This window comes from Phaseolus vulgaris, chromosome 1, assembly GCF_000499845.2.
Source record: "Phaseolus vulgaris cultivar G19833 chromosome 1, P. vulgaris v2.0, whole genome shotgun sequence".
Lineage (NCBI taxonomy): Eukaryota > Viridiplantae > Streptophyta > Magnoliopsida > Fabales > Fabaceae > Phaseolus > Phaseolus vulgaris.
This window is the reverse complement of record NC_023759.2, coordinates 7,015,040-7,156,955: the sequence shown is the minus strand read 5'-3', so window position 1 is coordinate 7,156,955 and position 141,916 is coordinate 7,015,040. Positions and strand designations below refer to the sequence as shown.

The 141,916-nt window shown below is 31.9% G+C and overlaps 4 protein-coding genes across 17 annotated transcripts; 2 read left to right on the top strand and 2 right to left on the bottom strand.

The window, feature by feature from the left end:
* Positions 1-12,544: 12,544 nt before the first annotated feature.
* Positions 12,545-18,153, bottom strand: LOC137813419 (U-box domain-containing protein 35-like). Of its 2 annotated transcripts, none has more exons than XM_068615662.1 (10): positions 17,536-18,153; positions 17,079-17,179; positions 16,795-16,916; positions 15,914-16,101; positions 15,756-15,819; positions 15,308-15,617; positions 14,352-14,453; positions 13,842-14,270; positions 12,902-13,657; positions 12,545-12,815 (listed from the first exon to the last, which is right to left on the bottom strand). In XM_068615662.1, exons 1-10 carry the CDS (start codon positions 17,735-17,737, stop codon positions 12,750-12,752), a joined length of 2,340 nt encoding a protein of 779 aa, XP_068471763.1. In that variant the 5' UTR covers positions 17,738-18,153; the 3' UTR covers positions 12,545-12,749. The 2 variants fall into 2 exon arrangements, with proteins under 2 accessions (XP_068471763.1, XP_068471762.1); XM_068615661.1 differs by having other exon boundaries at positions 15,914-16,104; positions 17,536-18,115.
* A 20,496-nt stretch (positions 18,154-38,649) lies between these two features.
* LOC137813418 (serine/arginine-rich splicing factor RSZ22-like) lies at positions 38,650-41,783 on the top strand. Of its 4 annotated transcripts, none has more exons than XM_068615660.1 (6): positions 38,650-38,767; positions 38,983-39,086; positions 39,329-39,417; positions 40,483-40,693; positions 41,071-41,175; positions 41,530-41,783. In XM_068615660.1, exons 2-6 carry the CDS (start codon positions 38,998-39,000, stop codon positions 41,564-41,566), a joined length of 531 nt encoding a protein of 176 aa, XP_068471761.1. In that variant the 5' UTR covers positions 38,650-38,767; positions 38,983-38,997; the 3' UTR covers positions 41,567-41,783. The 4 variants fall into 4 exon arrangements, with proteins under 4 accessions (XP_068471761.1, XP_068471759.1, XP_068471760.1 ...); XM_068615658.1 differs by having other exon boundaries at positions 41,062-41,175; XM_068615659.1 differs by having other exon boundaries at positions 38,662-38,833.
* Positions 41,784-63,391: 21,608 nt separating this feature from the next.
* Positions 63,392-65,979, top strand: LOC137815427 (trifunctional UDP-glucose 4,6-dehydratase/UDP-4-keto-6-deoxy-D-glucose 3,5-epimerase/UDP-4-keto-L-rhamnose-reductase RHM1-like). The gene is made up of 2 exons (XM_068618561.1): positions 63,392-65,265; positions 65,338-65,979. The coding sequence occupies exons 1-2, from the start codon at positions 63,742-63,744 to the stop codon at positions 65,779-65,781; spliced, it is 1,968 nt and encodes a 655-aa protein (XP_068474662.1). The 5' UTR covers positions 63,392-63,741; the 3' UTR covers positions 65,782-65,979.
* A 5,337-nt stretch (positions 65,980-71,316) lies between these two features.
* On the bottom strand, positions 71,317-83,921 carry LOC137813416 (uncharacterized). 10 transcript variants are annotated; one of them, XM_068615646.1, is made up of 9 exons: positions 83,684-83,921; positions 83,241-83,380; positions 81,988-82,630; positions 75,140-81,846; positions 73,565-74,402; positions 72,775-73,460; positions 72,189-72,327; positions 72,010-72,091; positions 71,317-71,933 (listed from the first exon to the last, which is right to left on the bottom strand). In XM_068615646.1, exons 2-9 carry the CDS (start codon positions 83,289-83,291, stop codon positions 71,831-71,833), a joined length of 9,249 nt encoding a protein of 3,082 aa, XP_068471747.1. In that variant the 5' UTR covers positions 83,292-83,380; positions 83,684-83,921; the 3' UTR covers positions 71,317-71,830. The 10 variants fall into 10 exon arrangements, with proteins under 10 accessions (XP_068471747.1, XP_068471749.1, XP_068471748.1 ...); XM_068615648.1 differs by having other exon boundaries at positions 72,787-73,460; XM_068615647.1 differs by having other exon boundaries at positions 73,565-74,399.
* Between the last annotated feature and the right edge of the window lie 57,995 nt (positions 83,922-141,916).

Below are 141,916 nucleotides of genomic sequence, written 5' to 3'. Positions count from 1 at the left end.
ACTAATTATACAAGTATTATTATAGCCATTTTTTATTAAATGAGAACAAAAAGTCACTTCGTGTTTTTCTTTATCACTCTTGAGATAAAGAACACATGTATTTTATAACACCAAGCTACTTGCAGCCTTCACGAGTATTATAGAGTGTCATTCATAACTAACAATGATAAGTTGCTTGAAATACAAGAAATAAGTCTCTACGCGAGGATATAAAATCTAAGTTGTCACTTTTGTGATGAGATAGTGACATAACAATGAAGGATTTACAAATATAGCACACACTTAGTTATTGTCTTATCATATAGTCTAATATTTAGAGAGAATAGATTCATTCTTTTGATCACATAGCAACAATGCATGTAAATATTTATGTCATTTGTTAGTTTTTTATGCATAGAAAGGTTATTGTACTTCTAGGCAGCTCAATAATACAAGTTGTTTAATATGAAAGAAAAAGTATGTTTAAAAAATTCCAACCATATTGAATGAGCTTCATTCTCTAGATAAACAATATGATTTATATGACCATATTAATAAAAAATTTCTTAGTTTGTCCGAGTAATGAACACCACAAGCAACAACTTTGAGAGTGTTAAAAGGGTTATATGGGATGTCCTTGAAAGAGTTTGTTGGAATTCTTAAAGCTCGTGAGTTATAACTATAACAAGATATAATGATCAAGAAGGAAAAAGAACTCACTCTAAAGGCTCATAATAAGATATACAAACCTACCAAAGCTTTAATGACAAATGAATCAATAAATGAACCTTTAGAATAAGAGAACTCTAAAGTAGAGGATGAAATATCCTTCTTTTCAAGGAAAATCCATAAAATGTGGACAAAAAATAGAGGTTTTAGAGGAAGAAAGTCTCAACCTCATCAAGGAAGAGAGGCAAGGAAAATGTTAGAGAAAAATCCATCATTACCCTATTTATTTTGATTAAGTGATATTAAACAACAAAATATAAAATCTGAATATAGTTCGTCAATAAGACACAAGCTTTATATAAAAGATAGATCACGTAATATGTAGTGTGTTTCTTCTCACAGATGATACAACACATGTTATTTTTGTTTTGTTTGATCAGCGAAGTCCTCATCAAACAATATGCATGCACGCAGTGTTTTAAGCTAATGTTGTACCTAACTAAAATCTTTATGAGTTATTATTTGTTGTAGAGAATGTTCTCATCTTCACGTCTATTAAGAAGATATAACAAAGCACAAGTCAATATCAAAGATATCTTGAAGGAAGCGATAAAAGTTGTTTTATGCCAACACACATTCTGACATTCCAATGTCAAACAACTGTAGAAAGATTATTTGTCTTGTATAGTCTTGTGCTTTACTCCAATTTGGATGAAAGCTCTTTGATTGAGGCTTAATAAGTCATGCCAACTATCATATTTTTTCTTAAAAAAGAGATAAGTGTTTAATCATTATGGAAAATCTAGACACACAAGTATCTGAAAAGGAAAATTTTTAAAGTTAATAGGAAAGGACCCAAGAAAAGTTCGTTACAAAAGGAGCTCATAATTTATGTTGCAAATGTGTTTTATTAGAAGAGTTTAGGGACTAAGTTGGTTCCTAAACAATTGATATTTGTACCATATGACAAACACAAAGTCTACATTCCTCAACATAAAAAAAATGATGGGGGCAAGGCACCTTTGAAGGAATAGGCAAAGGCAAGCATGTATATGTATTATAGGTACGTCTTCCTTATGTAAATTAAAAATGTTTTATATGTTGAATGACTCAAGTATAATCTACAAAGCATAAGCCCCTTAGGTGATATTGGTTGTATGATTTCTTTGAACAGAAATCAATGTATCATCTCATTGTCTAATGGATAGACTATCTTTACTGTCAGACGATAAAACAATTTATATGAGATTGATCTAATAGATCTTAGTAAGCAGAATGTCACCTGCTTACTTTCTAAAGAAGATGAGAGATGAGTATGACATGAAAAACTAGGGCATTTTAACTTGAAATATATTTCAAAGCTCTCTCAGATAAACCTTATCAGAGGATTGCCCAATCTCTATCGAAAAACTCATCTTCTTTGTAAATCATGTTAGAGGGGATAACAGTTAACAAATTATTTCAAACCTAAAATTGTGTGTTAAATGTTAGACCTCTATAGATTTTTTCATATGAGTCTATTCAGACTAACTAGAACATTGAGTCTCGAAGGAAAAAAGTGTGGATTGGTCATCATTGATGACTATTCACAATACACATGGGTATTCTTCCTAGCCCACAAGAGTGAGTATTTCAAGGTGTTTTAGGTATTCTACAAAACAGTAAAGGCAAAGCAAGGTTTCTATATCTCTAGCATCAAAAGTGATCATGGTACTGAGTTTGAAATGGAGAATTTCAGTCATTTTGTGAATCAAAATGGTATACAACACAATTTCTTTTCATCGAGAACACCTCAACAAAATGGGATTGTGGAAAGAAAGAAATATAAATCTTTAGAAGATGGCTAAAACCATGCTCTATGAGAATTCTTTACCAAAATACTTTTGGGTAGATGTGGTAAACATTGCATGCTATATACTAATAAGAATATAATGGAAAAACTCCTTATGAATTGTGGAAGAAGAAAAGACCCAACATATGATACTTTCATTCTTTTGGTTATTCTTGTTTTATTCTTAACACTAAGGATCAAATTGGAAAACTGGACTCAAAGGTTCATAAAGGTATATTTCTTGGTTACTCAAACACATCAAATGCTTACAAAGTTTACAACTCTCATACTTTGGTTGTTGAAGAAACTATAAATATTAAAATTGACAATTTTGCCCAGACTAATATGAGACTAATAAGGGTCAAACTGTTGTAAATATCATAGCAAATTAGGCATGCAAAATGACTATAAAGCATGGAAAATCCATCTGAAAGGCATGCAATTCCCCACAAAGTAGATTTTGACTCAAAAGAAGAAGAGAAGAAGAAGAATCTGAAGAATATTGCAAAAAAAGGGGAAAACAACAAATGAACAATATGGATTAAAAATGACCAATTCGCTCAGTGCATTAAAAAGGATAAGTGGATTGTCTACATATAACAAGCATAAAAAATTTCCAAAACATTGAGCGCCAAAGGCATGCCCTGAGTGGATTGATTCCAGATGGATCAAGATTTACAAAGTTTAGAAGGTTGAGAGAATTCTAATGGGTTGAGAAAAAAGAACCATTCACAATGAAGAAAGATCAGATTCGCTTAGAAAAAGGCTTGGAGCTAATCTAAACTAAAGAAGAGAGGTTTAAGATTCGCTTAGGCTTGACTTGAAGTCAATCCTAAGCGTAAGATGACTTCATGGTAAAGAAAGGATTTCGATGGCCATGGCTTCAAGAAAATCCTTGCAAAACCTATAACCTCTGAAACTGATGAAGCCCAAAAAGGAGCTTAAAACCAAAAGGTTCTTCATAATGAAGAAAACCAATCCGCTTAGAGAATTGGCTTTACGTTGAGCGGAAGTTGAATATGCTTAAGCTCCTCATTAAACACTATTATAGAGGTCCTGAAACTTCATAAAAGGGCTTAGAGCAACGAAACTGAAATAAAGGCAAAACAAAAATACATCAAGTTATAAAGACCAAAGCCTAGAGGTTGAAATAGAGACAAATCTTAAGGTGGAAGATTTGAGCCTAAGTTAGCTAACAACATTCACGGATCCATGTTTGTTGTTCTTAGAGTCTCATTCTTGTGCTTCACTATAAGATTTATCATGAGTTGCTAAACTTATCCTCTTGGGATTGGAAATCAATGTGATATTTCTTGAGTTATTATAATGCAAGGAATTGATCATGGCAACTTATGGTTCTAGATAACCCCAATGCAAGGAATTAACTTGATTTAGTCATAAGGAACAATGAACTTGGATAATCATAGCATTTATAAGTAACATTAACAAAAGATATTCACAAAGCTATTTCAATCCCAACATCTATGATGTATTGTTATCCTTCCACTTTATTATTTTGTCAAAGTTTTAACCTAGTTAAATATTATATTAGGATTATTATACTTCTTTACAAAAATATATGTAACACACTTTTATTGATTTCTCACTTCACTTTGAAAGATATTTCGAAGTTGGTAAACTTTAATTCCATGTGGATATGACAACCTTCAATTGTACTAACTGACTTCGCTCGCTTGCCAAGAAAAGGGTTTTAAATCCGACCTCATCAAGTCTTTCTAGTGCCATTGTTTGGCAGCTAATTGATTCACCAGTAGGTATATTTTTCTATTTGAAGAAGTTCATATTGTAATATTTGTGAATAACTAATTTACTAACTAAAGATCTAACTTTAATTATTTAGATTAGTCTAACTTTCGTTGACTCTTTAACCATTTTCATTTTTATTTCTATTTTCTTTTGTTTGATTTTTATCTCCTTGTGAAAGATAATACTTTTATGCTAACAAGAGGCAAGACCTCTTCAGAGGATTAGTTATTTGAGCATGATATTGAAAAGCTTCTAAGAAAGAAGAAAGCTCAAACAAAACCAATAAGATCAAGAAAAAAGACCATATATAACCACAACCAACTCTCAATCTCACACACTCCAACCAAAGAACATGGCTGAAAACAAAAATAATGAAGAGGGAGGATTGTAATTCCTCAAAGAAGAACCTTAGGAGACTATGATGTGCAACAAGGACCACGATACTTTTCAAGCATATTTATGCCTACTGGAACCAAATTGTTGGAAATGAAACTAGCATTATTGAGCTTAATAAGTATTCATCAATTCATAGGAATTGATCATGAGGACCCTTACACTCATTCATCCACTTTTTATGAATTAGTTGGAACCATGGGATTTGAAGAAACAAACTTAGAATCATTCTACCTAAGATTATTTCCTTTCTCACTAGTTGGCAAGGCAAAAGAGTGGCTTAAATTCTATCCTAACCATAACTTAAACAACTGTAATGATATTAAATAAAAATTCTTAAGCATGTTTTTTCACTCTCTCGCTTTATAAAAGTTAAATCTGACATTTCCACATTCAAGCAAGGACCAAATGAACCCTTATGTGAAGCCTGGGAGCGCTTCAAAATGCTACTAAGAAGATGCCATAACCACTTATTTGAAGACATAACCCAGCTAAGTATCTTTCATAATAATTTAAGGCCTAAGACTAAAATGATATTAGATGCACTCCCTTTTAATTTGTGAAGAAAATAACAATAGACAATGGATTCAATCAACATGTTTTCTCTTGGATTCGACCTAGGTTGATCATATATAACATTAGGGGGAATCTTAGTTTTTGTTTAAAAACTGGCAATCATCAGAGATCTTTTTCTAATGTATGTCATTCATTATAGAATTAGGGTTAACTAGATCTATGTGATTGAAGATCACATGTTAAACTCTATATGTTTGCCAAACTACCAATTTCTTTATGGTGTCCTTTTTTCCAAGATTTTGCATCACTTTGGAGTTAGTGTAGATGGGAAACTTTCATAAGTGATCAAAAGTACAAATGAAATCACTAGTACTACACTTCATTAAATGGGGTTTATAAAGGTTGATAATGAATGGACTACAAAGGATGATGATGAAGATGTTGTTCCTACTCACAACACTACAACTGAAGTTGGACCAAGCAACACCGACGATGATTTTTTATTGTTAAGTATATTATTCCATATGTTCTTCTAGTGGATCATGGTCCTCCTATTTCCCAGTTTGATTAGTTGTTGTTGGCTCGCATGGATATAATGGTTGTTGATCAAAGTTCCCATCATTTTTTTTTTGATCGGCAAAGTTCCCATCATGAATGTTGTGTAGTAAGGTTTCAACATTTGGACAGGCAAATTGAAAGGAATCTTGACCAACTTTCTAAGCATCATTTTGATAGGGGAAATTAGGCATATATGATTGCATCAATTAGTCTCTGCTTGCACTTCTTAATCTTCTTGCTTGTTTGTTTTTCTTGCTTTTCTTGTCCTTTTATCTTGTTATTTTTGCATTGGAACACTTTTTATGTGATTGTTATGGTTCACTTGTTCATTTCATTTATCTACCCAATGTGATGAAGTCAAAGGGGGAGAAAAATAATGTGTTGGTAATGTAGTGGTGCTTGAATATTGTTATACTAATTTTCGTGTGGGATGATTTGTTTCGTGCAAGGATCTATCTCAAATCAACACACTTGTGCGTGATCAGATGTTGCTTTCATCAAATAGGGTGAGTTTGTTAAAGCTATAATTCATGTATTTGATTAATCCAATGCCTCTTTTGAAGAATTTGAAGATTGACAATGATCATGAAGATCTTAAAGTGTTTTAGGTTGTCTTGTGTTGAATATGAATTGTAAGTTTTCTCTTTCATGATTTTATCCTAAATTTGTAGTTAGAAAGTTTTTCTAAATAAATTAGAGCTTGTCTTAGTGATATGTTATTTTTTTAATTGATTACGATATTTTTTTAATATGTTAAAATGTTCTTAATTGTAAGAAACATTTTAATCAATTAGATAATAATTTTATTATTTAAAATCATTTAAAATAATAAAAAATTTTGATTTCTCGATTTTAATCTATTAAAATTAGTTTTTAATATATTAAAATCAGCTTTTAATATATTAAAATCACTTGATTTATATGAAGATTTTGGACTATTCTATTTTAATCTATTAAAACGATGAGTTAATCGATTAATTTCACTAGAAAGTGAAATTAAAAGTAAATAGATAGATTAAAATTTACACAACTCTCTCATTTCTAAATTATCTTACACGAGATCAAAACTAAAGTTTTTCTCAAATCTTTTATACTATTGAGAAAAAGTCCAAATTGAGTTGAAAATTATTCTTGAAGTTTTCTTTGTGCAAATTCTATGATGAATACCATGTTTGATTAGAAACATAGAACTTCACTTGATCTTATTTTATATGATATTATTTTCATTTTCTCAATTCATTTTGTAACTTTAAACTATCTCTGCATAGAGTTTTCAGGTATAATATGATCACAGGGTGTTACTAGGTGTGTAACAAATCTTTTAAGGTTCAAAATTTGGTTTCTTAAGTCTTTTAATTTAACTATTTGTGTTATATGCTTGTAAAAACTCTATATTTTTGTGAGTTTTACTGATGCAGCTGAGCAACTGGATGTAACTCTTGAATAAGAGTGAACCAATATAAAAACCTATTATGCACATCTTCCTCTCTCTCTCTCTCTATTATTCAATTCTTGACATTATTTGATCTTGTTTTTGTGCATAAAATTGAAAGCAACAAAATCTTGTAATTGACTAACTTTATAAATATATCACTTTAAGTTTTGCGAAAAATTGAGATTATTTGAATCAGGCTCTCTCAAGCTCAACCCCTTAAAACTAACAATATCAACCCCACAAACAATAACCTATAAATCAAATTCACTTAGCGGATTCAACTTATGTTCAACGAATTCCTCAAATATGATACACTTTTCAACACATACAACATTTTCGTTCAACAGAGGTAGATTCACTATGATAATTACTCTATAATGATAAAATTTACAATTTTTTCTTCTTCCTCCTCCTCAAACTTTTTGGCTAATATGAATTCTTCAACTTCTTCCCTTGTACCAAATGGTCTGACACTTACATTCATGAATTAGTAACAATTTGTATAGACAATTCATCAAACTTTTGAGATTGTTTTCAATACACACAACTAGCTTATTGACCAATTTAATTCTCCAATGTTTTAAACTAGCTTGTATACTCTAATGAAATCGAAAAATATTCATGGCTATTTCTCTCATTAGCTCCTCTAAAGATGGTTGTTTAGAATTACAAGTTGTAAAAGGTTGTACAAATTGTTGATATTATGACATTGAATATTGTTGAGAAGTGATTAAAATTTATGAAATTCATATTGGTATAGTTGTTGAACTTGTGGTTGGTACAAGTTTTGTTGATCCTAATAAAAATATGGCTTATATTACGTTTCATTATTGAATTGTTGAGTATGTTAAATTAAAGTATAACTTTCATGTAACTTTGTTGTTGAAAAATATTATTGAGGATACTTCAAGTGATTAATCACAAAACCTAAATCCATACTCAGAGAAAGAAAAAAAAACTGCAAAATTTGCTTTTGCAAAATAACTTTCACCCAATGAATTAAAAAAGGAATAATAATAAACAACATAAGCTACTGAAATTTTTTAGCTTATCAAATAAATTCGTGGGACATTTTGTCATTTTTTACTGATAGAAATAGCATAATTATAAACCACTAGAAGACACAATCTGCTAGGAAAAAATAGATTTATTAAATGAAAATGTTGTGTTCTAAAAAACTAGAAACAAAACTAGAAATATTCAACTAAAAATGAAACTATGACTCAAACTACGTACAATTCAAAATAGTATGAAAATATTTTACGAAGTAATTGAAACAATAAACTCAAAGACACAAAATTACATAATAAAAATGTATTTGTTGAAACACAATTCTTGGCAAATACAATAAAATTACAAAAACACTTTATACATTTTCCAATACCAAACAACTATTTTTTCATGTGAATTAAAAATTTGATTAACACCAATTGCTCCCTATTAACAACATTGTTTTGATGATTGCTTTATCACTTTAACACATTATTTATATTTTTAAAATGAAAAACATATAGTTACCAACGTTTAACCTATGTCATGTTTAGGGAGCATTGATCATTGTTAAAAGTTTAACTCTTCATTTTCAAAATTAGGTTTCAGGGTTTTATCAAGGATTTTTAGTTCTAATCTTTTTTTAAAAAAAAATACTACAACTCAATTTATATGAAAAACAATGGTGAATTGTCTAATTTTATTTTTGATTCACATGCATAATTGAGTTTTAGATCTTTTTATAATAACATAGAACCTACGAAAGTTTTTAAACATTTTAATTCCAACTAACTAGTTATAATAGATGCATTAGATTCAATTCAAACTAGATTCAGGAATTAAAATTTAAGGAAGCAATCAAGTTGACCTAAATTCAATTTATGTTGTAACTCAAAGAGTTTAACCAAACAAAATCATTTACGTATTAAGAACATTGAAATGTGAACATTTAAAACATAGAAAATCAAATCTCAACCAATGAACCAAAAATCTAACTAGAAATTAACCTAAAAAGTTTATAAAGTATAATAACAAAAGCAACAATGTGTAGAAATTAAGTTGCACAATTTGAAATTAAAGAAAGAATAGAAGAATGAATGGATTGAAAAAATAAGTATATGAACTAAATTAAAGTTGTTGAAGGTTTTGCAATTTTTCGACATTATTTTTAAAAGTATATTTACTCTAAACAATGTTTTGTAAAAAGCAAGAAAATCGAGAGGGAATGGAAATTTAAAAGTAAACTAAATGCTAAAATATGACAAATGACTTAAAAGCTTTTGAAGTAACTTTGTGGAGTCCTATTATATAAAGTTATTAAAGTCATACAAGGCTTATCCAAGAGTCATAGATGAGCTTCTTCATGATCAACTAATCTTTCTATGTTTGAATTATTTTACTCAGTGGATTTAAATTTGTTGAGTGAAATAATAAAAAAATTTATTACATGCCTTTACAATAGGATGACAATGTGAGTTGTTCGATCCGCATTTACCCGCAAAATGCAAGTCGAGTTGAGTCACACCACATAAAAAATGTAGGTTGATTTCATTGATCTGCCCCTCATAAGAGTTGGCATGCAGGCCTACGAATTAGTCTGCATAAGATTTTTTTTTAAATTAATAAAATATAAATTTTGAAAAACATATTTTTGTTTATTAAGTTAATTATTTTTCTTACTTAGATGAATTGGGTAAACACTCTCACAATATTATTACCAATGAGACATGAGTAATAAGATATGGGTAAAAAAAAATTATTATGATGTTTTGATTTCAATGAAATTTGAGTTTTAATTGTACTAATAAATTGACTAATAAAATATTTCATTAAATATTTTTTTAAGATAATACATGTTGACACGTGACTAGTATTCTAATTACAAAAATAATATCTATAATACATAATATATATATATATATAATATTATATTTCAATTTTATTATAAAAATGACTTAGTTTCAACTACTACATTGGTTGAGTATTGAAACCTAAACAATCTATGCATTTCAAAAAGACATAAAAATACTATTAAATATAAAAAAAACCATCAAGCCTTACCAAAATTTCTGAAGTTGTTATGAATTAAAAAATGAGAGAGTTTCTTCCTGCACCTCCATGTCTTTCTTTCTGCACCTCATACTTCAAAAAATACTTAAATTACCCTTTGACAGTTTTCATTGAACTTTTTTCTCTAATTTTGAAATGTTGAATCTTGAGACTTCTCAAGTTATAGAATCTTTAAGTTAAAATTTATGTTTATAGTTATACAATCCAAAAGATATTATATTTTGGATTATAGAGAATGGAATGGATAATTTTGATGTTTTTTAGAGTACGAGGGTGCATGAAGAAATTATGAGGGTGTAAGAAGAAGTTTATAGAATTTTAAGATATGCAGGTCCGCCTGCCTCGCCCCATACTTAGCATTCGCTAGGGATGACAATGTAAGGTGGGTCATGCGAGTTGTCTCGCAACCCATTATGAAAAACCGCGGGGCGGGCTGCATATTTTTACTCGCTGACCCACTTAGCCCACCCCACATAACCTATATCCCGCGCGAGCCAAGTTCGTTGTGGGGCGGGTTTGCCTGAATCTTAAAAATCTATAAATTTCTTTTTACACAAACTATAATTTCTTCTAAAACCTCATATTCTCAACAATTCAAAAATTATTCATTCCAAATTCTACAATCTAGAATACAAATTTTTATTCTGGATTGTACAATTTGGAAATTATACAATCCAAAACACAAATTTTAACTTCTAGATAATATAACTCGAGAAGTCTCTAAATTCCACATTTTGGAATTAAAGAAAAAAAAATCAATGAAAAATGTCATAGGATAATTAAAGTATTTTTTGAAGTATAAGGTGCAAAAAGAAAGGCATGGAGGTGCAGAAGGAAACTCTTTTCAATCCTTAATTCATATACCTTTACATTTTGAATATTTAATAGTGTTTTTTTGTCTTTCTGAAATGCATAGATTGTTTAGGTTTCAATACTCATCTAATAGATCCGACCTTAGTCTTTTTTATAATAAAATTTAAATATTATATATATATATATATTATTTTATACTATTTTTCAAATTAAAATTGTAATCATGTGTCTACATGTCCTTAAAAAAGTTTATATATTTAATGAAATATTTTATTATTTAATTTATTTGTATGATTAAAATTCAGATTTCATTGAAATCAAAACATCATAATAATTTTTGTACTCATCTTATAACGCGTGTGTCGTGAGAATAATAGTATGAGAGCATTTATCTAATTCATCTAAATAAGAAAAATAATTAATTTAATAAACAAAAAATAAATTTATTGAAATTTTATATTTGAAATTTTATTTTTTATTAATTTAAAAAAATATATCTTAGGCAGGCAAACCTGTAGACACGTAGTGAGCTCTTACTCGAGACAAACCAATAAAATTTATTTTGTCCTTAAAAAAATATATTAAGAATTCTACCGTCCGAAAATGTTAATTTTCTAGTTACACCTCTTGGATTGTAAAAAGCTTAAAGATATTTATAAATCTAGAAATACCTTTCAGATTTTACAATCTGAAATATTTTATTTCTTTTAAAAAATCCATTATAAATTACATAATCCAAAAGATATTCCTAGATCCGGTAATAGCTTATGGATTGTAAAATCCGTAAGAGTCATTACTATAATATGTATTTTGGATTGTACAATACGATGGGTATTAATATATCAAAAAATACCTTTGGGATTGTACAAACCATAATATAGTTTTAAAATGTATTCCACATTGTACAATCTAAAAAGTATTTGCAAATCCGGAATTACCTTCTGGATTGTATAATCTAGAATACATATTATAGTAAGGGAGTGTTACAAATTTTACAATCTAGTATACATGATAAAAATGAAAAAAAAAAAACAAATGAAAAACCCTAACATATACTCAAAATGAGTAGGGTTGAAATTTTTTAAAAAAAAATATAGAGGTGCTCATAAGAGTAGGGTAGAAATTAAAAAATATATATAGAGAGGTGCCAAGAGTAGGGTTGAAATTAAAAACCAAAATATAGAAGTGCCCATAAGGTTGAAATTATATATATATATATATATATATATATATATATATATATATATATATATATATATATAGGTGCACCGAGAATTTGTCCAAAATAAGTCTTGATCCCGCAAATATCCATAAAGGAAAACAAAAGATTAAATTACCCATCAAATGAATTTCAGACAATTATAGTTAAAAAATATATTTTTTTTTAAAATGATTGATAGTTAATATCATGAACAAAAATAAAATCTATATATTAACTAAATTATTTTTTACATGACGTAATTAAATAAGGTAAATGAATAAATAATAATAATAATAATAATAAAATGAATAAAAGTAAGAAATAAATAAATAGAATAACTTTGACTATGAATCTTGTATTTTTACAGCCTAAATTTTGAAATGAGAAGGAATCTTATGCACAAATTGAAAGATTCAAGGAATTATTACATCAATTTACCTACGTAATTTACACTTTATCCTTGGGATAATTTTCACAGAACTTACTATCTATGTTGCTGAAAAGGAAGATCTTGTTTTGAGTGAATGTCAAACAGGACTTGATGCATTTCTTGAACTCTCCCCAGAATAGGGAAGTGGAGAACTGACTTCATCCTGCAAAAGGGTGATGCAAAGTAAGCAAGATCAAGTTTATATATTCAACATTTATTCAATAATGACATCAATTAGAAGAGGTTTACCAATTGAAGAGAAACTTGGCTTTGATTAGATGGGCTAACATAGCCACCAAACATTGGACAGTGATCATGGCTCTCAGCAAGTTCTCTTAGCCTATTTAGTTCAGGCAACACTTCCTTGCCAAGATCAGGTCTGTCTCTCCTCCTCAGTTCAGCACACCTCACAGCAATCTTTGCAAAGATCAAAGCATCCTCTGTTGGCCAATCAGGCACTTTTGGATCCAACATATCAACAAATGTTCCATTTTCAATGGCTCTCTCAACATGATGAGTCAATCCCATTGGAGGTCTTGCTGTCAAAATTTGCAAGAAAATGATCCCAAGAGAGTATATGTCAGATTTCACTCCCAGCATTCCTGTCTGTTGGTACTCAGGGTCTATGTAACAGAATGTTCCAGCAGCTGATGTCATCCTATATTGTGTCACAGTGTCTGCCACTGAGGGTGGAACCAGTCTGGCCAAACCTACATCACTGATCTTGGCGACATAGTTTCTGTCCAGCAAGATGTTGGCTGGTTTAAGATCTCTATGCACAAGAGGCTCAGGTTTGGTCTGGTGGAGGAACAACAAGCCTGTGCCAATTTCAGCTGCAATTTTGAACCTAAGCTGCCATGAAATTGGGGGTGCGTTTCCTCGACAGAAGAGGCAGTCATCTAAGCTTCCATTGGCCATGTACTCATACACAAGGCAGCCATATTCAGGGCAGGCTCCTAGGAGGAGAACCATGTTTGGATGTCGAATGCAACTCAGTACCTCAACCTGTAATGTTCATGCCAAAGTATCAACTTAAATTGTGGACGTGATCATGGTAGGATTTGTTTGAGTATTACAACTGCAGAAAATCTAGGCCAATGTGGATAATTATTTATTTTAGAGATTTCTCAAACCACAATTTTAAGTGTTGCATATAGGGGTAATGAATTTTTGTTTTTTGCTAAATTACCTCTCTTTGAAATTGTGACCTTCCTTGTGCTGCGTCAGGACGTAGAACCTTCACTGCCACAGGTGTATGGTCTAGAAAGCACTTATAAACTGGACCATAACCCCCTTCCCCAATCTTTTGTGACTCAGTAAAAAAATTTGTGGCAGCTTCAATCGACTCAATTGTGTACCTTCTATACCTCAAACAATTGTTTGATAAAGCATCCACTGCTCTTCTTTTCTCTTCTGTTTCTCTATATGCTTTCATTTCTGCATTGATTCTCTTTTGTGATTCCAGTTCTGCAATCCTCTTTTGTGCCTCAGCTGTCTCCCAGGCTACTTTTGATTTTTCCTTCTCCTTTTCTGCGCTTGCCAATGCAGCTTCTTCGGCAAGCCTTACCTTCTCCATTCTCCTCTCTTCCTCTAGTTTCCATCGTTGGAGTTCTACAGTCTGTGATGCATTGAAACATGTCAGAGTCAAACCATCTTGTGCTTTTAAGATGATGCAGAAGTAGATACCATAACATCGTACCTTTTGCTTTGCGGTGAGTGCTTCTTTGCAGGCATTACTATACATTTCCATTGTCTGCTCCAGCTCCAATTTTAGTCTTCTCATTTCAGCCTCCACATCATCCTACACTTCCAAAACATGTTTATCCACAATGTAGTAGCAATCAAGAATCAAACACAATTTCAATTTATAATTATTTATAAAGATTATTAATGTTATTAGCAAACTATTGTTAAAGGGAATGAAACTCAAATTTCTTGAGTGACCAGAAAAACATTATAGGAATCAAAATACTTTACCCATATAAGAAAACATGTAACTAACTGAAATATTTGACTATTTGATCTTTTGTTTTTATGACAAACTACATTCTACCCCTTTAATTTAGTACTAGTGCTACTTATCCCCTTCAATAATAACCATCAATTAAAATGAAAATTACTAAATCCATTAACTTTCCTTAATCTAATAGCAGCTTGGGCAAGGCTTAACCGAGGTTATGGCATTTTTCTCTTATTATTGTTATATTTATTAGTTTTATGAAACATTTTGGATTATGGTAAACAATTATATAATGTTAACTTAATAAAGACATTATATACTTCTAGATTTATCAACCATCATATTGACCCAAAAAGAAATTAATATTTGAAAGAAATGTTACATAGAACACATATATTGATAATTGGGAAGAATATGTATATCTTTTTTTATGATAATCTGAGTTATTAATTACTTAATTGAAGGTTATAAGTAAATGCACTTTATTCTCCAAAGTGAACCTCGACCATTTCACACTTTCTTATTAAGATTTTGTTCTATGAGGGAATCGAATACAGGTTCCATGGGTACACATAGAACTTTTAACCACTACACCAACTTTGTTGGTGTGCATCGAACTAAATTTATCTTAAACCATAAAATGATTTGGCCTTTTATATTATGAAATAAAAATGCACATTGGCTACATGTCTTACCATGCCTTGTGATGTAGTGGATGACAAGCCCTCGCTCTCTTGTGAGAAGGATGAGAAATCAGAGCTGATGTCCATAGACCTTCTTCCAAAATGTATTGACTCAAAGCTATAATTAGTTCCATCAATGTCAGAGCTATACGATAGTCGGGGGTTGGATATTCCTGTCTCTGAGTGGTTGTTGTTGCTATGCATTGAAGGGAATAAGCGATCTGTACTTGACCTTCTAGAGCTTACAAAACTTATGTCAGTTTCTGGCATTGAAATTTCCCCATACCTGTCATTATTCACTCCTCTCCTAGTGAATGGAGACCTGATTCCATTAGCATTTTGCTTTTAGATCATGGAGAATTTGTTACTTGTTAATCATGCATGGATTATTAAAGCATGCATGAAAATATAAATAAAAAATAAAAAAATTGCCATGCATTATGCAATAAATGTCCATTACCTGAAGGAGTCTGATCCATCATGTGATACACGGGGTGGTGCTTCAAAAGACCTTCTTTCAAGCCCTAAAAGAAACCAAATATTTCATTCAGAAACATCATGGCAATTTAAACAGACATATTTTTATAGGTGTACCTTTTTTATAAGAGATAAAGTTACCTTTGACATTGTTAGCCAGAGGCAGACGTGGTTCTGGTTGAGTAAGTAGGTTTTGAAGAGGGGAAAAGGCAGGAGCAGCACGAGAAGCAGATCGCATGGATTGAATCTTCCCTTTAGCAACAACATATACTGTGCAGAAATCTGGTGCCCCTTTTGAGACTGTTCCTGGAACATCTGCTATCTTGAATCTTCTGATGCAAAAGGCATCCCTTGGTAAATGACTCATATAAACTTACCCAACACAGAAATTCAACCAACTTGCTTAGTTATGTACACTTATACTTCGAGGAACATAACCATTTATTCTGTAAGTGCTTCTAGGATAAAATGAAATTGATTTTTTCATAAGCTTATTTTATTTTTTATTCTCATTTTTCTCTCTTAAAAGTTCTTATAGAATACAATTTTTTTGTTCAAATAACAAGATATTTATGGTTCTTATAGAACCTAAGATATTTATGTTTTTGTATATGACATGTGATAGAATGGAGAGATGACCAAATAACAAGACTCAAATAGAAGTTTGGATTGTTTGTCAAGACTCAACAAGCAAGAAAGGTGGCAATAGAAAGATTCAAACCCACACAATGAAGCACATGTGAGTTTGTTATGAATCCTTAATGACTTGTGCCTCCAACATTAGTAGGTCCTAGATTGTTGTGCATATCATGTATGACACAAGCTTGATTGCACATGCCTATTTGGGTTTGTTGTACTGGATTCAATGTTAATGAGTTCATTTATAAGATGCACTTTACAATTTTTATCCTTGTAAAGAACTTATACATATCTTATTATTGATATATTAAAATGTGATCTAGAAAGCAAACTTTGTAGCACAACACGACCATTTAGCATGGATAGACAACAGAAAGACATACCTAAGAAAACCACCTTTGTGTGAAGAGCCTATGACTAAATGCTCAATTGCATATTGAGAAGCATATTCAATTAAAGCTTTGGCTACGTCTACATCTTCTATTACGGTGTCCTTGCAGTGTATCTATAGACATAAAAACCACAAAAATGATGAGATGCTCACATTAATGTCACTATAAATCTTGTAGAGGATCAATGGAGCAAGAGAAGAGACTATAGCTAATTGAAACTTGAATTCTTTTCACCTCTTTTGGCTTTTTTTCCAAGAAAAAGAGAATAAACTTACATCTTTCCTTGCACAGAATACACGGTATGGATGGAAAACTTCTTTGGTTTGCTCATCAGGGTCCTTACAAACAAGTGCATGCTCACCAATACCATTTGCCCCTGCAACCTAGAAAGTCACTAAACAATCTACGACCTAGTATGGCTACAAATGTTACTTTTTCCCCTCCTTTTTGAACTTCTTTTGCAATTAGAAATCAACCATTCATATAGCAGATAACATACTTACACAGATGGTCCAAGGAGGAATTCATGCATATGCTATTATATGTTAATTCAGATAATGTTTTCAAAAACCATTTTCAGGAGAAGAAAATAAAGAGATAGATAGGCTTACCTCAACTTTTAAGAAACCATCTCATCTTATTTCTCTAAAACTAGACATGAATACACTGATTTGACTTAAAGAAAAAACGTACTAAGAAGAACATGGATGAGACATAATAATGAATCCTTACTAGGGTTCACAAGAGAAACTGATGGATAAAGAGAAGATGGTTTATGCTTGACATGAATGAGAACTACATTTGACCCTTTGGTGAGGAGATGATCAATGGTCCATTTTAGTGCACTCTGGCTCCCCTTGTCTGAATCTATTGCCACTGCCACTATTCCATTCACCCCATCCTTCTTGTCGCAGTGATGCTTTTGTAGCCACATCCCTCTTCCTTACTTTTCTTTTTCAAACACTCTTCAACTTTTTGTGCTCTTCCTATTACGATAAACCACACAAATATATACCCAGAAACCAAAATGTCTTTCCAAGGGGACCTCTAAACTTTCTTCCTTTTACTTTCTACCTCTTTTATTATATCTTTTCCTTTCTTATGTTTTTTATTTTCAAAAGGGTTCTATGATGAAGCAATGGAAACTCTTCTCAAGTCAATGCAGGCTTGTTATTGCTTTTGTTTTCTTTGAATCTCCTTTGTCCCTCCCTCAATGACGATCAAGAGACAAAAGGAATTTGATGTCTTGTGTTTTCTTTACTTTCTTTCTTTTGTTTTTGTGTGTGTTTTAAACAATAAAGTATTGAACAGCAACGGCTAAGGAAACACAAGTTCCTCTAACTATAATTTGCAGCCATATTTGGCTTCCTTTTTAGCTTAATTGAGTTTTTCACGGACATAACAACCACACAGATTCTGCTCTTTCTTCTCTCTTCCCATGAGAGAATAACCAAATTTTACGGGTTTCCGTTGACTTTTTGAAATGGAATGTTGCATCTCTTTATTTCTTGCAAAACGAAATGGTGCTCTCGTTTATTTATGCATGCGTTATTTGTTTCTGAACTCAATAAAATAAAAACAAATTTTCAATAGGTTAATGCGTTATTTATAATCATTTTTTCTAAAATTTGAGAAGTTTTTATTTCATTAAAAAATAATTAAAAAAGGCATCATGATTATGATAAAATTTATGAGAGTTTATAATTTTGGATATAGAGTAATGTAATTTATATCAATTATTAATCACATAAATTTTAATAAAATATATTTTTATGAAATATAGTTATTAGATTATAATTACATTGATTATTTATTATGAGTGTTTGCGGGTTGAATTGGGCTGGATTTGGAGAAATTCATTATTCAATTTACTAAAAATTTTCGAGTTAGACATTTGTATTTTCATTATGTTAAACTCAATTGAACACAACTACTCTTTTGTGAATTAGATTGAATTAACTTAATTGGGTCTAAGAATTTAAATTATTGTTGCAAATCTATTAGAATGTTTCACATTTAGTAAAACTCTTTTTACAAATTAATGAAATTTCTCCATATTTTTCAATGAATTTTGTAAAGTTTTGTGAAATATTTGTAAAAAAAAAATCTTCTAATAATACTATAATACAATTTAATATTTTTAGTTTACTATTTTTAATTATAATATATTTTATATTAAAATTTAATATTATAAATTTTAAATATATGATAATAAACATTGACTTTATGAAATATATAAACTCAAATAATAACAATATAAATGTTGACACTACATGTTGCTTTAATTATTATTATTACTATTTTTTTTATACCATGATACATTATTTTTTGAAGTAACTAAGAGGTTTTAGAAAGATTAAATAGAATAGAGACCAAGAATCCAAATATTTTTAGCATCACTTCTAACTACATGTAAATAAGGTAACCTAAGGAATTATTCTCATTAAAAATAAGGTAACCTAAGGAATTATTCTCATTTAGAGGATATTTATCTAAAATCTTTCTTACAAAGAAATAATTGTTAATTCATAAACATTTTATTCATAGGTAGATGCAAGTCTACATCTAAAGAATCTGTCTAGAAAGTCTTCTATGATTTTGATGATAACAAATAATATAAAGTTTTTGTTATCTAACAAGTTTGTCTATGTATTAAAAAATAGTATTATCAAACTTGTATGATAATACTAACATAATAGACTATTGTAATAAAAACAATATGATAAGTTGCTAGATGCACAAGAAATTCAAAACACCAAAAAATACATATGCTTAAAGTTTAGACAATAACTTACGAAGTTTAGACAAACCTCTCTAAAAAGCGCTAGATGCTCATATAAAGACTAGATGACTATATATAATAAGTAGACACTTTTTAAAGCTCTAACCTTGGGCACATAGAAGATCATTTATCCCAAAAAATGGATTCTTGCAATTTTTAAAGTAGATCATAATATTTGATCTTGAGTATTGTATGTTTGTTTCAGTGAAATTGGTACAACATAAATAATTGTTCAGATAAAGTTTTTCCTTCACCTAAACAAAAAGGTATCATATAGCAGAAGTATTAACATGAAGTGATGGAGGAGGGCCAAGCACATCTCACCATGGAAGCCAAGACCCAAGGCTAGACCGTGATGAGCGTCTAGCATCAAGGAAGGAGCGTCTAGGACGTGATGAGGGAAGGCTACACATGGAGCGTCTAGGAGGAGACCTAGACCGTCTAGGACCCATTACAAGGTCAATGGCTAAGCACATTCACGCCCAATTGGATGAAGCCACGGATGGAAGAGAGAAAGCCTTGTACATGTTACATGGAGGCCCATTAGGGGTGCTTAGTAATTAGAGTAGTGCTAGAAAGCATAAAAGAGTGAACATTCTAGAATCTCTCCTTACTTGGCCGGTCATGAGCATGTGCCATGTGCCTTGTCATTTTTGCATTTCAATTGGCTCTCATTTCATTTACACTTAGCTTAGTATTTACGGCCCTATAGCCTATAAATAGGGAGGCCATCTCTTGTATTTTCCAAGTTTATTGTGAGTAAAGTTATGCTGCCATTTTGTGCCAAGCTTTGCTTCTCCCTAGAACTCTAGGCTCTAAACTTCACATCCTTCACCTTTCCTTGGGCTGGCCGAACCTCCCAATGTTCATACACATCATGCACCTTCAAGATCAACATCACTCTTAGGAGGATCTTGCACACACACATCCATGGCTTCCACACCATCTCTTACATGATTCAAGAAGAACTTCATGAATTTTGCCATCATTTGGTATCATGAGCTTAGGTTCTTCAAGATGAGTTGATCTTGGTCTTTTCATTTTTAGTTCTTCTTTATTTCATGTTGTTCATCTTATTTCCATAATTGTCTTGCTGTTTTTTACATTTTAATTTGTTTTGGTGTGCTATTTGGAAGATCCAACCGGTGCACTTTGTTCAATTGATCTTGAACAATTCTTGTGCAAATTGTGATAGGATTCCATACACCTTTGAGTTGTTGTTTTCTTTTAGGTTTTTGAGTCTTTATTGCACTTTTAATTTGGTTCATATTATGCTTTTGAGTCTTTAATTTCTGAATCCATATATGTTTTGTCAAGTCATGTTCATCCACAATGTCAACAATTCTTAGTAGTCCTTTATTTGGCTTGATTGTTTCTTGATTTTAGGTATCTTTAATTGCTTTGAATCTGCTGTTCTTTGATCTTTTGGTGCCTTTTTAATTTTAGTTTGAGTTCATATTTGTGTTAGATCCTACACAAATTTTATTTCACAAATTTCATTGTGTTTAAATTTTGGTATCTTGCTGTTTTTTGTTTCCAGTTTTCCAGAATCCCCTGTTTCACATTCTCTGTGCTGGCTGTTTTGTTCCAGAAAAATATTTTCAGTCATAGGAAAATTTTGATTCTCTGGAATATGCAAGTTTGAAGTGTTATAGAAAGGACAAAAAAAGAATTAGTTCAAAAGAATCAACAGAAAAAAAAATGATAAATCTTTTAAAATCAGTGTGCAAATCTGAGGCGCTACAGCTGGCGTAACTGAACACCAAAATTGCAAAATTTATTAAAAAAAAATGGTGCATGCGTTTTGAGTGATTCAAAAGCCAGATTTTAGCTAAGATCTTGAATATCTTGCATATCAAATTTCAGAATCATATCTTAAAAACACAGCTCAGCATAAATTGGGGAAAAACACGTTTCTGGCCCACAACAATTTTCCAGTGGTGCTGTTTTTTATTTTGTAATCTAATTCTAGTGCCATTCTTAGGAATTCTTTTGTGTGCCTACCTTTAATTGAGTACCTTTTATTTGCTTGCTTAATATTTCTTGGACCTATTTCTAGTTTTCATAATCTAACTCCTTTTGATGGTACTGTTTTATTCAATTAAATATTTTCTTGCTTTTGTTCTTTGACCTCTAATTTGGTGCTGGAATTTATTCTCCTTCGGTGCTTAATTGAATGGAAACTTGACTTGGGTAAGGTCTAGTCTTTTGATAGGTGCTGGAATTGGAGAATTAAGACCTTCATTCTAAGGGGAAACAAAGCCAAGGCAGAATCAAGCTTTCTTGAAAACACTACAAACACTTGGAGGGCCAACAAGCAAAGACAACAAGGAAGTGCATTTAGCAAAAAGAGGATCAACAAAGGGAGTTTTCTTAATTTCCTTGCAACTTAATTTGTGTTAATTACCTCTTAATTACGTTATTAGACGGTGAGTGTGTCTTCAAGGGTTCCAAGTGTCCAAGAAGCCTCATCTAGGGCCGACTAGTATAGAACTCTTTAATTAGCAATTGTTAATTGTTTTTAGTTGTTTCTATATTGCTTAATTAGTAACGCTTTGTATGTGTGGTTGTTTTAAGCTTTGTTAAAACCGTCTAGCTTTGTTAACTAGTTAGCATACATTGTTTTTCTTGCATTGAAAAAAAAAAGTTTTGAATTCTCAACTTAATTGTGTTCTAAGTAGTTTACTAAGAGGAAGTTTTGTGTGAAGACATTGAGGGATAGTTTTTGGCTAAGGCAAAGGCTTGGTACTTAAGTAGTCCTTTGTGACTCACCTCCCTTACCTGGAAAACTACCTTCTTTGACTTTCCTAAATTTCCCCAAGGTAAAACACTTATATACACAAAAACTTTAGCCATGTCTTCTCCTCCTCACTGTCCAAAGTCTATTGAAAGTGAAGAAAAATCTATAAAATCTCTTTTAAAAGAAGTTTCACAAGTTGTGCAACTAATTTCTTTTAGACAATTGGAGAATGAGAATAAAATTAATGAATTGGCTAAAGCCCAAGAAGAGAAATCCCAAAAATCACAAAAATCAAAGAAAACCCATACTCATGCATCTAGGAGTAATGAGTCTCTAGAGGAGGGAAGCCTTAGAATTAATGACTATTACCAACCACCCCCTAGAAGGAATAGGCAAAGGGAGCAAGAGGGGCCAAGGGAAACTAGAGTAGACCTACCTCACTTCCATGGTAAGGAGAATGTAGAAACCTATCTAGATTGGGAGATGAAGGTAGAACAACTCTTTGCTTGCCATAGGGTGAGTGAAGAACGTAAGGTACCCCTAGCCACCCTTAGCTTCCAAGGGAACGCCATGTATTGGTGGACCTCTCTCGAAAGACAAAGGCGTCTTTATAGGGAACCTCTCATTACATATTGGAATGACCTTAGGGGAGCCCTAAGACGCTGACACATACCTTCCTACTACCATAGGGAGTTGATGGACAAGCTCCAAAGACTCCAACAAAAAAACATGAGTGTGGAAGAGTATAGACAAAAAATGGAGTTCTACATGATGAGAGCATCCATTAGAGAAGAGGAGGATACCACGATAGCTAGGTTCCTTAGTGGCCTATCACTTGAGATAGGAGATAGAGTGGAGCTCTTACCTTACCAAGACTTGAATGACTTGGTTCAACTTTGCATTAAAGTTGAGCAACAAATCTTATGCAAAACGTCAAGTCAAAAGGTGAGCCCTTACTCTAACTTTTATCCCAAGAAAGAGTTTAGAAGGGAGGGTAGTACATCAAAAGAAAAACCAAAAGAACCTACCAAACCTTTCACCAAAGAAACCTCCACCCCACCCATCCGAGCTAGAGATGTTAAGTGTTTCAAGTGCTATGGTAGAGGGCATGTGCAAGCACAATGTCCAAACCAAAGGACCTTGTTTCTTAAGGGTGTAGATGAATACACTAGTGGCGAGGATGAGCCTAGTGAGAGAGAGGAAGGGGGAGAGGATGAGAGGGTAGCTCCACTAGAGGGAGAGTTGCTTATGATCAGGAGAACCCTCAACAATCACCCTAGCACATCCATTGAAACACAAAGAGAGAACATATTTCATACAAGATGCAATGTTTTAGAAAACATATGTTCCCTCATTGTGGATAGTGGATCTAGTTGTAATTGTTGTAGTGCTAGGATGGTGGAAAAGCTTAAGCTACAAGTAGTTCCTCACCCAAAACCTTATAAACTTCAATGGCTTAATGAAAATGGGGAACTAGTAGACAAGCAAGTGGAAATCAAGTTTTCCATAGGGAACTACAAAGACAAAGTTTTATGTGATGTAGTACCTATGGAAGCTTGTCATATCTTATTAGGGAGACCATGGCAATTTGATAAGAAAACCTTGCATGATGGTCTCACTAACGAGATTTCCTTCACCCCCACAAGTATAAAAAGTTTGTACTTAGTCCTTTACCACATTCTCAAGTGGTGAAAGACCAAATACAAATGAAGCATAAGAGGGATGTGGAAAACAAAAAAAAGAGCGCTAGAAAAAGAGAAAATCCTTAGGGATAGGAAGGCGTGGGAGAAGAGTGTTCCTTCCCACAAGGTTGATCAACAAGAAAAGCCTCTCGAAAACGTTTTTGAAAATTTGCTTCTTGTTGAACAACCAAGCCTTATCTTTTGTAAAGGAGCACTTACATGCACTGCCACAAGTAGTGAACTTATGAATTTACCTCCTCAAATAGAAAATCTTTTAAGTGAATTTGAAGATCTATTCTCTAATGAGGGTCCCATTGGGCTTCCTCCCCTTAGAGGTATAGAACATCAAATTGACTTCATTCCGGGGGCAAGCCTACTGAATAGGCCTGCTTATAGAACAAACCCCGAGGAAACAAAGGAGATAGAATCACAAGTTCAAGACTTGTTGGAGAAGGGTTGGGTTCAAAAGAGCCTAAGTCCTTGTGTTGTACCTGTCTTGTTGGTGCCCAAAAAGGATGGAAAATGGCGCATGTGTTGTGATTGTCGAGCAATCAACAACATCACCATCAAGTATAGGCATCCAATCCCAAGGCTTGACGATATGCTTGATGAATTACATGGGTCAACTCTATTCTCCAAAATTGACCTTAAAAGTGGATATCACCAAATTCAAATCAAGGAGGGTGATGAGTGGAAAACCGCTTTTAAGACCAAATTTGGATTATATGAGTGGTTGGTGATGCCCTTTGGGCTTACTAATGCCCCAAGTACATTCATGAGGCTTATGAATCACACCTTGAGAGATTGTATAGGTAAATATGTAGTAGTTTATTTTGATGATATCTTAGTGTATAGTAAAACCCTAGAAGACCATCTAAGTCACCTTAGGGAAGTTCTTCTAGTACTTAGGAAAAATAGTCTTTTTGCAAATAGGGATAAGTGTACCTTTTGTGTAGATAGTGTAGTTTTCTTAGGCTTCATAGTAAACAAAAAGGGGGTGCATGTAGATCCCGGGAAAATCAAAGCCATCCGCGAGTGGCCCACTCCACAAAATGTAAGTGATGTAAGAAGTTTTCATGGGTTAGCTAGCTTCTATAGAAGGTTTGTGCCTAATTTTTCTAGTCTAGCTTCTCCTTTGAATGAGCTTGTTAAAAAAGATGTTGCATTTTGTTGGAATGAAAAGCATGAGCAAGCCTTCCAAAGGCTAAAAGCTCAACTCACCAATGCACCAATTCTATCTCTCCCAAATTTTTCCAAAACTTTTGAGATAGAGTGTGATACATCGGGGGTAGGCATAGGTGCGGTATTGTTGCAAGGTGGAAACCCCATTACTTATGTTAGTGAAAAACTCCATGGTGCCACCCTCAACTCTCCCACCTATGACAAAGAGCTTTATGCTCTTGTGCGAGCCCTAAAGAATTGGGAACACTACCTTGTGTCCAAAGAATTTGTCATCCATAGTGATCATGAGTCTTTAAAATATTTGAAGGGCCAACACAAGCTCAACAAGAGACATGCTAAATGGATGGAATTTCTTGAACAATTTCCTTATGTAATCAAATACAAGAAAGGAAGCACCAATATAGTGGCCGATGCTCTTTCAAGGCGGCATACACTCTTTTCAAAATTGGGTGCCCAAATTCTAGGATTTGACCACATAAGAGAGCTTTACCAAGAAGATCAAGAACTCTCATCCATCTATGCCCAATGTCTACATAGAGCGCAAGGAGGTTACTATGTGTCCGAGGGATATCTTTTTAAAGAGGGAAAACTTTGCATTCCCCAAGCAACACATAGGAAACTCCTTGTCAAAGAATCACATGAGGGGGGACTCATGGGCCATTTTGGAGTTGATAAGACTCTAGACCTTTTAAAAGAAAAATTTTGTTGGCCACACATGAGGAAAGATGTCCAAAGACATTGTTCTAGATGCATCTCATGTTTAAAAGCAAAGTCTAAAACAATGCCTCATGGACTCTACACCCCTTTGCTGATTGCAAATGCTCCCTGGGAAGACATTAGCATGGATTTCATTTTAGGACTTCCTAGGGCTGCAAGAGGCCATGATTCTATCTTTGTGGTAGTGGACCGTTTTAGCAAAATGTCCCATTTTATTCCATGCCACAAGGTAGATGATGCTCAAAATATTTCTAGACTCTTCTTTAGAGAAGTGGTGAGACTTCATGGTCTCCCTAGAAGTATAGTATCCGATAGAGATCCCAAGTTTATAAGCTATTTTTGGAAAACTCTTTGGGGGCAAACTTGGAACAAGACTACAATTTTCAACTTCTTGTCATCCTCAAACGGATGGCCAAACTGAAGTAGTCAATAGATCTCTTGGGACTATGCTTAGGGCTATCATGAAGGGCAACCATAAATCTTGGGATGAGTATCTTCCCCACATTGAATTTGCTTACAATCGAGTAGTTCACAAGACTACTAATGCTTCTCCTTTTGAAGTAGTATATGGTTTTAATCCTCTCACACCCATGGATTTGATACCTCTTCCTAATCCACAAGAATTTGTGCATAAGGAAGGAGTAATCAAAGCCGACTTTGTAAAGAAAATGCATGAGAAGATTAAACTCCAAATACAACAACAAAATGAGAAGTACACAAAATACAACAATAAAGGGAAGAAAGAAATAATTTTTGAGGAAGGAGACTTAGTTTGGCTTCACCTTCGCAAAGATAGATTTCCAACTCAAAGGAAGTCCAAACTAAGTCCCCGAGGTGATGGACCCTTTCAAGTCCTCAAGCGAGTCAATAAAAATGCATATAAATTGGACCTACCTCTTGAATATGGAGTTCATGACACTTTTAATGTAATTGATCTTTCTCCATTTGTACCAATGACGATGACGAGCTGGATTTGAGGACAAATCCTTTCCAAGGGGGAGGGGATGATGGAGGAGGGCCAAGCACATCTCACCATGGAAGCCAAGACCCAAGGCTAGACCGTGATGAGCGTCTAACATCAAGGAAGGAGCGTCTAGGACGTGATGAGGGAAGGCTACACATGGAGCGTCTAGGAGGAGACCTAAACCGTCTAGGACCCATTACAAGGTCAATGGCTAAGCACATTCACGCCCAATTGGATGAAGCCACGGATGGAAGAGAGAAAGCCTTGTACATGTTACATGGAGACCCATTAGGGGTGCTTAGTAATTAGAGTAGTGCTAGAAAGCATAAAAGAGTGAACATTCTAGAATCTCTCCTTACTTGGCCGGTCATGAGCATGTGCCTTGTGCCTTGTCATTTTTGCATTTCATTTACACTTAGCTTAGTACTTACGGCCCTATAGCCTATAAATAGGGAGGCCATCTCTTGTATTTTCCAAGTTTATTGTGAGTAAAGTTATGCTGCCATTTTGTGCCAAGCTTTGCTTCTCCCTAGAACTCTAGGCTCTAAACTTCACATCCTTCACCTTTCCTTGGGCTGGCCGAACCTCCCAATGTTCATACACATCATGCACCTTCAAGATCAACATCACTCTTAGGAGGATCTTGCACACACACATCCATGGCTTCCGCACCATCTCTTACATGATTCAAGAAGAACTTCATGAATTTTGCCATCATGAAGTCAAACAATTTATGATAAAGCATTGTCATAAAGTAAAAAGCAAAAGTAATAAGCTACAACGGATCTTTTTGTGACTCCTATAAATAGAAGTTGTGTCATGCATATAGGTTTTTTTGAATAAATGAATGTACATAAACTCATACAAACATTTTTTCTTTAGCTTTTAAATACTTATTATAAATCATCTGCTAAACGATATAAAAATAGAGTGTTTTATTTATACACTTTTCGCTATTGTTAAGTTGTCTCTTAATGCAAGGAGTGTTCAAATTTCATATCCACTTATCTCCATGGGAACCTTATATAAAAAAATTCATTGTTATATAACTTGGAGAGATTTTATGTACTTTTCTCGAAGAGACCTTATGTACTCATGCTTAATCTTGAGGGAGATTAGTACGTAAATAAGAGTGACTTTATGTATTCATTGTAAGAGAGAAATAATAGTATGAAGACTTGTAATCACGTTTTGATTAGTAGAATCATTTGTCATTGACATTGGAGAATTGGACACAACCCAGGTTAATGGTGAACTAGTATAGAAACCAACGTGTTCACTATCTCTTTCTTTTACATGTGTTCCAATGCTCATAGTCGTCATAATCTTTTTTATAAAAATAATTGTGAACTTTTTTTATAAAACAAATAAACAACCCCCTTTAAACGTCTTATAGGCTTAATTATGAAAGTTTTTCATAAGCATATTTAATCTATCTAAAACCCTTTTTTAGAGTTAACGTTTCTTTTCAGTTGGATGAGTTGACCTCTTAGGATAGGTTCTTTGCAGGACTACAAACAATTATTTTATTTGCAATGGAAAACAAAGGACAAATTGTTAATAAACTGTCGGGGGAAACTTGACTATGGGAAGAAACACATGATAATGTCTTTTGAGCCTATCATATGTGATGGACGTTGTAAAATAGGGGAGCAACATAATGATCATTGCTAAACTCCAAGGCAAGGAGCTTTGTTGTGTGCTCTTTTAGAGTAGGAGTACTTGAAGGTGTACTACACCTTCAAATGCGTTAAGAAAGTGTGAGATACTCTCATGGATATATAAGAGTTTTATGGAGATAATATAAACAAACTCAATTTTCTCACTTGTCAATATGAACTCTTTAATATGGATCAAAATGAAAACATACAAAGTATGTTTAATAAATTACAAACCATATTAAATGAGTTCATGTCTTTAGGTAACTGTACTGGACCAGAGCGCTCAGAACTCAACGCTCGGTGGTCGGATCTCGATGCATGGCACAAGTAGGTCAGCTCGGCTATTTGGCTAGTATAGCAGACCATGTATTTGAGCCCCGGTAATATGAGTAAGTTCGTTTTTGTATGATTAGGGTAATCCTTCGCACGTGAGGCCTAGGCGGCTAGCAATGGGTAATTATGGACCTAGGGGTGCGCTTAGTGTGCACAAGGTCTAGTTCAAGTAAAATACTTTCTTTTAAACCTAAGCACATGTGTGTTAGGGCATGTAAGGGTCATGTTGTATGTATGATGAGAAAGAGCGTAGCGCACGTTGAGGGTGCCTATGTAAACAGATTGGACCCCTGATGCTCGTACATGAGTTGGTACCCTAGTGGTTATTTTGTTATTATTTTATGCACTCCCTGGAGGAAAAATTTCGTTTTGTTGTAACACCGTGAGAGTGTGCCCCTGAACAAAATATTTTCCTGTTGAGTATGCTTTCAGTTGAGATTAGATTCTCATGATGGAAAGCTGTTACAAGAGGTAAGCTATAAAAGGGGCTTGAGACCCCAAGTAAAGACATATTGTTTCTAAGACTGAAACTTACTACTTCTTAATTCTTATAAGCCTTGTACTGACTTGATCGTTGAAGTGCATTCAACAGGTAGGGCCCCCTCTGTTTCAACGGAGTCGTATTCCAATGCAACAAAGGGAAAAGCAGATTCCAGCAGAGACAGACGAAGCTAGAACTTGTTATCAGAGTCAACTAGCGAGCAGGTCAACCGGCAAGAACATTTGGCACCCACCATGGGGTCCGATAAAATCGGATCCCACTCGCAATCGTGCTCGAGTTCCTAGACGTAATGAGGAATACAAGGCAAGGCCCGTTAGGATTTGAAGGGAATGACAACCCCACCATACAAAACCTTATGGAAACTGTGAGTGCTCTCCAGGAGGCAATGGCGACATCCAAGGTTGAGCATGAGAGACTCATGGCGGAAGTCCGAATTGAACAGCTGCTCAGGAAAGACCAGCTGATGGCAGAGATAGACGCATCTTGAGCAAGCAATGACGAGTTACGCATGACCAATGAGGAATTGTGTAAGAGTCTACAACAAATTGACGAACGTTTCGCGGGAGAGCGAGGCCCAACTACTCAATTAAGGGCTCACCCCAGACCGTTTTCGCAGGCGATCATGGACACTATCATACCAGCCAATTTCATAACGCCCAAGATTGTGTTTATAGGTGAAGAAGACCCCGAGACTCATCTTACAACATTTAATGCCTAGATGATGATCTCGGGAGGAACAAATGTTATGCATTGCAAAATGATCATGGGGACATTCACAGGCATGACATTACAGTGGTTTGTTGGCCTCCTTGATGGCTACATAACCTCTTTCGATCAGTTTTCTGGATTGTTCAGGCAACAATTCATTTTCAACCACGCCCAACTGTCAATCTCTTTCAATTTTTTTGGCATAATTCAAAGACAAGGAGAGCCAATGAAGGATTTTCTGAACATATTTGGGGCGTTTGTAATGAAGCTCCAAACCCAGGATGAGGCCTTGATGGTCCTCGCCTTTGGGCAGGGGGTCATGTCAGGGTCGTTCAGCGACTCATTGATCAGAAATCAAGCAAGAACGTTTGGGGAGATACGACGATGAGTTGTCGCCCACATCGCTGCAAAAGAGGCCGTATCAGAAAAGCACAACAACATGCACCCAGCGCTAGCCAAGCCCAAAGAAGAGCTCAGCCTCTGAGGGTCCATGAAGTCGTGACCGAGAAAAAGTCTGATGCCTGGTGAGCACCCTACACGCCCAGGAAGAACCAACCCAGGATGAAGGCGAAAGATGAGTTGCCCTTCCGGCCAAAGTTTTGAATGACTTATAACGAGTTGTTGGGTATGCCCGGAATTGCGGATAAGTTGAGATTCCCCCCGAAATCGGATAGGAACCTGGGGTCGCGCAAGGAGATATTGTGCGAGTTTCATAAATGTTTCAGGCATGATGTGGAACATTGTATAGCCCTAGGCTACCAGTTAGCGGACTTGGTAAAAGATGGATTTTTGAAGGAGTACTTGGAAGGGACCCATGATGGGTCAAAGAAAGAAGTCCCTTCAGCGGACCAGGGGCATGAGGTGTCTGTCCACGGCGAGCTGAACACCATCTCGAGAGGATTTTCAGGAGGAGGGTGTTCCGCCTCCAAGCGCAAGAAGCTATGAAGCTCCGACACGGCCGGTGACGGTCGCTTTCGTGCGTCAAACGCGTATTGCACACGGATACCTTACCGACACGAGGTCGACACCGTGTCGAATGCAGTGAGCTGGACCGGACACAACCCAGATTGTGGGCACGCGGTGGATACTTTTAAATGCGCGGAGGATGCGGAGGAGAACGAAGAAGATGAAGGAGTGACAAAGAAGACTGTGAAGTTCTGATGAAAGAAAGAAGAAGATGAAGAGAAGAAGATGAAGCGTTAGAATTTTTTTTTTTAAAAAGGGAAACTGACATGACATGACATGTGTTGTGCCTGCTGCTTTTCCTTTATTTATTTCAAGAGTGACAATCACACGGTGCCTGGTTTGGGGCTTGCCATTAAATTACATTTTATAATTTAAATTAATTTTTAAACAGTAATATTTTATTAAATATTAATATTATAAGATTAAATTTTAACTTCAAAAAGAAATCAAATATTTTAAATCACAATATTTTATATTTAATTATAATACTTTAAATAACTTGAAATAAATATAACTAGTTATTAATTACTACTTATTGATAAATATTTATATGATAATATAAATGTAATCAAATAATTATTTTTATGATTATACTTAATGATAAATATTTTTATGATTATATAAATATAAACACTTAAAAATAAGTATTTGTATGATTATGTAAATATAATCAATTAATGATAAATATTTTGATAGTTATTATGATAAATATTTTTATGATTATGTAAATATAATTACTTAATTAATGATAAATATTTATGTTTATTTAAATATAATGACTTAATTATGATTATGTAAATATAACCACTTAATGATAAGTATTTATGGTTGTGTAGATATAACCACTTAATGATAAATATTTATGCTTATTTAAACATAATCACATAATTATGATTATGTAAATATAACCACTTAATGATAAATATTTATGATTATTTAAATATAACCACTTCATGATAAATATTTATGGTTATGTAAATATAACCACTTAATGATAAATATTTATGGTTATGTAGATATAATCACTTCATGATAAATATTTATGGTTATGTAAATATAACCACTTAATGATAAATACAAGTCTACAAATACAATAATGAAGGAGTATTTCTGACTTACTTAATATTCAATACATTTAGTTATTAATCATATATCTTACACTTTTTCTCTTGATTATCGGAGAGGTGGACTTCCACTCGATTTTCGTCGCTAAAGCTCAACAAGACAATTAGTCTCAAGACATAGATTAGTCTACCTGATCACCTCAGATTCACCACCTTGAACGACTCAATCTCTAAACCAGTTAGAATGTTTATTTTAAAAAAGCTAGTATATTATACTACTATTAATTTTTAATTTACTACATGTTTTGTTTTTTTATTCATAAATTCTATCTATTAAATGAATTTATTTGATTTTTATATTTAAGTAAATTTATTATATTTAATTTATTTTTGTTAGGAAATTAAGATGAATATACCTAATCAAGCTATCGAACAAGAAGATGAAACAAAACTTTTGTGGAGATATGTTTCAAAGCTAAGAAAAACAACTAGTGGCGAAAATAATATGATCCAATGTAGTTTGTGTAATTTTATATTCAATGGATCTTACACTCGAGTAAGAGCTCATTTATTAAAACTTACGGGAGCAGGAGTTAGAAGTTGTCTGTATGTGACCGCGTCAAAACTTGTTGAGTTAAAAAAATTAGACAATGAAGCAAAATTGAAAATAAAGGGTTTGAAACAAAAAAAAAGTCTTTCTACCGTCGGTATCTGATGAAGGAAATCAGACTAGGAGTGATGTTAATCCAAAATTCAAAGGTTCTTTACAAGCTGCTTTCAATATTCAAGCGAGAGATACTCTTGATTGTGAAATTGCAAGAATGTTTTATTCTTCAGGACTACCGTTTCATTTAGCAAGAAGTCCTTATTATAGAAGTGCATTTTCTAATGCAGCCAATACTTCTAATCTTAGTGGATATGCACCGCCAACATATAATAAATAGAGAGGTCCTTTACTTTCAAAGGAAAGAAGTCATGTAGAAAATCTTTTGCAACCTATACGAAACTTGTGGAATCAGAAAGGTGTAACAATTGTTAGTGATGGGTGGAGTGATCCTCAAAGAAGACCACTCATAAATTTCATGACTATCACTGAGAGTGGACCAATGTTTTTAAAGTCAATAGATGGATCTGGTGAGATAAAGGACAAAGAATTTATTGCTAAACACATGAGAGATGTAATTATGGAGGTTGGACACAACAATGTGGTACAAATAATAACTGATAATGCAGTTGTATGTAAGGCAACAGGTATGCTCATAGAATCTGAATTTCCTTCAATCTATTGGACTCCTTGTGTAGTGCACACCTTGAATCTTGCATTGAAAAGTATTTGTGCAGCAAAAAATACTAATGAAAATAGTGATATTTATCATCAATGTTCTTGGATCTCACAAATTGCCGATGATGCTAACTTTGTTAAAACTTTATTATGGGACACTCTATGAGATTATCAATGTTCAATAATTTCAACTCATTGAAGTTGCTCTTTGCTGCTCCAACAAGAGTTGCTTCAACCATAGTCATGTTAAAAAGGTTTAGAAGTTTGAGAAAAGGACTCCAAGAGATGGTTATTAGTGATGAATGGTCTTTTCACAAAAAGGATAATGTGGATAGTGCACAATTTGTGAAAGAAACTTTGTTGACTGAAGGTTGATTATATACTTGCTTTTATTGCCCCTATTTATGATGTTCTTAGAAAAACAAATACGGATATGGCATCTCTTCACTTGGTATATGGAATGTGGGATTCAATGATTGAAAATGTGAAAAGAGTCATATACCAACATGAAAGGAAGACAAAAGTTGAATATTCATCATTTTTCAAGGTAGTGGAGTTAATGTTAATTGATCGTTGGACTAAGAGTAGCACACCTCTTCATTGTCTGACTCATTCTTTAAATCCAAGGTAATACATTATATAGTTAAATTATTTCATAATTATATTTTGTTGTGTACATATTATTTATAATATCATAAATTTATAATATTATATTGATTTATGTTTATATATTTTTAATTTTGTAGATATTATAGTCGTGAATGGTTAGATGAAGATTAAAAAAGACTTGCCCCACATCAAGATCACGAAATTACTCAGGAAAGAAAAAAATGTTTTATGAGATACTTTGATGATGCAGACATAAGGACACAGGTAAATATAGAGTTTGCAAACTTTTCAGGTGGAAGAAAAGATTTTGATGATGCTGACTCTTTAAGGGATAGAAGTAAAATGGATGCAAAATCATGGTGGATTGTTCATGGAACTCATGCACCAATACTTCAGAAGATAGCTCTTAAGCTACTTGAACAACCATGTTCTTTTTCTTGTTGTGAAAGAACTTGGAGTACCTACTCTTCCATACATTCTCTGAAAAGAAATAAGATGACACCTAAAAGGGCAGAGGATATAGTATTTATCCATAGTAATCTCCGTCTTCTATCAAGAAATTCCTCAAAATACAAAGAAGAGGAAACTAAATTGTGAGATATTGCAGGAGATGATTTTTCATTGGATGAAAATGGAATTCTTGAGATTGCTAATTTATCTCTTGATGAACCAGAATTAGAAGTTGCATTTTTCAATGAGGATGAACAAATGTAAAATTCAAACATTATAATTTAAATATGTTTATCTTTTGTTAGATTTTTTTTATAAATATATATATATATATATATATTTAATTTTTTCAAATTAGGAAGTATATTAATATATTTTAACAATATATATATATATGTCGTGTCCCGTATCCTATATTTTTCAATTTAGCCGTATCTCCGTATCCGTATTCGTGTCGTGTCCGTGTCCATGTCTATGCTTCATAGGCAAGAAGTACACGAGGGAGGTAATGATAGTAGAGACGCAAGAGTCTGACCAGCCAGCTGAGCCCGACCTCTGCTTTACAAGAGATGATTTGGGAGACGTGGTCTCGCACGAGGATGACCCAATAGTATTCTCCATTGTCATCGTGGGAAGAAGAGTACACCGAGTTCTCATCGACCAGGGGAGCTCAACTGATGTGATGTTTTGGGTAACGTTTAATAACCTGCAGTTGTCACCTGACCAGCTGAGATCGTATGACGGTTGTTTATTTGGCTTCGCTGGAGACCAGGTGGAGGTGTGGGGCCATGTGGAGCTAAGGACGACCTTCTTAGACAGCGTCTCATCCCGCACAATCAGTATCAGGTATTTAGTGGTCAATGTTGTTTCGGCCTATTATTTTCTTTTGGGCAGAACCTCCTTAAACAGGTTAGGCGCGGTGGCCTCGACGAGGCACATGAAGATGAAGTTGCCCTCCCTCGAGGGAGGGGTGATCATCATCAAATCTGACAAGAAGGCGACGAGAAAATGCTATGATAATAGTATGAAAAGCAGAAGGGGAGTGTGTATGGTTGCCACCCAAGCGGAAGCCACCAGCAAGAGGCGACCCGGGCCTGCTGGTGAGGTTCAAGAAAAGGAGATTGAAGGGAAGAAGTTCAAGCTCGGCTCTTCCCTAGGTCAAGAGATGCAAGATCAGATCGCCAAGGTGATAGCGAGGCACATGAATGCTTTCGCATGGTCTTCTACAGACATGTCCGACATAGATCCTGACTTCTTGTGTCATAAACTCACTATGGATGAGAAGGTCAGAGCAGTGATGTAAAGAAGGAAGAAGTTTGATGAGGAGAGACGACTAGTCATCAAAAAGGAAACCCAAAAGCTCTTGAAAGTTGACCACATAAGGTAGAGTCAGTACCCTGAGTGGTTGGCAAACGTGGTATTGGTGAAGAAGGCAAACAGAAGGTGAAAAATGTGTGTCGACTTTACAGACCTAAATAAGGCATGTTCCAAGGATTTTTATCCGCTGCCCAACATTGATTCCTTGGTGGACAACACTTCAGGTTATTTATCTTGCAATAATTTTTTCTTTATGTTTGTTTGTTTTCACGTCCTTCTCTTGAAGTTACTAGAATGAAGAAATATTTCTTTTCTTGATGATGGAAGTTGAACTTGGTAGTGTAGCCATCATGTTAAATCTTATCATATTGTCACAATCTTCATAGGAACATGCAAATTGCTTTCATGAGACAACATAATGCTTTATTAGGTACCTTGTATACTTTTACTATGTACAACTCCATTAAGGAATTTCAAATGATATTAACCGTCATTATGATAAAATGCCTATAATTGTTAATGTTCTTTGAAGAAAAAAAAGTCCTAGATATACTAAATATAATATTAATGATGCAACTAAAGGTTGTTTAAGATTCTTTACTAATTTGAGTATTTTTAGATGTTATGTTTTCACTATTTTTATTTGGTATTACTAATGTTATTTTTTTGTTGGTTTTACTACAATTGTGTGTTATTGAATTAACACATTCAATAAGGTAGTGATTCGGCTGATTGATTAAACGTAAGAATGCTGCCTCGTCACAATCTTTACTCACCAGCTACAACGCCACGTGCACCTCAAATCCTTGCTCAGAATTCCTCTGCTAGAACCTGAAATGACATAATGGCGCCACTACGGCCGGTGGCACTCCGACGCTCAAGTCAACAACAAGAACACCAAAAACTCAGAGAAACTAGACTCTGTGGAACCGCGCTCAAGTGCTCTCTGTGAGAAAATGAATCGTTATGAAATGCGTACCTTGTAATTCTGTTAAGTTCAGCTTTTATACCTGGGATTTTCTCTCTCCAGACAGTTACACTTTGGACACGTGGCTCGCATCCAGCTCTATACGTGTCATCATCTGGGCGGAGGTAACTTAAGCGTCATTTCTATGTATCTCGTTACACGACTAAGTTGCCCATACAAGGAAATAACCTAGCGCGTAACACACCCTGGAGTGCGCACGGACAGGGCAAGTACTGGGGTGCAACAAAGTACACCATCTCTGTAGTATTGCCTGTCGCAAGTGCCACCTTCTTTACTGACACGCCGTGCATGTTCTAGCTAAGGAAACCTCGCCATCAATGAATGTCCATTCTGGGCAACCCCATCACCGATGAGCGAGCTGCTTCCTCCAACTCACCTCTCACCAGGACACGAGCATCTTGTACCTCAACTTTCTATGTTTTGTGTTGATGCTAATAAACATATCCACCGAACTTATACACCCGAACTTCCCCACAGCTTTAACTAAGCTTTACCGAAACACCCGGCGATGTGCTTTTTACGGCGATCTCTGACCACCTGATCTTCCATTACCTAACATGGCGATGATATGAAAATTTGGTGACAACTGACTATGTACGCTGAAGAACGCCGCTTCCACAAACGGCAACTATGTTAACTTCTTAGCCACTCATCTTTCTCTTGACCACGTATCCCGCTAAACACGCCCCACATAGTCACTTGCTGTCCACATCATCACATCCGATGACCTGATCGGTACAGGTAGGATTAATAGGATTCATTGCGGTTGGAATGGGACTCACAAATTGTGATGCAAGCTTATAATTGTAATTGAAAGATTAAAAATAAGTGGAATGAAGACAATTTGTTAAGTGATTCTATAAATTTTAAAATTTCATATATTTTTTTATGTAAAGAAACAAATGTGTTAATATTTTAGCTAACCTAAGAATTAATATGAGGTTTGACCTTATTTGGTGGGATTATTTAACTATTGTATTTGGGAAACATTTTTTTTTGGTATAAATTTGATTTTTCAAAATATAACTTTTGTAATTTGTTGCATAAGTTTGATCTAATTTTCCATGTTTGTCTCATATTTTCTTTTTGTATAGTTAACATGAGGGAGGGGTGCTAATATTCATTTTGATAAAAGAAAAAGTTTGGATGATACAATAAGCTTTATAAACCCTTATTTTCATGACAAACGAAATGAAAAACTATAAAATAATTATCTTTACGAGATAATTATTATGATTAATATTGTTCAAAATTGTATTACCATGAGTTTGGTAAGGTCCACGCCACGTAGATAGCTGAGATTGACTCTCAGGATGACCGTAGCAGGAATCTAAGACAATCCTAAATATCATCGCATGATAATTAAACTATTAATGCTTGAACGATAAGCATTATTAACTCCAAATACTAAGTATTTACTTGAGCATTGGAGAATCAATTGTAGGTATACCAGTACACTGAAACTGAAGATCATTGTTGCAAACGAAAAATCGATCGAGAAGTATTTGAGGTAAGAAGACCGTTGTGTCTCACAACCTGTATAAGAACGAAAATAAATAAGAAGATAATTTTGTTAAACTTTTATCTTATATATAATTAATTAATGGTATTTATTAATAAAATATATTAATAAAATCAATAAAGATATAAATTACATAATCATTTTAGTAATATATTTTCATATATATATATTTACATATCACAATATTGAAATTAAGCTATCAAACATAATATAAGGACCAAATCTACTTATATTTATTGAAAGGTTGGTATGAAAATCACATTAAAATTTTTTGAAGGTAGGAATTTTATTGCTAACTAATTTTGATGATAAGAAAAACTATTTTGGTTATTTTAAAATAAATTGATCTTTTTTAGTAAAATATAGTTAAAAAGAAAAGTTTGTGTAGAGGACGCTGGAACGAGAAGCGTTGTTTGTAAGAGCATTAAATTCGAGAGTGAGAGATATCGGTTTCTCACATTTGCAAAGAAAAGAAAAGAAAAGCGATTATAAAAGGTAAACGCTCTCCTTCTCAACGAGGCCGCTAGGGTTTTCGTTTTCCTCTTTTCTGCATCGCTTCAGGTTCAGATCTCTCTTCCAATTCACCCTTTTCCTTTTCAATTCCAACCCTTTCTTTCTCTTCTCCAAACCCTAGAGCCTCCTCGTTTTGAATTTCCCCTCTTTTTACAAAATTTTCTCCCAACCCTAAAGAACTATCACCGTGTTTTCAGGTTCTTTCTGTAAAGATGTCTCGCGTTTATGTTGGTAACTTGGATTCACGAGTGACCGAGAGGGATCTTGAAGACGAATTCCGTGTTTTCGGAGTTATTCGGAGGTAACCCAAGGCGTTTCTCAATTTTGTGTTGGATGCTTCAATATCTCAATTTTCGTTACGCTTTTATAATTAGCCCCTTTTATTTTAGGTCAAACTTGCTATGATTTTAAACGATTTAGGAATATTTTCTTGGATTTCAAAATAAAGGGACGAAAAGTACTTGGGAAAAGAATTCCCTTTCTATTTAGGTTTATTTTAATTTTTTTTTTGTGTCTAATAAAAATCATTTGTTTTGTGTGCAGTGTTTGGGTTGCAAGAAGGCCACCTGGTTATGCTTTTATTGACTTCGATGATAGGAGAGATGCTCAGGATGCTATTCGTGAATTGGATGGTATGATGGGTTACGATTGTTTGATGTAATAGAATTAAAATTGAAATGTGCATATATACATTTATTTACCACACTCTTCTTATCTGCTAATGTGTTATTGTTTTTCCCCCGTTTTTTTTTCCGGTCGATATGTTGAAGGGTTTTCCTCAACTAGCTAGTTAACTCTTCTTTTTGGCCTATGGGGCAAGCAGATGCTGCTCTCTCTTTCTTCTACTTCTGCCTTGGCCTGCAGTAATGGTTTTTTCTTCGTTGTTTCTTCGTCAAAGTCTGCTGATTTGTACAGTTTGACTACTTCTACTACTGCATGTAAAGAGAATTAAGAATGTGAACACGGTGGATTTGCACTGCTATCGCGAGCTACACTTCTGTTGCATAATGGGTTTGTTTTATGAGATGTGTCCTTCTACACTTAACCTATGGGGACCATGTGCGTGCTGCCTCTGTGCTGTATATGTTCCCTGTGGGCAATTTGTGTGCTTCAATAAGTTGTTATCGACCAATGAACCTCTGAAAATATTATGGTAACACAATCATTGTCTTTACTGAATGAACAAATATTCCCTCGTTCTGCCTTTATATGATAATACTGTATTCCCATCGATAATACCATGTTTTAATGTTCATGCATTAATTTTTTTCCTTCCACTTGAAACTGAAACCATCAAAGAGATGTAGTCTACTTGGATTTGGTGAAAATTTGATCTGTGATGTCTTTTGATATGGTTAACAAACACTCATGGTGTAATAAAGGTTTGATTATTGTTATTGTTGTAGTCCATTTCAAGTGCGTATCATCAGTATTTTTTGTGCCACAAGTGAATGTTGCAGGGCTTGGTGGCAATGCTGTCTATTATATATTCTTGTTTAATACCTATCCTTGTTTAAGCTATTGACAATGTGATTGATTATTTGGTGGAAGCTGATTCTCCCTAAAGGGTTTAAACATTAAAGGATCAAATACTGATGCTGTTTCCATTCTATCTAGTAAATTTAGCTACTTGGATTACAATTATTTTCTTAAACTTTTTATTTATTGGGCCTCTACGTTTCTATATAATGGAGCAGGCAAGAACGGTTGGAGGGTTGAACTTTCTCACAATTCTAGGGGTGGAGGTGGTGGCCGTGGTGGTCGCTCTGGTGGTGGTTCTGATTTGAAATGTTATGAGTGTGGTGAACCTGGTCATTTTGCTCGTGAATGTCGCTTACGTGGTGGATCAGGAAGACGTCGGAGTCGCAGCCCACCCCGATTTCGTAGGAGCCCTAGCTATGGACGAAGGTTAAATTCTTTCCTATATCTTCTTTGGACCCTGTTTGCAGGTGTATTCCTGGAGATCTATGCACTTGTATTTTCCTGGAGACTATTTTTGTATTTTATCTGCCTTTAATTGGCAGTAACTAAAAGTTGTTTTGTTGATCCACCTACTTTCATTACAATGATATGGCTATGATTTGTGGTTTTGAAATTTAAGTTTTCTTTATTTGAAATTATATGTACTGAACATTTCGAGATGATATTTGTTACAATTTTATGACAAAAGTTATACATGTATCATCCTCTTTCAGTTAAAGGGCTGTATGCTGTGGTAATATTTTTTCCTTATATCTTTTTATGTTTTCCTTTCTCACCATTCTTTGATTGACTAGGAGTTACAGTCCTCGTGGACGATCTCCTAGGCGCCGCAGTTTATCGCCCCGTGGACGAAGCTACAGCAGGTCACCTCCATATCGTGGACGTGAGGAGGTTCCATATGCTAATGGGTAGGCTTTTCTGTATGGAAATTGGTTCATTTAGTTTTTGGTTCAAATGTGTTTTTCTATCAGTTATTTTATCAAACTGTGGTAGACCTAATTTTTTAATACGCATTTTGTTATATTTCAAGATCAGTTAATTTATTGTTTGAAAATATTACTTCTCTCGAGTTTGAGTCTGAAGGAAAGAAGAACGATTTTAACTTTTATGTTTATAATGCTTTAGATTTCATCCCATCTTGCTAAGTTTCTGATTAACATACTCTCCTGTTCGTGGTTTATACTGTACTTTGTGGTATATTTTAATGTCTGCAATCTTTATTCATTGTTTTGTTTTTACTGATATGTGATGCATCTATGCAGAAACGGCCTTAGGGAACGTCGCAGAAGCAGAAGTTGATTTTGAAAGTTGGTGTCTGTGATTGTTAAGAGAATAGTAAGATTTTGTTAAGCTAGTGTTTAGACTTAAGTATGAGTCTATTTTGTTGGGCAACGTCCTGAGTTTTTACTCTTGGATTGGATTAGTTACTTTCTGTCTCAGATTGTGTTGAATTTGTATTTGCAGAATACTTGTAGTGTTATTGCAGGTAATGATCTTTTTAAAGTTGTTCCTACTAGTTAAGGAGAGTTCCAGATCTTTCTATACCGCAGTATATGTTTTTATTCTCTGTTGAGATTCTTCTGGTACTGCTTCGTTTTTTGTGCTCCTCATCATTTGCTGAGCCGTAGTTCCTAGCTGCCCTTCTCTGAATTTCAAAATGCTGAGGACTGGAGATGGCTACATGCTCTTCACTTTCATAAGCTTTCTCTGCTTTTGATGTGGGTGGCCCAAATTTATCGATATTTATTTTTTATTAACTTCTAAGGGGATGATCACCTGCATCAAATGCTTCTTGCAGATACTTTTATCTTTTATACAGGTATTGGAATTCTGAGCTTTTACATGACATGTTAATTTAAATATAGGCAATCTAAGGTCTTGAAGAAATTAAAAAAAATTTTAAGTTTCAAAATAAACTAGTGTAAGTTGATCTGTGACTTAAATTCTAATTTCTATGCATTTATGAACATTGAACATTGGTGTCTCCACTTGCTATGGCAATATTAATAATTAATGAAAATAAAAGAAATACTCTCCTTTGTATGGATTTTAAATTGTGGTTTCACGCCTATTGTAGTCTGGTAAAAATATTGCAATCTTAATTTATTCTTCACCTCATACTTTGTACATAAGTCTATTTCTGTTATAAATGGTCCTTGCAGTTATTTATTTGCAAGGTCAAACCCTTTGTGTTTTGGAAGAACATTTTTCCCCTCCTATCTCCTGTTGAATGAAACACCAATTCAGGCGCCAATTGTGATTATTTATGGATTATATTCTGGTTTTGTATCCATTGAGATAACAACTCGGTTTTTATTCAAAAAGATGCATTGTAATCCATTCCTTTATACTGTGTAAGCCGTTTTTGAGGTGTGTAATTGCGGTTGATTAAACCAACTAATTGGTTGAAATGTACCTCAAACCAACAATCCAAATAATTTCCTTCCGTTGGATACTTATTTGAATGATTGCCATATGTTGTAAGTTTTCTTTGTCTGATGTCGGACACCTGTTTAACAATTAAGCGTTTTCTGTTCATAATGTGCTTGACTAATGCTATATCGGTGGAATGAAGTTAATAGAGGGAAAATAAGAGAGCCTGGTGGGATGAAAGAAGTAAAATGTGCAGAAGTAGGCATAGTAGATATGAAAGAAAAATTGTCGGTAGAATCAGCTATGCATATAAATAAAAAGTACTTTTAATGGATATTTGCAGATAATGTTTTAATTATTTTCTTGATAATAGAATGATACCGGTGTTATGATAATTAACCTTTAGATGTTTATTATGATTAAGAGAAATATTAATATTAAAAATATTACAATTGTTTAAAATTTGTTTTTTATGGTTTATATTTTTTTTTACATAAATGAAATCAAGATTTAAAGAGTTTTTTAAGTGTATACTTTGTTGTAATTTATTATTTAATAAGATTAAATTAGTTTTACTAGTATACTGTTATGTAATTTAATGATAAATTTTTTTATTTGTTTATATTGTAAAGAATCTTTTAAATAGTTTTATTTATTTATTTATGGAAAAGTATTTGTGGGTATTGTGGATGTAGTACGTAGATAATATCGACATGTAAATTTTAAAGATCAAACATGAACGTAAGTAACATTGGTTAGTTAAAGAAAAAAGAGAGAATCATGAACGTAAGTAGCATTGGTTTTTTAAAGAAAAAAGAGAGAATTAGAGAGATATATTATGAAAATATGGGTTGAAGAGGAAAAAAAAGAAAATAGTAGGTAAAATATATAAATAAAGAAATATTATTCGAAGATAAAAGTTAATAAATAAAAATAAGTAAATTATTTTTGTAGATCATATTTTTTACAGAGTATTAAAAAAGTTAGTATATTATCAACAATCTTATCATTAATTTTTAAATATATAATTAATATAATTTGGTTATTTTTACATATCAATAAATCAATTTATTTTTTCTGTTATATCTAATATAATATGAATTAGGGTGGTCATGAATTGTATTTTTCAATATCCAATCAATTTTAAGTAGATCAAATTTAAGTAGATATTTTTCAAGTAGATCAAATTTAAGTAGATATTTTTCAAATCCATTTAAAGTGAAATAAATCTAGATTAAATCCATTTTGTTAATTATATTAAATTCATTTTGTTAATTACATTAAATCCATTTTGATGGACACAGACTGACTTGGCTTGAATTGGTCCGAATTCGGACGAATCGACATCAACCCAAGCTTGGACAACTCGACGATGGCCCGGGCCTGCTCGACTTGACATCAGCCCGGGTCCAGACGACTTGACATCGGTCCATGCCCGGACGACTTGACATCGGTCCATGCCTGGACGACTCGACAATGGCCTGGGCCCGGACGACTCGACATCGACTCGGGTCCGCTCGGCTTGACAACGTTCCGAGCCCGCTCGGATCGATATTGGTTAGGGCCAATTCGACTTGACATAGACGCAGGCTCACTCCACTCGACATCGCCCCGGGCCCGGGAGACTCGACATTGGCTCGGGCCGGCTCGACTCAACATTGGCCCGGGCTCAATTGACTTAACATTGGTCCGGGAGACTTAACATCGATTCGGGCCCGTTCGGCTCGACATTGGCGAGGGCCCAATCGACTTGACATCGACTTAGGCTCGCTCCACTCGACATCGACCCGGGCCCGTTCAGCTTGACATCGACTCGACATCGACCCGGACCCGGTATTGCTCGGTTAAACATCGACCAGGACCCGCTCGACTCGACATCGGCTGGATTGTCTTGGCTTAACTTTGATCGGGCCAAGTCAAAATCCATTTCAAAATGCAATTTGGATAATCCAAAATGTATCCAATGGATATCTAATCCATATCCAATTAAATGGATTAGATTTAAAATCCAAAAATATGGATTTGGATTTGAAATAAATCCATTTAAATGGATTAAAACTAATATAGATATGAATAATTATGGATTAGATTTTGTAATTTGGATTTTTTGCCCACCCTATAAATAATTACAAATATCTAAATATCTTCTATTATATTAGTAATCAATTATATTTATATAATAACATCTCCATTTAAAAAAATAATATTTTCAAATTATACTTGTTAGAGCAGTGTTTTAAAATATAATATAAAATATAATTTTTAAACATCATATAATTTTTATTTTGATTAAGTACTTTACAATAAAATATAAAATATAATTTTTCAAGATCATAAATGAAAGAGTAATGTTAGAGTACTGTTTAATAGATTTTATTTTTATTTTGATTAAGTGCTTTATAATAAAATATAACATATAATTTTTAAATATTATATATAAAAGATCAAAGTATTTTGTCTGATAATATATATATATATATATATATATATATATATATATATATATATATATATATATATTTGGTAAGCTGGTACTAGAACGAGACATAATTTTGATTATTTTATATTATATTTTAATATTATAAATTCTTATTTTATGTATGTAGAAAAATGTTTGTTTTCTCCATCTTAAAAGATAAGCTTGAGAAGAATTCTCAAACATCAAAGATTTCTTCAATAAAATATAAAAGTGATCATTCCAATAATTCTTATGAAAATATTGTATGTTAATTTGCCAAAAATCATTATTTTTGGTATGATATTGTTCTTTACTCTAATTTGAATAAAACTTATATGTCAAGGATAAATAATTAATTAGTGTTGTATGAAAAACATTTTATGTATTTTTATTTTTGTTTATGGATAAATGTTGTTTGAAGAAGATAATTTTCTCCAATAAAAAATTAGGAAATGATTACTTTTTAACCTCTATATATAGAAGATTTATTAAAAAAAAAAAATATTGACATCAACAATATTGATGTTGTTCTTGCCGGTTGACTTGCTCGCGGGTTGACTTTGATGACAAGCTCTAACTCCGTCTATCTCTTCGCAAATCTGTCTTATCTCTTGTTGCTTTGGAACGTAGCTCTGTTGAAATAGAGGGCTTATAAGAAACAATAAGTAACTAGTTTCAGTCTTAGAAACAGCGTACCTTAACTTGGGATCTCAAGTCCCTTTTATAATTTACCTCTTGTAATAACTTTCCTTCATGAGAATATGATCTCAACTGAAAGCATACTCAACAAGAAAATATTCGGTTCAAGGGCACACTCTCTAAGTGCTGTAACTGAACAAAATCTTTCCTCCATGGAGTGCATAAAATAATAACAGAATAACCACCAGGACACCAACTTATGTACCAACATCAGGGGTCCATTCTGCTTACGTGGGCACCCTACTCAAGGTCCTACGCTATCTTTCATTATACATGCAACCTAACCACTATGTGCCCTAAAACACATTAGGTTTAAAAGAAAACAATTACTTGATCTAGACACTACATGTACTAAACGTACTCCTAGGTTCACAAATACCCTTTACTAGTAGCTTTATGCTTACCTATAAAAGGTTATTTCAATTATGCAAAGACGGGTTTACTGACCAAACTGGGCCCAACCACATGATCCATTTTATTGGCCCAACAACCAAGTTGACATGCCTATGCCATGCACCAAGATCTGACCACTGAGCCCTGAGCGCTCTGTCCAATACAGTTGTTATTAAATATCAATTTCTGAAAAAATTGTGTTTGTATTCATTATCAACCTAAATGAGTATCTTGATTTTATATTTGTTTTAGGATGTTTCCCTCTTTTAGTTAGCAAACATGTGAGTATTTAGATTATACTCTTTGTAAAAATAAAGTTGTTTAATCAAGAGTGACTGAATTCCAAACAATATTTGTTTGTTTAACCAAGACTAACTGTGTTCTAAATAATGCCCAATTTTAATCATGAATAGTTGAAGTCCATAAAATACCTGTCCTAGTACTTTGCAAAATAGTTTACTAGTGAAACTTAATCGTGTTGATTAAGAATTGGATGTAATATGAGTTTATAGGTGAACCAACCTAAAAACATTAAGTGTAATTCTTTCTTTTCTCTAATATATTTAAATTGCATGTTATTGAATTGTCTTCAACCAAATGAGAGTTTTTCTAAAAGCAAATTTATGAAAATATTTTGACAATGCTTTTCTCAACTTATAAAATTGCATCTGACTATCTTAATCATATGTCCCTCTTGACACTGCTCTCAAGTTAAAATTTCATTTGAATGCTTTCATTAGACATTGGTTTTGCAAAAATTGCAAAAAGTTTATATACTCATTTATTCATAGAGAATCCTTTCATTGGTATAATAAGCTTCCATCTAGTCTGTTCTTAGAAATTTTTATTAATAGATATAGTCTACCTATGTATCGTTTTTGTTAACATATGAATTTTGGTTTAGTTCCCCCATATTTTTGTATTTTTTTAATAATACTTTTTTCATGCGATGACAAATGATTGTTGTTACTTGAGGTGTCATCAGCGTAACTGAGATGTCAAGTAGCATAGTAATGCCTAACATGAAAGCTTTTTATATATATAAAAAAAAGGTTATATACATAACCCAACCCTTCTTGTATATTTTGCTTGTTTCGACACTTTCTTTATTTATCCATATCATTTATTGTTTCTCTGACTAATTTGAGTGTTGAATAACTTTCTATAGACAGATCCTCATTCGATGTTTGGATATCTCAAGATTATCTACCCAATGTCAACAACTAATAATAAGGTTCTACCATTGTAACAACTTGTCTAAAAAGCAAGAATACAAATAAATATAAATATTTATTGTTATAATTATTATTAAATTTTTACTTTAAGCATTTATTATTCTTTTTTATTTTAAATTAAAAGTTTTATATTTTATATTTTATCTTAATTATTCTCACAATAAAAGAGTGGGGATATTATTATGGAAAATGAGACTTCTTTTCATAAGAAAAAGTGAATGGATCATAATGTTGTATAGCCCTCAACCAACATGTAGATTTTCACGTAGTTTTATGATATATATATATATATATATATATATATATATATATATATATATAATTTTGTTAGATAACTATAACTATCATTTTAACCTTTTGTTCTTTTATAGACAGGTCATTTAAAAAATAATAAAACGATTATCAATTGTAATATAAAAACTTTCTTTGAATGTTTGTTCTATGTTTTACATTAAATAAACAATTAGAATTTCTTTCTTGCTATAGTTAGTTATTGATTTTCTTCAAATTACCATTACAATTCCTAGAATTCCTATCATTCTAATAACAACCATAGCAATTGGTACTATAATCTTTCTTTTTTCTTAGAGTGATAACAATAACGACAAAATTTAAGGAACATAAGCTACAACCAACCAGAGAGATGGAAAAAAATATTGGAGCAAATAATGAATGAAAAATCATAAAAAAAACTCCATTCTTGAAGAATTAATGCTTTCTTATCAAAATTTTATTTATGACCTGATTTTATTTTTTAATATTCATGTAATCTAATATTTTTATAGTTCGTTTATTGGAATAACTTTTTTATATTGATTAAGCACATAACTAGAAGTGAAGATTTTTCCAACATGTTTTTTTAATTGACACACATAGAACACATTATGCACTTTAGAATTTCATGATAGAAGTAGTTTGTAAGTTACTTTTCTCACTTTGCTAACAAGTGAAAAAGATCTAAATATTTTTTAGTATCACTTTTGGTTACCCTTCGACTCCCCTTTTTAAGACTAGAAACTCAAGTATTCCTTGTTGTCATTTCTAGTTATTAAAAATCTATATAATGTGTTTAAGGAGAGTTATTCTCGTAGAGAGGATAAACAATTAAGGCTTCCTCATAGGTGAATTACTTCACAAACTGAATGATACAAAGTTATCACACTCCCACAAGAAATGAAGTTTTAATTTAATCCAAATATTATAAATAGTATTATAAAACTTGATAAGCTAGATGTATCTTTTGGTGATATTGTTTTCATGGGGGGGGGGGTGAATTGTTTAAAGAAGATTTTTGCAAACTTTTAAGACAAGAATGAATTTATCTCAGGAAACAATTGATAAGAAATTCAATTTACCAAAAACAACAAACAAAATAGCAGAACCAGAAAAACAATCGGTTGTTTATACTAGCAAACAGCAAACAAAACTGAAATTAAAGAGTTAAGAATAGAGAGATTGCACACAAATGTTTATACTGGTTCACTCCAAATCCAGAGCTACATCCAGTCTTCTCAAAAACCCTGAGGAAATCCACTAAGCAATCACAACTTGATCACTTACACAACAACCAAGAGAATGACCTTGAACACCTCAAGACACACACTCTTCTTGGCAAACACACCAACACCAAGATTGCTGATCTTGATCCCCTCAAGAACACACAACCAATCTCAGCAAACACAGAAACGAAACTTGTTTCACAGAGTACAATGATTAAACTTGTTACAGAAGATAATCTGAAATCAATACAAGCAGAATCCTATTCCACAACTTTGATCAATCACAAACTTTTTAGCAATCTCAGCTCTTTTAAAAACTCAAAAACTTAGCAAAAACTTGTCAAAGATTGATTCTCAAATCTGTTTTTCTGAATTTATTCAAAGATGTAGTTTGTTATCAAATCTTAACAAACTCTTAAATTGCATTAAAAGATTGGTCAAAGCATTTAATGACTGGAGCGTAATCAGTTAAATCTATTAAAGCTCAGTCAAATATAAAACAATTTTTCTGTTATGGTCCCAAAACAAACAATCGGTTGTTTCTTCGAATCAATCGATTGTTTTGGTTCTTAACAGTACAACCATTTTAAAAACAGTTTTCAATCTTTTTCTCAAAACATCTAAGTATAAACAATCGGTTATTTCGACAAAACAATCAGTTGTTTTAACTTAGTTGGAAAACATTTTACTTTCACAAAGATTCGATCAAGGGGTGGATTACAATACTCAAACTACCCCAGAACTATACTAAACCAGCACAGCAACACCAAGCACAACCAAGGCTTCAACATCCTTCAAAGGGTCTGGATTCTTCAAAACTTGAACACCACTTGGTTCAACAATCTCCCCCTATTTGATGAAGACAAATCCCTGATGCTTGTGTTGTACCTGATTGAATCTGAAGCAGTTCCTGTAAGATACAGTTTTGAACAAAGCATAGAACTTTTGATATTTGGTTAGCACAGATAAACAGTAATAAACTTCAGAGCTAAATATCAGAAAATATTACTCATCCAAATTGTTTTAACACCTAAAAATAGAAACTTAAACACAACATATATCTCCCCCTATTTGTCTTCACAAATAGACAAAGAGAAGAAATAAAACAAGATATTGTTTTGATTACATCAGAATTAAAGCAATAACAGCAGAAAGAAAGAAAAAAAAATTAAAAACCAGATATAAGCACCAAAAACAATCAATTGTGTCGATACACCAATCGGTTGTTTTTCCTTCATTCTTCATCATCAGCAAACTGAAGATCAAAGATTTGGTTCTGGACATCTTCAATCTGTTCATCTAGAGTCATGAATTGTGCATCCATGTTGTCAAACCTGGTGTCAATCCTCTGGAAATTACTAACACAAAGATCATGAAGGCTCCTTTGATTTTCAGCGAAGCTATCAAGCCTATTCATCATTAGACTTTCAAAAGAAGACATGGTTTGCATCCTTTCTTCTTGATTTCCAGCACCAACACTTGGTCCAACATCTTGATAATATTTAGGTGGATCTTCATGTTGAACATCCATATCAGCAGGTTCATCTTGTTCAAGATCAGCAACACCACTAGATGAGGCACCAAGGTCACCATCCTTACTAATCCATTTTCCACTTACTTTGGTAAAACCCATCTTGCTGAGTGATCCATTGTTCAACTCTTGAGTTGACTTGACCAACTCAGAAGTTTCATCTTCAAGGTTCACTTCAAAATAGAGTAGAAATTTAGATACTAAAACAACATATGGATAGTGATAGTCACTTAACCTCATAGCCTTTTGCATGTGCTCTTTGATGATGTGAATCCAATTGATTTTGATCTTCTTCATGATGCAGAAAATATATACCAGATCTTCCTCAGTAAGAACAGAATGATTACTTCCCCTTGGAGTTAGAATCCAAGTCACAATGAGAGCAAGCAATCTTTCATCAAGCTTTAGACCTCCAACTGAGCATGTTCTCACTTGAGCATGTTGATTCTTCAAGCAACTCTTGTAGTATTGGATTTTGTTAAAATCCTCCACTACTCCAAGATTTCCTTTGTTGATTCTAAGGCCAGAGAACTTGAGACCAACAACAGCAGTCCATACTTCATGAGTTATCTCCATTTCTACACCTTTCACATGAGAAACTAGATTGTTTCCCTCAAACTTTAGGTTTGTGTAGAACACCCTTACCAAATCTGGATATATGTTTCCCTTCATCTCCAGAAACTTTCTGAGAGATTGATCCTTGAGCAACCTTCTCACATTAACAAGCTTTTGACTTTTCAGCCAATCAAAGCATACAACCTTGGGGTTGTTTATCTTTTTGATACTTGTTTCATACCTATACTTCTCAATAAGATTATTGTCTCCAGAAAACCAGCCTTCTAGCCTTCCTCCAGACCTTACAGCCCTGGTTTTGACTCTCTTTGAGGTGGGAGGAGTTGATTCCATGATGGCAGAGAATAAAACAGAGAAGAGCTCTCTTCATAGATTTTTGCAAGAGATGTTGCAATTGGTTGTTCTTGTGGAAAAGATCAGCTGCACCAGATTTTATAGTAGAAAAAGAATCAATTAGCATTCAATTTTATTTAGTGGGTACCTGATTTTTAGAGAGAGAGGACTTGACTCTGCTCTACACATAAAACGTCAGAAAAAGCTGAGAATCACATGGTCTTCACATGTGATCTTTGACTAGTCATTAAGGCTCTTGAATTTCAAGGATTTTGGAATATTTTCCTTTATGACTGTTGTAACTTCTCTCTGAACATGATCAACTTTCAACACAGATTCTTTGACCAAGATTCTCTCTTTGAATTGATTTGCAACAGATAGAAATTCAAAATAGCAATTAAAAAGATTTCTTCACATTGCTGTTAGACTCAAAACAATCGGTTGTTTCGAAGAAACAATCGGTTGTTTTTCTACAGCAGTTAAAACTGTTTTTGAATTTTAACCATGAGCAGAAATAGTTCAAAACAGATGATACTAAGCGTATTAAAAAGATTTTTAACCAAGAGAGAGGACTTTTACAACACAAATTAAGAACAAAAAAAGGAAAGTCTTATCCTTATGTTAAATCTTCCATGAGCCATGTGCTTTATGATCAAGAAGCCTCTTTTCACTGTTGAGGTCTTTTGCATAGCATTGATTCAGCTTCAATGACTGTCTTTTTCTTCAAGAACTTGATAAGATGACTCAGTCCCTCCTTTTTCTTTAGTTTTCCTGCATAAAACGATTTCAAGCAACAAGATTTGGTCCCCTTACAAATTTGGGTCCTTTTGGCTTTTCTTTGCAGTTAGAAACTTCACATCCCTTAGGAATCCACTTCATAAAACCTCTTGGAATTGAATATTTCCTTATTTTTCCGAACCTAACAGAGTGGCCTTTCTTCATGCAGTAAAAACATGTAACAACCGGTTGTTTCGTCTTAACAATCGGTTGTTTTTCTGAATTTCTTGAAAAACTTTTTGAAAACTTATCTTGTTTGTTTTGTGGATTAAAGCCTAAACCAGCCCTTCCAAAAACACAGTTTTGAGATGCCAAGACATTCTCAAAGTTAGATTTTCCTTTCGAAAGCTTATCCACAGTACTTACAAGATAGTGCACTTTCTTTTCAAGGTTTTCACAATTTTCACAAATAAGAGAGTATCACACTTGCAAGAAGAGTTTTTGAAATGTATTTCTAATTTTTCAAAATCACTTTTTGCTTTTTCCATATCTTCTTCAAGTGATTTAACTCTCTTTTCAAGCCAACTGTTAAGATCTTTCAATCAGTTGTTTGAAAGAACCAATCTATTAGCTTTATCATGTGTTTCTTGAAAAGCTTCACGTAATTCACTGTAATTTTGTTCATTTAAGGAAGCACATGAACTTACCTCACTTGAGCTACAAGATTCATCATCATTTTCAGCAACCAAGCAGATGTTTGCTTTCTCATCTTCACTTGATGAAGAACTTGATGATGATATCTCATTTTCATCCCAAGCTATGTAGGCCCTTTTTGTCTTGCCTTTCTTTTCCTTATAACTGGGTTTTTTCTCCTTGCTTTTGTTTGGACAATCTGCCTTTATATGAACTTGCTCACCATAACCAAAACAAGTATAGTTATTGGAATTAAAATCATTGGATTTCTTGTTTCCATACCTATCTTTGTTGTTGTCTTTGTTGCGGTTTCTCTTTAGGAATTTGCTGAACTTTCTTGACAGCAAGCTAAGGTTTTCCTCATCACTTTCATCAGTGGAATCTTGTTTCCCTTTGTGCTTGGATGCTTTTAAGGCTATGTTCCTTGTGTGCTTATCTTCACTCTCTTGAACATTGAGTCTATTCATCTCTAACTCATGTTCCCTAAGCTTTCCAAACAAAGAAGCAACACTTAATGATGTTAGATCTTTAGATTCGGATATAGCAGTTACCTTTGGTTGCCATGCTCTATCAAGACATTTCAAGATCTTAATGTTCAGCTCTTCTTCATCAAAGGTCTTGTCAAGGCTCATAAGGTGATTGATGATGTGCGTGAATCTTTTCTGCACCTCAGCAATTGTTTCTTCTTTAAGAATTCTAAACATCTCATACTCTTGGATTAGAGCATGCTTTCTAGCTCTCTTCACCTCATTTGTTCCTTCATGAGTGACTTCCAAGGTGTCCCACATTTCTTTTGATGAGTTGCATTGCGAGACCTTGAAAAACTCATCAGAATTTAAAGCAGAGGTTATAATATTTTTGGCAATGCAATCGAATTTGGCATTTTTGCTTTTTGCATCAGTCCATGGCTTCTCAATGACAGATCCATCTTTTTCAAACTTTGGGACAAAAGGACCATTTTCAATTGCATCCCAAATTCCTTTGTCAAGTGATTCCATAAATATTTTCATTCTTACTTTCCAAAATTGGTAGTTCAAACCACAAAATAGAGGTGGTCTGTTAATTGAAGCACCTTCCCCAAAAGGTAGTCTATCAGCCATTAAAAAAGGTTTTTAGGATCAACTTGAATAACTTTCAAGAACCAAGCTCTTGATGTCAATTGTTAGAATGGATGGCTTTAAACTAGAGGGGGGGTGAATTGTTTAAAGAATATTTTCGCAAACTTTTAAGACAAGAATGAATTTATCTCAGGAAACAATTGATAAGAAATTCAGTTTACCAAAAACAGCAAACAAAACAACAGAACTAGAAAAACAATCGGTTGTTTATACCAGCAAACAACAAACAAAACTGAAATTAAAGAGTTAAGGATAGAGAGATTGCACACAGATGTTTATACTGGTTCACTCCAAATCCAGAGCTACATCCAGTCTTCTCAGAAACCCTGAGAAAATCCACTAAGCAATCACAACTTGATCACTTACACAACAACCAAGAGAATGACCTTGAACACCTCAAGACACACACTCTTCTTGGCCAACACACCAACACCAAGATTGCTGATCTTGATCCCCTTAAGAACACACAACCAATCTCAGCAAACACAGAAACGAAATTTGTTTCACAGAGTACAATGATTAAACTTGTTACAGAAGATAATCTGAAATCAATACAAGCAGAATCCTATTCCACAACTTTGATCAATCACAAACTTTTTAGCAATCTCAGCTCTTTTAAAAACTCAAAAACTTTTAGCAAAAACTTGTCAAAGATTGATTCTCAAATCTGTTTTTCTGAATTTATTCAAAGATGTAGTTTGTTATCAAATCTTAACAAACTCTTAAATTGCATTAAAAGATTGGTCAAAACATTTAATGACTGGAGCGTAATCAGTTAAATCTATTAAAGCTCAGTCAAATATAAAACAATTTTTCTGTTATGGTCCCAAAACAAACAATCGGTTGTTTCTTCGAATCAATCGGTTGTTTTGGTTCTTAACAGTTCAGCCATTTTAAAAACAGTTTTCAATCTTTTTCTCAAAACATCTAAGTATAAACAATCAGTTGTTTCGACAAAACAATCGGTTGTTTTAACTTAGTTTGAAAACATTTTACTTTCACAAAGATTGAGATGCTTATGTTTTAGATTCGATCAAGGGGTGGATTACAATACTCAAACTACCCCAGAACTATACTAAACCAGCACAACAACACCAAGCACAACCAAGGCTTCAACATCCTTCAAAGGGTTTGGATTCTTCAAAGCTTGAACACCACTTGGTTCAACAATATAATCCTTGAAAGCTTGATGACGTAATTCTTGAAATTTGTTGTACAAAATTACTTCAATTTGTTTTGCTCGTTATGCTTGCATCTTCTTAAAAATGTTACATTTTCAATTTGAGGAAACCTTGCAACATATACACGTACATGCACACATATATAACAAATATTATCATTTGTTTCCTTTTATATTATTCATTGTTAGTGTTTGAAATTGAAACTATAAAATTATTTTTCTATATGAAAGTTATAGATGTTATTCAAAGTTTAATCGCGTTGGATGCTACTTAAATGTTTAGTTTAATTTTGGTTGTGCATCTTACCATATATGTTTTATTATATATAGAGAAATTTTGAAAAAACATGTTAGATACATAAGAATGGAGGGTTGAATTGTGTATAATTTTTTATTTTTTTTTGAAATTTTTGTAAAGTTACATCTAATGGAGTGTTGAAAAACGCAACCTTTTGAGATGACAAATGATTTGTCAAAAAATGTTTCTAAAAAATTAGTTTTAAAAGTTTTCATTATTTTGTTAGAGCATATTTAATAACATACAATTTAAATGAGATTAAATAAAAATATTATTTTATAACTCAGTTCTTGATCAACTGACTAACAAAGTATTATTTGTAACTCAGTCTTTATTGACTAGATAACTCAAGTATTGTTTGATCACTTAGTCACTATTGGTTAAGAACTCGAAGTATATTTTCTATAACGTAGCCACTTATAGCTAAAGACCTAGTGTATTGCTTGGAAGCAACCACTCCTGAATAAGACAATTACTTTTTTGAAATTCACACACTAATGGCTAAAAGGTTTTACAAAGAAATGGTGATCTAAATGATTACATGTTTTTCCTTATTAGACGTAAATAATGTCTTTTGACGTATTCAAGGTTTATCCCCTCTTTTAGTTTGCTACATGAACACAAACAATGTTCTTATGAAGTTTAGGCCACAAAAAGCTATGTGCAAGAATATTAACAAATTTTAATAACTCTAAATCACTTTTCCTTTTTCTTCAATTTGGAAGAATGCTTTAGTAGAGTGTAGAGGAAAAATCCCCTCTAAATCATGTTTTCCCATTGAGAAACTTCTCTTTAGCTCTTCATCTTCAAGCTTGCGTATGTATACATAGAGATGTAAAGATACATTAATGGGCTCCATGCATCATTAAATACTTATCTCTTATTTAAGCAACTTCCTGATAGATGACATGACTTATTAGACCTAGGTTAGAGAACTTTCACCCAAATTAGAGTAAAATAGTATATCATACGTATAACCTTTTCAGGTTTGATAAAAAGCATGTTAGGTTTCAAGAAGCCTCAAGAGTTGGCATGACCTCTCTTGAACCTTAACCTCTCTTCCTTTTCACCAATTGTTTCACTTCTTCACATCTCCTTCCATCTTCAAGGAGCCAATACTCATAGTTTCAACCGTTGAAGCTAAGTAGGATTGTGTCAAAGTTTATCTTGTTATTGTTTTGCTAAGTGGCGGATTACCTGGTTCCTCTATGTTTCTAGTTTCATGATTGAAGTTCCAGTGTTCCTTTGATTTATGAAGGATGCTTTCATGAATTTTTTTACCATATCCTCTAACTTTGATATTTTTTCATTGAAAGAAGGATATTGTTGTTGTTGTTGTTGTTGGTAGGGTTGTTTTCTATTAGAGGAAACATTGTCTTGTTTCCATCCAAAATTTTGGCTTGGATTGCTCCTCCAACCTTGCCTTCTTTCATTGTTCATGTACTGGACTTCTTCTATTATTGTGGGGTCATAGGAACATTGACTAGGAGAATGAATTTCTCCACAAACTTCACATGTCCTTGGTTGATTTTGAGTTTGGGGAGAATTGATGACATGTATTTGATGAGGAAATTTAGACATTTTCTTTGTTAGGACTTTAATCTGTTGGGTCCGAATTTTGTTATGAGCAAAAAGTGCATCAATGATGCTTAGTTCCAACGCTCATTTCTTCTTACTAGCATGTCTATTATGATAAACTTGGTAGTTCATTGATGTCAAATCATTTATAATTCTAGTTGCTTGCTATGCATCTATTGTCATCATAGCTCCTCCAACTGTTCATCTAATATCATTTAGTGTCAGGCTTTAAAATATTATGAAAGATACTTACTTGGGTTATGTCTTCAAATCCGTGATTAAGGCATCTTCACAGTAGTTTCTTGAAGCGCTCCCAGACTTCACATAAGGGCTCATCTAGTATTTAAGGTGTGGTTGGGGTAGGATTTAGCCATTCCTTTGCTAAGCTAGCTAGTGAGAAAGGGAATAATCTTACATAGACTGATTCTAAGTCCATTTCCTCGAATCCCATGGTTCCAACTAATTCATAAAAAATGGATAATTGAGTGTAAGGATCCTCATCATCCAATATAAACTCAAGAAATCAAATATATAGAATTTTCATTATGCTCTATTTTACGTTTTTACTTACACAAACTTTCCATACTAATTCAATAAATTTCCTTCTTTTAAAAGTTTGTTTCATATGAATTAAGATCATCAATTAAGGTTCAAAAGCATGAATGCAATGTTAGAAAACATTTTAAGTATGTAAAAGTCAAGTATAGACACTCCATGATATGTTAGATCATCTAACGTGTAGAAGACGAAGTGATCTTCTATTATGTACAAGCTTTAGTGGTCGTCTAATATGTCCATGAGCACTAAGACCAGATTGTTTGATACTTTCAATATGACAATTTCTTTTGAATCATCTTATCTTTTATGATCGACTGTCATGTTGTATCTTAGGCATCGTCTGACTTGTTGAGAGCTTTCATCGTCTGCTATTTTCTTTGTTGACAAAGTCGATCACATTCACTTTGGATTATCATCTGGAATGTTCATTGATGATATCGTCTGATACGTTCTTTGTAGACAACATCTAACATAATATATTGACATCATCTGATATGTAAAAACGTCCAGTACATATATCATCAAGACATCATCTAGCGTATCTTGTTATGTCTTATGAGATTGTCTAGTGCTTCTGTGTACTGTGAGTCCATTTGGTAAGTCTTTTCAGAGTTAGACCTTTTAATAGATTTATTCATCTTAGAACATTAACAAGTCTGAACATTTTGTAATATTGTTAGAGATCATAATATGTCTTATAGTTTCTATATCATCAAAACTTATAGACTTTCATAATTGTCTAATGGGTTAGTAAATCGTCTAACGCTGACTAGATCGTCTAGTGTCTTAACAACCCATATTTTGATAATAATACATAATAACACATTTTGATGTGTATGACAAATTACGTAAGTGTGAAATAGGTATTAGATGAAGTTTGACACAACACAAAATGCTCAATTATAAAAGCTTAAACATAGTCTTCAAAGATTGGATAAAAATGCTCTATTATTGCCTATAATAAACAATTATTTGTGAAACATGTGAAAAGAAATTTTGATAAGATTACTCAATTATTATTTAAAATAATCCATTATTTAATCAATTATATTTTTAACATAATTGATTATTTGTGAGCCTGAAGATAACCAATCTTGTCTCAGTAGAAGATAATCAATTATGCAATCAATATAATCGATTATATATTCCTAAAATATAGAAAAATAGGCATCAACATCAGTTTTGCTCAAGAACTTGAAAAATCATGCTTTACATTTCAATCATACTAAACCATTGAGCAAGGAAGAGAAGAAAATTATCAATAAGGTGCAAACATCTTTAGAATATCAACACATATGTTTTGCCAACAATTTCCCCTTTTTTTTATATATGGCCAACCAAAATCAATCATTTGTGTTAACTCGTAACTTTTTTTTCCCTAAATAGTTACAAAGTATATTTCTTCCCGTTTGAACATAATAAAAAAGTTAACAATTGTAAAAGAAATATAACAATATAAAAAAGAAAAGTGCTCCCCCTAAGAACAATAAGGTTTTGATGGAATAGATGAAGATTTTTAATTTTTTTTTTGAAAAGATAGATCAATTTGAGGCAGTGAATGATGAAACCATGCAATTTAAGAGCCTTATTTCATGCAAAAGTACGAATCTATCTGTTATAGCAACAAAGAATAAAACACGGTAAGAATAACCAATTATACTTACTTCATAATAGATTATGTGATGCAAAAATTTGAAAATTTAGAAATTCTAAAATAAATAATCAATTAGATACAACACAATCGTTTATTTGTAAAGGATTAAATTCTAAAATGGAAATATAATTGATTATTGCTAGTGCTAATCGATTACTTGTGAGAAATGAATATATTGAAAACACATAAAAATAATCAATTGTAATTATATATAATCGATTAACCAACTTAGAAATGCAAATTAACACATGTAAACACAATCAATAGGTGCAGTGATGCAATCCTAGCTTTCATCTTCATTTATAGATATTCTTCTTCATTTTTTTTATTTGAATATCTTCTACGGATGATGATGACTATTGCGAAAGCATAAAGAATTGTAGAAATTTGAAAGAGATGAAAATTATGATGATGAATCTAAGTGAGGTTAGGTCAACACTAATAGGAGGAGTCTAAACATTTGTCTAGCAAGAAGACAACTCTAGAGAGAACTTTGAACAAGTAAAAGTGTCTCAATTGAACAACATTTCATTACTCAAATCAAAGTTAAAAATCATGTACAAGAGACTCATATTTATAGGATAAAGTTTCTCAAAACCTCTCAAATATGAAAAGTGTCCACACCTTATTGGTGCAAATCCTCTCCATTGAGGAGAAGACATGTGAAGTCTCATGCCTTCCTTGTCTACATCTATATTTGCACCCCTCTTTTACTATTTTACACACTACTTTCTTTTCTATTTACATCCTTCTCTACTTGGCTCAAAATACAAGGCCCAAAACTTCCTAACTACCCTATAGAATTTCTACAAGGCTAAGAAGAAGAAGAAAACTTTACAATCTCTTCAATAAGTGTTGATCTTCATCTATCTTCTTAGCCGAAAGTTTCGAGACCGAATGATTTTCATCATGCAAGAAATATCCAAAATCTTTAATTCACTTTAGATTATATAAAATCTATGTAAGAAAGGGTTTGATGAAAATATTTGCTAATTATTTTGTAGTGTCAATATATTTGATTATGCATTCACTCTTAGTTTTGTGATCCCTAATAAAATTATGCATTATCTCAATGTGTTTAATTTTAAAATGCATTATTGGATTTATTATAAGATTTATGACATTGGTATTGTCACATTTAAGTGGAATTTGATAAAGAAAGAAGTTAAAATCTTTCAACTAGTGTTTCATCCATATTGATTGAACACAACAACTTCTAGCGACAATATATTCTACTTTAGTTGTTGATAGAGACACACATGCTTGCATTTTAGAATGTCATACTAGTGAATATCCTAATATGTGACATATAGCACTAGTAATTTTGCTATCTATTTTACATCCACCAAAGTTAAAACCACTATGGCCTAACAAATTAATTTAAGCACCCCTAGGATACCAAATGCCAATGTTTTTAGTACCTTTGAGATATTTACATATTCTTTTTATTAAAGTTAAATGAGATTCTTTAAGTGTAACTTGAAATCTAGCACAAACACACACATACACGCACACACCAACTAACTATGCACTCCGAACTATTAACAGTCAAAGAGATTTGATCATACCTCTATATTTGGTTTGGTTTACTAGTTACCTTGTTCACTAACATCCAAGTAACATGCAATGACTATAGATGCTATTGATTCTTTGTAACTATCCATGCTAAATTTCTTTAAAAGTTCAATGCAGTATTTGGATTGGTGTATAAATATGTCATTCTTGACTTACTTGACTTGCAGACCAAGAAAAAAGGTCTTCTCACCGATCATTGATATTTTAAATCCCTATTGCATGAATTTTGAAAACTCCTTGCTAAAAACTGTATTAGTAGATTCAAAAAAATATGTCATCAACATATATTTGTACAAATAATATAAATTTTCTATTTTTTTTGGACAAATAGAGTTGAATCTATATTACCTCTTTTGAAACCATTTTGAATAAGAAAAACACTAAGCCTTTCATACCATACTATGATCTAAGTGCTTGCTTCAATCCATACAAAGCCTTCTTCAACTTCTAGACATGATTTGGATATTCAAAATCAACGAGGTTAGGAGGTTTGAATATTCAATTTAGGTAAAAAGAAATTCTAATTTTTGTAAAAAATTCATTTTTTTAGTTTTCTAGTTAATTATTTAAGTCTTAATTACAATCGTATATTTATTAAATAACTTATATACATATATATACATTTAAATAGTTTTAAATATATATTGAAATAATTTAAATTCATTAAAATGTTTCTAAATAGTGTTTAAATCTCTATTTGGATGATATGACATATGAGAAATTATGCTAGATTTCAGGTTAAGATTGATCTTTTCAGGGCCATTTCCACCATTAAGGATTGCATTTGCCTAGTGGGTAATTTGTCTAAAAGCTTTATGAGAAATGATATGTTCGACTTCAAGGTGCTTAAGTTATTTGATATTAATACTCTGAGTGACAATTTTTCATCCTTTTTATGTTGGATGAGAGTTTCCTTCATCAGGTTGGGTTAAAATTAATATTAATGGTGCTACTAGGGGTTCTCCTGGTCTTGCGGATTGTGGTGGTATTTTTCGTGGAAGTATGAGGGAGTTTATTGGTGGTTTCTTTGCTTTACTAGAGATATCCATATTGCTTTGGTTGTTGAGTTTTATGGAGTTATACATGTTATTGAAGAAACTAAAAAGATGCGTCTTACTAGTTTATGACTTGAATGTGATTTTGCCTTGGTTTATGTTGCATTTATTGCTATGACTAATGTTCCTTGGATTCTTCATAATAGTGGAACACTTGCCTTGATTACCGTGGGAAAATCAGGTTTAGGATTTATCACATTTTTCGTGAAGGGAATGCATAGAGAACAATTTCTTCATTGGTTTAAAAGACTTCCATCTAGTCTTTTTCTTAGAATTCTTTATTAATAGGTATAAATTACCTAAGTGTCACTTTTTTTAGGTTTCTTTATATATGAGTTTTGGTCTAGTCCTCTCATATTTGCTTGTATTTCATTTCTTTCTTTTTTTCATGTTTTAATAATACTTTTGTGTGTGGTGACAAATGATTGTTGATATTTGAGGTGTCAGTTTAGCTAAGATGTCAAGTTTCATAGTGATGCCTAACATGAAAGTTTTATATAAAAAAAATAATTTTGTATTAGTTGAAATAAATTTTACACTTTTAAGAATTGAAAAAAAAAACTTAAATATATTCATTACATGAAATAAAAAGGAAAGTAAGAAAATATATAAATAATATTGTAAAACACATTTTTTGAAATATTAAAATATTTATAATTTAATTCTTTAAATTTTTAAATATATAAATTTCTGTTGTATAGGTTTCAAATCCTTAATTAAATTAATCTATTTCTTAAATAACTTTTGAATTTCTTATTAAATTCATTTTGACACATATTAATATGCTTTAATTTTGTTTAATTTATTTATCCTATAAAAATCCTAAAAACAATAATATTGGATTTTTGATATATTTTATCTACTAAAATTAATGCTAAAATTTATTTAATTAATATTTGCACAGAAAGTATTTGTAGATTATCTATAAAAGTAATTTTTTTACATTTCTATAATGAAAACCTATATTATAACATGTTCATCTTTAAAATAAATTAGTGTCAATTAAATTAATTGTACATAAAATTTATCAAACAGCTGCTGCTTTATTTTTAAAACTCTTATTGTAAGTGTTAACTTAAATAACAATTTTTTAGTTTTGGACAGCTTGTGTAGGAATAGAAATCTGGATCATTGATAATCTTATGTCATATCATCCAAAACAAGTAATAGTTGGTAAACAAACTTACTTAATGGTAGAAATTAAAGTAATTTGCTCAATTTTGATGTTAAAATTTTATTGTCATTAAAATGGTTAAGCTTTAACTTACTGAAATGATTGCCTTGCCTTTATTGTCAAGTTCTAAATCATATGTTAGAATTTTTCTATGATGATCACTGAATGAGAGACTTTTCTTTTTATAACACTAAATCATTTGTGAAATACACTCTAAAATCCTAAAATTAAGGTTGTGGTGATGGAGATAAGACCAAAATTAAGGTTGAAACAATAGCCTCTAGTGGAACATGAAAAGAGACAATTATTCTCCAACACACAGTACTATTTTCTCTCACCTCTTTTGTGATCATTGCACACCAATTGCTTCCATTTCTCCCAACCATCCCATCACCAACCCATAAAACTTATTGTAAGTAAAAGCCTACCTGCTCCTTCCTCAAGACATCACAATCATTAACACACACAAAAATTCCTTGTCTTAATTATGTCAAATGTGTCTCTAGGATAATTCTCAAAGTGTGTGATATGCATTATTTCTTATGTAAAGTAATGGATACATGATTTTGTTTTTTCTCAATATGGATTGCCAACACCATATTCATGTCTACAAATTTTAGCCTTACCTTGTATATGTTCAACACATTCATTTCTAGGAGGTTATGCTTTTTTTTCCCTTTTCTTGAGATTGATCCTTGTTCTTTTTTTTCAGTAACAGAACATTGTAGATAGCAAACCATATATATACGTAAAGAAGAAAAAAATCATCAAAGTCGAACCATGTATGAACCAAAAAACATCCTCATAACTGGAGCTGCTGGTTTCATAGCCTCACATGTCACTACCAAGCTAATCAACAAGTACCCTAGCTACAAGATTGTAGCTCTTGATAAACTAGATTATTGCTCCACTTTCAGGAATTTGAAGTCATGTATTTCATCACCAAACTTCAAATTTATCAAGGGTGATATAGCTACCGCAGATATTGTGAATCATGTTTTGATAGAAGAGAAAATAGACACCATTATGCATTTTGCTGCTCAAACCCATGTGGACAATTCATTTGGAAACTCCATGGAATTCACCTACAATAATATCTACGGCACTCATGTGCTTCTTGAAGCTTGCAGGGTCACTGATTGTGTCAAAAGGTTCATTCATGTTAGCACTGATGAAGTCTATGGTGAAACAGACTTAGAGGATGATATTGGAAACCATGAGGCGTCTCGGCTTCTACCCACCAATCCTTATTCTGCAACAAAAGCAGGCGCAGAAATGTTGGTCATGGCTTATCACAGGTCTTATGGTCTTCCAGTTATAACTTCCAGAGGCAATAATGTGTATGGTCCCAACCAATACCCAGAAAAGCTTGTTCCTAAGTTCATCCTTCTTGCCATGAAGGGTGAGAAATTGCCAATCCATGGAGATGGATCGAATGTGAGGAGCTACCTCCACTGTGATGATGTGTCAGAAGCTTTTGATGTCATAGTCCACAAAGGAGAGATTGGCCAAATTTACAACATTGGCACAAAGAAAGAAAGGAGTGTGTTAGATGTTGCAGAGGAAATATGCAAACTCTTTAAATTGAATCCTAAAGATGTTATTGAGTTTGTTCAAGATAGGCCTTTCAATGATAAGAGATATTTTCTTGATGATCAAAAGCTGAAACTACTTGGTTGGGAGGAGAGAATTCCCTGGGAGGAAGGACTGAAGAGGACAATTGACTGGTACCAAAAGAATCCTGATTGGTGGGGTGATGTTTCTCCTGCTTTAAACCCTCATCCACGTTTCTCAGCCATCAATCTCTCTGATGAAGCTCAATGGTCCTTTCAATATGGATACTCTAGGCTTGCAAGGTCATATACTGAAGTTGGAAGAAGCAATTCAGGATACAAGTTTTTGATATATGGGAGGACAGGTTGGATAGGGGGGTTGTTGGGAAAGCTTTGTGATGAAGACAGAATTGATTGGGAATATGGAAGAGGAAGATTGCAAGATAGGAAATCACTTGAGGAGGATATAAGGAGGGTAAAGCCAACCCATGTGTTGAGTGCAGCTGGTGTTACAGGAAGGCCTAATGTTGATTGGTGTGAATCACACAAGGTTGAAACTATAAGAACCAATGTTGTTGGTACTTTAACACTGGCTGATGTTTGCAAGGAGCAAAACTTATATATGATGAATTTTGCAACTGGTTGCATATTTGAGTATGACAAGGAGCATCCCCTAGGATCAGGCATTGGGTTCAAGGAAGAGGACAAGCCAAATTTCATAGGCTCCTACTATTCAAAGACCAAAGCCATGGTAATATCTATGAATTTCTTTCTCATCTTATTTGTTTTAGTACCATACTCTCATTCACCTAAATACATGCAGGTGGAGGACCTTCTAAGAAATTATGAAAATGTCTGCACATTGAGAGTTAGAATGCCAATATCCTCAGATCTTACCAATCCAAGAAACTTCATCACAAAGATTTCTCGTTACAATAAAGTGGTAAACATACCTAATAGCATGACAGTGTTGGATGAACTCTTACCCATATCTATTGAAATGGCCAAGAGGAACCTAAGAGGGATTTGGAACTTCACCAACCCAGGGGTCATTAGCCACAACCAGATATTAGAATTGTACAGGGATTACATAGATCCACAATTTAAATGGGAGAATTTTGATTTGGAAGAACAAGCAAAGGTAATAGTTGCTCCAAGGAGTAACAATGAAATGGATGCTTCAAAGCTCAAAAATGAGTTCCCAGGATTGTTGTCCATCAAAGATTCCATTATCAAGTTTGTCTTTGTGCCTAACAAGAAAACTTGAAGATGATGTTACAGATTTTGCACTTTTAATATACCATTGTATCTAAATTTTCATGTGGAAGACTGATTGTAAGAATTCAAACATAGGCTTGTGTGTTCTTGTTCTTCTATGTAATTTATGTAGTCACCATATTCTTTTGTGTGACACGTTTTGTACTTTACAAGTTTTGTGTTGAGAAAATTATTGCCATTTTACCAATTTGGGATTGTTCATACTAGAAGTAGTTAAAGATAAACAAATTTGATTGTAACATTGATGTAATTAATATTAATTATTCATGGAATGAAATTAACTAAAATTAAATTTTTAGTTTGATGCTTGCTATGTAATTTTTCTCTATCTAAAATATAATTGATTAATAAAAAAATAATAAAAATTAGGTGAAATTATGAATTCGAACTTTCAAACCGATTATGTGTAAACAAATGCACAGCTGAGATTATATTATTAATGAATGTTGAATCCAAAATGTGGACGAGTGGTTAAATTTTACCAAGATGGTACTCTTGTTGTGAAAAATTACAAAATAAAAAAACACACAATATTTATATTTATAATGATTTTAAAGATAAACATAAAACTAAAATATATGAATGAATATCATCCGGGTTAGGTTTAGAGTTTAAAAAATATATCAGGTCTTTTTTAAATTGTAAAAAGTTGTTTTCTTTTTTATTTTAAATTGTAATATGTGAAATAGCATATTTGCCGGTTGAATAAAGTTTTAGGATTTTTCAATGAATAGTTATTGATGCGACAAATGATCATTTACACACATAAGTGCAAGTGCAAGAAAATGAATAATCAAGTCATTTACATTGATTCACTCGAAATGTAACATCTTAAAGAGATTATGGATATACCATTTATGAATAACAAAATTTATAATAAAGAGACATTTATACAACATAAGTGATATACATTGATGTCTTTTTAAGTTAAATTATACAAGCTAACTAAAATAAACTACTGCAAATAAGTCTTTATATAATTGATCCAAAGAAAATATAAGGATTCAAAATAAGCGATAAACAATGCAACTCCTAAGGTTGTATTCAAAACATCATTCTTTAGATAACTCCAAAATTGTCTCATCTATTTCTGAACCTCTTTGTCTAGAATATAGACCAAGTTAGAGTAACTAAGGGAGTGAAATAATAAATTAACTATATAACTTTTTCCACAATATTTTTCATAACATGGTGTTTCAACAACTATAATGAAATTATGTATTAAGTGTAAGTAAATAACAAAATTTAACTCATGAAATAGTAATATGTGTTTGTCTCTAGATATTTTTTAACTTTTATGTTTTCTTCTTATTGGCCTAATGTTGACTTCAAACATTCTAAGAGGCGTCCTTCTCCTTTGTGCCACGAGTTCCCAATATTTATATCACCCTAGGGAATTCGAACCTAGGCGACTTTCATATCATTTCAAAATTATTTAGTGACGAAGATCTTAATATCTTTTCATTGATATGTTTTCAACAAATATACTTTACAATTTACTTTCTCAAACAACTCGTGAAACATAAATCATACTTTAAAATTTAGCTTACTAGAAACTATGCTTTAAATTAAAGGGAACAATAACTTTCAACAACACTCACAAAACATATCAAAAAATATAATACTATACTTAAAAATCTTTATATACAATAATTATATTTAATAAAAAATAATGATTTTATAAATAGATCGAAAGGAAGGTTCAAAAGGTAACATATATCTTTAGAAAATAATTTCAAAGGTTATGTTTTTGCAATATGTGACTACATAATTATCCTAGGTCACATTTCATACCACAAAGAGAGGGAAACAATGGAAATAGGAGAACCACTCACATTAAAAGAAATGTTGATTTGTAGAACTTTAAGAGAAGGAGGAAAAGCGATGGAAAACCAAGGAAAAAGAAAGGAAGAATCTTATGGTTCATGCACCTTGAGTGATAAGGAACCTTTTTTCTCTCAATTCTTAACTTTCTATGTGTAAATAAGAAAAGAAATGAACTTGGGGCTATTTATACACAATTCGCAAAGGTAAATCCATTAATTGCATCCCAAATTGATGTAGTTTGGAAAAAATCACCTTGTCAACATTTTGTTGAGAATATTGCAAACACTTAGAGCTTATTTGCTCCAATGAACAAGAAATTAAGGCATTTAATAAGCCATATTCATTGAGTGCATTGAAAATGTTGAATAGATTAGCTCTAGAGATAAAAACATGAATTTTTAGGTACTAGGATTAGAAAGGTTTATTGACTTTTGAGGGCCTAAGCGAATTTTATAGAAAATCTGCCGAAGTTGTTTTTTGTATAATTTTGGTAAGCAAAATAAAAATGGTTGCACGATTTTTCTTTGGTAAAGGAATTTTTGAAAATGAGTTTAAAGAGGATAAATAACTTTTCCACCTAATATCCTAAACAATAGTTTTGAATAATACAATAATCTCCCTTTTTAGATTTTTTGTCATCGAAAATTGAGAAAACATATCTATTTTACTTAAACATAATAATAGCAAGATTTCATATTATCTTCTTTCTCCTAAGTAGCTTTTTCCATATAAATCTCCTTTTAAACTTTCACAAGTGGAGTGGTCTTATTTCTAAGTGTCTTGACAATTTGAGAACGAGTTCATAAGTAAGGTTGGATTTTAACTAAATACCTCTTAATTCAATAAGATATGAATGTTGGAAAACAACACCGGTAGGACAAATCTATATAAGCTACATTGGGCAATCACTATCAATATTTTATAAAGGACCAACAAATCTTGGACTCAACTTTTTAGCTTGTAAAGCTCTTCCAATACTAATGAGAGGAAAAACTTTTAGAAATAAATGATTACCTTCCTCAATATCTAAAGCTTTTTGTAAATGAAAAATTCAACATCCTATAATTTTGATTAAGTGCTAAAATGAAATAATAAAACATGAATAAAGTATTCCATCTGTCGGATGATATAACATTGTGTAGTCTTTTCTTAGGTTTGATAAAACTTATATAATTAGATTATACGCTTATAAGAAGAAATTATATACATAACTAACATTGTACTAATTGCACACACACATGTGTGTGTGCACTTATTATTTGGATGCAAGAAGTGTCTATTGCCTTTGTCTTCCAAAGTGATCCGTTAAAGAACAAACCAAAGTCTACAGTAAATGATCTCTTGGAAAAACAGTTAAAGTTATTTTCTTCAACAACCTTCTGACACAAAGAATTTAAAATTTGACCAGTCTATATAAAGCTCCTTATCAAGAAGAATATCAAGAGAGTAGGGTAACACTATGCCAAATGCGGTTGAAATTCCTCATGCCTCTACAAAGCTTCAGAAAGATATCCAATGTTGAGAATAGAGAATCTTCCATATCCTTGGATCTAAAAGAGTCTTTAGAAGAAAATTGAGAGTGTTCATCCAACTACGTAGGAGATAACTAATTCATTGCACACGTTAAAAGACATAATTCCCTTCCTAGAGAGCAAAGAAAATTACATGAATTAGAGGAAATAGCTTAAACCTTGTTCTCGTTAAAATACGATGTCCTCCCCAATAGTAAAACCCAATGATCCATTGATCATTAAAACCTTCAATCTTCCTACCTTAGTCAGGAGTGGTTGTTTGACAAACAATATTTGTTAAGCTAGGAGTGGCTTGGTAAAGAATACTCAATCCAGAAGTGGCTAAGTTACCAAAGAATACTTGGTTAAGCCAGGAGTGGTTTTGGAAAGAATACTCCTTGATAGGATTAGCCAAGAGTGGCTGTGAGCCGAAAAAAATTACAATAACTAGTACCGATTAATAACATATATATGTTGGTACAATCAGACTCAAATAAGCCAAGAGTGACTTATGTCAAGGATACTCACTTAATTCAGGAGTGGCTTGTGTCAAGAATACTCAATGAAACAACCAAAAGTGAAAGAGTACGCCAAAATGTGTTTCGTAGCATTAATCTACCGAGTAGAATTCAATATGTTGATTGAGAACTGGATGTGGTCTCTTACGACATAGAACTAGTATAAATTGTTGTGTATATTTTTCTTTCGCCTAATGTATCTACATTACATGTTATTATTGATTGTATTAACTAAAGAATGAGAGTTATTGTAAAGACACAAATTTGAAAATTATTTTTTATTCAATTATTTCACTTGAGATTTTAACCTGCATTACTAAAGATCTATTAGACGAAAAAATTGCAATGATCATTTATTGAAATGAATAAGAAAACACCTCAAACAAATGATTGAGTGAAGTTAATTAGTTGTGTCTAAAATGATGCATTAAATGAAAGAGTTACAATATGATTCTTTGATAAATTCAATCATCCTGTGAGTACAAACAATCAAACAATATTTGTGAAAAGGTTTTAAATTAATCAAAAACACAATTTAATCTCCATTGTTATGTTTTCCTTATTTTCACACTTTCCTTTTTTATATTTTCATAAAAAAAAATCCTATCTAAAGTTATTTTTATTTTATCCATAATAATTTGGATTTCCTAATTAGTCTCCTAAATAATATTTAACCTATAAAGATATTGAGATCTAGGTAAAAACTATTATACAACCTACAACTATGTACAAGGGTAGGAACTATCACAGTAGATTTTTAAGTAGGCAACCTCTTCTTGAATCAATGAAATATTTGATATTATTAAAATATTATTTTATTATTAAAACATTGTGTAATAAGAATCACTCTTAGCTGTTGAAGATGTATAGAATATTTATTATTTTTTTAAAATGTAAATATTGAAGTGTTTAGTAAGATTGAAGTATCTTTTTATTAGATTGTCCAGGTGTCATGTATAGTTAGCTAGTCTGACCTTTACTTATAAATAGAATCTTGTAATGAGTTGAAAGAGTTGATTCAGTTACAACTTTAACTTTTGAGTCATAATCTCTACTTCATAATAAATTTCGGCGGTGGATGTAGATTGAATTTCGCTTCAACTGAACCTCGGTATCTTTGGTGTGTGATCTTCTATCTCTTTGTAGTGAAGTTCTGAGAAGTATTCATGTAAAGAGAAAAAATAAACAAAAAAAATGAATGAAAATAGAAAGGTATCATAAGATGTTAGGCAATAAAGATGGAAATTAAAGAAATATAGCGTTTCTATTTTCTCCTGTTTAAGCGTGTAGAAAATGAAAAAATATATACAAAAGTAACGAAAAATGAATGAGGGTGATATAACAAACTCAGACAATAGAGAAGGATAAGCATAAAGGGAGAGAATGCGAGAGTAAGGACGTACAAGAGGTTTTATGGGCAAAAGATATTTCCAGAAGTGAATTGAGAGAAATGGTTTTAGGAAATGTTTTTGGAAGATAAGAGTGTGTAGACAGAGATAAGAGTGTGAATAACATGATGGGAAGTGTCACAAATACCATTAAAAACATGCACGTTACAGTAATTTTAATCTGACATGATACAACCTTTTATTTCTTGTATATCAATGTTGTTGACAATGAATGCTTAAAAGAAAACATGGAGAATCATAAGCAAACGACGCAAGCATGTCCCAAGGTCAAAATCTAAATATATTTGGAGTTTACATGTCATATATATGTTTTAATGATTGACAAACTGCCAAAAAATTCGTAACGCTAAGATTGATGTGAGAATACAAAGAATGGCAACTGCGAAATTTGTAATGCCTAAGCAGATTAAAAAAACCTTAATCGAAGTTCTCAAAAGAATTATATTTCCTATATACCTAACTGGTCACTTATCCTGCTTAGTAATAATCTTGTTGAATGCATATTTTGAAAGGAACCAACTAGGATGTTTGTGGAGCTGAATCTTCATCCATTGCTCTCCAAATACTGAGCAATCTGCTTTCTCATCTTTTCTTCAATGCTCTGCCTGTAACTCTTTGTGGCAGCTGCATCTTTAATTTTATTATATTTATAACTGCCTCACACCGCAGCAAGAAGCAAGCAGAAGGAAGACACTGTACTGTACAACTTAACAGGGTCCTTTTTCAGGTATCAGTGGAGTCAATCATGTAAACCCCAAATCAGAGACCGCACCTCAAACAACAAAAAAGGCAAGTAGTGCGTGCATTATGGCCCAATAAAATATAATTCCAAGCCGTAAGACAGGTTGTCTCATTAGAGTCCGATCACAAGAAACCCTGCACAAATACGAATTAAAAGCCATTCAATAAACAGAAATTTAAAACCATGAAAGCATAGGGAAAATATACCCACCATAAGCCATCAATCAAGTCAGTCAATGGTCTAGTAAATCTTGGGACAATCTTGGACGAGGTGAGGGATTTGAAACCATGGACTGCAACAGAAAGTGGGAAACCAGAATTAAATAAAAGGAATCATAAGGCATAGCTGAAAGCACCAGAAATCAGTACAAAGGTTTAGTGCAGAACTACCTTTGTCATCCTCTTCCTCTATCCTACTGGTACTACCAGGGTCTGCATCTACAGCAATGGCAATATGATCACTGTTGCCCTTGCGCAAACTGCGTACTTGAGGTGCTACAAAAGCCCCCGATGGTGACCAATGGTTCATCTATAAAAAACGGGGAAAATGAATTCAATTCCTTCAAATTTAAATCAACCATAACTGTGCCAATGCCGTGACCAAAACGAAAAAATCTTTAATTTCTTTTAATCACTAAGTTTTATTTATTTCTTGTTTTTAAAAGCAAGTGCTAACTATCATATTTAACCAGAGTAAAAAGGTCGTTACAGAAGAGAAAAAGTGCACATATCTTATTATCTAAGATAACTCAAACATAAAACCGAACTTTCAAACTGCTTCTGTTTGTCTTGAGTTGACAATTTTTTTAGAATGAATGTTGTTAAGCAAGACAAGGTAATGGCACAGTAACGTATTTCATGTTTTATTCAATTTGAGGTTTTAATTTGAAAAGAATTTTACTTAATCCAGATTTATTATAATATTTTTGTACTAGTGCAAATGACCAACTATTAAATAAATAAATGATTTTCTCACCACTGGTTCTACCTCCACAATCTCTGAGCTTGTGCCAGCTCCCTTTCCAGTTTCTTCCACACCTTCAAGCAAATTTAATTGCAATTCTTTCTGGTGTAAGGACGTCTCAAGACTTTCTGTTTTGTGATTCAATTCTTCTACCTTACTCCTTTCTATTTGCAACATCGCATCCTTGCTTTCTACAACTTCCCTTAGATTTTCCAATTCTGACAATAAAGACATAAGCTTCTTATGAAGTATTTCTTTGCATTCATGAACCTGGCTATTGCTCTTCATATCAGGATGTATATCATGCGCCCCGTCATGAGACACAACCATATCAACCCATGTTAAGAACTCAAAGATCTCATCAGAACTTCTCTGATTGCTCATTTGTGATGCAAGAAGAACATCATTAGTGCATCTGGTAACCTCTTGTCTCAAGAATGAAATTTCAGTATCTCTTTCTTGCAACTGGGATTGGAGCTTTTCAACCTCAGAAAGGAGATTTGCCGAAAGGTGGTGAAGCTCATCAAACTTGCTGACAGTTATGGAAAGTTTTTTTATAACCTTACCACGAGAAAATTCAAGGTTCTCAATCTCTTGATTCTTTTGTTGAACAACCTTTTCAAGATCCACAATCTTATTTGTCAATTCTTCCATTTGTGTTTCTTCCTCATCAAGGGCATGCATTAGTGCTTCGATTTCTGCATTAAACCAGCAAGTTTCAGAAATATTGTAAGTTTCTCATTTGTAAAAGAAATATTGCAAGTTCACTTCTTAAAAAACAAATGAAACAGAGAAAACCCACCTTGGTCTTTGGCAGCCAGTAAACCAGTCTGAGATCGCATCTTCTCCTCTAATGCAGCAGTGGTTTCTTGCCTATCCTGCAGCTCATTCACTCTCTGTTCGAGTACCTTCCTTTCTGCCTCAATCACTTCCACCTCTTTCTTTAAATTATGTTCTTGAATCTTAAAAGCTTGAAGATCTTGAGAGTAACTGTTTGCAGCAGCTTCAGCATCCTTGATTTGTTTTACCAGATCTGAGCAAATCCTATCTCTTTGAACATCCTTCTCCTGAAGCTCTCTCTGCAAATTTGCTATAGTAGCCTTCATTTCTTTTTGATTAGCATCTAAAAATTCAGCTTTTATACTAGTAAACCCTTTCACAGCCAACAGCAATCTATCTGCCATGGTTTTAATACATTCCTCAGATATGTCATCATCAAATGAAGGAGTTTCCAAGTTAATTCCTAGATCTGAAGAATCAACCTTCGTCCCAGACAGTTCAGCCTTTTCATTTTCAAGTACAATGGAAGAGTTATTGCATGCGTCATAGAGGTAGGCAATGATCCCACGTAATGCAACAAGTTTCTCATCATGCTCACTTAGTTCTTTCTTCACAGTTTCACTCAACTCTCTTTGGGAAGTCATTTCGATTTGAATATTTGCCATTAGTTTAGAGAGAGTTTTGTCTAGTTCCTGTGCGAAACTTGAGTGTATGTTTATTTTTTCCTTCAGAGAACTGACCTTTATCATGAACTCTTGTAGTTGATGACCAAATAGACGAAGATTTTCAACTGAAGTATTATCATCATACTGATCAATTGCATCAAAATCTCGCCAAGAATCTGCAGGCACAGAGCTCTTCTGGAACAAATATCACAAGTATTTAGGAAGGAAACAAGGCCATATTACCAAAAATAGTACTAACAAAGTGCAATTAAGCCAAACACAAACCAAAAAGCACATATGCAACAAATAAAATTTGAGCTATAAACTTAAAACAGAGCGAGGGTTTTTGTGAGTTTTTGTGCTGGAAGTGCAGTTGCAACATTCTATATATATTATATAATATAAATATGTTCCATTATAATAATAGACGTAAATGCTAAGACAACAATGAACTCAAATTTCCCATTAATCTTAATCTAAAATCACATTATAACATATTTACCATTACTAACAAAAAGTGAAGAAAATTATATTCAATAAAGGAGTGATTGAAAGTAATGCCACTAAGATGCTGATAAACAAGGAGAAACTATGAAACCAAAAAACATCTCAACTTTCCACTGCTCATTCTTTCTAGTTTGAAAAGTCAGAGTTCATTTAAAAATATCTAAGACAACAACATTGAGGAAACAGAAACTACAAAAAGAAAAAATAAAGACCACCATCACCAGCCCCAAAAATTTGAAGTACAAGAATTTAAACTAACACATCCCTGTCATAAACTGCATTAAATCTTATATTTTTCATTCTCAAATTCACATTATCTCTTCATCTACAGCGTGAAAGAAAGTTGAAGTAGAAATACAGAAAATGTCAGAACATGATGTAAAATATAATTTTGAACTAGTTCGATATCCATGTGTTATAAATACCTTATTAGATGCCCAGTGATCTTTGGTGATGGATGAATCCACCATATTTGTAGCATTGTTTCCTTTCATGCATGACTCAAGACCAGCCTCCAGTTTCCGATAAGATTCCAAATCAAAGAAAAATGCATTGGAGAGTAAACTGTGAACCTCACCAAAGCTTTTGAAGACTAGGTTCAGATTAGATCTTAATTCCATGATGTCAGAAAAATGGCTCTTTCTTCCCTCCTCGTGCAAGGCTGATAACTTTTCAAGATGTGCAAGCGCTTCCAATTTGGAGGCCTCAGCTGAATCCCTTTCTCTTCTGATATCCACAAGTTCAGTAGTCACCTTTTCCAGCTCCTCCTGAAAACTATCATTCCTTTCTTGAACCTCATTTAACTCTGCCAGTAGGAGTTCTGATGCTCTTTTAGACTTCCTGGATTCTTGTTCTAAAGATGCCACAGTACTATGCAGATCAGAGCATAGTTTCCCAACCTGTTCCAACTTCTTTACTGGATCACTCATATGACCTTCACCACCAACCTCAATCTCACCTAACTTGTTCAAAATCAGTTGCAGAGCATATTCTTGCTCCTGCAAATGGTGCTCTGTTTCTTCCAAATGTTTCTTCAGTAGCAAACTCTCCGATTCAAGAGCTTCTAACCTATCTGGGTAGGTTGACAACTGTCTCAACTTCTGTTCACGCTCTGCAAGTGTATTATCCCGGTTGCTGATCTCAGATTTCAAGTGCTCCATCTGAACAGTCATCTCTTCAATCGTTTGTTTTAGACTGTCTCGGTGCTGCACCAATGACTTCCCTTTCCTAACTGCAACGTTTAACTTCTCTCTAAGAGAAGCTGATTTATGCTCCTCCTGATTAAGAAGCCCTTGCAACTCCTCAATTCTTTTAGTCATAGCTTCAACTTCACCAGATAAAGATATTTGTTTTTCCAAAGATCTATCTCTCTCCTCCTTCACATGCATCAATTCATTCAAAGACTTCTCCAGATCTATTTTATATCTATCAATATCTGTCTCCTTATCAAGCACATCTATACTTCTTTCTTCACAAAGTGTACCATCCTCCTTTTGTGACTGTAGTCCATCACCGAAAACCCCATATGCAGGATTCTTTGATGAAAGATTTGCATGATTTTCTATAAGCTTTCTCAACAATTCTTCCAAGGAATCAATCTTCTCACTACCAGAAACCAGATTTTCTGTTTCAGATTCTGACAAAGCATCAACAACTAAATGATGCAATTTTCTGATCTTACCATCAATGATGAGAATCTGTTCTTCAATGGCAGCTTTCCGTTCCAATTTATCCTTTAAATTAGCTATTTCATTGTGCAGTTTTTCATTCTCAAGTTCAGTTTCTCTTGTCTGTGCAGATAGTTTCTGTTCTATTTTCAGCTTTTCTACCAGCTTTCCCAGTAATTCTTCCAAGGAATCAATAGGTGCATTACCAGAGACCGTATTTTGTGTATCAGATTCTGACAAGGCATCACCAACCAAGTCTTGCAACTTTCTGATCTTCTCATCAATAGTGAAAAATTGTTCTTCAATTGCAGTTTTGTGTTCCAATTTGTCCTTCAAACTGGTTATTTCCTTAAGCAGCTTTTCTTTCTCAAGTTCAGTTTCTCTTGCCAATGCAGATAGTTTCTGTTCCACGTTCAGCTCTTCTACGAGCTTTCCCAGCAATTCTTCCAAGGAATCAATAGGTGCATTACCAGACACCATATTTTGTGTATCAGATTCTGGCAAGGCATCACGAACCAAGTCTTGCAACTTTCTGATCCGGACATCAATAGTGAAAATTTGTTCTTCAATTGCAGTTTTGTGTTCCAATTGGTCCTTCAAACTAGTTATTTCTTTAAGCAGCCTTTCATTCTCAAGTTCAGTTTCTCTTGTCAATGCAGATAGTTTCTGTTCCATGTTCAGCTTTTCTACGAGCTTCCCCAGCAATTGTTCCAAGGAATCAATATTTTTGTTTCCAAACACCATATTTTGTATATCAGATTCTGACAAGGCATCACCAACCAAGTCTTGCAACTTTCTGATCCTGCCATCAATAGTGAATATTTGTTCTTCAATTGCAGTTTTGTGTTCCAATTCGTTCTTCAAACTAGTTATTTCTTTAAGCAGCCTTTCATTCTCAAGTTCAGTTTCTCTTGTCAATGCAGATAGTTTCTGTTCCATGTTCAGCTTTTCTACGAGCTTTCCCAGCAATTCTTCTAAGGAATCAATATTTGCATTACCAAACACCATATTTTGTATATCAGATTCTGACAAGGCATCACCAACCAAGTCTTGCAATTTTCTGATCTTGCCCTCAATAGTGAAAAGTTGTTCTTCAATTGCAGTTTTGTGTTCCAACTTGTCCTTCACACTAGTTGTTTCCTTAAGCAGATTTTCTTTCTCAAGTTCAGCCTCCCTTGTTTGCAATGATAGTTTCTCATTCTCATGGAGCAAAGACTCCACTTTTTCAGAAAGGTCCCCTCTCTCTGATGTGAGTGCACTAAGGTCTTCTTGAAAAGCAGACACGGTCCTTTGAGACTCTTCCAGATCGGTATTTAGCAATCCACAATAACTTTCATATTTTTCGATCTTAAGTTGCAGAGCATCTATATGATGATTAGCCTCAGTAAGTGCTGCACATATACATTCAATTTTATCCTCTGCCTCCATAGACTGCAAATGTGAAGGCATTTCAACTCTATTTACAAGCTCTTCCCATCTTTGAAGCAAGCTGTTTCTTTCCATCAATGACTGCTCAAGCATTTCATTTTGCTCAGCCAACCCATAATACCTACTCTGCAACTCCTCAAATTTCATTCTAAAATCATCCGAATCTGGTTGTAGCTGACTATCATCTTTCCACGAATCTCTGACTGCATAACCAGCATCAGAGTATGAGTCTCCTCCCGCAGCATCTTTCTGCTCCCAATCATTCAATGCCAATGAGTTTCCAGAAACTGAACTAGCCAACCAATCAATCTTTTCAATTGTATCCCTTGAATGAAACTGCTCTGGAAGATCTAAGTCTTCCAATATCTCTTCTATCCTCTGAAGCATTGAATCTTTAAGGAGAAACGACTCTCTCAAAGCATTAGATGAATTACGTATATAAGAAAGCTCAGATTCCAGAGCTTCCACACATTCACCAGCTCCTGCATATGTCTTAAGTTTTGTTTCAACCTCTTGAAGTCTATTATCTTTCAACTGTAACTCTTGAAAGCATCTCTCCAATTCACTGGATGTCTCTGCTAAGGACTGCTTGAGGCCATCTCGCTGTACAACTAGCCCTTTCCCCTTGGCAACAGCTATGCTAAGTTTCTCACGAATGGAGGACACCCGCTGTTCTGAATGCTCAAGTTCATTTGCTTTCTTGTGTAATTCAGAGCGAGCAACAACAAGAGCTTCCTCAGCCTGATATAAGCTTTCCTTCAAAACAAGGATTTCATTTTCATTCTCAAGACGCTGTGTGTCTAGATAATGCATTTTTTCTTTCAATTCAGCCAATTCCATCTCCTTGGATCCATATTCTTCTTTAGACGTGTGATACTGGATTTCAGCCTCTCTGATTTTCTGTACAAGACTAGACACCAAAGATTCTAACCATGAAAGGGGCGATTTATTCATATCAAGCTTTGGAATATCTGTATTCAGCACACCTGTCAGATCTGGTATTAGCTTACTAACAGAATCTAAATCAACACACTTCATCTTCAATTCTTCCAATTCTGTTTCCCTGTGCATCAATTCCGACTTCATCTCCTTGGTAACAGACTCAAGTTCCTGCTTCTCGGTTAATATATTCCCAATATGTTTCAAGATGGGCTGATAGCTATTATAGTTAAGCAGTTCAGGCAGCACTTCACTTTGTACATCTATCTTATCATCCATAGTCCCACCATTTCCGAGTACAAGTTTCCTCAGGTCACTGTACATCTTATGCAGTAGACTAACAGCCAATTCATTCCTCCCAAGCAGATCATCACATTTTGAACTCACTTCTTTATACGATGTGCACATTATTTCATGCTCTGAATTAGTAGATTCAAGTTTCTTCTGCAGATCAAAAATCATTTCAGCAGCTGCATGAACTGAAACTTTTAACTGATGAGTGATATCCAGGTCACCATGGGTGTCAGAAGTGAAAGTTGTGCACAAAGTTCCACCAACTGATTCTTCCAGCTTCCCAACTAACTCGACAATTTGGGCCACAGACATATTCCGGCCTTGCTCAAGTAGCATTGCCCTCTCTGTTATCTCCTTTTGCAAATTTTCCAGTTGACTGCCAACACTAGAAGCCATATCAATTGAAATGTGTTTCACATCATTCATTTCAGTATGTAATTCACTAATTGTTGATTGACAATATCCAAGCTTTTCATAAAGTTCATTATTTTTGGCTTTAAGACGGGCATCTTCTAGCTTTAAAGTGTCACAAAGTTCCTCAAGAAGAAATTTCTTTTCTTGAATATCACCCAGAAGTTGCTTTACGGATTCATACTGAATGGTTAGTTCAATGTTGGATGCTTCCATATCTGAGCAATGTTGCTTCAATTGTTCAAACTGGTCTTTGAGATCACTATACTTTGCGTCACCAGTTTTCCGATCATCTCGCTCCACCTTGAATAATGCACCCGCAATCTGAACATCCAGCTTCCACTTCGAAAGCAATTCTTTCAAATTTTCAATTTGTTTTTTGGTCAACTTAAATGAGTTTGATGATGACTGAACATAACTGGAATCCTTTGTTTCCTCCTCAGGCTCATCTTCATGTCCTTTTGATTCAAAAGCCTGTATCAATTTTGAAACCACAGGTGACGAAACTTTTTCACCAGACCTGCTGGAGGATACTGATTGAAAATGCAACTCATTAATTGCCTTTTCAAGCATTGTCAAAACTTTCTCTGCCTCATCCAAGCAATCCTTCAATGAAACAAACCCAAGATCATCATCAAATACCTCACATTCAAGTCTATTCACATGTGGTCCCACTGGTGCACCTTCCTCTGGCTCCTGATCCATATGCAGAGAATCCTCGGTAATTGCAATTTCAACGCCCTTACTTTGTTCATTGGCTTGACGCCCAAGGTCCCTGGGTTGAGATAGTTGTTGGCTGTGTTCCTTTCCAGTGTCTTCTATTTTATGCTTATCCAAAGTGTTATTGCGAAATACATTTTCTTTGGAGATTTGTTCCAAGTGCACTGTAGCTTCTTTAAGGTCACTTTCAAACCTCAATCGATCCCCCTTTTCTATAGATAATTGCTCATTTAAGGCAATGATTTGAGAAGAGAGTCTATGATTCTCATCTTCAAGATGTTTAATCTTATCACCTGAAAAAGCAAGGTTCCCATTTAAGTTGGAATTTTCTGTCTGTATACTCGCCACCAGATCTTTATTTTCAACCAAATCTAATGACAGCCTGTCAATCTCATGTTTGAGATGCTCAATTTCAACTTCAATCTTATTCCTCTCTTCAGTCACAGAAGAGATCCTGTCAATTAAGTTGGACTTCTCAAGTTTTACTCCTTCCATCGAACTGTTTAAGTCAGCTAATTCAGTCGCCAGATTCTTAATTTCAAATAGATGAAATTCCTTCTCCTCCAAAAGTTTATTTTTCTCACCATTTGTCAAATCAAGAGTTTCATTCAAGCCCTTCTTTTCCACCTGTAAACTTGAGATAAAGCCTCTGCAGTCAGCCAACTCTTTGGATAATTTCAATGAATCTTTGTGAGACATATCAAAATTATTCTGCAGCTCAACCACTCTGGCAGAAAGAGCTTCCACCTCAGCCATGGCAGCATTAAATTGATTTTGTAGTTCCACATTTTTGCTAGAAATATCATGTAGATCAACACGGCAATTATCAAGTTCTTCACTAAGGTGTTGATTCTTCTCATTAACTTCATTATGAGAAGCACGAAGCTGATATATTTCATCAACCAACTGATGACCCTGGTTATCAGACTCCAGTAGTTCAGCTAGTTGAATGTTAAATATATTTTTCATTAAATTTGAAAGAAACAATTCTTCTTTGAGACTCTGAAATGCTTCTGAAATGTCATGGTCTGATAGAACTGAACCACTGGCTAAAGGATCCAAATCAGACTCTGCTCCTCTTGCCTCAATCAGAAACTGACACTCTTGTTCACTAAGCCCCCTTATAATTTCAGCCAGCTGCAAGAGATTAAATGAGTTTGCATCAAAAACAGAAGACACATCCAACGGTCTGGCTGGATCAAACTCATGACCTGCCCTTGACTTTGGATCTTCAATTGTGAGTCCAACATGAGGGCATTGCTGATTAAACCCCTCCAGAAGTCCCCTATCCTGTTCAACGAGAACTACATCACTATTCTGTTCTTGATTAGACTGAAGGAGAATTTCTTCATGGTATGAACTAGGTAATGCTTCTCTCTCCAGATTCCTCGCTGAAGTCCCTGAAGCTGCAATATCATCTCTCTGACCTTTATCAAAACCTGAAAGCTTATCTGACACAACCTCGTGAGAGGAGAGCAATTCAATTGACTTGCTCCGTTGTTCAGCTTCATGAGACGCCTCCCCAATTCTTGCTTTCTCCAAAGAAATTCCCGAAAGAGACTGGTCACTCTCACCAACTTCAGACAAAAGAAGCTGCCTCTGATCATCATTCACGAGATCAGTGCTTTGACAAAATTTCTTCGTGACCAAACCATCTGCCTCCTGCATTGCCCCTACCCAGCAACAAATGAGAATTTAAATTATAAATCAAATCCATTTACTAGTTTTCCCAGCCTGCCCAATTAATATCCTAATACCTAAACATAAGGGTATAACATTAATGAAGGTACAGAGAGAAAGAGAGAGAGCACAACCTAAATCTGTTACCTGATCTTCCCTTGTTTGCATCACAGATGTATTCTGAATATCCTGAGATAAAAGCAACAATTCTTCCCTCTTTTCACCCTCTCTTTCTGAAATAGACTCACCCGCTGCAGATGTGCCAGGAGCAGACTGGGACAAAATGGAAACAGGTGCAGATGCATGATCATGTGTTTCTCCTCCTTCAGGAACCAGGCTACCTGAAGTTCTCAAAGACACATCCTCTGCCACATCAGCACCAATGTCTTTAGCAATATTCCCTTGAACAGATAACTCATTATCTTTCTCACAGACCCCAGGAGCCCGATGTGCTAGCTCAGCATTAGAATCCAATACAGTTTCATCACCTGTATTATGTGTCATGACGACTGATGATGAAACAACAGACAGATCAATATTGTCAGGAGGTAACGAGTTTGCCACAGACTGTGACTCAGATATTTCTGTATTAACCACATTAGAGTGACTGTCATCCTCAACATTTCCATCAGTTATCTGAGATGACACCGTTGAAACTGAGACACTACTTGCAGCATCAGAATCAGAATCAACTAGCTGAGGTAAACCAACTTTTTTTGATGATTTTCCACTGTTACTACCACTTTTATGGTCCTTCTTCTGACGAAATTGTTGGAGCTGAAGTGAAAAACATAGTGAAAAATAATTACGAACTGTAACCAGTCAATTGTAACTATATATGTTCAAACAACAAAATAAAATGAATCAAATAGAAAGACAAAGACAACATTAAATGCTTTATTAATAATAACAATTTTAATAAAACAAATTCAATCAAGTTTACACATCAGCCTTCAGAAAGTAAATGAACAGGTGAATGAATGCTACAGTGTACAGTCCTTAGCACTGTTTTCTTAGATGAATTTGAATCCTATAAACAAGTTGAGGCACATAGTAACTGCTCACGAGTAAAACAAGGGATTACACACTCACATACAGATTTGCTAGGTCTTGGTGTTATATATAATGAAATTCTAAGCCATTGACACCTAATCCACTCATCACTGGTCATCAAATCTACATTCCCTCTAAAGTACAGTGTACAACACCCCACACTTCTCAGATACGAAAACCCTAGACAACAATCCCCTAACTCTGATAGGAACCAAAATCCTATTACCAAAAACACACCCAGGAATCACAAGAGCTACACTTCCTTCACCCCCTCCACACACAGAGACACACTTGTCAAAGCAAGAAATGAAACTCGTATTGCAAAATCAGATACCCTTTTCCTGCCAGCTGCGAGTAGATCGGTACGGCTCTTGTTTCGGTCCATTCTCCGATCCACCCCGTTCTTACTCCCCACTGTACCCGCAGGAATCACCAAAATTGAGCTCTGGCCATCGCTAAGATCCTCCTCTTAAACTGCAACCCAAAAACCAACCGAATCAAATCAAATTTGTACACAATTACAATCATTAACGCTCTTCACAATCTAAAACAAAAATAGAGAAACCAAAATATTACATCCTCCAAATTGAAACTTATAAAACACACATAAATCGTGTTGGTGCCGTGCGTGAAGGTGTCAAAAATTCATTCTTATTCCGTACAAACCAAACACTGAATAACCTAACCATCTGATTCGAAACGCAGCGAATAATGAATGAAAAATCGGAAATGAAAATAAATAAATAGCAAAAGCTTTAAGAGGGAAGAGAGAAGAACTTGATTGAGAGTTGTTGAACGGTAGAAACGACGTTCTAGCATGCCATTATCATTAGAGGTGAGGTGAGGTTCGTTATGGCTACGGCTTTGGCTATGGTTGCGAATTGAATCCTTCTTTCTTTCTTCCTTCCTTTCTTTCTGTTTCTTTCTTCTTGGCTATGGTGTGGTGGTATTGGCAGCAGCGCTCATCAGATCTAAACGCAAGCGTTATTTTCTCCTATGGTTTAAGAGTCGAATCAAGCAACATCCATTTTTAATTTCTTTATAAAACAAATTTTCATTTATGACGTCAAAAACAAAATAAAAATAAAAATAGGGTTGTTCGGTTTGGGGTTTGGCCAAGTGACGGTTGGTGTCGGTTTCTTAAGGGAGCAGCAACTCTAGTGCGGAAAATTTTATGGTTTGATAGTCTTTTTGTCTGCTTTAGAAACTAATTGTAATTTTCAAAAAAGAAATTAAAATAATGCAATTAAAAAAAATGTATTATTGGGTGTTATTATTAATTGTTATCAATCAAATTACAAAAAAAGGATATTACTTTCTGTTATGCAATTTTTAAGAAATTTTTATCCTTTTTGTCTTTGTAATTCTAACTACCATATAAAAATAAAAGCACAATTGTACTCTTTCATTTTAAATTTTATACACATATTTTTTGTATATTAATTTAAATATGGAGACAATTCAAAAGTATATGGAGACAATCAAAGTGTATTAATACATAATAAAAAAATTTATCATTGATATATATTAAATTTAATGTAAAGAAATGTGGATTCAAATTCTAGTTGTAAGACCCGTAAACCCCACTCCCACACCTTCTTATTCTTTCTTTTTTTTCTCATCCCCTCTCTCTTTATATCTTTCCCTTTCTCTTTTCTTTATCTAATTTTTTTTTTATACAACTCATCTATTTCAAAATTTGATATATCTTACACTACTCAAGAGTTAGATTACATTTTTACCTTATAAATTTTTAAAGAGAGTAAGTTTATCTTTACTCTATAGATCATTTTTCTATGATTTATTCATAATCATAGTGGAACCAGTTGAAAAAAGTGTCCCTCTCAACTTGATTAAGCTCATAGTAAAATTTGGTAATATTTGGATAACTTACTTTAGGTCCCTAGATTTTAGAGTGGTTTTCTTGACCCTGTTTGAACATGAATTATCTCGAGATAAGAAATTACAAATAAGGAAAGTTATTTATGTTCTTTTATAGAACATTAAGATAGTTGATTTAGACAATAAGTTAACCTAATAATTGGATTATGATGTTAGAGTATAGAGTTACTTAAATTGAATTTGATTATGGGTTAATGAATTTATGAGTTTGAATAGTTGATCACCTATTTATAGGTCTTGTTGGACTCAGACCATTAAAAAAATATTGAATAGTTATCATGAGATATAAATGGACTTTATAATAGTAACATATAACTGCTAGTAACTTATAACCGATTTAAAATTTGATTTACGTGTCTTAAATATAATATTAAACAAACAATTATTCTTTGAATATACCCGATCATAATTGAGGGCATGTACACAAGTTAAAAGTTAAAATTTTAAAATCATATATATATATATATATAATATATATATAATTTATATATATAATTTATATATATATATACTAGGTGTTTTTAACCTGGGTTATGCACGAAAAGGAATGCAAGATATTATTTATGAAGTATTATTAATCTACTAATAAATAAATTATATAGTAAATATTAATATATAAAAAAAAATAAGTATATACGAATAAATAAATAAATTAAACATACTAAAATTAATATAAATAATACATAAACATAAATAATACACATAAATAAATAAATAAATTGTTCAAGTATCAACAAACTGATACAAATTTTGAGGAAAGTAAATAACAATAAACAATTAGGTAAAAAAAATGATTCATCTTAAAAGGCAAATAACTCAAATTTCTTTATTTGGTATATTAACCTCAATTTCAGAAATAATCTTATTCCCTTTTTTGAAATCATTTCACATACTTAAATTTTTCCGCCACGCTTCAAGTTTTGTTTGATTTATTTGACACATTTACTTCACTATATTGTATACAAGTATAATTTATATAATTATATATAAATATACATGTAAATGTAAATAAGAAAATAAAAAAAATTATAAATCAAATATTAATATATAAGAAATAAACATCCGCATATAAGAATAAATAAAAAAACTAAATATACTAAAATTAATATAAACAATGCATAAATATAAATAATACATTTAAATAAATAAATTGTTCAAGTATCAACAAACTGATACAAATTTTGAGAAAATTTAGTAACAATAAATAGTTATGTAAAAAAAGAACGCATCCTAGAAGCCGAATAACTCTAATTTCATTCTTTGCTATGTTAATCTCAACTTAAAAAACAATCTTATTATAACATGATCGGGTGCATTTATTTAATATAATTATTATTAAAGTTTGATTTCAAAATTGTTATAAGACTATATATGATACTTTATTAACTTTTAAATTTTGATTATTCAAATTCATAACGATTTTCTTACCAACCTTAAACTGAAATATCTTAATAATAACAAATTTAACAACAAAGATACTTTGACCTAATATAATTTGTATATAAATGAGCTTATATAAAGTTTTCCTTTCAACCCACTCCTGTTATGCTATGCACGAGAAAGAATGCAGGATATTAATTATTTATGAAGTATTATTATTAATAAATAAATTACAAAATAAATATTAATATATAAGAAATAAAAATTAGTACATACGAATAAATAAAAAAACTAAACATACTAAAATTAATATAAACAATGCATAAACATAAATAATACATGTAAAAAAATGGTCAAGTATCAACAAACTGATACAAATTTTGAGCGGAGTAAGTAACAATAAACAATTATGTAAAAAAAGTATTCATCCTAATAGGTTAATAACTTGAATTCCATTATTTGGTATGTTAACATTTCCTTCAAAAACAATTTTATCGCCTTTTTTGAAGTCTATAACATGGAAAAATTATTTCATCCCACTTCAAGTTTTATTAATTTATTTGACACGTTTTCTTTTACTATTTTCTATACAAATATAATTTAAATAATTTAGGAATTTAATTTATTTCAAATTTTTATTTGTGTGAAACATTAAATTATTTAGATTCTATATTTATTTAGGATTTTGAAAATTTTAGAAATATTATTTATTTTAGATTATTATTTAAGTAGGAAATAAAATAATTTAGTATTTGCATTTATTTAGAACTTTGAAAAACGTAAAATTTAATTAATTTAGATTTTTATTTAAGAATAACATTAAATAAATTAGTAATTTTATTGATTTTCAATTTTTATTTAAGAATGACATTAAATATTTTTATACTTATAATTATTTAGGATTTTGAAAAACTTATAAATTTCATTTATTTTAGATTTTTATTTAAGTAGTAAATAATTTAAGATTTTATAATTATTTAGGTTTTTGAAAAACTTGGAAATTTTATTTATTTGAGATTTTTATTTAAGTGTAACATAAAGTAAGTAATGATTTGTGTTTATTTAGGATTTTGAATAATTTATAAATTTTATTTATTTCAGATTTTAATTTAAGTAGGACATTAAAAAATTTAAAATTTGTATTTATTGAGATTTTGAATAATTTAGGAATTTTATTTTTCATATAACTTATTTAAGTAGGACATTAAGTAATTTAGGATTTGTATTTGTTTAGAATTTTGAATAATTTAGAAATTTTATTTATTGTAAATTTTTATTTAAATACGATATTAAATAATTTAGGATATGTATTTATTTAAGATTTTGAATAATTTAAAATTTTAATTTATTTATGTTTTTTTTTATTTAAGTAGAACATTAAGTAATTTAGGGTTTGTATTACAAATTTTACTAATTTAAAAAATTTATTTATTTTAGATTTTTATTTAAGTAGAACATTAAATAATTTAGAGTTTGTATTTATTTAAAAAATTTAATAACTTAGGAATTTTATTTATTGTCATTTATATTTAAGTATCACATTCAATAATTTAGGATTTGTATATGTTTAGAATTTTGAATAATTTAGGTATTTTATTTATTGTAAATTTTTATTTAATTAGGATATTGAATAATTTAGATTCTTATTTATTTAGAAATTTGAATAATTTAGGAATTTTATTTTTTTGATATTTTTATTTACGTAAATAATTTATGGTTTGTATTTATTTAGGATTTTGATTAATTTAATAATTTAATTTTTTTATATATATATTTAAGTAGAACATTAATAATTTAGATTTTGTATTTATTTAGAATTTTGAAAATTTGCAAAATTTTTACATTATTATTTAAGTAGGAATTAAAATAAATTAGGATTTGGGTTTATTTAGGATTTTGAAAAACTTAAAAACTTTTTTAATTTTAGATTTTTATTTAAGATGACACTAAATAATTTAGGATGTATTTATTTAAGATTTTGAATAATTTAGGAATTTTATTAATATTGGATGGTAATCCATTGTTTTTTCTCTAGGTCGCAATATTCAAAAAGATTTTGATGCAGAACATCAGGTTGCCTACAACAGTTGTGCTATACAAAAAAGAAAATTTGCACAAAGTTTTTACAGTTTTGGTATGAGTTTCTAAATTTTATAGACTATTGTAACAAACACGGTTTAGTTTGTATTGCTTTATTGGTTTTTTTTTGGTTGGGTATAAAGGTGTTTTATTTTGCAGGGTAGTGTTTCCATGTCTCAGACCAATTTGAACACATGATAGTCTATTGTTTTTTCTCTAAGTCACAGTACCTCGTTGTATTGACAACTTTGACACTTGTTTGACTTGTTCAAAATTATTTTAATGCACCACATCAACTTGCCTACAACGGTTGTCATATATTGAAAGGAAATTTGTAGATAATTATTTACAACTTTCGTATGTTTTTTGGAAGTTTATACACTATTGTAACAAAGATTGAAAGTTTGTATTGCTTTATTATTTTTTGTTGGGTATAAAGTTCTTTTATTTTGCAGATTACTACCAATGTAGTGTTTTCCCATTGTTCTCTAGGCTATGACATGTTTATTATTGCTTTATTGCCTTTTTTTTTGTTTAAGTATCAAATTGTTTTATTTTGCAGATTACACACCCTTTAAAATTTTTATTCTTATGTTGAATGTAATGAATGTACATTACTTTGTGTTTTACACCTTCATCATTCATAGTGCAATATTTAATGCAATAATATTCAATGACATAACATTTCCTTTGGCAGTCTCACTAATATAACAACAACCATTTGAATTTCTTATACAATTTTGATTCCTCTATACTCAGTTTGATTTATTCTTATGTTGGATATATGATTAACTATTTAATGTGACTGCAGATTATACATTATTGCAATATATCATCATTCACATTGCAATACTCAGTGCAGTAGAAAATAAAGAAAGACAATGACAAAATATTCATATTATTTATCATTCTCAAATTGTTTACATCAAGCTTCAACAATCAATAGAGGAAATTACATTGAATATAATCTAAATAGTTTACATCCAAATTTGATTTTACATTGATACCAACTTCTCTCATCAAAGTATACAAAATGTGTCTTTACACAACCAAAGAAAGTGGTTCTCCTCTATTAGATTCAATTCCTCTGTTTAAATCAAAGTATACATGTGTATTTACACAATTACAGATTCCTACAAATATGAAATAAGCATGTTCTTCAATCCATTTACACCCTACGCGTAACAAATAATTTTAAGTTACCATAATCTGAAAAACATAAAATGGTAGCTTGAGAAGAATCAAACAGTAGCTTGAGAAGAATCTAACATAAAAAAAACATCCATGTTAAATACAATGCGGAAGAAAACATGTGACAAAACCATTATCAATATGAAAATCATCCAACTTGCAGCAAAACAATGAGGAAGAAAAAAACTAAACAACAAATGCATATCATAAAAAAAATAATGCACTTGAACACGAATATGAAATGAATTGATGAATCCAATGAGAAGAGGAGAAGAGGCCCAAAACATAATGAAAATGAATATGAAATGCACCACAACAAACTAGATGAATAGAGAAAAAAAAAGGGGATATTGAATGCAATGTCAAATCAGGTTTGAAGAGCACGTATATATAGTCCAAAATCGCAATTCAAATTAAAAAAATTACCTTAAATGGTGCTCTCACTACAAAAAAAATGTATATTGTGGCAGTTATTTTTGTATAAACTGATGTTTATAACCGCCACAACATACGCTTGTGGTGGTTTCCCAAAATAGTAAAACAAAGAGTCAAATAAGAAAAAATAAAATTAATGAAGAGGAATGCAAAAGGGTCCTTGTAGAACAGTTAAGTATAAAAAAAACTAGAAATTTAAACTAGTTCTTAGTTTAATGTAATGATAGAAGCACTCAATTTAAACTAGTTCTTAGTTTAATGTAATGATATTTCACAACTAAAAACAAATTTGTTTTTGAAAAAAATTCAACTCTGTTGAAATTATAAGAACAAAATTATAAACACAAAGTTCTTCTCTCCCTTATTATACCTGCTGATTGAGAATTAAAAAGAGAGTTACATAATTATTGTTTCACTTTAGTTTCCTGTTGAATATTGATCAAGGACTTTCAGTCATTCACACATGGACACATATGCCTTTGGTATATAGAACATACTTTTAAACAACCAAGAAACAATTTCTAACTTACTCATTCAAAATTTTGATGATGTTGTCTCTTATTTGGCTGAAAAGATTGGTGTTATCCTGAAACTGGAAACAATATAACCAAAAAGGCTTAGGGTCAGCGTTACAGTGGCCAAGAATATCTTAAGAAAGCAAAGATATAGTGAGAAATGAAAAACATGAGAATTTAAAGCAGAGAGGGAAAAAAATATTCAGACCAAGAAGCTTCTGATTTGCAAGAGCCACAACCTGCACAAAAGAAGTTGGGCATCATTAGCGTGTTCACTTGAATGAGTAAGATATGTGTAGGAATTTCATTAGGTCGAAGATTCCTTAACTTTGCAGCATCAAATTGACAACACAAACACAAATATTAAGAAAATGTAGGAATTTATATTATAATACAAATGACGCACGCAAATTTCATGTAAGATTTCGATTAGAAACTTGTAAAATGACAAAAGATATTTGAATGTCAAAGATCTTTCGCCATGGAGCGCGACCTCATCACCCTCGCGATCTCAATCACGTCTTCCAGAGCGATGTTTCCATTGTGCTTCATGTTCTTGTTCTTTTTCATGTCCCTCTCGGGCTCTTTGAGCGCTTTAATGACAAGCGCGGCGGCGGAAGGCAGCACCATCACCTTCGCCTGATGATTCTGAACGGTGAGCTTCACCGTCACGTGGAGGCCCTTCCAGTCCTTTGTAGTCTCTTTGCGATGTCTTTACTGATCTTTTTCGGAGAAAGTCTCAACGGGCCGATCTTTGGCGCGAGAGAACTCGTTGCGCCCACCTCACCACCGGTGACGTGAACGAACACGTCCACCACCTGCAAGGGATCAAACTTCAGTGGCATTGGACCGCTTATTTTTTACTAGAATGGTGTTGATTAGGGTTATTTGCACCTTTTTCTCTATCTAAAGGTGGAAGGGTTTACGCTAATGAAAGTGAGTAGATTTAGGGTTTAGTGAGAGGATTGAAAGACTGCTATTTGTAAGAGGTGAAAGGCTCACTGTGAGGTTTCCAAAGAGATGATAAAAAAATGCGGAAAAATAAATATTCCAAAGGAGAATTGTGACAGTTTTAAATGATCCCTTTTGAAAGAGAATTATGGCGGTTATTAAACTGTCGTATTACACGAATAATTGTGGCGATTTTTAATAACTATCATATTAAAACCTCCACAATATACACATTTTTTTGTAGTGTCTGTGATTCTTCTCATTAAATGCCAAGAACACTTGTTGAGGTTCTGTTGTTTCTATCTTGAAATAGATTATGCACAAAACAAATACTTTTAAAAATATCAAAAAGCAAGAAATAAATAGAAATTTCATGAACATATGTCTTACAAAACTGGAACATGAACTCAAAAAAATGCAAAAGAGCAAAAACAACATTAAAAAACCATAGCGAGAAACAGAACAATAATTATATGAACAAATGACTCAAAAAACTGATGAACATTAGAATATCAGAAAGTAAAAAAAAGAAAAAACAGCGTTAAGAAACCATGGCCAGAAATAGAACAAAAATTATATGAACGGTATAAAAGATTACCTGGTCCATGGAGAATGAAAAGAAGAAAACCGAAATCAAATAAAAAAAATGCTCAATACAACACTGTATATATAGTGATAGTCATTATCATTTCAAATTTCAAAACCAAGCGTCATTTCTACAAATCTCTTATTGGAAAAAAGAGTTTTCCATTACACCATCTCCATAATTGTCGAAATTGTGAAAAACATTAAAGGTAGGGTTTTGTTTTGCAGAGGAGAAAAACGTGAGGGTTTCAGAGAGAATTAGGGTTTGAAAGAGAGGGTAAAGTGGAGTGAGAAATCGCAAATTCAAATTCAAAAAGCATTACCTGAAAATTGTGTTCTATGATTTATCTACAACATCTGCTGGATTTTGCATTGCATAACGATACACGGGAAAGGAAAAGTCATTGCCAACCACACAAAACACACCTTCAAAAACCCTAATTCTTCCTCCACCTCTGGACATTGGGCTGATTCACTTATTTTGGGCCAGCTGAAGCAAAAGCTCGTTTTCTTCCCAATTGAAGCCTCGCATTGTGGCACGTGTCAAACTGTCTTCTTTGAGTAAATTTGTTTTTATTTTTTTTTCCAAAAAAACGTGACAATGACACGTGGCAAAAGTTTCTTTTTGTGCTACCTAGAATTGTAACGAGTATATATATATATATATATATTAATTTTAAATTATAAATAAATTAATTTTTGATTTTATATTTTTTTATTTCTAAAAATTTGTATAAAGTTAGTCCAAAAATGTCCGTAACTTTGTTTGATAAAAAAAAAATAAATGTTTAAGTGTTTTTGCACATTACTATCTATATTAGTATAGACAAAGTGGACCTAGATAGTACCTAAGTTTGGTTGTAACAATTGTTGTAGGTTTCGATCGCTCCCTTGTACTTCAATACTTCACTCCTTTAGACTTCAACACTTCTTCCCCTTAGCTCCTCAACGCTTGGTTGGGAGTTGCAGAAGATTCTTCAATGATCAAGTAAGTACTATTTGCTTAATGGGCCGTATTTGGCACATATTGTCAATAAATTAGTATTAACTGATTTCTCGGAGTCATCCAAATTTGTAGGAAGGTATACTTGGAGCATATCTTCACTAAATCAGTGTTAGCTGATTTCTCGGGACATCACCCGAATTTGGCGAGGTGTAGCCCTAATTTATAGGATATTTCCTTATTCATCATTCATTGTCAATTTGTTTATTTAATGTAGTTGATCATCTGATCGATCGGTCAATGAGGCTGAATGACGTCGCTCACTCGACCTCAATCGGTACACTATCCAAAGCATTTTACTTAACAAGTTCTATTGTTTCATACCACAATAATATAAAATAGTAAGTATTTTTCATTTTATTATTAATGAGTAGTATAACATAAGAATACTTTTAAAGCTAAATAAAAATAGATAATTTATAAAAAAAAAGTTATGACTTAAAATTTTGACATCAATTATTTCCAAAAAGGTATGAGTTTATTTCTATTTTTTACATATTTTTTAGCATAAATATTAATATACAATTACATTAAATTTATAATATTTTACAGTAATCCTTACTTAATTATTTAAATTTATGTAATCCATTAAAATATGAGTTAATAGGGTGCTTAGTTGATTAATTTTTTTAATGTTATTTATGAAAATTATTAAAACTTGGTTAAAAAAATGGAATAAAATAGTTTTAATACTAACATTTGAAAAATATATTTATTTATTATCTAAATATAATACTTATTTTTTATTTTATTTTGATTAGTATATATATATAGAGAGAGGAGAGAGAGAGAAAGAAAGAGAAAAAAAATATATTAGACTAATAGATGTTTTAAAAATGTTACTCTTTTTCTTTACTCTTGTTCATAATATTAAAAAAATAATAATGAAGTATCTCAATTATCTTGAACATAAACAATATTAAGATATAAACAATATTTGATCTTTTACTAAATTGAGCATTTAACTTTCATATGTAAATTGACTTTTATTTGGTATTCAAACTTTATTTAGAGCTCATCTTCTTAGAGTTTTCAGCTCAACATAAAGGTTTCACCCTTTTAACATTTTGTTTTGAGGCATATAATTTTTCAGTACGAATATTTGACATCTACAATATGGTTTTGATTCGATAGAGTATTTTTTTCACTCACAAATAAAAGAGCCTACACTCTTTTCCAAAAATTTTGTGAAATTAAAGATTGATTTTTTTTGTCAACTAAGATAATTTTCTATATAAGTGTGTTTTTCATACCCATGTAGACACAACCATAACTTTGTGAACAAATCTCTTATACAAATTTATAAATGGGTGTGTCTCTCACTCCTATGCGGACGCAATCACACCCCTATGTTTGAACCTTTAATGTAATTCTCTATGTAAGTGTGTTTTCACACTATAAAGATGTTGTCATATTGAACACATGCAAATACAATCACAACCTTATGGTCAAATCTCAGGTACAACTTTTCATAAAGAGTGCATATCTCATACATTTTTGGACGTAACCACACTCTATTGATCAAATCTCGGATACATTAGTTTTTCTAGAACACACTTTCCATAACTATATGCACATAGCTCACCTTTGTGGTTAAATTTATGGTGCATTTTTATATGAACAAAGACATTTTTGAGAAATATAGGTAAAGATACTTACATCATAAAAAATTGAATTACATTTATATTGAGCTCCTAATCCCTAGCTACAAATTCTAATAAATCTGTGTAGTACATGAACAGTGGCAATTCAGTGTTTATTTGAAAAAACGTATCATCCCACGAAACTTCAAAAGGATCATGACCAATCTGTCTAGCAAATAGAGCTAAGGAAGCTATAGGATCGTCAACCAGAACCTCATGCTTCTTCTCCGGACTTGGTTTCCGAAGAGGTTTCTACAAAATAAAGAACATTTGTATTAAATTATATGTAATATATAAATATAAATATAAATTAATATAATGAAATGAAATTATTACATGAGGTTGTGGCATAAATCGAATGAGGTGTCTGGGCCAGGCAACGAATGTCTGAAATGCATCGGCCATAGTGATTACCTCATCTGAAGGTAGTGGAACACGAGCATCAGGTACTCGTACTTTTTCAACTGTTACCTTCGTCACATCAGGGGAGAGAGGAAGGTTATGTAAGGTGGTGGCCTCTTCATAGACTTTTTCAAGGGCCACCACCTGAGGAAGCTTGTCGCCCGCTACCAGTAGCTCACATTCCCTTGTCTGCCCAATGATATCATCCCCTGATGTTGTAGGAGCTGCACAACTCCCATTTGTGCTCTTGGGAGTGAGACTAACAAGGGTTTGAATCAGCTAAGCACAAAGTTGTTGCGATAGAAACTCTTGTCGCATTCAATCATTCTCCTTTCTCATCTTTAGCCGCATCTGATCAGTCTCCTTTCTCATCTCCTCCATTAATTCTTCATGTATCTTAGTCTTCATTTGAGTTTCGCTCTCTTTGGGGGAGGAGGATGACTGTCGTTGTGAAACTCCAAAATATAGTTTATTTCCAACCCCTTGTCCAACTGCACGAACACGACCACATTGCTCAGGTCGTCCAATTGCTTCAACCAGGATATCGTGACGACCTTCAGGAACAAAATTACCTTGGGATTCCAAGGAATCTTGCAAGAGACAAAAATCATATCAGTTTTTAATATAATTAATGCTTTAAAATAAATTAAAAATAACTTACAATTTTTTCGATGATAACCCCAGATTGCTCAGAACTTGGTGCACCCGACTTTTTAATTTGGGTCCTCTTCCATTTTACATGGCGAAAAGGTGGTGATGGAGGAGAAGTGACCCCTGTTTCCACATTCTTATACGACGTCCCCTGTCTAGATTGCTCCTTTTCCACCATCAATGATTGGTCAAGTTTTCGATACCCCGAATGAGAGAGTACGTGCGGGGTAACATTCTTCAAAGCTATCTCTTGAGCTTTCTTTCGACGATCCTATCATAATTGAAATAAAAAAAGTGAAATAAATAAGATAAACTTATTAATGTTATATAAATAAAAATAGTTAAGTTACTTCACTTACCATCCAAGCCTCATTTTCACAGCTTTCTTTAAAAAGACGTCATGTCTCTTCATCAATATGTTTGTAATTTAAACATGGATTTTCATTTTTAAGGTCGCCAAAAACGTATATCGAAGTCAGTCTTGACTTAAAGTGACAAAATTTAAGTCCGATATTGGATATAATCTTTGATCGAAGTGGTTCCACATCAGGAATTTCAAAGTTTGCCTGGAAAATAACATCACCAAATTAAAATTAATCAATGAATATTAAAAAGCATTATATGGTAACAATAATAATGTAAAGCTTACCAGAACATCCTCCCAGATCATGTTCTGATCGACCTCTGACACCTCATCCCATGAATTAATCAAAATGGAGAGCCTCTCACGAGCAACAACTCCAAGATAGCTCATAAACTCATCTGCTTTAGGACCAAAAGCCACTTCAGTGTTGACGTCAATGTCAACATGTGTCTTCTCACCAGCAGAACGTTTCAATGCGAGACGCTTCAATCTAGTAGGTCCTCTGCTGCCTCGTCCGGATTGAGGTATGATTGGAGTCTGATCATCATCCATATCTCTGTTAAAAAAATTAGGTAACAAACATTAGTTAATCTGCATCGAATTAAAATAATATAAAAATAATACATAAAATTCTAAATGTGTATTTACGGGTTGCATGTAGGTTGAATGTTCATATGTAAATTCCTTCACTGTGGTCTTTACGGGTTGCATGTACATCATCAAGTACATCATCATCTTTATTCATTATCATTGGTGTGAATGAACGGGGGTCACCATTTTCAATATCATTTATGGCCTCCCCTTGTTTTTTCCCGTGTAAACCGACATACCAATGTTCTGACGTAGGATCTTTCACGTAGAAAACCTGAGATGCTTGTTGAACCATTATAAATGGCTCATCTCGATACCCTATCTTTCAAAAGTCCACTAGTGTGAATCCTGATTCATAAAATTTAACCTCCCTTTTATTGTCAACCCATTTACACTTGAAAATTGGAACGAAAAACTTAGTGTAGTCAACCTCCCATAGCTCTGCTATAAACCCATAGTAAGTCATTGATCCAAGTACTGGATTTGTATCTTTCAAAGTCGAAAACTGCATTGACTCGACTTCAAGAGTAACACCAGAATTTTGAGATGTACTCTTTTCATCCATAGACTTTGTGTAAAATATACAATTATTCACTTTGTACGCTGTACATGAGATGGCATCAAACTTTAATCCAGCAGCCAACCAGGTCAAGGTCCCTGATGCCGTTGAATCCTTGAACACCTCGTCTTTAAACCAAGGCTTGAAAGTTCTATTATGTTCCATCAAGACCCATTTCTCTGTTTGTCTTGGGTTATTTGCCTTCACAATGGCTTTATGAGCTTCTATGTAAGATATATCTTCATCTGTGTTATTCAATATATAAAAATGTGCTTACAAGACTTCTGATCGAGATTTGCTTACAATATTCGCACCACGTAAACATTTACTTGTAGAACGCCTGTGGTGCCATGAATTAGTTGGAAGACCTATTGGATTTGCTTTTGACATGTACTCTAAAAAAATTCAATACTTTCTTCAACTATGTACCTTTCAATCATTGAAGCTTTTGGAAGATAATGATTTTTCACATAACCTTTCAAAATTTTCATATACCGCTCAACAGGATACATCCATCTTGAGTACACTGGTCCACACAATCTAACCACTTTTACCATATGCACCACTAGATGAACCATGATGTCAAAAAAGATGGAGGAAAACACATCTCCAATTCACACAAGATAACAACAATTTCATTTTGAAGTTCATCTAGTTTTGATGGATCAATGACTTTACGACAGATGGAAGAGAAGAATGGGCACAAACAGGTTATGGTATGTCTAACTATTTTTGGTAAAATCTCACGAATAGCTACCGGCAACAACTGTTGCATCAAGATGTGGCAATCTTGAGACTTCAACCCAATTAACTTCAAATCTTGCATTGACACTAGACTCTTCACATTTGAGGAATGTCCTTGTGGCACTTTCACACCCTTTAAACATTGACAAAAACTAATTTTTTTCATCTTTTGACATTGTGTAACAGGCTGGGGGAAAATATGTACGTTTACCCATTTCTAAGGGTGCCAACTCGCCTCGTATGTTCATCTCAATCAAATCTAAACGAGTATTTAAAACATCCTTCGTCTTCCCGTTAATGTTAAGAAGTGTACCAATTAAGCTATCACACACATTCTTCTCAACATGCATTACATCTATACAATGTCTGACTTCTAACGTCGACCAGTACGAAAGATCAAAGAAGATTGATTTCTTCTTCCAAATGTTTGTCACAGATGACTTTTTCTTACTTATCGAAGGTGTGGTCTATGTTATTTACCTTTTCGTAAACCTCAACACCAGTTAATGGAGTTGGTGGACCACTAACCTCTTGGTGTCCATTAAAGGATTTTTTCAACCTCCGGTAAGGATGATGACTTCTAAGAAACCTCTGATACTGTCTTCTTCGCATATTGGACATGCTTTATGACCCTTAACACCATAACCTGATAAGTTACCATATGCCGGAAAGTCATTGATGGTGCAAAATAACATGGCATGAAGCTTGAAAGTTTCATTAACAAATTCGTCAAATACTTCAACACCTTGGTCCCACATTAACTTCAAATCTTCAATTAGGGGACTTAGATGAACATCTATATCATTTTCTGATTGTTTCGGACCAGATATCATCATAGACAACATCATGTATTTTCGCTTCATGCACAATCCAGGATGTAAGTTGTAAATAACTAGTAAAACAGGCCATGAACTATGATTTGTACTCATATTACCAAACAGATTTATTCCGTCTGTAGCTAAACCAAGTCAGATATTTCTTGATTCTTTACCAAACTCTGGAAACTCATCATCAAATTTCTTCCACTGAATAGAATCAGTTGGATGTCGGTACATGCCATCACATTTCCTTTCATCTACATGCCATCTAAGATTCTTAGCATCGTTTGGGTTTACAAACAAATGTTTCATCCTTGGAATGATGGGAAGATACCACATAACCTTCATTGGGGGTTCATGCTTTTCTATATCTTCAATAGTATCATCATCTTTTTGTTTCAACTTATAACGTGATAACCCACACCTCGGACAACTTTTCAACAATTCAAAATCTTTCCGGTATAATATACAATCATTAGGACATGCATGTATCTTTTTATACTCCATACCCATTGGACAAAGAATCTTTTTGGCCTCATAATTACGATTAGGTAGAGTATTTCCCTTTGGAAGCATATCCTTCAACAACTGAAGCAATTCCGTGAGGTTTTTATCAGTCCATCCATTTATTGCCTTCAAATTCATCAATCATAACACCACCGACAACCGTGTGAAGTTAGTTGATCCAAGATATAATGGAGACTCTACATCACTTGACATACTTCCATATCCATGCGCTCTTGCAAAAGACTCAGCTCCTACATCACGAATCATGTTCTCCAATCGATCATCATCTACATCGTCGTGTACTGCTTCATCCATGGTGGACCCCACGTATTCTTCAGTTACAGAAACACGTGGTAAATTTAATAATTCACCATGCCATGTCCAAGTTGTATAAAATCAAAGAAACCCATCACATAGCAGGTGCTCTCTCATTATATTAACATCCAGTATCCTTCCATTCAAACAGTTAACGCACAGACATTTGATCTTTGCTCCATCATAACCATTATTAATCGCGTTACGTTGTGCAAATTGTATAAATTCTTCTACTCCTCTTTCGTACTTGTCACTTATACGAACAAAATTAATCCAATTTCGATCCATTATATATTCTGGAATGGTTAGGATTTTTCAATCAGTGTTCTATCTCACGCGTTTGCCGAGGGTCGAACACCCCAGACTCAATACCAGAACGTATTATTGCCGAAGACAATATATAAAGTAACAACTAACTACTAAATAATATAAATTTTAAAAATTACAAATTACGTAATACATAAAAAAGAACAAATTCAAAATATAATAAGTACTAATACTAAATAATATAAATTTTAAAAAATACAAATTATAATACATAAAAAACATACAAATTCAAAATATAATAAATACTAAATAATATAAAATTTAAACTATACAAATTATAATACATAAAAAAATAAATTCAAAAAATTAAAGAAAAATTCAAAAAATTTAAAACAGTACACCAACCTTGTGTGTGAACCAACATTGGTGGTGAAGAGTGGCAAGGGAGCGCTAGCAACAGTGGAGGCAGCGAAAGCGGTGGCGGAGAAGGGACGGAGATGCGAATGCCAATGGAACAAATATAAGGAAACGGAAAAAAAAATTGTAATACATACATTTGTGAAGATGGAGAGGAAGAAAGCGATTCAAGAAACTTACAATGGCACAATAAAATGAAGATGCAAAAGAAGAGATGAACTTCAAGCGCACTCCAGCGTAGGAACAGTGCAAACAAAAGGCAAAGAGGAGAGAGAAACTATGAAAGTGGCGTTTAAAAAATTTAGGGTAAAAAAGGATTTACAAATGTGACTAAAGTAAAACTGCACTTGTAAATCAAAGCTTGATTTACAAGTGTAATTTTACTTTTAGCCGCATTTGTAAATCAAATTAATTTCAAAAATGCCACCGCGTTTTTTACGAATGTGTTTAAACGCAAAACTGCATTAAATAAAGAGCATTATTTTCTTCATTTTGCACTAGTGATGTCAAAACTAGAAGCTTGAGTAAATGGTGTTGTTTTCTTCATTATTTTCTTCATTTTGCACTAGTGGAGCTAATTAGATGCGACAAAATAGGTGTCACATCTTTAAAACATTTGCACAAATCACGCCTACACCAATATCTCAAAAAATTCTTCTAGTGCCACCTCCACCACTCCACCCAACCAACCAACACCTCAAACTACCATTAAACCACTACCCTAAAACATCCTTCAAGAAACATGTTAACTTATCCCTAAGTCCATCTGCTCTTGAACGTGAACTATATCAAGATGTAACACAAATTTTACTTATTAACAAACAGACACACATGCTCACATACACACAATTTGTCTAAAAAAATCTTTTATAAGATAAACAATATTTTTTAGACTTAAATGAAAACAAATATTTATTGCCATCATTCAAAACTTAACTAGGGTCACTCTGATGTGACATGAAGGTCTTCTAGTTAAAAATTTGTATATTGGTATGAATTTATGGGGGCATGGTGTAACAAGTTGCTAATAATATAGTACAATATTCTTCCCATAACAAAATAAAGGATTTATTTTATATAAATTATATAAAATAGAGGATATGAATAAAAATAATATATATATATATATATATATTGATAAGCTTTTTGAAGCATACAAAATCCTTTAATAGTGTAAAAACTTTACATACAACATTGAGAAAGTCTATTAAAATATTTTGGTACTCTTATTCTATCAGAGGATGAGAGACCGAAGATTGTGTGTTTAAAATGTAACATAATATATAACCATATTTATTATTTTATCATGCTAACAAATATTATTTTATTTCTATTTTTATGATTATTATATATATTGTGACAATTGTAATTAAAGTTAGAACTAAACTGCAGCAGGTGGGACTCGAAGTCAAGTCCCTTGAGAAATGTCTAAAGAAACTTTAACCATTACACCAGTCAAATTAATAATATAAAAATGATTAACATTATTAAATATTATTAATTTTATAATATTAATAATATGTTATACTTATTAGTTACGATTATTTTTTTATTATTATTATTTATGATTTTATAATTAATTATATTATAATAATATTTTTAATATTATGTATATAATTATTATGATAATAGTTGGTAGGTAATATAGATCCGTAGGTAATAGTTGGTAGGTAATAGAGATTCGTAGATAAAAGTTCGTAGGTAATAAGATCCGTGTGCAAAAGTTCGTAGATAATAAGATCCGTAGGTAATAGTTGGTAGGTAATACTGAATTTACCTACGGATTCAGATCTGTAGATAATATTTATAGGTAATATTGTCCGTAGGTAATGTTAAATTTACCTACGGATTAAAATTTGTAGATAATACTGATTTTTTTTTGTAGTGCATGCTAATGCAAGATACAAAACTATTTGGTACGAATATGATGCAGAAAAGGCTTATAAACAGAGGCAACTTAATGGTTACATGGTGAATGGTGAAGGTGCAAATTTATGGATGATAGGAATTGAAATAGAGAAAATTAATTTTGTAAAATAGGAGGCAAGAATAGAAAATATGTATGATAAGTTTGTTGGTTTTGGATGGGTTTAGACTCATATTTGGTTGGTATTGTATGCTTTTAAAGGTTCAATGGGTCCGAACTTTGTGTTTAAAGATTGAGATATTCATATTTTCCATGGCTAACAAATAAATAAAAAATCACATTGTATTTGGTTTCTAAATATATAACAATATTTGTTATTTTATGTTATAATAACACATAAAAACTCTCTCAACCAAAATATTTCCTTTGTATTAATTATATTTAAGTGCTAGCAAATAATACAATAAAATTTCATTTGAAATTGATAATGTATTTAATCATATTAAATTCTACCATTTAATAATGAAATATAATTTTCCTTAACAAATATTAGAACATACATTTGTGTGTGACTCGCGGTAGGTTCAAAATTAAGCTAGTAACATATTAAAAAAATCAATATTTTAATCAAGATAAACATTTAACAATACTAGTCAAAGTTTGAATAACATAAAGTAATATTATTTTACTTCCAGAACCATTACAAAAATAATACAATATTTTCTTTTTATCTTTCACAAATTTGAATTCAACTGCAGAAATCTCAAACTTCAATAAGTTTATTTATCATGAATGACTTCAGAAAAAACATTTTTCTTCCCTCATCTAATCAAGGTTTTCATCTTAGTATAAAGCTCTAACTCACTATCCACAAACATATAATTATATCTGATATCCATTCAACTAATGTTGTACAAGTTTTAAGTATGTTCAAAAAACTAAATAACTTATATACTCTCATTCCGTTTCAGTCAGTTCAATAAGGGTATTCAGTTCAATGATTACATTCATATATATATATATATATACATAAATTAATAATTCCATTTATTAATATATAATATCCGGATTATTCTTATGTTTTGTATAATAATCTTATGATAAAAAATAATTTAAACTAAAATTAAAAAAGAGTTGTCTCACATTATAATAACAAATTTTAAAGTATAATAGAAAATATAATCAAAACTATGATTAAACCAAATAATATAAATATAATAAACAGATAATAGTTTATTGAAAATAATTATAAACTTATGCAGATTGCTTCTAGCCTTATGCAGAAGCAGAATATACCCTTATTGCACACTTGCTCAAACATCTTACACAGAGGTATATTTGGATTCAACTCAGTCTCAATTTCATGCTCTTATCAACAGAGCATAACAAGTGATAATGTTAGCATCTCTACCACCTTCATGTTGTGTGCTATGTTGAGGTAGATGCTTCCAAAAGAGGGAATGTCACAAACTTATTACGAAGTACACTTTAAACCTAACTCAATCCCATAAAATTGGTTCATGGGAATGATATTTGCATTCACTTATACAATAAAATATTTTCATCTCTAATCGATGTGGATCTCCACTTATGTAGAAGGATGATATTTTATTCTGATATTTGTCATTTGTATTTTAGCCAAGTTTGAGATTGTTTCTATTACATTTCAAAGCCATTCTTTTAGATCTCGCCAATGTTGAAGGACAATCCTCACACCAATAGAAATGGAATTCAGAAACTATGAGCAGTTTACGTACAAAAGAAGGTTGATGAATTATACTTACCACTGCCTCTATTAGATGAACTTTTTGTTTCTAAATATTTAGGTCACACTTACTAATTAATTAACTCTAATAAAGGACTGCACAAAGTAAGGCAGAAACAATTATGGAAACTAAGAAGGTCTGTGAAATGTGAATTAAGGTTAAGGGTGATATTTTTTTTCAAATTAAGGTTAAGGGTTTGAACTATTTTAGTAAAACAACATTTGGAAAATAACAGCTAACCATTCTAGAAATGCAGTTGTAATTTTCATATATCTTCTGAACTGAGTCCTTAACTTCTATGATATCAAACACTTGGATACAATTTTGATCATATTTTATATTTTTTATTGTTTTAAATATTTAGAATTTAACTTTATCTCTTGTGATATCTAATATACTTCTATGTATATGTATTGAGAAATATAAATCTAGTTAAATAAATTTTGATAAGTTTAATTCATTTTTATAAATTTGACTTGAAAAAATTAATATTACTTTTACTTATATATTATAAATTGATATTATCTATGAGATTTTCAATCATCAACTTCCTTTTGAATAATTATTGTCTTCTAGTCTAAGATTATGATTTCCTTATTTTAATTACTTATAATTTTCTTTTAAAGAAGTTTCTAATGGTTAAATTTAGAAAATATTAAAAGTATGATATTTTTCTTTTGTATGACTGTAAATGCCATGAATAATAATTTTCATTTATCATTATGTTTAGAGTAGACAGACATATGTGTTTATGTTTGTTGAATTTTGATTTATGAAATCGGTAAATTCTTGACAAGTAATATTTACTATTTCAAGAACATGGTTATATGCATGTGAGAATTTCATTGAAAACATATCCACCTTCTAGGTCTCTTTAGTAATTGTCAACTAAATCCAACTTCGTATATATTAATAAGTTATCTTTATACATTGACTTGTGAAATTTAAAAATGATTAAAAATAAAAAGTTTAGAACTGAGAAGTAATATTTTAAGTCATATATAAATAACTTGAATGTCTACATAACATTTGTTTTTTTTTAATCTTGCCCCATATCACAGTATAAAACTCAATCGATGTTATTGTGGCTCCAATTAAACTACAATATGCAAGAAGAATTATATGCAAATGATGAGGCCAATATACTATATCACTGAAATTGTTTAGTTTCTTTTCTGTCAAAAATGCATCAGAAGCAGTAGAACTTCAAACTATTGAGTGATGGAATGGAACTTTAAAAGGGTTTTGATGATATTCAGTACTAATTAAAATGGAATGTGCAGAATTGGAAAACAACAAACAAGTGACCAAATTAAGAGTGGGTAGCTCTAGATGAAGGTTGAATAAGAGAACAAGGTCACATGACTGATATATAAGGACCTATTTGGACAAGTTTCTCTATAATTATTTCTCGGAGAGAAAAATAAGAAGAAAAGGCAAAATAAGTTTCTTCATTAACTAAAATTTGCTTATCTATTAACAAATAATATGGATACAAGGCTTCTATAAGAAAGATAATATTAATTTTGTTTTTTCTAATTTTTAGTTGTTTCTCTTTGCACATATATTTAGTCTTTATTTTGTTTTTTATATCAGCAATGAATTAATGAAATAAAATGGGACACTTTAGGGGTGTTCCAACCCGTATTAAAAAAAATAACTTTCGTAGCTTAAGCAAACAATTATGCATGACAAAAAAGGATAAAATTGTTAACACAAAGCTTGAACTATATAGGGTCCCCTGCCCCGCATCAAGCGTGGTCTGCAGAGGATCAGCATAGACTAAGAGGTTGACCAGACGGTTACTGCAGGGGTGAAAGGGCTCCCTTTCTTCCTTCTACTTCATAACAAGTGTCTCCCACAAAAGGACACAAGCACAGTCAACTTCTCATATGCAATGTATATAGGCACAAACCCCTCCACTACATACCAATGCATGCTGGCATATGTTTACCTCCGCAGTCAAATTCGCCAGCCTGGATCTTCTTATTTTCAAACATGAAAGTTGATTATTGTTGTTATGAGTCTAAAAGATCTGCCCTCACGCAGGGCATTGGATAATCAAAGCATTTCTGCTTCGTGACACCCTTCACAACACTCGACTCGTGTATCGGCTCAACATGAAGAGGTTCATCAACCCTTTGCACACCTTCGCTCCAGTACCTTACTTCAGCAAGCCATCCTTACAACATCAACATCTTGTCCCAACCACTTAGCATCACTTTAGCTGCAGACCATTCCAGATCATCACTACACCATCCAGTAACGAATCCAGAGAAGAAGACCAGCTACCTAAGCCAGCAGCCCACCCCAATGAACAACCACACCAACAACCCCATGCCATCCCAGAGAGCGTCCAACACCATAACCCCCGACCATCCCAACCACATATTGGCACACAACTGCTGTTAGACCAATCTACCAGCTTAGTATTGGACAATGTGCACCACTTTCGAATAGCTTGATGTTATACTGAATGTATCCAAACTAGCCCCAGCCTCTCCTGAAGTTCCTAACACCTGCACTCCCAACAGCCTCACCAGAGAGAAAACAACCTACGTCCTCTAAAACTCTACAAATCCTGTTATCATCATATTCTTCACCAAGCCCTCCTACCTTTCCTGTACCAGATATCTCCTTGAATTCCCCCTTACTTATAACCTCTTCTGCATCTGCTACTCCTTGCTTGAACACAATCAAGTTCCTATGCTCCCAGACGCTCCGTACAATAGCTGCCCAAATGCCTTTCCAAACCATGTCTTGTTTGTTATTGACTTGGATCAAAGTGAAGTTTTCAAAGTGGTTTTTCAAGACATTATGTCGTACAAATAAAATACCGATCCATCTATAACATAAATCCCACACACGCACAACCAAATCACACTCCAGGAATAGGTGTTGGCAGGATTCAGCCTTGGTTTAGCATAACACACATAAAGTGGATTTCATCGTCACCCGACTCCTACTCAAACACTCTCTAATTGGTAGTCTATCCAACTGGACCCTCCATGCAGTGGTCGTAACATTGGGAAAGGCCTTGGCCTTCCATAGAAGTTTGAAGACTTCAATATGAGTGCCACCACCTCTCTTAGCTAGGCTCGCATATGCTGTTTTCACAGAGAAACACCCCTTTTCATTATTCCCCCACACCCGAGTGTCTTGCTCCTCCCTATTAACAGTAGCCCTAGAGATGTGTATTGCAAGGTCCATTTCCATCACCGATTCCCACTCGAATCTGGCACGCCTCCACCTTAAATTCCATCGCCATACCGACCCTTCCCACCCGCCTACCTCTTCCACCATTTGACCCTGATTACAAGATAAGGAATACAATCTGGGAAATATAGATTTTAGGTTAGTATTCCCAACCCACACGTCCTCCCAGAATTTTACTTTGTCGCCACACCCTAGTCTCCATCCCATTTCTGCTTGGAACCATCCATCTCCTCCTCCCTTCTGCACACTTTATGGAGGTCCCTCCACCACCATGACTGCAATTTAAGAGAGGATTGCGTAACCTCACTTCCTCCTTCATATTTTGACTCCAGAATGTCCTTCCATCTCCCTTTCTCATCCGAGAGCCAATGCCATCTCCATTTGGCCAACAAAGCATAATTAAAGTCACGTATGTCTATGATACCTAACCCTCCCTCCTCTTTTGATTTGCACAAGCTTTTCTAGCTTACCCATGATATCAGCTTCTTCTCCTTCCCCCAGCCCCACAGAAACCTCCTTTGTATACTGATAATGTTCTTACAGACCTAGTCCGGTGCTTTGAACAAAGATAGGTAATACAAGGGTACTGCAGTAAGGACAAATTTGATAACACAGATTCGGCCTACCATTGATAAGAACCTCCCTCTCCACGTGCTAAGCCTAGCTTCCAGTTTATCTATGACCAGCTCCCAGAACTTCTTCCTCCTTGGGTTGCCTCCCTCCTCAAGACCAAGATATTTGAAAGGTACTGCCATCTGAGAACAATTCAAAGTCTTCATGTAACAAAGGATACTATTTCTTTGCACATTGATGCCTGCAAACTTTGACTTATGAAAGTTAATCTTTAGGCCTGAGGCTACCTCAAACCCTCTGAGAATAGCCTTTAGGGTCACCACATTGCTAAAGGAATCCTTGCAGAGGAACAGTGTGCCATCAACGAATTGTAGAATGCATAGCTCGACCTCTTTTCTACCAATCATAAGATCGGATAGTAGATTGGCCTTCACAGCTTGCCTTACTAGCCCGACCAATCCTTCAGCTACAACTAAAAAAAGAAAGGGAGCTAGCGGGTCTCCCTACCTCAACCCTCTCTTAGGTTTAAATTCTTCTGTCGGGCTCCCATTCACTAGCACTGAGATAGAAGCGCTTTCCAGACAACCTTGGATTCAGTTGATCCATTTCCTATGAAACCCCATCTTGTGCAGCATGTCGTAGAGGAACTCCCATCTAACTGAGTCATAGGCTTTTTCGAAATCCACCTTCAGACATAATTCACTTTTCCCACTCCTTCTGATATCCTCAATCACTTCATTAGCCATTAACACGCTATCTAAGATCCCTCTATTCTTCAAAAAAGCCGACTGGCAATCGTCGATAACCATGGGGAGCACTTTCTTTATCCTTCTAGCCAACACCTTGGATATAATTTTGTATATAGCTCCAACTAGGGAAATGGGTCTGTATTGATCAAGATAGACAAGATTCCTTAATTTAGGAACAAGTGCAATGAAGGACACATTGCATTCCTTCGGTATCCAACCTGTTTCATGAAAAAGGTTCATCACTTCCATGAACTCTTCCTTCAAACACTCCCAACTCTTTTTTAAGAAATTGAAATTAAACCCATCAGGTCCAGAACTTTTTGAGCCTTCACATTGCCACACCGCATCCCTTACTTCCTTCTCGGTGAATCTCTCTAACAGACTCAAGTTATCTGACATAGTTAAAGACTTAAACTCAACTGCATCAAGTCTTACCTGTAGGTCTTTTGTTGCTTTGAACCTATTATCAAACAACTTTTTCGCTTCAGAACGTACTATGCTAGGCTCCTCACTCCACAGGCCCCCAACCTCGACGCCTTTCACTTCATTTATGCTTCTTCTCCATCTCAGTGATGAGTGGAAAAACTTTGTACAGGATTCCCCGTTCTTGAACCAACTCACTCTGGTCTTCTGGCGCAAGAACAATTAAAGCTTATTATCAATCTCCTTCAAATGACCTACTAGTTCGATCCTTTTCAATCTTTCGCTTACCAAGAGGGTGCCATTGCAGTCTTGGCTATCTAAGTCCTCAATCTCCTGTAAGATCCTCTTTTTAGTAGTCTCCATATTGTCGAAGATGTCCCTATTCCAAACTTTTAAGTCACCCTTCAACCGTTTCAATTTATCTTTAACTTTCGTGAAACTAGTCCCCTGTACTGGATAAGCAAACCATAAAGCCTTTCTTTGACAACCAAGCGTCAATGGTTCTAAAAGTTTTAGGGCCACAATCCTTATCCACAGAATTTACTACCAGCGCACAATGGTCGGAGACTTCCCTACGTTGCACATATTGTTTGCACATTGGCCAAGTTTGCATCCAATCTTCAGTTACAAGCACTCTATCAAGCCTACTTTTAGCTAGCCCATTGGAATTAAACCAAGTGAATTTCTTACCAACAAAGAGGAGCTTAATCAGAAAATTGGCGTCGATGAACCGGTTGAAGTCTCTTGTTTCGCTTGATTGAGAGTCCCTTTCCCTTGTGCCTTTCCTTTCACTTAGGCTTCTTATGACATTGAAATCAGCACAAAAACACCAAATCAAGTCTTGAGATACCAGTTTGATGCGTGATAGCTCCCCCCACAAAAGGATGCATGCATGGAGAGCTAATGGCAGAGTAAACACCAGAAGGTGGCATGGAGACCATGGTTCATCAAATGATTTCACAACGTTTTTTTTTCTCCAACTTCCCAAATGACTACAGTGAAGCGGACATGTTTAAAGTATTTCAAAGATGGGCAGGGTAAAAGAAGTCTTTGTTTTTCGTAGGCTAAATAAATGGGGGAGAAAGTTTGGTTTTGTGAGATTTTTTTTTTTATGTGAGAAATGTGAGGCGGTTGGAGAGTGAGCTAGATCAATTTTATGTTGGAAACAGAAAGCTATATGTCAACATCCCGAAATACTGCAGGCCTTAGTTGGAAAATAAAAGGAATGGGAGAAGGGACCAGAGGAACACAAAAATGGGGAGTCATAGGGGGACAGGGAAGGATCACTAGAAGGACAATGGGATATCCGGGAAGAAGAATGGAAAGGAGGTATGGGTGGAGAAGCAAGGAAATAAGTCCTTCACAGAAGTTGTCAAAGGTGCAAACCAGGTGAGATGGAAGGAAACAATTGTCGAAACTCTTCAACAGTCTCTACCTTGGATGGAAAGAAGTGTTATTGGCCAGTTTAAGGAAGACATAAGCTTTGATCAGGTGGGCGAGGAGTTTGTGAAAGGGGGCTTGAACATGATACGAGTGAGGTATTTAGGGGACAACCTTGCTTTGTTGACCCCAAAAGAAGGGGAGGACATGGAAGCTCTTCTTTCGGATAATAAAGAATGGTTCGATAGCGTTTTTGATAGCGTTAAGCCTTGGATGCCAACTCTTGTAGTGGACCATAAGCGCGTATGGGTGAGGTGCTACGGGTTGTCGTTATCCTTATAGAACATGGACGGTTTTGCGAAGGTGGTGAGAAAAGTTCAACGCTGGTGTCTGTTGATGATGCCACATTATCATGGGAAAACTTATAGAGTTTGCTAGATTGTAGGTGCACACACTACAAAGTCGCAACTTTAGGTGGGTGAAAAGCATGAGGTTCAACGACTTAACGTGTAGCATTGTCATGGAGGAGGAGCTCTCAACAGACGGTGGAGGCAACTTTAAGTGCAATAACTTGACTCCTCGGACAGCGTATTGTCTTCAGAGACATATGTTAAAGAAACATCATTATCTGTCAAAAGCTGCGAGGAGGAGATCCGACAATGGAAAGGGGAGTCTTCTCGTTCAAAACGAGAAGAGGCTGATGGGTAGGCAAAGGTAAGGGGTACATCGGGAACAAATACAACAAATCTGGCATTTAAGGAATTACTTACAGGAAACAGAGATGATAAGGGGAAAAGTTGTTTCTCTTTCACGAAAGAAGTATGTAAGAGTTTGATGCCTATGGAAGGAGTTGAACTAGGTTTTCTCTCTGCCCTTGCATGTGCCCCTACCTATAATAGTAGTCCCGTACATGCTGAGTTGGCCAAAGTGGTAGTAGATATCGAGTCCACCTCTGCCTATACGATCAATCATAATGGTTCGGGCTAAAAAGGAATGTTGGAGGCCCAATCTGGTTTAGGGTGGGATCCCATCTCTGCCAGCGGCCACGATGGTGGGCCAAAGCCCACTCTGGAGATCTGTGAGAGAGAGGAAGGAAGCACCTATCACGTATGGGGGATGCTAGGGGCACGAATGGAGGTGAACGAGTGCAACAAAGAACGTAATACCCACACCGAAGATAATTGGGCAGGAAATGCACTGCCACTGAATGGTGTGGTGTCTGAGAAGAAGGAGGAATACGGGTTAATTGAAAAAGATGAGCACCATAGCTACAGCAAAGGTGATGACGCTGTAGGAGGAAACTACCCAGGAGGTCACATGTTGCGCACCACAGGTTTGTATAAATCCCCACCCCGTCAGCGTAAGGAGAAGGGGCTTACCGAACTAGGGGACTTATCCTTATTCCAAAGGAGGCGGTTTGTAAGATTAAGCGAGAAACAAGCCCTTTATGACTCTGCTACGCACCACCGAGAAGGTAAGATTTCTGCCTCAATCTTGGATGGGGACATAAACAACTGTAATTCTCGTCTCTGTGAACAAGGCACTGGGGCGGAACCAGTAGAGTTGTGGGAGATTGGAAAATCAACAAGGTTATTTTGCCATGGGGATGAAGGAAGTTGTTAAAAAATACATGTGTATGAAAGACATAGATACGGAGGTTGCGAAAGATGCCAAGGAGGGTGATAAGGATGGTTTGTCATGATAGTTATAAATCTAAACATAAGAGGGCTGGGGGGAGGTACCAAAGCTAGGTACTTGAATCATATTATAGCTAGAGAGAGAGCGAAATTTGTTTCTTTACAAGAAACCAAAGCAATACAGTTTTCGGATGCCAGGTGCTACTCGCTTTGGGGGGATAACAAAGCTGGATGGTTACACTATGAAGGGGACAATGGTTGTGGTAGTTTGCTATTTATGCACAAAGATGCTTTCATTTATGAAAGTCATGCGATGGGGAAGGGTTTATAGTTGTCTTTGGGCAGCACATCAAAGCTAATTGCAGGTGCGTGGTGGTCAATGTTTATGCCCCTTGTTCTTTGTTTTTTTATTCCAGTCTTTATTGACTATTTATTTTATATTATGTCTCTTTAACTAGACCTATCGTAAGTGTACTGCATGTATACATTCAGACTTTTTGCTTTAACTTAAGTAAGAAAAATAAAATAGAAGAAATATTTTTTCTCATATCTTTTGTCTTCCTTTTTCTCTTTTGTTCATCTCTGTTTTATTTTATAATATGTATAAGTTAAAATCCATAATTTAGAGAGAGTATCGGAGAAAGCTTTTACAAATTAGCTTATACATAAACTTATTTTAACTTGTATCAATAAACTTATTTCATTTTTTGTTATTAAGAAATGTTTATAGAGATCACTGTCTATATGATCTCTCTATTGATGTACCACTGGACAAAAGAACTAGCTAAGCTTAATTGGAAGTTACAAATTTTGACTAAAAGATCATTGTCTAAGTAAGAAACATAGTGAATTAATTTGCTTAGGAGAACATTATTCACTTTTGTAAAGATTAACCAATTTAGGGTTTAGGATTTATTTTTCCATTTCATCTTTATACAAATATTTTATTTTATTATTTAGAAATATATAATAAGAGATTTTTTTGTCATTTTATTGTTATCTTTGACATTCCTGTCATTTTCTTTTATGGTATTTACTCTTATTCTTTAATAGTTCTATAATCTAGAAACCAAAAGTAACCTTAACAACTTTTCACTTCCCTTTCTATAAAAAACTTTTCACTTCTCTCTCCTAAAAAAACCTTCTCAGTTCTCTCTCTTAATTGTCATTCTAACTTCTCTCTCTTAATTGTCATGATGAGTTACAATATTAATGTATAATGTATCTGAAGTCTCATTCCCTCCTCTCACATCTATCCTTTTCTCTCGGAGACACGCTTCCATTCTCACTTTTTTTATTCTCTCTTTTCTGTAGATATATACTCTCATCCTCATTTTTTTTTCTATTTTTTCAATTGGTCCATCTTCTTTACATGCATTGCCTTTTCGTATATATGATTTTGTATATAGTTTTTGCATTGGTTTACAATTGTCATCATCAAGCGCATGAAGTTTGGTTCTTCGTCCAACGCACTCTCTTCTCCAATTCCCCTTACTCACTCGGTTTCCTTCACTCTCAACTCGATAAGTTTATCAATGTCTTTTTCATAAGACATACAACTATAAACCTAACACATTTTGTTTTTTGCGTCTCATATATCCACATGACGTCGTTACTTATTTCTTCACTATTTTTTTCATTGACTCTTTTATGTAAAGAAAAGAGATGATGAGATGACTACTGGAAGATGATGCAATCATATACTTGATTTGATGACACTAAAGTTATTAAAATTTGATGACACTAAAGTTATTAAAATATTCTTTCTTATTTGTACATTTAATTGATGGATTTAGTTTTAATAGAATAAATTGTTTACTTATAAATCTTATTAAATATATAAATACATATAACCTCTTTTATTCTATTTTTAATATTAAACATAACTATATCACTACAAAAAAATCACTTTTAGCGACCACCAAATTCGGTCGCTAAAAGCACTATAATTGGTGGCTAAACGTATCTGCAACCGAAACAGTCACCAAAAAAATATGGAAGCGAAAACCTTAGTCGCAAAGCCTTTAGCGACCGAATTATAAAGTGGTCGCTAATTTGCAACCGAAATTTTGGTGGCTAAATTGGTCGTAAAAAATTTGGTCACCAAAATTCAGAAACCAAATTAGCAACCGAAATTTCAGTGGCTAAATCGGTCGCAGAAAATTTAGTCACCAAAATTCGAAAATCAAATTAGCGACCAAACTTTTATAAACAAATCGGTGACTGAAATAAAAGGTGATAGCAACCACCATTTTCGGTCGCTAGTGGATTAATTTAAAAAAATTGGTGACTAATTCGGTGGCTAAATGGAGACCCCTATAACAACATATTTGATTTCGATGACTAAATATTTGTTTTAATTACAGCGACCGATTCTATTTCAATAGCTAAAAAACAACTTTGTAGATATAGCCACCAAATCGGTTTCGGTGGCTATTTTTTATGTATTATTAATATCTATTTAAACTAGTATTTTGACCATTTATAAAAAAATTCAAATATGTTTATAGATACTTAAAATTGTGGGAAGCTAAATAGGAATGAACTTCAAATACATAATTTAAGAAATAAAATCAAATCGATTATTGCTAAATATATATATATATATATATATATATATATTTGTTGTGTAAAGGAACATTTAAAGGAATTAAAATGTTTAAAAATACAAGTATTCGGTTTTAATGGTGCAATAGGGATGCAAAACCTATACATGCTTCAAAATGCAATGAGAACAATCAAAACTACATCTTGAAGAAAAAAAGCATTATTGTTGAAAATAATCATTACATAGAAGTTAAGCTTACCTTTAGTTGTCTCTGCTGGAAGAACAATTTAATATTGACAAGGTTCTAAATCTAGAACTACAATAAAGAAATTAAAAAAAAAAAAAGAGAACCGAGATAGCAAAATTGAAGTGAATCAGGAAAGCATGAGAGTAATTGTATTAGGTTTAACCTATGAAGCTATAATGGGAAATAGTTGGTAAGAAAACCCAGATGATGCAATTGAAAGGTGTAAGCAGAGAAAATGTCACTTGCCAGCAATGTTCATATTCAATATAGTTTATAATAGTCATAGATTAAATAAAGTGAATGGAATCAGAAGCAAAGAATGGTGGCAAAGTAAACTTGCTTCTAAATGCAGGGTTTAGACAATCCAATTAAAGCTAACACACCAATGTCTAAAATAAATTCATTATTATTAAGAAAACTAAACATGAAATAAAGCTTCAACTATTATCTATGTCATTCCTTATCAATTATAGGAGCATACGATCCCAAAACTATTGTCACTGGCAAAGTTTGTGATACTTTAGTTATAGTTATATTACAAAACCAAAGCAACACCAGATAATAATAACTAAAATTATCCGAGAAACTAAAATTAAAATTAAAAAAAAATATATTAACTAAACCAAGATGTTGAAAATATAATTATTATACAATAATTTAACTTGAATCCCTACAAGTTCATATACAAATTAATAAAAACCAGATAACCTGAAAAAAAAACAGTGAAGACAATAAACAAAATGAAATCCACCATGTGATAAGTGGCTAAAACACACAGAGGTAAAAAGTAAACTTAAAAAAATTAGAAAATAAGGCACAATCAATCACACACTGTGATCTTTTATACTCAAAGAATATTGGCTAGTTCTAGATCTACTTCCATTAAAACTCTTTCATTCTGAATAAACATCAAATAAATGCACCACAATTCAGAAAATGGAGATCGGAGATCTAGGGCGTGAGAAATGGGAAAAATGAAAAGCAATTTTAAGAAACCAAATCAGGGCAAAATGAAAACGAATACCAAATAAGAGCTTTGATTGAGATGATGGAGCTTCGATTGAGAGATGAAGTAGTTTTGAATGAGAGATGAAGATTAGAATATATGTAGATGAAGAACAAACAACTACTGTGTGTATAAAAACCACGAAACCCTATAAGTATGTGAAAAACTGCAGGAAGTGTGTAAGAATATGAGAGTGTGTCACGGATTTGCGTCATTCTCGTTCACGATGCAGAGGCCCTAGAAAGAAAGAGAGAGGTGGGGGAGCAGTGTAGCGAAAACCTAAATCGTCGGTGTTTTCATAGTCGTCGTCGTTGGCGGCAGTCTAAGAAGCCATGACCTGAGCGAGGTGCTGAGGAGCGGCTTTGCTTGCAACATTCTGAGTCCTTTTGACAGTTGAAATTCTAGTTGCAGTGAGGGTGAGTGAGGAAGAACGAGAATGGCAATTCCCTTTTTTCTTTATTTTATTATTATTATTAGTAGTAGTAGTAGTAGTATTAGTAAAATAAACATTTGTATTTAGCCAAAAAAAAAATCGGTGACTAAAAAATAAACATATTTGGTGGCTGATTTGGTGGCAAAAATAAACCGTTACATTTAGCGACCAAGAAAATCGGTGGCTAAAATATAAACATATTTGGTGGCTGATTCGGTGATAGAAATAAACAATTACTTTTAGCGACCAAAAGAAAATCGGTGGCTAAAAAATAAACATATTCGGTGGCTAATTCAATGGTAGAAAATAAACAATTATATTTAGCGACCGAAAGAAAATCAGTGGCTAAAAAATAAACATATTCGGTCGCAGATATATTTTTCCCAATTTATTCAAAACAGTCATCACTTTAGCGACCGATGCTTTTGTGACTCTCATGTTCGGTCGCTGATTAGGTCACAAAACTAACTAACATAATTAAAAATTCATTCGGTCACTATTTTGATCGCAAATTTGACACTGAAGGTATTTGGTGGCTATTTCGATCACAAATTGCAACCACTTATTTTTTGTCACTAAATTCAGCAACTAAATTATTATTTTCTTGTAGTGTATATAATGATAAAAATAAAAAATATAAATACGCTTGTATTTCCACTAGTAGTTATAATGGTGGTAGTGTATATGTAGTTATGAAAATTTACTATTTTTATAATCGCCTATTGTGTGTAGTTTATTCTTAAATTTTAATGAAAAAAATAAAACATATTTTTATTAAATTTCAGAAAAAGTTTACTAAAACGATATTTAGGCATCTACAAGTTTCAAAATTTGAATATACATTTATTATTATTAACCGCGTGAATCAAATTTTACTCATAAAAAAATTGTTTACCTAATTTAATTTATTTCTTGAAAATACTTTAGAAATCGATGAAAATTACATTAAGGGCTTATTGTCACTTTTCGAACGTGTGATATCAATCATGTCGTAGTCAACAAAAAGTCATAACTGGTCAACTAATGACACAATAAATATTATTGAACATTAAAATTTAGTGAAAAATGAAATAACTGCAAAAGCAGAATGAAATACCAAATTAAATTAAGTTTGGTTTATTTAAACTTTGGATTCAATTTTTTCGAACAAAATCAACGTACTATTAAAAGTGGTTAAATAATTTTCTTAGTTATTGATAAAATCAATATTTGTTGTTACGGTGTGAGCGATGTGAAGTACCATAATGATATTTAATATAAAAAAAATTTATATATAAAAAAAAAACTGTGAATACTTTGCACACAATTCATGGTACACACCCTCCTCCAATATAACTTTAATTACAGTAATATAAAAAAGTTTTTAGCTTACTTTTCAATGAAATATTAATGGTTTTCTTTCTAATATGTCTTAAAATTAATTGCCTTTTATTTTTCATTTAAATAAATGCATTTTATGAGAAAAACTGAGACTATTTCAGTCAAATTAATTGAAGAGTATTTATTGTTATTTTTAATACGTGTATAATAATCTTAAAATTTAGCTATCGTGGAACGAAATAAAGTACCCTATTTAATAATGCACAAATTATTTTGTGGCAAATTATTCTTAATTATTTTAATCATAAATAATAACTATTGTCATTTGTTTATTTTTATGTGTCTTACGAATATAAAAGAATATAAATAGTCACGTACTATTAATCTCTTTCGATAATTAATTTTTTAGGTGAAAATTAATTATGCAAACAAATAATATAAATAGTTTCAATACTTTTAAAGGCATTTTTAACAAAAACATTATAAACACGGATACATTTATTATAATCAATTAAATTAGTAAACCTTATGTGAATCATATTGTTTTATAACTACGAATAAAAGTAGTTTATTGGTTTTAGAGTTGACTTTTGCAACCCCTTCAAGGCAAAGTCATTAATATTTAATAACCATTAGTAAAAAAATCACTACTTAACAACTTTCATTTGTTTGACCTTAATATATTTTTTTTAACAAAAAGAAAAAAAAAGCAAAATGGGATTTTGATCATGGAGTTGCAACTTGCAAAAGGTTCAATGCTCATTTCCCTAGTGCTTACCACATAGTTAATTAAGAATAATTTAGTTAGGTTCTTAGAACAATTTTAAAATATTTGTAATAGATACTTTAATGCTTAAGGTGGACAAACACTAAGAGATAAACAGAATATGCTCTATATAAGTTTATTAAAACATTTTTATATAACAATTAAGTTAGACTTTTGTGCTTGATTCTGATGTGATATTTTAGAATCTTCAAAACATAATAGGATAACTAAAAATTTGGATTAAAAATTAGAAGAGTCCTCTCACACACGAAAGAGAATATATAATATATAATAATAATAATAATAATAATAATAATTTTTATTCACCAATTTTTATACAAAATTGGGAATCAAATCCTATCACTAAAAAAAGAATAAAATCCTCAAAGATTCTACGTAGTTATCAATAGTAATATAAAATCTACCCAACTCTTCTACATATTATCCTTTAGTGCAATGTGGGTTTTTTTTTCCTTCACTCTCTTTAGGTTATTCAAATAGAGTTACTTATAAATGCTGGTGTGCAAAATTTAGTACTATAAATGAAGTAACATTATTTAAAATAATTTGTATACTGAAAGAAAATAATTAATAATGTTGCGAATACATTAATGTGTGAGATCAATTAGAATTTACAAAATTAAAGTAATTAATCACACACTTGAGCAATCTTAACTTTTACAATAACTTTGTTTTGAATGCTTAAATTTATAATACATTATAAGGTCCACAGATTTAAAATCAACAACTTATTTAAATAATCATACATGCAGAATGATCTTATTAGTTTGTGAAAAAAAATATAAATTCTCTATTTTTTTTATTAATTGGTTTAGTGTTGAAATGACACAAAATTTTCACATATGCATAAATTCTTCTAACTACTATTTTATCATAATAGTATGTCGTAAACATGCATATATCATATATTTTTTAAATCAAGTTAATTATATATTTTTGTATAAAGATTATCGATTTTCATCGTTATGGAACAATACTACAAGAAAATCATTGAATAGAAACTAATTTTAGAAACCAAAATAACTAGTAACTATATTGACTAAATTAGAAATCATTTTATAAACTAAAAAAATTATTGGTATCTAAAGTAGCTTTTATTATTAATAAAAAATTATAAAGTGGTTTCTAAATTGGTATCTAACCATTAGATATAAGGTTTTATCTACTAACTACTTTATATTCTAAATTAGTTTATATTAGTATTTTAAAGATTAATTTAGAATCTAAAATATTAGTAGCTAAAACCTTGGTGGCTAATTTAGATACTAATTTAGAAATCATTTTATAAATTTTTATTAACAATAGAAACAACTTTACCAATAATTTTTTAGTCTCTAAAATAGTATCAAATTCAGTTAATATAATGATTAACTATTTTTGGTATGTAAATTTGATTGTTATTTAATGATTTTCTTGTAGTGTAATGACATCTAAAGAAGAAACTCCAAAATTTAACAATTATTTTCAACTAGTCAAGGAATATCATAAACAAAAAAAAAAAATGCAATATTTCTCTTTCAAAGAGTTTATATACCCAACATACTCCATATAGCTTCAAAGTAAGTAGCAAGGTTTGTGAATCTCATGCATGAAATTGTGGATCTTATTTGAGTGGTTGAAAAAATTCTCTGTAAGTATATGATTGTCAATCGACAAAATCCCAGATTCTTAATATTTTACTGATTCACATAACTTGCTATACCAACTGTGATACATTATATCTTACATAAGACCAATATTTTTTTTTCTTTCTTTATTTTTCTTTTGCAATATGTGAGAGATTGTTTATTTTAAGTATTCCAAAGGTCAAAAAGTTCCACATTGCTTAGTTTTTTCTCTTTCAAAGAGTTTATATACTAAGACACTCCATACACCTTCAAAGTGGATAATAAAGATTACATGTTTCACATCCATGAAGTTGTGCACCTCATTTGAGATTTTTGTTAATGTTTCATTTCAAACTCTTATTGATTCCACCTTCGCCTGATTCAAAGAAAAGCTTGAACTTTTACATATTTAGCCCATTTGTAAAGGTAGATACTTCATTCAAAACGCTTTAACTAAATGGTCTAGTGGTTACACTCATTAGAAAATCTAATAGGAACATCTGACTAGACGATCTAAAGGAAGTCTCTACCACTACGAATGGGTCGAATAACAGAAACAAAGTTTACAATTAAATAGGAAACAAAACCCGAGAGTTATGAAAAATAAGAAATTGTTAACAAAATCTAAATCAAAATATTTTTTTTCGAGATCCTTGAAGCAAAAAAACCTATAAAAAGATACATGGTTCAAGGAGAAATCATCAAGCTTCAGAGATTGGCAACGACGTTAAAAAAATAGAGAATTAAGGTTTTTTTTTTCTTTGTTGTAATCCTTTCGTTTTGCCTCCATATGGAATGCTAAACCCATTGAGGTTGATTTCTCTTGTGATTTTACAATGAATTTTGAGGGTTTTGTTTCATAAAGTTTTATTCTTAAATTCTTTGTAGCAAATTGTGCTTCCTTATTGTTCTTTTTGAAATTTGGTTTCTATCAAAAGAATTGTTTTTGAAAAATCAGTTATTTCATTTAATTGGAGTTTTTGGTTAGTTCGCAAAATCTTAATTAATCTCTTGTTTACTTAATTCAAGAGGTGGAAGATAAATATCACATGAGTAAACATTAGAACTAGTGAGATACTTAATACATCAGTGGATGCTTATTTTGTTGATTGATTTTGTTGAATTTGATTTATCGCTTTTTTGATTAAGTTCGACATTGGGTGAGGATTGAAAGATTAGAGATCTTAAGAAAATGAATGATGAGTTCATTGTTGAATAAACTTGAGAGTCAACCTACTTCCTTTTATTATTTTATAATCTCTACTTTATTTTTTCTTCACAACTATCACAACATCCTCTTTTGTTTTCATTGTTATTTCTCACCCTTTTGATTGCATGTAAATTTTAAATACTATCTTAACTAGATATATTATTAGATTCATTGAGAGACGACTTGGAACTTCTATAACATACCGTAGATATAAGTCCTTAAGAGAAGTGTTCATCCAATCCTCATAAAATCACTTTGTTCATGTTTTTAGCCAACTTTTATTCCAAATCCTTCCTCAAGAAAATAAAGTAACCAATAAGAATTCCTAAAAGTATTAGCCTTAAGAGAGTTAGGTCAATATACTATCACAAAAAGCTCAGATATTTATTCCAAAATTTGTCACTTTGTTAGCACAATTATTACCTTCATGATATATCTTAATATCTTAAGATGTTACAATGATTTGAAAGTAATGCAACATTGACTATTTACTTTGAATCTTCCATGGAAAGGTTCTAGAAAGCTTGCAACACCAGTTGCGAATCACATTCAACCCATTTATTCATCTAATTAATATGAAACACATGCTCTACAAGCATTACTACCTTAAATTCTTCATAAATAGTAGTGGTGATACATGCATAAGTCACAAAACATCCTATCGTAGCACCATTATGGCCTTTGCAAATGTCACCTCTATTAATGATTTAATTCTCCCTAAACTTGGGGATCTATCAACTCAATGAAAAAAACAACTCACCTATATAAGAAATGACAAGTCTCACCTTTGCTTCGTAAACAAGGAAACAAAAGTGTAAAATTGAAAATAATGGAGAAGGGAAGATGATGAAACACCTAATCACAAACTAGGAAGAACAAATCATTTCCTACAATTTTTACCAAATGATTAAAAAGATAAAAAATATGAAAAGAAACTGGAAGATGAAGAAGACATCACAATTACGAATAATTGATAAATGGAAAAAGATTCATTATTTTAAATTAACAATTCGAATATAAGAATCAAAAGTTTTACTTAAGAACCGAAATAATTTCTCTCACAACCTAAATATTTTATTCATAAAATAAATCTTAAACTTTGACGAAAGTCAACATAAATTTATTTACACTATTGACCAAGAGTACTAAACACATCCACTAACTAGACTCATCCAATTAGTTGTCTAACTAACTAGTACAAGATAATCCATAAAAAGTTTCTAATTATAAAAATACAGAAACAAATAGAAAGACTCATTATAAAATATAATTTTTTTATTCTAGTCTCATGCATCTTTCTTGGTCCTTTATCAATGCACTCATAATAAGAAGATAAATAAGAAATCTTCACTTTAGATACATTAAAGATAAGTACAAGAATGATTAACTACTTGAAAAAGTTTCTCAAGAACCTAAAGTTTAGAACATCATAGTCTGAAAACATAAAAAATCACACAAATTTCTTATTTTACTTAATTTAAGTTTGAATTTTATAAAGATTGAACACTTCTATTTATAGAATCAGAAGTGTAACATTGGAATCAAACAAAAATATAACTAATGTCTTACTTTAGGTAATACTAAGAGGAGTTAAGAAGTTATTGGTCGTTAAGAAGTTATTGGTCAAGATTATGGTGGTTTAACTTTCAAGTCTATTAGTGTTTTTTTTTATTGATAAAAATAGAATAAACAATAGAAGTATTTCAAGGATACTTCAACTCTTATAAAAAAAACTCAAAATCACACACAACATCAACCAACATTAAACTATAACCTGAATTTTTAATAATGGACCTCATGCAAACTAGAGGTTCAAGACACCAATCTGAATAAGAAAAACAAGTTAGTCTAAGCTTTGCAGTTACCCATGACCAAACAATTAATGTCTTCTTCCTTGTTTCCACAATTCTCCCACAACCAAAGTCTATTAGAGTTAGTTAATGACACTTAACAATCTTATATAGAATCTGCTAGAAACTTCTGGAATGAATATTTTTTTTTTAGAAAAGGAATTTAGAATATTCAAGGAATATTTTAAAAAGATTATTTTGAAATATTCTCGAAATATTTTAAAAATATCTATAGAAGAAATATTAATAAAACAGATTTTATTACAAGCACACAAGTAAGTCGTTCTTGTAAACATGAATTACAAGCACGACTTTGGGTCAAACAAATAGAAATTATACTTCAAAATGATATTTTTTAAAATCATCTTGAAGGAAACTCAACCACATATATATTATGATGGAGAGGAACACATACCCTATAGCAGCCTTTAAATAAAAGTTGGACTTACAAATGAGGCACTTTTTCATCTTTCTTAATGCCCAACTTGAACTGAATAATGAAGACATGAGATATGGAAAAGTGTTTGCAACTGGTGCATAAACAAGGATTTGCTAAAACTTGAGCTCCATGAAGCTCAGAAAATACTTTCAAATGGGAAACCTCTTGCAATTGTTATGATTTTGGAATTACTTGTATTGTAAATGAAAAGGTTTGCATGTTACAAAATCATGAAAAGCTCACAACTCACAAACCCAATCTCCTTCACTTTCTGCAAATGACATCGTAAGAATTTATTTTCTAAAAAAACAATTTAAAAGTAAACCCATTTTTCTAAGAAAGAGAATATAAAATCACAATTTGAAGAACAATGTAAAAGAACCTTAGAATAAAGAAATTATGCCGGTTTATTTGACTTAAAGTTTCTAACCACCACTTCTTTATTTTTGGATGCATGCTTATAAACAATCTATACATAATTTTGTACAAATTTACATTTTTTTATAAATTCAGTGTAAAATTACACACTTTAATAAAAAAATTTAGAAATACTGGTTTATATATATATATATATATATATATATATATATATATATATATTATGTGATGAAATGTGATAATGGTGACTTTAGAGAGAATATGATGTTGAGTATGTATCCATATCAACAACTTTATATCCAAAATTTCAGCAATATATGTCCATGCTCCACCGGGTATCAGACAAAAAAATTCATTCATGCTCTCATTCCCAAGAAGCCAACCCTTGTTATCAAGTATCATACATCTATAATGTTGTATTCTATATAAGAGGGAGGATATATAACATATACTACTACAATAAATCACTAAATACACTAAAAAATATCATTAAATAAAAATCAATTTTAAAAATAAAAAATAATTAATTATTATATTAACTAAATTAAATATTAGTTTAGAAAGAAAAAAATTATTGGTATTTAAAGTAGTTCTATTATTAATAAAAAATTATAATCAAGTTTCTAAATTCGTATCTAATTAGCTACCGATTAATTTAGATTCTAAATTAGTACCTAATTCTATTATTAACGTATACTATTATCTTAATTATTATTATTATTGTCATTATAATTATATTAATATTGTGAAATTTACCAATGAAGTTTACCGATGAATAATATTGGCTTTCCGTTACCGACAAATATTATTGACATATATTGACTACTCAATTATCGACATATTTTACCGATGGATATAAAATATATAAGATTTTTTTACTTTTCATATCCGTCGATAATTTTATTTGTCAGTAATTAAAATTACTGGCCAGCACAAATTTGTAGGTAATTAATAATTTCTGGTATATATTAAAATTGTTTTTAGTTTGCATTATTATGAATAATCTCTTAGACAAATGATTCAAGTGTTTAAAAGATTATACCTTATGAGTAGATGCATGGAGATGAGTAAGATACTTAATGAATTAGTGGATGCATGTTTCATTAATTAGATTCAATCATGTTGGTTTGCATGTTTGGTCAATTCGATCATATTGGATGATTGAAGGAATAATACATTTTATAAACTGAGGAACAATTCATTACTGAAAAAGATTGAGAGTCAACATTTTTTCTTTATTGTTTTATAATTGTCTATTATAATTTATACTAAACAAACTCACCCCCATTTTACCTTATTGTTATTGCTAATTTTTATTACTTGCAAATAAGTTTTGAATTTTTTTTCACTGGATTCACAATTAGATTTATTGGAAGACGACTTAGGGTCATTTTAACCACATTTATACTATCATTTTTATAGTGTTAGACGGTCGCTGCACTAGAATTATAATTTCATTTAATTTGATCGCTTAATGACCATTATCAATGACTTGAGGAAAGAATACTCCTTGGATTAGTTAAGAGTGGCTACGAGCCAAAAGAATACTCAATTAAGACAATAGTAACTTGTGTCAATAATACTCAAGGAGATTATCCTGAAGTGATTAAGCCTAAAGAATACTCAATGAGTACTTCACAACAATAGTCTCCCTAGTTGAACTTGGGTAGTTGGCCAAAAACTATTTAGATTATGAAGTTTGTAGCTAAAACATTGCTAACTAAAACATTGATAAGTAATTAGAAACCAATTTAAAAACTATTTATCAATAATAGAAACTAGTTTAGATATCAATAATTTTATTAGTCTCTAAAATAATATCTAATTTAGTTAATATAATAATTAATTATTTTTTATTTTTAAAATTAGTTTTGATTCAATGTTTTTTTTATAGTGTTAAAAGCAAAAACTTATAAGTTCACAACATTATGAGGCTTTTTTAGTTTGTATAATCTTTCCAAAATTTAGGTGACAAATTATTTGTAGAAAAGTAAAACAATACTCTTTATCGGGGTTAAACACCCCTATATATAATATTATCGTGTTCTTATCAATAAAAACAATTAAACTTTAAACAAAACATAATATAAAAGTATATGGGAGTATTATATCAAAATATAACATAATTCAAAGAACACTATAAATGCAATTAAAAAAATATAATTCAAAAGGGCATAATATATATCAAAATGCAATATTTCAATAAAGTATAAATTATAATATCTGAAAAGCATATCCAAAGTTCAAAAATTGAAAAAATATAAGAGCATAAGTGAATCTCGATGAAGACGGTGGGTGTGGCCGCGACACAAACAAACGAGAAATATCAACAGCGGTTCAAGACTAATGCAAGAGGTGGCAATGCCACTCAAGAGAGACAAGAAAAGAAAAAAAACAACTGCAGATGTAACAGTAAAATACGATATAAACTTATAGTGCATGTACGAAGATTACCTCAATCATTATGGAGATAGATACGTGTTTGTGTTGGACACATGTATTAAACATAACATTGATACTCGTACGATATTCATAGAATACGTATCGGTGAAGTGTTTAATTCAAAAAAATATTTATTGAATTTGTGAGAATTCTAACACGAATCTAACACAATTTTAAATAAGAGAAATACATTAATTTTTTAAAAACTCAAATTTATTGTATAAATTTTTATTATGATTATAAAAATAAGGAGCAAATCCTTTGGAATCAATCATGAAAAAATCTTTATGTTCTAAACAAAAACTGAAACATATAAATGTTTATTGTCAATTTATATAATTCATAATTATATAATATATAAATTTGTGTCTTCATGTCCTACATTTTAATGATTACGCGTATCTACATATCTGTATCTGTATTCAATTTCTCTTGCATGGATGTTATTTGTTTATATATTATTTAAACTTGTTGAAATCTTAGATTTTGATAGTTTGTAAGTTAAATATTATTCTTTTATGTTGGAAAGGTCCTTGAATGTTATGAATTTTAGAATGTTATGTGATTGAATGATATATATTATATATGAATGATGAAAATTGTATGAAATTGATGTCATATATTTGGGATAATGTATGAGTTGTTGTTTGTTGACATTAAGTATGAAAAACCTATTTTTAATAGAGATCATCTAGCTTCACTGATGATCTAAGTCATATAGACTAAGATATCAGGTAGTGAGAAGCTGAGAGGGAGTTCATACACACGGGTCTCGCTGTAGACACTCGGTATTGGATGTTCGAACTTATCCTGATCTTTTTTCTTGGATTCGCTGATAATATTTGGATTAGGTGTTAGTCTTTGGTAGAGACATACTTAATGAGTTTTTCAAAAGACGACGAATTCATGTGTAATCAATGAAATTGAAATGAAATCTAATGATTGTGATTGAAAATATATCTATGTATACTAGAAGTTATTTAATTATTTTAAAATAAAAAAAAACCTTCAAATATTTATTTTATTAAAGAAACAAATGAATTATTTTTTATTTATTAAAATGTAATGGTAAAATGGTTAAAACGTAATTAGTAAATAAATAATAAGAATATACGAAAGCGTGCGCTAACGCGCTCTCTTTTAAAGACCGAGAATATTATTGTCCAATGTCAACGTTTGAAAGCAACAACGTATTTTTGAAGTTACGAGACATTATCTTATAATAAATAAAGAAAGGAATACAAAAGTTTATTCCTTGCAAAATCCACATATATATTACACTAATTAATGCTGACTTCTGTTATTTATTAAGTTGATTTGGTTCATGTATTTTGTATAAACACTAACCCATAGAAAACATAATAAATAAATAAATATAAACACAAAGTCTAATCCTTACGATAAGCTTGAGTTATATTTATTTGTGTATGGGTCTAATAATTATATGCGTGGTGTTTTATTTTAGTAATTTATGAGCGTGTGGACTAATAAATTTGGATTGGGATCAAGTGGCATGATTAAAATAGTACGTAGTAATAATATAAGGATCATGGAAGAGTTCTTAGAGAGATTTGCAAGATTTGTTGTGTCACATAAATAAATATTTCACATGCAAAGGTCAAAGCATATATTAAAATTTATATAATAATAGTTATTGGTATATATGTTCTTTATTTCAACTCGATCTCGTCAAAGAGGAATTGAAAAATTATCAAAATATTGACTGGAATAATAAATATATAGTCGTGTGGATCTGGAAGCTTGTGTCTCATTGCCACTTCTTTTTCAAATGTTGCCAACTATTATATGCTCAAATTGTTGCACATAAATCATATGTTAAATGCCATTTCAATCTAACCACTACTTTCTTTTAATGCCTTATATATGTAAGTATTTTTTCTATACATCTATGTACATACTGGGTTATTGCATTCTTCACACAATATTAATATATCACTTTACATGGATTAATAATATGCAGTTGTTTGTTTTAATATTTGAATGTAATGTTTTAAATCAAACCAATCATTTCTGTTTTTTTAGTTTAATCATTTTTAAATGTGTATTACAAATTGGATTTTAAGCCTAATTCGACCTCAAAAAATCAGTTTATAGGGTGAGGTTTGCACACCCCCTCACGCTGAGACAACAAACACTCGTTAAGATAAATTTTAAATTACTCTGATACCATATTACAAAGTGAACTTTATGCTTAATTCAATCTCATAAAACCGGCTCATAGAGTAAGGTTTGCACCCACTTATATACAATGAAATATTTTTATCTCTAATTGATCTGAGATCTCTAACAATGTGTAGTCTATTTTACATATTTTCAAAATTGTTTTGAGTTTATAATAATAATAATATTGCATTACAAATTCTTGGTCCATTGTTCATTTTAGTAATGTCATAAACTAATAAGAATTTGATATAAAACTTTATCTTCTTAAACGTTGTGTTCGAATCTCTTTTGACTTTTTTGTCAGTATGAATCTTTTTCATGTTATTTTTCTCGTTTGATACATAACTCTTACGAAGAGTCTTGATACTTAACGTTTGTTTGGTAAAATGTTTAATCTAAATTAGTAGATGAAATTTTGATAAAAGTATTTTATTTGAGTTATGAAAAATAAATTTTTAATAAATTTTAATTTATTTTAATAAACAACTCATATTATAACTTTTAAAATAGTCTATTTAAAAGAAACTAACATTACAAAAATAAAAAATAAAGAACTTAGAGACTACATCAACACTCAAATCATATATTTTGTTGAATCATATATTTTCTTGAAGAATATTCTATGTATTTCACCTTCTAAATATTCCCTAAAAATATTAAAATTAAAAGTTAGTATTTAAGAATAAGATTTGTCATCGATTTGATTTTTCATACACGTTCACATAATTTATTAGTTGTCACCTTGTCCTTAATTTGGTATGGATAGTTGTCGTTTAAAAATTAAATTAAAACGATTTTAGTGGAAATATCTAATACAGTACTAGATTGTCTAACACTAAAATGATGATAGTATAGATAAAGTCAAATGACCTCAAGTCGTCTCTTTACAAATCCAAATAAGACAATATCCAAAACTTATCTAAAATCAAAATGATTAGAAATAACAATAAAGTAAAAAATGATGTTGACTTTGTTTAGCAAAAAATAATAAAAGGAAGTAGGTTGACTCTCAAGTTCATTCAACAGTGAATTCGTTACTAATTATCTTAAGATTTTCACTCTTTCAATTTTCAAACAGATATAAAACTTAATCACACAAGTGTTAATCAAATTTAACAAAATATTATCAGCAGAACAAGTGTCTACTAATGTATTCAATATATTTCACTTGTTTCCAAGCGACTACTCATGAGATGTTTATCTTCTACCTATTGAACTAAGCGAAAGAGAGATTAACTAGAATTCAGTGAACTAACCAAGAATTTTAATTAAAGAAGAGAACTCAATTCTTAACAAGAAAATTCAAAAAATTCAGACCTTCTAACACAAACTTCTACAAAGAATTTTAAGAATAAAACTTAATTGAATAGAAACCTCGGAATTCACTGTAAAATCACAAGAAAATCAAGACAGAGGATTTTAGTATTCCATGCGAAGGAAAAACGAAAATTACAAATAAGAAAACTAAAAAAATGGTAATGGTCTATTTTTTGAACGTCGTTGTGAAGCTTTGAAGCTTCATCATTTCTCCTTGAAGCTTGTATCTTTTTTAAGTTTTTCTGCTCAAATGATCTTGGAAAAATAGTGGTTTAGATTTTGTTCACAATTTCTCAGTTTCTAACTTTCCCGAATTCTTAGATTTGTTTTCAGTTTTATCGCAAACTTTGTTCCTTTGTATTTTGCAGAAGATTTGCTTAGTTCTATTTATGTGATATTTTAGATGTTATTCTCTAATTCTTCTACTCAAATTTTATTTACCATTTTGATTCAGAGAAGAAGCTTGAACTTTCGCGTGATTCGGCTCACTCACAGTGGTAGACACTTCATTTAAATGATCTAGTCAGACAATTCTATCAAACCGTTTAGTCATATCGTCTATTTGGCTAAAAACACAAAATTAGCAAAAGTAATAGTTAAGGCCAAAGTAAATCCTATTAGATGAATCTCAATTAAAACTATGGATTTATTCATGATTATAGTCCAAGAATCAACAATTAAATCTTTAAAGTGTGAATAAAATTATGCTCACCAAATATCCCCTGCACTTATCCTTTTTCATTCCTACGCAAAACACTCCATGGACTCATAAAAAATCAAAGGAACAAAGTACAAGAGAATAATCAAATTTATAGCAGATCCTAAGAATGTGTAATGGCTAGCATGATATAAAAGAATCAAGACAAATGTGAATGGAAATTCTTATATTTTAACATACAAATAGGTAATTGAAATCAAAGAATGAATCAATAATGATAGAACTTTCACTAGACGCTATCTAACTCTCAATTGTTTAGTTTTTTATTTACACTTAGCACTATGCAGACAAACATTACATATACTTAACACAACTCTAATATTTACAACAACAGAGAAACATGCAATCAGAGATCAAAAGTACTTCAAGAGGACTTCACAGGATGTTTTAGTGCCTCCTAATTAAGAATTGGTTGGTTGGACAGTAGATGGTAATGGTCCAGATATCTCAAGAACCTACAAATCAAGTAATTCAACATTAAAAATAGTTGTTAGCTTTTCGTCTATGCACTTTGGTTCGTTACATAATACTAGTGTAGTAATACTATCATCTACGATCCAAATCGTATCACCAGACGATATACAATTGTTAATATTAGTGCATGTTTTATAGATGAATGAATCATTATATGAATGACAAGTAAAAGTATCAATAAAACTAGATAATTCAAACTCTCCATAGAATTCAAGTAAATTATCATCCTTAAAGTTAGTAAGTTTGTCAATGAAAAGAGTAAAGTGATTTTGGACTTATTATTTTCTAGCATCTAGGGCAGTGCTAGACGTTACTGGATGATAGACGTTTCAAGGTTAAGCATTCCATTTAAATCACTTACTGCACCTGCACATGTATCAACAAAATCCTCCTTAACTATAGCTGTAATATGAACTTCAAGTGTGTCTTCAAAAACATGAACAAAATCAGCATTAGGTTCGTCAACAAAAATCATCAATGTTAGACTATTCATCCATAATTATTTTTATGACCTTCCGTGGAAGAGAGTCAATACTTGGATAAGGGTTTATACCTACCACTGAAATGGAAACTTGGGGTATGACATAATTAATCTAGACAAATATATCAGTTATACTAATAGATGTATCAAAATCACAGGTATAACCTGAATCAAAATTTAAATTAGAATCCTGAAGTGAATTCAACCTTTGCTCAGCAATATATTTACTCTGTCTAGCTATTTGATCAACTTGCTCTTCTATTTCTATAAGACTAGCCTCTATACTTTGTTGAGATTTCAATGTATTTACAATCAATTGCCTCGTAAGCTCCTCTAAAGATTTTTTTCAAAACTATGAGGAATAATGTCAAGTTACACAAATTATTGAAAATGTGGTTGATCCTGCTTACATCTCATAGTTGTATTATTGTTTATGATAAGATGAAGAATAATTTTCATACAAAGGATGGTTTAGTATAAAAAAAAATAGGTTTATAAAATAATTAATTTTTTTTGAAAGAAAATTAAAATTAACTCATACACTTAAAAATAGATAAAAGTTAAAGGTGAGTGAATTTTGTTGAAGAAAGATAAATTAATGTAATAAAGAGTGAAATTTATTGTAAATAGATAAAGAAAAAAAGAAGAATCATTGAAATGCATTTTATTGTATGTGTTTGGCAAGACTACCTTATAAACTAGTTGGTAGTTGATAAATGAACTCATAAGCTACTAACATAAATTTCAAACTAATAGGCTAATTTATTGGATTAGGAATGTTTGGTAGAACTAGCAAATAGTAAATATAAAATGACATAAAATTAGTTAGTAAATATCAAACGACATAAAATTATATAAGTGTACTATATAAATAAAAATTGTTTCTTTTAGAACAAGTTGTTATTATATAATTATAATTTTAGGTCTTTTTAGAACGCAATTAAATTATTATTAAACTTTTTATGGCTTTATTTATTTTATAAAAGTTGTGTTCTTACAACAAGGACCCAGAATACTGAAACTAGGTTGACGAGACTAGACTTTACACAAATATTCTACTCTTGGGCCGGATTCTCTTAATTTCTTCTTGGGCTCATGTTTTGGACTCTTCCTGGTTAGGTGCTCTCGGCTTCTCCCTCACACAGGTTGGGGGTGGTACCTGCAAGGCGCTCCGATGCCAAAGTCAGAATCAATTTCAAATATCATCAGACAATATTCACTCTTACCTTTTTCTTACTCTGAACTCCTATTTATAGAGTTTCCTTAATGGGCTTTCCCCTTTTCTTTTGGACTTTCTTTCTACACCTTTTTATTATTTACACACCCCTCATGCAGGTTTTTAACTTAATTGGGTTTCATTTTTATAATAATATTTATATTTTATTTTATTCTTTTATGCACATCTTTTCCGCTCTCGGTCTAAACCTCTCGGTTTTAGCCTTATCACCTCTTGGTTACTCAGCATGTTGTTCTCGGCCTAAACCTCTCGGTTTTAGTCTTATCACCCTTTGGTTACTCAGCATGTTGTTCTCGGCCTACCAGTACAATTCTCATTCACAAATCTTACATTTATAAACATAGTAAAAAAATTGAAAGAAAATTTTCATTAATTCACATACTTGATAAGAAATTAATTAACCAATCAAGTTTTACCGAGAAGACTAACGTTCTGAAGATAGAAATATGTACTTTTTGAAACGCAGACAGGAGCCACTTTTAGCTAAAACTCTAAACATTATTTGAATTGTAACCACTCCTAACTAAATCGTGAGTATTATTTAGAACTCAACCACTTATTTGTAGTCGTTGTGAGGGTCTTCTTCTATTATTGCTTCTTCTTGCAACTAAAAGAAAATCATTAAATAGAAACGAATTTTAGAGACAAAAAATTATTAGTTATTATATTGACATCTAAATAATTGGGAGCTAAAATCTCGGTAGTTAATTAGATATCAATTTAAAAAGTATTTATTAATAATAGAAACTAATTTAAATACCAATGATTCTTTTAGTCTCTAAATAGTATCTAATTTAGTCAATATAACAACTAATTATTTGTTATCTATAAAATTGGTTTCTATTTAATGATTTTCTTGTAGTGTTAATTAAGTGTAAAATATAATTTTATGTGTATCAAATCATGTCAGATGCAGGGTGTCAGATCATTGTGTTCTTGCAAGGATTACATCCTTCCTCTTTCTTCTAGGAACATCTTGCAACAACTTGTCAACATCAAGATCTCTGGAAGAATATGTTGAAAGGTGTTTCATGCAAACAACTTCTTTGTAAAAGGTGGGTAATAGTGTTGCAGAGTCAATCAGTGTCAAGCCCTCTACTTTGCAGATGTGTTGTCAAAAAAGCCACACACTTTAATGTTAATTTAAGAACATTTTATGTGTCTTGAAACTTCAAAGTATGGTTAGATGCACACTATTATAAAATCATTAAATAGAAACCAATTTTAGAGACAACAAATAATTAGTTGTTATATTGACTAAATTAGATATTATTTTAGAGACTAAAAAAATCATTAGTATCTAAATTAGTTTCTATTATTGATAAATAATTTCTAAATTGGTATCTAATTAAATACCAAGATTTTATCTACGAACTTTAAAATCTAATAATTTGTAGCTAATTAGATACCAATTTAGAAACTCACTACAAGAAAAATCCATTTTAACTGCCAACAAAAAACGAGGCTATAAAAAAGAAGCCACTAGCATGGGTGAAGTCTACTCAAGTGGATACAAAAATAAATGTCAAATATTGTGTCCACAATGGAGACCTTTAACTCACCACTAAAAATTATTAAAATAATAATAATAAGTTAGCGTCTATAATGAGGACACAAAATTGATGCAATGAAAAAATTTAAGTGACAAAATAATATTGAGTCTAAAATGGGGACACAACGTGGGTGCAAGTTAAAAATTATTAAAATAATAATAATAAGTTAGCTTCTAGAATAAGGCCACAAAGTAGATGTAATAAAAAAATAAGTTGCAGAATAATACTACGTTGAGAATAAGGACACAAAGTGGATGTAATTTAATATTTTATTACATTTAGCATATGTCTAAGCGACATTAAGATGACGTGGATGTTTATTGTCACCTTAGCCCACACTAAGTTAATTATTTTTGGAGATCCCACGTCACTACAATCAAATAGAAACTATTTTTTATATACCAAAATAATTAGTTGCAATAGTAACTAAATTAGAGACCATTTTAGAAACTAAAAAAAAATTGATTTCTAAATTAGTTTCTATTATTGTTAAATAGTTTATAAATTGGTATCTAATTAGCTACCAAGGTTTTAACTACCAATTATTTAGTTTCTAAATTTGGTAGCAAAACCTTTGGTTGCTAATTAGATACCAATTTAGAAATAATTTAACAATAATAGAAACTAATTTAGAACCCAAAATTTATTTAGTCCCTAAAATGGTCTCTAATTTAGTCACTATAGCAACTAACTATTTTTGGTCTCTAAAATTGGTTTCTATTTCATGATTTTCTTGAAGTGCGTCGACTAGAGATTAGGATATTTCATAGTATATAAGTGGGTGCAAACGTCACCTTATAAGTCGATTTTATGAGGGTGAGTTAGGCTTAAAGTCCACTTCTTAATATGGTATGAGAGTTATTTTGAGCCTATCCTAGCGATTTTTGTTGGGCTTATCAGGCCACCTACTATGAGACCGTTATTGGATCACCCATAATATCTAGTCTCACGCATGAGTTGGTAGCCTCGGTGTGAGGGGTGTGTTGGAGATCCCATCGGCTATCATGTTGTTAACGGACAACCCATAATATATAGTCTCACGCACAAGATTTGCGTTAGGTTTAAAGTCCACTTCTTAATAATTATTTAATTTTATATCCATTTTAGTGTCCCCCAAACCTACGTTATAGTTAAATAATATATTTTTCTTTATGTAGGCTTAGCCAACACTACGTTGTAATTTTTGTCACATTGAAGATCGTCTCTAATACATAGTCACCAAAAGATCAACTTCCATTTTATTGGGACGCTAAGCCCACACTAGTACCATGTAGTGTCTCTTTTACTCTTTGCATCATTCTTTTGGTGACTCTATCATCATTATTTCTTGTAGTGAGTATTTATCAATAATAAAAATTAATTTAGATACCAATAAAATTTTTAGTCTCTAAAGTAGTATCTAATTTAGTCAATAACAATTAATTCTTTTTTTGTCTCTAAGATTATTTTTGTTTAATGATTTTCTAGTATTGTAAGCACATCATCAAAATCGAACAAAGGGTCTATTCAACTTAGATCTAACAATTTCCATTTAATAATATTATATATTTATAAGTTTGATAAACACTAATCACATATCATTCAAATGGGTAACCGTTGAATAAATATTATAGAAGTAAGAGAAATATCTAAAACGGATGATACTAAACACATAAAATTTATTATGGAAAGAGAAACTCATGTAACGCAAACAAAAAATTAATAATCTTTATAAAAAAACTAAATAGTTAAAATTATTTTAAATTTATAATTTTGATGAGTTTATATCGCTTCTAAGTATTAAATTTATTAAATATATCTTATAATTAAATTTATAAATTTTGTATGTTTTTATTAAAAATGTGTACAATCTAAATTATTCAAACAAATATGTAAATAAATCACTTGAGCAAATAACTAAATAATTATGACATAACAAAATGTTGAATTTAAATGAAATGTACATGTCAACAATTAGATCATTAGATGATTCTAGAAAACTTATTGATTTTTATTTTTATTTTAACATAAGTATAAGAAAATTCAAACAAATCAATAAAAGATAAATTTTAAATTATAATTCTCCACCCTCACACATAAATTACACATTGAGCTCAATGTATAAGTAAACAAATAAACATGTATGATAAAAATGGAAAAAAAATAACTCTCTTATCAAACTCAAGGGCATGGAAAACTGTAGCTAACCTACAAGTCATTTTATTTAAATTAGTTAATCTAATGATCATTAAATCAAAACTAATTTTAGAGATAAAAAAAATTAGTTACTATATTGACTAAATTATAAACTATTTTTATAGACTAAAAAAATTATTGGTATCTAAAATAGTTTCTATTATTAATAAATGTTTTTAAAGTAGTTTCAAAATTGGTATCTAGTCATTAGCTACCAAGGTTTTATCTACTAATTATTTTATATTATAAACTATAGTCTCTATTAGTCTTTTGGTATAACATATTTTAAATTAGATTAGAACATTATTGAATGATTATCAATTATAGAAGTGTATTGAGTTTTAAAAAAGACTATATAAGGTTGAGATTATGACATTTCATAGTATATAAGTAGGTGCAAACCTCACCTTATAAGTTGATTTTATAAAGTTGAGTTAGGCTTAAAGTACACTTCTTAATATGATATGAGAGCTATTTTGAGTCTATCCTAACGAATGTTGTTGGACTTATCCGACCACCCGTTATCGGACCATTATCCGACCACCCATAATATATTGTCCCACGCACGAGCTGACATTTTATAGTATCTAAGTGAGTGCAAACCTCACCTTATAAGTCAATTTTATAAGGTTGAGTTAGACTTAAAGTCCACTTTTTAATAACAACACACATGCAAAGTAGAGGATTTGACACATCTCACAAACCCTACAACCTTAATACCTTATTGAACTTAGTTATAACAATTTCCATTTAATAATAATATATATTTATAAGTATGATAAACATTATTTTAGAAAAAAACATTATTTTTATTCTTATCACATATCACACAAAGGAGTAACTGTTGAATAAAATTGATTGAAGTAAGAGAAATATCTAAAACGGACAAGAATAAACGCGTAAAATTTATTGTTTTGAAAAGATAAACTCATGTAACGACAAAAACAATTAATAATTTATATAAAAAATTAAATAGTTTAAATTATTTTAAATTTATTACTTTGATGAGTTTATATCCCTTATAAATCTTAAATGATTAAATTTATTATATATATATGTATCATAATTGAATTTATAAATTTGATATGTTTATATCACAAATGTGTATCATCTAAATCATTTATATAATAAATGACTTGAGCAACAAAATGTTGAAATTAAGTAAAATTTACATGAAAAAATAACTTAAATAACATAAAAAAAATATAGTACCTTAACTATTTTCATTTCCTAAAATTATATATACAAAGTAATAAATACTTTTTAAAAATATTTTTAACTCATGCACTAGAGAATAAAAATGACAATTAAAATATAATGTTTAATAATAAAATGATATTTCCAACTCATTTAGAATTAAAAAGTATTGATGTCAAATATTGTGTCCAAATGGAGACCTTTAACTCACACTAAAAATTATTAACATATCAATAATAAGTTAGCGTCTAGAATCGGAACACAAAATTGATGCAATGAAAAAATTTAAGTGACAAAATAATATTGAGTCTAGAATGGGGACACAAAGTGGATGCAAGTTAAAAGTTATTAAAATAATAATAATAAGTTAGCGTCTAAAATGAGGACACAAAGTAGATGCAATCAAAAAAATAAGTTGCAGAATGATATTGCGTCGAGAAAGAGGACACAAAGTGGATGCAAGTTAATATTTTATTACATTTAACATAGGTCTAGGCGACACTAAGGTGACGTGGATGTTTATTGTCACCTTAGCCCACGCTAAGTTAATTATTATTGGAGATCTCACGTCGACTAGAGATTATGATATTTATAAGTGGGTGCAAACCTTACCTTATAAGTCGATTTCATGAGGTTGAATTATACTTAAAGTTCAGTTCTTAATATGGCATGAGAGTCATTTCGAGCCTATCCTAGCGATTTTTGTTGGGCTTATCAGGTCACCCGCTATCGAACCGTTATCGGACCACCCATAATATCTACTCCCACACACGAGTTGGTAGCCTCGGCGTGAGGGGGTGTGTTGGAGATCTCATCCGTTATCAGGTCGTTATCGGATCACTCATAATATATTGTCTCTCGCACAAGGTTTGCGTTAGGTTTAAAGTCCACTTAATGATTATTTAATTTTATATCCATTGTAGTGTCCCCCAAACCTATGCTATAGTTAAATAATATATTTTTCTTTTCCTCTTTGCGTCATTCTTTTGGTGACTCGGTCATCATTATTTCTTAGGGTGACTATTTATCAATAATAAAAATTAATTTAGATATCAATAAACTTTTTAGTCTCTAAAATAGTGTTTAATTTGGTCAATAACAATTAATTATTTTTTTGTCTCTAAGATTGATTTTTACTTAATGATTTTCTAGTATTGTAAGCACATCATCAAAATCAAACAAATGGTCTATTCAACTTAGATCTAACAATTTCCATTTAATAATATTATATATTTATTAGTATGATAAACACTAATCACATATCATTCAAATGGGTAACCGTTGAATAAATATTATAGAAGTAAGAGAAATATCTAAAACAGATGATACTAAACACATAAAATTTATTATGGAAAGAGAAACTTATGTAACGCAAACAAAAAATTAATAATCTTTATAAACAAACTAAATAATTAAAATTATTTTAAATTTATAATTTTGATGAGTTTATATCCCTTCTAAGTATTAAATTTATTAAATATATCTTATAATTAAATTTATAAATTTTGTATGTTTTTATTACAAATATGTATCGTCTAAATTATTCAAACAAATATGTAAATAAATCACTTGACCAAATAACTAAATAATTATGACATAACAATATGTTAAATTTAAATGAAATGTACATGTCAACCATTAGATGGTTCTAGAAAACTTATTGATTTTTATTTTTATTTGAACATAAGTAAAAGAAAATTCAAACAAAAATAAAAGATAAATTCTAAATTATAATTTTTCACTCTCACACATAAATCACACATTGTCCTCGATGTAGAAGTAAACAAATAAACATGTATGATAAAAATATATATATATAAAAAAAGCTCTCTTATCAAACTTGAGGGCATGGAAAACTGCAACTAACCTACAAGTCATTTTATTTAAATTAGTTAATCTAATGATGATTAAATCAAAACTAATTTTAGAGATCAAACAAATTAGTTACTATGTTAACTAAATTATAAATTATTTTATAGACTAAAAAAATTATTGGTATCTAAAGTAGTTTATATTATTAATTGATATTTTTAAAGTAGTTTCTAAATTAGTATCTAGTCATTAGCTACCAAGGTTTTATCTACTAACTACTTTATATTATAAACTAGTCTCTATTAGTCTTTTGGTATAATATATTTTGTATTGAGTTTTAAAAAATACTATATAAGGTTGAGATTAGGACATTTCATAGTATATAAGTAGGTGCAAACCTCACCTTATAAGTTGCTTTTATAAAGTTGAGTTAGGCTTAAAGTCCACTTCTTAATATGATATGTGAGCTATTTCGAGTTTATCCTAGCGAATGTTTGTTGGGCTTATCCGGCCACCTGTTATCAGACCATTATCCGACCACCCATAATATATGGTCTCACGCACGAGCTGACATTTTATAGTATATATGTGAGTGTAAACCTCACCTTATAAGCCAATTTTATAGGGTTGAGTTAGATTTAAAGTCCACATTTTAATAACAACACATGCAAAGTAGAGGATTTGACACATCTGACAAATCCTATGACCCTAATATCCTATTGAACTTAGTTATAACAATTTCCATTTAATAATAGTATATATTTATAAGTATGATAAACATTATTTTAGAAAAAAATTTATTTTTATTCTTATCACATATCTCACAAAGGAGTAACTGTTAGAATAAAATTTATTAAAGTAAGAGAAATATCTAAAACGGACAAGAATAAACGCGTAAAATTTATTGTTTTGAAAAGATAAACTCATGTAACGACAAAAACAATTAATAATTTATATAAAAAAATTAAATAGTTAAAATTATTTTAAATTTATAACTTTGATGAGTTTATATCCCTTCTAAATCTTAAATGATTAAATTTATTATATATATATCATAATTGAATTTATAAATTTTGTATGCCACAAACAAATGTGTATCATCTAAATCATTAATATATATATATATATATATATATATATATAAATGACTTGAACAACAAAATGTTGAACTTAAGTGGAATTTACATGAAAAAGTAACTTAAATAACATAAAAAAAAATAGTACCTTAACTATTTTAATTTCCTAATATTATATATACAAAGTCATAAATAATTTTTAATATATATATATATATATATATATATATATATATATATATATATATATTCTTAACTCATGCCCTTGAGGATAAAAATGACAATAAAAATATAATGTTTAACAATAAAATGATGTTTTCAACACATTTAGAATTAAAAAGTATTGATGTCAAATATTATGTTCAAATAGAGACCTTTAAATTACACTAAAAATTATTAAAATAATAATAATAAGTTAACGTTTAGAATGAGGACACAAAATTGATGTAATGAAAAAATTTAAGTGACAAAATAATATTGAGTCTAGAATGGGGACACAAAGTGTTTGCAAGTTAAAAATTATTAAAATAATAATAATAAGTTAGTGTCTAAAATGAGGACACAAAGTAGATGCAATAAAAAAATAAGTTGCAGAATGATATTGCGTTGAGAATGAAGACACAAAGTGGATGCAAGTTAATATTTTATTACATTTAGCATAGGTCTAGGCGACACAAAGGTGACGTGGATGTTTATTGTCACCTTAGCCCACACTAAGTTAATTATTATTGGAGATCCCACATCGACTAGAGATTAGGATATTTCATAGTATATAAGTTGGTGCAAACCTTACCTTATAAGTCAATTTTATGAGGTTGAATTAGGCTTAAAGTCCACTTCTTAATATGGTATGAGAGTCATTTCGAGCATATCCTAGCGATTTTTTTGGGGGTGTGTTGGAGATCTCATCCGTTATCAGGTCGTTATCGGACCACCTATCATATATAGTCTCATGCACAAGGTTTGTGTTAGGTTTAAAGTCCACTTCTTAATAATTATTTAATTTTACATCAATTTTAGTGTCCCCCAAACATACGCTATAGTTAAATAATATATTTTTCTTTATGTAGTTAAACCAACACTACCTTGTAATTTTGTGTCCCATTGGAGGTCGTCTCTAATACATAGCCACCAAAAAAATAGTTTTCATTTCTATTGAGACGCTAAGTCCACACTAGTCCCATACAACGTCTCTCTTCTACTCTTTGCGTCATTCTTTTGGGGATTCTATCATCATTATTTCTTAAGTGACTATTAATCAATAATAGAAACTAATTTAGATACCAATAAACTTTTTACTCTCTAAAATAATATTTAATTTAGTCAATAACAACTAATTATTTTTTTGTCTCTAAGATTGATTTTTATTTAATGATTTTATAATGGTGTAAGCACATCATCAAAATCAAATAAAGTGTCTATTGAATTTAGATATAACAATTTTCATTTAATAATATTATATATTTATGAGTATGATAAACACTAATCACATATTTGAATTCAAATGGGTAACCGTTGAATAAATTTTATAGAAGTAAGAGAAATATCTAAAACGGACAATACTAAACACATAAAATTTATTATGGAAA

What these genes read in the sequence shown, in the direction of transcription:
- LOC137813419 (XM_068615661.1), bottom strand. Translation starts at nt 17,737, where the DNA reads ATGTGGCTACAAAAGCATCACTGCGACAAGAAGGATGGGGTGAATGGA. An exon ending in TATTCTGTGCAAGGAAAGAT is followed by an intron (nt 16,917 to 17,078) that starts GTAAGTTTATTC and finishes TTATGTCTATAG; the next exon opens with ATACACTGCAAGGACACCGT. An exon ending in GCCAAGTTTCTCTTCAATTG is followed by an intron (nt 12,816 to 12,901) that starts GTAAACCTCTTC and finishes ACCCTTTTGCAG; the next exon opens with GATGAAGTCAGTTCTCCACT.
- LOC137815427 (XM_068618561.1), top strand. Translation starts at nt 63,742, where the DNA reads ATGTATGAACCAAAAAACATCCTCATAACTGGAGCTGCTGGTTTCATA. An exon ending in ATTCAAAGACCAAAGCCATG is followed by an intron (nt 65,266 to 65,337) that starts GTAATATCTATG and finishes AAATACATGCAG; the next exon opens with GTGGAGGACCTTCTAAGAAA.
- LOC137813416 (XM_068615646.1), bottom strand. Translation starts at nt 83,291, where the DNA reads ATGGACCGAAACAAGAGCCGTACCGATCTACTCGCAGCTGGCAGGAAA. An exon ending in ATCACTGGGCATCTAATAAG is followed by an intron (nt 74,403 to 75,139) that starts GTATTTATAACA and finishes TATTTGTTCCAG; the next exon opens with AAGAGCTCTGTGCCTGCAGA. An exon ending in ACTGGCTGCCAAAGACCAAG is followed by an intron (nt 73,461 to 73,564) that starts GTGGGTTTTCTC and finishes GGTTTAATGCAG; the next exon opens with AAATCGAAGCACTAATGCAT.
- LOC137813418 (XM_068615658.1), top strand. Translation starts at nt 38,998, where the DNA reads ATGTCTCGCGTTTATGTTGGTAACTTGGATTCACGAGTGACCGAGAGG. An exon ending in GTTTTCGGAGTTATTCGGAG is followed by an intron (nt 39,087 to 39,328) that starts GTAACCCAAGGC and finishes TTTTGTGTGCAG; the next exon opens with TGTTTGGGTTGCAAGAAGGC. An exon ending in TGCTATTCGTGAATTGGATG is followed by an intron (nt 39,418 to 40,482) that starts GTATGATGGGTT and finishes ATAATGGAGCAG; the next exon opens with GCAAGAACGGTTGGAGGGTT.